Source organism: Pantherophis guttatus, chromosome 1, assembly GCF_059756535.1.
Source record: "Pantherophis guttatus breed Tessera chromosome 1, ASM5975653v1, whole genome shotgun sequence".
In the NCBI taxonomy this organism is placed as follows: domain Eukaryota; kingdom Metazoa; phylum Chordata; class Lepidosauria; order Squamata; family Colubridae; genus Pantherophis; species Pantherophis guttatus.
In genome coordinates, this window is record NC_142063.1 from 332,215,641 (window position 1) to 332,345,738 (window position 130,098).

General features: G+C 39.2%; 2 protein-coding genes and 1 long non-coding RNA gene across 14 annotated transcripts; 2 read left to right on the forward strand and 1 right to left on the reverse strand.

The window, feature by feature from the left end:
- Nucleotides 1–8,036: 8,036 nt before the first annotated feature.
- GTF2I (general transcription factor IIi) lies at nt 8,037–82,505 on the forward strand. Of its 12 annotated transcripts, XM_087889393.1 has the most exons (36): nt 8,037–8,754; nt 15,699–15,741; nt 20,962–21,071; nt 23,370–23,508; nt 24,491–24,625; nt 27,334–27,517; nt 28,192–28,220; nt 29,229–29,274; nt 29,794–29,837; nt 30,121–30,186; nt 35,452–35,511; nt 36,182–36,238; nt 40,251–40,313; nt 42,252–42,353; nt 49,002–49,067; nt 52,399–52,582; nt 56,815–56,873; nt 58,768–58,839; nt 58,941–59,124; nt 61,994–62,052; nt 64,283–64,354; nt 65,711–65,894; nt 66,574–66,632; nt 67,982–68,083; nt 68,953–69,051; nt 69,426–69,491; nt 70,472–70,655; nt 73,539–73,597; nt 74,718–74,828; nt 75,757–75,837; nt 77,763–77,946; nt 79,742–79,770; nt 80,311–80,379; nt 80,723–80,767; nt 81,191–81,266; nt 81,757–82,505. In XM_087889393.1, exons 2-35 carry the CDS (start codon nt 15,729–15,731, stop codon nt 81,247–81,249), a joined length of 3,075 nt encoding a protein of 1,024 aa, XP_087745519.1. In that variant the 5' UTR covers nt 8,037–8,754; nt 15,699–15,728; the 3' UTR covers nt 81,250–81,266; nt 81,757–82,505. The 12 variants fall into 12 exon arrangements, with proteins under 12 accessions (XP_087745519.1, XP_034276714.1, XP_034276713.1 ...); XM_034420823.3 differs by having other exon boundaries at nt 81,191–82,505; XM_034420822.3 differs by having other exon boundaries at nt 35,455–35,511; nt 81,191–82,505.
- LOC117667466 (uncharacterized) lies at nt 23,104–29,848 on the reverse strand. Its single transcript, XR_004592049.2, has 2 exons — nt 29,765–29,848; nt 23,104–23,235 (listed from the first exon to the last, which is right to left on the reverse strand). It is a non-coding gene; the product is annotated as an uncharacterized LOC117667466 (long non-coding RNA).
- A 9,835-nt stretch (nt 82,506–92,340) lies between the features above and the next one.
- NCF1 (neutrophil cytosolic factor 1) lies at nt 92,341–114,988 on the forward strand. Its single transcript, XM_034420821.3, has 11 exons — nt 92,341–92,578; nt 95,300–95,380; nt 97,191–97,266; nt 101,447–101,612; nt 104,776–104,831; nt 105,942–106,064; nt 106,167–106,274; nt 108,347–108,464; nt 110,369–110,476; nt 111,666–111,808; nt 113,478–114,988. The coding sequence occupies exons 1-11, from the start codon at nt 92,501–92,503 to the stop codon at nt 113,582–113,584; spliced, it is 1,164 nt and encodes a 387-aa protein (XP_034276712.1). The 5' UTR covers nt 92,341–92,500; the 3' UTR covers nt 113,585–114,988.
- The last annotated feature ends 15,110 nt before the right edge of the window (nt 114,989–130,098 follow it).

Below are 130,098 nucleotides of genomic sequence, written 5' to 3' on the forward strand. Positions count from 1 at the left end.
AAAACGTAGGCTCCTTTTTGGATACTGAAGGATTTTTAAAAATAATAAATAGGTGCATCCAGCATATTGGAGGCATAATGCCTCTCTTTGTTTTTATATTCCTGAAAAACAATGCCAATTTGGGAAACTGGACTGGGGATCAGCTATGTAGGCAAGAGGGGCTGTCTCCCCCTTAGTTCAACCCAGTTTGTTAACTTCGGCAACTTTCAGATGTGTGGACTTCAACTCCTAGAATTCCCCAGCCAGCCTTACTTACAATCTGAAAGTTGCCAAGGTTTACAAACACTTATCTAGCCTATATAAGACCAACACCCTCTCTTCTCCTTCTCCTTGTTGTTTTTCTCTATCTCAACCTCTTGCCCCTGTTTCTCTGGGCCTTTCTCCCATTCCTAACCATGGTAATAGCAAATGATTCTGGAAGATCTGAATCTACTTATAGAAATTCTGGGTAGTTGACATTATAGCAACAGCATTTTGGCTCTCAGTTTGGTTAGACAACCAGAAGATTTTATTTTATTTACTTATTTATTTAACTTGCATGCCTCCCATCTTGCCTAGAGGCAACAGACAGACAGATAAACATACACTCTTGAATTTGTCTTCAGTTACGTTTTCTTGGCAGTAGTTCAGAACAGATTGCCATTGTCTTCTTCCAAGGTTTTTGGTTTTTTTTTTTTTAGTAAGCTTCCTTCAAGGATTAAATATATTCAATCCTTACCGGTAGTTTTTTTTCAAAATCAGGTCGGTGCTGCTGTCCCCTGCTTTAGCTGTCCAACACTCTCCTTTATCAATATTATTGGAAGGAATACTAGGAAGAAAACCAGGTGTCAGTCAGAAACTACATGTGTGTTAAGAAAATAGGCAGAGGCTTAACAATGTATCACATCATTGGGTCTCTATTGCTATTATGGATTAGCAGGCCTCTGCAGTGATTAGGGAACACTGTGCCGTTTGTTAAAGCTGTGTTTTTTTAAACTCACTATCAACCCAGCCCTGTTCAGTTACAACTAAACATATTGTGTGAACCCAGAAAAGGGAGTTGAGCAAGTTATATGAAGGCAGTCCATTTATCTTATTTGTAATTCTATTTTATTTCTTTAAAGCAAAGTGGTGTGGTCCATAAAAGGAACATTTACAGGTAGTCCTCAGTTAATGAGTGTAATTGGGACTGGAATGTCCTTCACTAAATGATAAAGTTACGAAACCCAACATGTCACTGCATCATTTTACGACCACAATCACAGCAGTTCTGTTGCTAACGATAAGTGAGGACTTCATCGCAACTTGTTACGGGCTTCTAACAAGCAAAGTCAGTGGAATCTGGCAGGAAGTTCCAAGTCCCAGGTGGCTTGCAAGGAGGCAGGTACGTAGCTGCTATCAGGAGAGAGAGGATACATGAGAGACTGGCAAGGCATGGTGTGAATGTAGCAGGCCTGAGGGAGGCTGTGAAAGTGCGCATTGGAGGGCAAGGTGTGGCAGGGCTGGGGGGTGGCTGCTGCTGGTGAGGGGGAGCTGGCAGGGATGCAGGCAACCCCAGGGCTGTAGTGCAGCAAGAAGCCCCAGAGCCATGGAGTTTTCCCATATGTGTGGCTGGGATGGCAAGCCCAGCAGAGGGAAAGACAATGAAAGGCAGCTATGAGGGCCTCTGAGAGGAAGATTGGTTTGAATTTTTATCATAGTAACAAGAGTTGGAAGGGACCTTGTAGGTCATCTAGTCTAACCCCCTGCCCAAGCAGGAGACCCTACACCATTTTTGACAGATGGCAGTCCAGTCTCTTCTTGAAAGCCTCCAGTGATGAAGCTCCCACAACTTCGGAAGGCAACTTCTGTTCCATTGGTTGATTGCTCTCACTGTCACAAAATTTCTCCTTATTTCCAAGTTGAATCTCTCCTTGTTCAGTTTCCATCCACTATTCCTTGTCTGGCCTTTGGGTGCCTTGGAAAATAGCTTGACCCCCTCCTCTCTGTGGCAGCCCCTCAAATATTGGAATACTGCTAACATGTCTCCCCTGGTCCTTCTCTTCACTAGACTAGCCATGCCCAGTTCCTGCAACCATTCATCGTATGTTTTAATCTCCAGTCCCCTAATCATCCTGGTTGCTCTTCTCTGCACTTTTTCTAGAGTCTCAACATCTTTTTTATAGTGTGGTGACCCAAACTGGATGCAGTATTCTAGGTGTGGTCTTACTAAGGCTTTATAGAGTGGTATTAGTACCTCACTTGATCTTGATTGTATCCCTCTGTTAATCAATTTAGGATTGCATTGGCTTTTTTGGCTGCCGCTGTACACTGCTGGCTCATATTTAACTGGTTGTCCACTAAGACTCCCAAGATCCCTTTCAGTTACTGCTATTAAGCCTGGTTTCACCCAGGGGGTCTCTGCAATTGTCAAAAGTTCAATGACTGGTTACAAGTCCATTTTTTCACCACCATCGTAACTTCAAATGGTTGATGAATGAGTGAACATTGAAGACTTATCAGTAATAAAAATGTCACACAGAACAGCAGACAATCATTATTCTCTGCAAGGCTTTCTCAGTCTAAGCCTAGGGTGTCCAATTTTGGCAACTTTTAAGACCTATGGACTTCAACTACCAAAATTTCCCAGCCAGGCATGACTGCTGTTGAATTCTGGAAGTTGAAGTTCACAAGTGTTAAAGTTGCCAAGGTTGGGCACCCTGGGCTAAGCAAAGCAGGGGGCTGCATTCCTGACAGAAGTTCCCAAATTGTCTTTATAACTGTGACAGTTCAGTTGGTGTTCCTCCAGTCCCAACACCCAGGAATTCTGGACTGTAATGAAGACCATTTTGAAATCACTAATGGTTTCGTTTAACTGTCAACCTTATGAAGAATTCTGAGAACTAAATCTTGGTTCACAATTTTATTACTGTACATATATATATAATTCTGTCACAGAACATCAAGAATTTTGAAAGGTGTTTTGGCTAAATGAGCTTTGAACCAATCGGCTCTTTTTTCAACAAGAGCCAAACAACATGTTATGATTAGCTACATTGTAAATCAGTGTTTCCCAACTTTTGCCATTTTAAGATGTGTGGATTTGAACTCCAGCATCTTAAAATGTCGAAAGGAAACACTGATTTACAATGAAGGTACATGAAAAAATGCATCAGGCAAGACTCTAAATCCGGGATATGCAATATAGCACTATCCAAAACCACAGGAGGACAACAGATTACCAGGCCTTGCTGTCAACAGTAAAAGTTTGCTAAGCTCACACTGACATGTCAATAGATTCCAACCTTTGCAGCAAGCCAAGTTATTCCATTACAAAAAAAGATGTCCATAGAGTTTAATTTATTGACTGCAGTTAATAAACAGGGTGCAAATAGGTGAACATATCTGAAGTGCTGGGGTTTTCTCCAGGACAAGTCATGATGCAGATCAAAACAAAAATCCATTTTTTTCCTGTATTGGATCAGTTTTCACTCTCTGGACACAGGGGACTATAGGAAAGAAGCAGATATAGCAGCTTTGCCAAAAGGGAACTGAGCTGCATCCAGGGATGTATGGGGTGTGTGAATGTCAAAAAGTAAACATTGTGGCTGAGACTGTATGGTCTAAACTGGTAAATCAGTAGATGATGTTAATGGTGTGTACAGCTTTTTTTAAATTAATTCTGAGATCTGGATTGCCCCATAGCATCAAATTAGTAAGAGAAAAAAGGATCAAAATGTCATTTCTCAAAAAAACAATATACCACAATCTTAAGGGTTCATAACAATGACTATAATCATGAAGGATGCTCAAAGTAGATATAGCTCTTATTATAGGTCCAAAAACAATTTCTATTCAAAACCCTTTTCTTGCTTGCCATTCTTATTTCTGAAACTAATTTGGCAGTTGTGGCTAGGAGAGCCTTTGCACAACTACATTTAGTGTGCCAATTGCACCCTTTTCTGGATTGTGAGGCCATGTACTCAATCACTCACGCCCTGGTCATCTCCCACTTGGATTATTGCAACACAGTCTATATGGGGCTATCCTTGAAAAGTATTTGGAAGCTACAATTGGTTCAGAACACAGCGCCACATACAATTCTGGAGGTACCACATGTGTAACACCACTGTTATACAAGCTGTACTGGCGGAGACAGCAAAAGAGAAGAGAAAGAACGAGAATATAACAAAATACAAAGACCTGCAAGTAGAAATAGAGCAATTATGGCAAAAGAAAGCAAAGGTAATACCAATAGTAATAGACGCCTTGGGCTCAATCTCAAAACAACTGAAGCACCACTTGAACATCAGCATTTACAAAATCATCATCACTCAAAGCAGGGGTGGGTTCTAAAATTTTTTACTACCAGTTCTGTGGGCATGGCTTATTTTGTGGGCGTGGCTTAATGGTCATGTGACAATTATTTAGGATTTAGCAGAGGTACTGGTCTACCAGGCTTTTAACTGCTTGCAGAGCTATACCAATCTACCCATTTATTTTTTGCAGGCCCTGATCTACTCATGTATTTTTGCAGGCCCTGATCTACTCATGTATTTTTGCAGGCCCTGATCTACTCATGTATTTTTGCAGGTACCGGTCTACTCATTTGTTTTCTTTTAACACTGATCAGCTGTAGAGCAGCCCTTTGAAGCCCCCCAGCAAGAGTTTAAACAGTTTTTTCCCCTCTAGCCATCAGCTGGGACTCAGGAGGCAGCAATAGATTGGGGGTGGGGCCAAATAAAAGGTAGGAATAATGCGGGGGGTGGGGGGGCATGGGGGGCAGAACCGGTTTGGTGACATCATATCGTCACCGCTACCGGCTCGGGAGAACCGGGCCGAACCGGGAGGAACCCACCACTGACTCAAAGGCAGCTTTACTTTGAACAGTTTACATCCTACACCATCAAACAACATCTGCCTATCCTAGTTCCTTGGGAAGGACTGGATAGGTGGATAAAAATGCTAAATCCAGTCTAAGCATCTGGCTGATTGTGTGACCAACCCTAATAATAATGTAATAATAGTATGGTGACTTCTGGGCAACTCATAGCAATCAAAGAAATGAACGCTGGCTTGGTGACTTTGTGCCAGTGACCCTCTTTCAACCCAATCCACCTCCCAGCCTTGTAGTGGGAAAATAGGAGGAGGAAATAGTTCATACATATTTTGCCACCTTGAGTTATTTATAAAAATAAATGACAATAAAACAAATAAAAGATGATAAGTGTGATAGACCAGATAGAATGAAGTGAGGAGTCTCGGTAACAGTTCTGATTTCCCAGTCTGAATATACTGTACCTTTAATTTTTACAAGGTTGCTAAGCTTAGGTCAACCCCCCATGAATTTAAAAGACAAATTCAGTCAGCAGATTGGTACTGAAGATTTGGCTAAGTCAGAATACAATTGATTTTATTGTTAACAAAAATATTATTTTTAATTTGTCCAGGGCCAAATTATTTAATGTGGTTTTATACTGTCTTTTAAATTTTGTAATCTATGTGTTTTATTTTTTGGCTGTTCACCGCCCTGAGTCCTTCGGGAGTAGGGCGGTATATAAATCTAATAAAATGAAATGAAATAAAATAAAATTACTAATAGTAAATATTAAGTGTAAGGCCGTGATGGCGAACCTATGACACCTGTGCCAGAGGTGGCACGCAGAGCCCTCTGCTGACACACGCACCGTTGCCCCAGGTCAGATCTCCGTGGCGTTTCTTTTGTGAACTTCTGTTTCCATGCAAACGACTAAAAAGAAGCTCACGAAAGAAAAAGAAAGATCTTACTTCTTGCTGTGCTGCTGGTGTTGGGATGCCCCATCTCCCGCCAGCCTGCTGGTCTTTGGGTCTCTGCTGCACATGGCCGCATGCCCGCATGTGCATGCACCTTTCAGTTTGTGCAAGCACGCACGTGGAGTTTGGGCACTCGGTGTCTAAAAGGTTCGCCATCACTGGTGTAAGGGATACAAGCACCTGTGGGAATACACTAGGAAGAAGATACAAGCTTTATTATACATTATTATAATAAATTATTATAGGAACACGCATAGTAATTGTACATTATTGAAATCAATACTACCACACTTCTTGTTGTTAGTTGCGAAGTCGTGTCTGACCCATCGCGACTCCATGGACAATGTTCCTCCAGGCCTTCCTGTCCTCTACCATCCTCTGAAATCCATTTAAGCTCACGCCTACTGCTTCAGTGACTCCATCCAGCCACCTCATTCTCTGTCGTCCCTTTCTTCTTTTGCCCTCAATCTTTCCCAGCATTAGGCTCTTCTCCAGGGAGTCCTTCCTTCTCATTAGGTGGCCAAAGTATTTGAGTTTCATCTTTAGGATCTGGCCTTCTAAAGAGCAATCAGGGTTGATCTCCTCTAGGACTGACCGGTTTGATCGCTTTGCAGTCCAAGGGACTCACAGGAGTCTTCTCCAGCACCATAGTTCAAAGGCCTCAATTCTTTGGCGCTCAGCCTTTCTTATGGTCCAGCTTTCATAGCCATACATTGCAACTGGGAAAACCATAGCCTTGACTATACGCACTTTTGTTGGTAGGGTGATGTCTCTGCTTTTTAGTATGCTGTTGTAGGAAGAAATATCCTTCTGGGTTCAGCTCCAAGTGGGGAAAAAGACACTGGAAACATGGAGACTGCTTGGAAATATGGTTTAATGGTGGACAGGATCACATGGTTTGAATTCCTGAACAGAAAAGGGGCAAGATACAGCGAGTCCCCGGGTTTTATGTTCTCTCTGGCTTTGAACTTCCTGGGGCCCAGAAAGAGTATCCTGATTGGTTGTCAGACTCCCAGGGGGTGGGGTCTTAGCTAGCCTTGCTGGCTGATATAATCTTCCCAGGTGCCATGTGGTGAGTTTCTGTTGCTAAATGGGTCCCATTGTGTTGCAGATGATGGTCCATTGACAAAGATTGAGTTTCTGCCTCTGGCCCATTAACAAAGGGTGGGGGGCAGGAAGGTGGGAGCTGTTTTGTCTTTAAAACATGCTTCTCCATTTCTCATCCAGGGAAACATAATATTCTGCCTTTTTAATATTTCCAAAAATATTTCATTCTTCTAGGAAAGGGGTAGGTGCTAACTTCCTACACTGTCTGGCTTTGCCATACCTTTCCTCCCCAGGAGCAAGTGTCTTTTAATTTCTTGACTGCAGTCCCCATTTGTGGTAATCTTGGAGCCCAGGAAAATAAAATCTGACACTACCTCCATTTCTTCCCCATCTATTTGCCAGGAATTGAGAGGGCCAGATGCCATGATCTTAGTTTTCTTAATGTTGAGACTTAACTACCACACTAGAATATATTATTAGGGTGGAGTTACACTTGAAACAATTACTTCATTATGTTAACACTATTTTTAATATGAAGCAGAGTAACAGCATGCAACCCGCTGTCTTGTTTTAAAATCAACCTGCAATTCCATTTTGTTTTAAATAGAAGATGGAATATTATGTATTTATCTAAGTTATATTTGGAAATAAATGATTTAAAAAGCAGAGAACTGCAGTACAATTGCAGTTGTAACATTTTCAAGGGGCGACTTCTCCCAAGTGTAAGGCAAACGATCATTCCAAAAAACTAAATATAGTAGGTCTAAATTCCGTCCAGTCCCAATGACCTTGAGAGAAAAATACTGTACTTGGGCAGGTTTTTTTTTTCCTCAAAATGCTTGGATCTATTTTCATTTTCCCGTAAATCGACGATAGCCAGAGATGGGGGCAAAACACTACTGTGGCGGCCCTTGCCGTTTTTATTAAGAGCAACTCTATAATCAGCGACGGGGAAAAGGTGATCCTGCCCGTCCTCAGAATCCATGGAGGACGTGGAAGGAAGGACCTCCTTTCTGAGGCCTTCCTCTCCCTTGCCAAATCTCCGGCCTCTGCAGCAGATTCCCTCATTGTTCAGCGAGAAGCGGGTGGGACACGTATGTATATGTCTCTCTCTATAGGCGCGCCAGTCTGCCAGGTCCTTCACCTCACAAACAAGGTGTGCAAAGAGTGTGTGGTGTGTGTTCATTCGTTGGCCATCCCGCAAAGGTTTTTTAAAACGCCTCAGGAGCCCCATCCCCGCTCCTTTCCTTGCACCCGCGCCTTTCTGACGGGAGAGCGCTCTTCCCGTGGGAAGAAGCTGCAAAGGCTTTAGCAGGTCCACTCGGCTGCCTGGGCTACAGACGTCTTTTCCCCAGCCAAGGTTGTCTCTTCCCCCGCCACCTCCTCCTTCCCCCCCCCGCCCCCCCGCAGCCACTTCAAGCTATGCACAGCCATGTTTTTCCCACCCTCCCACTCCTCATTGACTCTCTGGTCCTGAAGAAAAGAGGCCAGCGTAGCCTTTCCAAGCACGGCCCGCGCGCGCTGGGCTTTCTGGGAGTGGTAGTCCTCCCTTTCCCTCCCCGCCGCTCGGAGGGGCTCCGGCAGAACTACGTTGCCCGAAGTAACCCCGCGGAGAAGACGCATGCGCAGAGGCGGGTTGGAGGAGCAGGAGAGGGGAAAAAAAAAAAAGACCACCCTCGCCCTATTCAGCCTCCTCCTCCCCCCTCCCCCCACCTTCTGCTCGGTTCTGGGTTCAGGGTGAGCCGTTGAGCTGAGGCCCGCGCGCCGCCCGAGACTTGAGGATCGAAGAGGCGAAGAAGCAAGCCAAGCGCGGGAGAGCCGAGTCGGCCAACCCCCGGGAGCTTCAGCCGAGCGGCCTGCATTGTTTTTTTCGCGAGGGTGGAAGCGCGGAGGGACGGGGACGGGCTACTCCCCCCTTCCTCCTCCTCCCCCCCTCCCGCGACTCCGGAGCGACGAGTGAGTGGGGGAGGGGAAGAGTTCGGGAGGGGGGGGCGAGGAAGGGGGGCCTCGGGGAACGAGCGGCTTCTTTCTCCTCCTCGCGCTCCCCCTCCTCACCCCCACATGGAGGGGCGAGCGGGGGGGGGAGTGAAGGGGAACTTCCTCAGACATTTTTCCGTAGGCGCGTGAAGGGGGGAGGCGAAAGGGCCCCTCCCTCGCGCGGTTGACGGGGAGGGGGGGGCGCGTGCGAGGAACTTAATTGGCTCTTTTACCTCACAACGGGCTCCGTGGAGGTGGGGGGGACACACACACAATTCATTTTAATTCATTTCTGTCTAATGATCGCTATCATCATCCTGATCTTTCCCCTTCTTGGGAGTTTTCTTTTTTCCTTCCCACACTTCTGCCTATTTCGGTGGGGAAAGGCTTGCTCCGCTTTATTTTATTTTATTTTTTTAAAAAAAATCTTCTCTCCTTCCTCCCAACCCCCCCACAAAAGCCCCTTCCTGGGAAACGAATGTCCTTGTTTGCTTTTCGTGCCGATTTTTCTTACCTTAAAAAAAGAGGCGATCTGAGGATTTTTCATGGTTCCCCACCACGGTGACTGTAGGTGTTTAGTTGGCCCTCTCAACCCTTTTCCCTTTTTCATTTGATCGCTTTTGAGAGAGTGGGGAAAGGTATATTCCTTATTAGAAAGGCAACCCATTTCTCCTTTTTTTTCACTAAAAAGGTGGTAAGCGCATTTTTAAAAAAAAAAAAATTATAGATTTAATGTTTCCCTCATACTTCTTACTAGCTATATTTTCCATTGAGCAGATTCATTTTCAAAGTCTGGGATAGTATTATTATGGTAAGCATATAATGTTTTTTTATACTGTTACGGACTTTATAAAAACAGTATGATGATTTTAAAAAAAAATTATATGCCTTTTAATCCTGTTTGCTACTCTACGAATTTTTCTGCCCAAAGAGAGGGATCCATACTGTTAAGTAAATTAATTAAACAAAATTAACTTTCCTCCCACTGATGCTGCTTGTTGTTCAGGAAGGGGAATGTTTTGAAAACATTTAAACATAAAAGTTTCAACTCCTGTCTTTTCTGGAAAAATAGCATAACACATGCAAGGATTTCAAACAGCAGTAAGCTTTTCTTTCTGAAAAGTTGGGGGTAGAGATAAAGATAAATTATTTGTATTAGTGCTAATAATTAATATAAATTATTCAGAAACTGCCCCCTTGGAAAGGAGTTAAGGTAAACTGTCAGAAAAATTGACGAGGAGCTCCCCCAATGGCCTAGTGATTGTAATTGATAATATTGCATTTGCATCAAAATGTAGCTGCCTTACTGGAAGCAAGCAAGCACAATTAGGACTATTATAACTATTGAAGTTCCCTCTGGAAAATCAAGGGATCCCCTGAAAAACGTGCTGGAAAAATTATTCTATTTTTCTTTCACAAACCTAAGTTCCTGTTAATAAGGGGTAAACTTACTTATTTTTTTTAAGTTTATATTCCACCTCTATTATGTCTATAAATAACTCAAGACAGCAAATATACACAGTACTCTTTCCTTCTATTTTTCCCACAACAATCCTGTGAAAGTGAATTGGGCTGAGAGAGAGTGGCTGGCCCAAAGTCAGCTTTCATGGCTAAGATGGGACTAGAGCTCAACAGTCTGGTTTCTAGCCTGATGCCTTAATCAGTAGACTGAACTCTTTCTATATGGAAAAAGAGATGTATCTTGAGCAGTTGGGTAAAAAAATCTTGAGGTGAAATGGAGGCAAGAGCATTTACTTTTTCTCATTCTTTTTATCTCCATGTCCACTTTCCTTATTGTAGCAGAATTTTTGTGACCAATTTGGTTGAGGGGCCATCTCTTAGTATTATGCTATTTTTACTATCATCAGCAACATTGAAGCCTTGGGCTTTTTGCCGAAGGGGCAGGGAGACATTTTTAATGAGTTTTCTTCAAACTCTTCTTCCCTTGTCCAGAGGAGGCTTCTTCAGCCAACTTTCCGAAGGGAAGTTAAAACACCTATTTTGAGAAAGGGCAATGAAGCATTTTCATTTCAGATAAAACAGGGAGGTATTTGTAACCATTTACCATGAATGGTTGTTTAGTGGTTGGTCGTTTATTATTTTCTTTTTAAAACTGACTGAAAAAATATTTGAATATGAACATCTTCCACATATATTTTTTCCCAAGACAAGAGGAAAAGAACAAATCTGCAACCTTTATTTCCCTGTGTATTTGTGTTTCTTCTTCACATGGTTATTTTACAGTGGCCAAATGAAAGCCTCTTTCCCATCTTGTTTCCTTTCTCAATAGTAGAGGCGACCCATTCAATTTTTGTAATCATCTTGGTTTTTAAATGTAAGAGTTTTAGTGTATTTTAAACAACAATTACCAATTTTGGGTATGAATGAATCATAAATGTGGGCCCTTATAACCTTCTTTGGTCGTGTAGTTCAGAAAGCAGAAAACTAAATAAATAATTAAATAGGAATAATTTATATCCCCCCTCAGTTGTCCATATTCTCTTTTTTCTACTGTCTTCCCTTTACATTGTTTTTCTTAATATGGAAAGCTTTTTCCCATATATGTAGGATGGAAAGAGATGAGTAATATGATTCTCCTTTTCTCTGTTCCTAGAAGTCAATTCTTTAAAAATTTGTCAGTTTATTGGCAGAAAGTGGTAATGTAAATAAATACAGGCATAGTTTCATAGACACTACCTTAGTATATAGATAACAGCCTATAAATAATCATTCAGAAATAAGTTTCATTTTCCACATATATTATTCCCAATTCTCTAAATAGCTTTGTAGTTGCCCTTAACCTATTTCCAATTTGGGAGATTCATGTACATCTTTGTTTCTGTTTCCTTTTTATGGTCTTTGAGTCGAACCTTTCGTGTTTTTTTCCCTTGGCTGTGCATTTGATTAGGAATTATATAATATCAGAATGGGCCTTTCCACCTAGCTTTCCTCCAGTCCTCAAATGTTTTAATGAATCATGGTACAGGTAGTCCTCGACTTAAAACAGTTCACTTAGTGACCATTCAAAGTTACAACGGCACTGAAAAAAGTGACTTACGAACATTTTTCATACTTACGACCATTGCAGCATCCCCATGGTCACATGATTTACATTTGGATACTTGACAACTGATTTACGTTTATGACGGTTGCAGTGTCCCGGGGTCATGTGATCAATTTTTGCAACCTTCTGACAAGCAAAGTCTGGGGAAACCAGATTTACTTAAATCGTGTTACTAATTTAACAACTACAGTTTTTCACTTAACAAATGTGGCAAGAAAAAGTATAAAATGGGGCAAAATTCACTTAACAAATTTCTCTCTTAGCAACATAACTTCTAGGCTCAATTGTGGTCTTAAATTAGGATTACCTGTATATCTTTTCCCTTTATTGCTTTAATTAGGAAAGGCCTCTGAATGAAACCTTTGCTACCCCACCACAATTTATGCCAGTTTATATAAATATTGTTGCCTAAATTTTCATTCCTGCTTCTATGATAACTTCTGTTTTCTGCTGGCACCATTTTGCTTTTCTCTTCAGAAGTCCAATTACTGCTGCTTGTTTGTGTATGATCTTGATCTTTTTATGCTGAAATTTTAGAGCTAATCACACTTCCCTCATTTCCCTTTCATTTTTCTCCAAACCTCAGCTCTGCAGATAAAGGAGTATTACTGCTGGTGGTGTTTGACTTTGTGCTTCTCCAAATTAATGCTGTTAATGGGAAATGACTTACTTTAAACACAGCTGATCTTCCTTTTTTACCTTGCCAGAAGTACAAGGGATGAGCAGTACTAATTTGTTTTTGTTCTGATCCTTGGTTCTTCTCTTTCTTTCTCTCCCTTTCCTCTATCTGGTTGAAGATAAACCTTTGAATTTTGTCATGATCCCCTCCCACCCACCTAACATCAATGAAAGCAGTATGCTGTGAATAAACATTTATTTTTGTTATGTTAGGGAACACATATAGGTTAGTTAGAGCAGGGTTTTTTTAAAAGAAAAAACTCTTCTGAAGAATGCACTTGACTAATTGGGTTTTATCCTTTATTTTTTCTGTTTTTTCTGTAGCCCTTGATACTTTTAATACATGTTATTTAAATGCTTCAGTGCTCTAAATCCAAATAGAGAAGGGGCATTCCAAATTGTTTTTTGTTCAACTGGAATGGAGCATAGATTTTGCTATTAGAAGATCAGATAAGTTTTGAGGTTTTCTATTTACCTTCAGGATTCTGAAATAAGTTTCTGGACATCTGGCCCTTTATCTTTTTCCTTTAAACCTGAGAACTTTATTCATTCCACAAACTGTTTAAATATTGATGTGCCCCAAATCCTTGGGCTGAAAGCCAGTTTAGTATACTGCTTAAGGTATCAGGCTAAGACTGAGTTTTAGTCCTGCCTTAGGCACAAAGCTAGTTGGGTGACCTTGTGCCACTCATTCTTGCAGTCGTTGGAAGGAGGCAATGACAAACCACTTCTGAAAAACCTCGCCAAGAAAACTGAGTGAGTAGTTCAGGCAGTCTTCAGCAGTCAAAGACTGATTCAAAGGCACGCACAAACAGACATGCATACACACAAAAATTCTTGAACGAGATATGCAAAATATGTTTTTCTTCACCAAAATATGTTGCATACTTTTCAACTGAATGCTATTTTACCTGGGGCAAAAGATAAGACATTTTTCATAGTCTATCCAAGACCATGTTTTCTCTTTATTTTATGCATTTAATTCAACTTCAGTGCTGGCCAAATCCAAGACAATTTTGGGTGGCTCACAATATAAAAATAATACAAATAGAACAAAATAAATAGAAAGACACTAATAAAAATAAGTTGGCAATCTGGACTAATATCCAAATGTATGTAGCATGTGACAAACACAACTAACAAAGAAGTTCTATCCTCTCTACTCTGAGGTATTGGTAGAACAGCCAGATCTTTAAGACCTTCTAGAATACCGTCAGGGTGAGAGCTGCCCAGATTTCCAACTAATTCAAATATTAGCCATATTTTAGTATGTTTTGTTATGTAGGGTTTTTATTTGTTGCATTTGCATCATGCATTTTGATAAAGGTACATGAAAATTTGTCAGATGAAAGAACTTTAATAGATATTTTAATATGTCACACTAAAATTTTCCAGACACTATTAAAATTTTAATTGCCTGTTCTTTTTTAAAAAAATCACTTTACAGTTTGCAACACTTTATTTTGAAATGTATTTTTAACATTGGCTAATTGAGATTAAATGGATTACTCTTCATAGAGGTCCTTCCCTATACAAATGTGGTAGAGCAAGTTACATTTCTAGCCTTAATAATGTTAATTTTCAGGCCAGTCTTGGCAAAAATATGGCTGAAGTTTCAAGGTCCTAAAGGTATAAGTTGCTAAGTCCTTACATGAGATTCTAATTGGATTCTTCAATTCCCTTCTAGAGCTTTTCTTAGAGGGGAACATTTTACCTTACTCAGTTGAGTGGCTGGGAAAGATTAATTTTACCTTTTGTTTACTTAACTGTAGAGGCTAGACTACTATTATTGGACCTAACACATAGTATAGTGAATTAGCAAGACTTACTGTTAGATTACATTTATATCATATCTTTCCTCTGAGAGCTCAAGGCAGTATACATTCTGGGCGTCCCCCCCTCCCCCCCCCAAAAAATAGCCAGTCTATTCTTAAGTCAACTAGGAACTTGAACATGGGACTGTGTAATCCTCATTGAAACCATAAACTACCACATATTGATGTATTGATGTCATCTGAACTATTTAGTAAGTCTTTTTCCTTCAAATATATGTTGCCTATTTTTGAAACATCCTTTGTCGATACTGAAGCCTTCAAATATAGTACGTACAATTATTTAAAATCAAACAACAAAAGCGGGAAGTAGAATTATGTATGCATATATTTCACTGTATTTATAACTGTCCCAATTGGAAAGACTTTTCACTTTGTAATGTTAGAGATGCTTAGCATTAAAAGAGCAATCATAAGCATATTTACTTAGAAACAAATCTCATTATATTTAGAGGCTGCAGTCCTAGCCATAAGTTTTGTTAGTAAAGATAATTAAATTAAGTGGGATATCTGAGTAATGATGCATGAGATTAAGAAGTAAATGCAATAAATAGGAAGGCATATTTGTTTTCAAACATGTTTATTACATTAACAGGATGACAGGATCCTTATTCTATGCAGCAATATATACTATTAGGCTATTTGTATGGTCTAGCACTCATAACACTTCACATTAAGAATTACATTGCCTAGCCCAGTGGTCCCCAAACTTTCAGTTCACCATTATTCAGATTGTTTATGGACTCCAAATATTTTCAGGTAGTCCTTGTTTTACGACTGTTTAATAGTTTGAAGTTAAGATAACCTTGGAAAAAGTGACTTACAATCCATCCTTGAATTTATGACGATCCCTACGAACATATGAGCACAATTGGGGTACTTGGAAACAGGCTTACATTTAGCATCTTGCAGAATCTTGTGGTCATGTGATGGGGATTTGTGATTTTCCTAGCTGGTATATGACAAAGTCATTTTTGGGGAAGCCAGATTCATTTAACAACTCTGATAGAAATGGTAATAAAATTGGGTCTAGTCTTGTAATGATTTGCTTAATGACTGCATTTCTTAATAACTGAAATTCCGGTTCCAATTGTGGTTGCAAGTGGAGGGTTACCTGTATTATATGAAACTAATTTCATAAATGCTACCTTAATCAAAAAATACTATGAATAATATTATCGACCCCTTGGATAGTTCCATCAAACCTTGGGAATTGATGTTGATCACTTTGGGGGACCCAGAACTAACCCCTCCCCCCAATCTAGAAAAGTCATAGAACAATACTTTTCAAACTTGCCTTGTGTACAAAATACCACTTTTCAGATACAATTTTTTTTTTGTTATTTCAGGTTCCATTTTATTTGTGCAGAATTCTTATAATGCAGAGAATAGGTATGAACATAAAAACTGAACTTTTATTAGCTTTTGAAAATAAGGAGTGTTTGAAATGTATTTGAATGGTAATAGCTTGGGTTGGTAGTTGGGCTGTTGGTCTAAGCTCCGAGCTTGGCAATTCGGTTGCAAACGTTTTGTTACCATTTGAGGAGACATCATCAGTGGGCTTTGAATTGTGCTCATCTGTCCTAACACTGGCCTTTAAATATCTTTTTATGTGATGCAAATTAGTGTAGGTGTTGCTAAACAAACAATAGTCACACTAATGTGCATCAATAAAAAGGTATTTAAAGGTGTTCTGACAGATGAGCACAATTCAAAGTGCACTGACTATGTCGCCTCGAATGGTGATGAAACGTTTGCAACCAAATTGCCAAGCTCACAGGTCAGACCAACAACATATAATGAGTGTTTCTAAAAATGGTATATGGATGGGGATATCAATATATATTGATGTGCATTTGTGGATGAAAGATGGCAAATCTGCTTTTTATTGGTACTGCCTTAAAAACCTTCATGATTATGAATCTTAGAATCTTATAGAAAGAAATAGATAATACTGTCAATGTTACTGCTTTGAGCATGATAACGGAGTATGTAGCGCTTCGGATTTAATCTGGAAGAATGATTTAGAGTGTAACATACTATAGAACTAGATAAATGGCAAAAACTTTGGGATAGAAATTACAAATGGACAATGGCTACTACATATAAGAAAAATCTTTATAAAATCTTTTACAGGTGGCATTTGCCACTGGCAAGGTTAGCAAAAATGTTTAACAACATGTCCCACAAATATTGGAAATGTAATCAGACTCCAGGTACCTATTATCATATGTGGTGGACATGTATGCAAGCAAGAAAATATTGGACGAAAATACACACGACTGGAAAAGATGATTAAGCAGCATATAGATTTAAAGCCAGAAATATTTTTGTTAGATATAATACCAGAAAGTTATGATAAAGGGACTATATACTTAATGCTACATGTATCGACAGCAGCGAGAATAGTATTTGCACAATATTGGAAAAATGAGAACACCTCACCAGATGAAAATATAATTTGGAAAATACTGAACTGTGCAGAGATGGATAGATTGACATTGAAAATAAAAGATAAAGGAGATGCATTCAACGTGGAATAGGTTTTATCAATGGTTAGGGATAAGAAGTAAAAATTAGATGAAAAAAGATCATTGTTATGTGTAAGTAAAATATGAACATTTATAACAATATGATCATAAATAAGCTAATATAAATATGGTTATAATTATTACTTGTATTATCATTATCACTATCAGTATGTCTGTTACTTTTTTTCCATTATTTTGTAAAATGGAATGCCCGGACAATACACTGTCTTCAAAATATTTATATATAAATACGGTAAAAAAATTGACTTAAAAAAAAAGGAATGTAACAGGGTGGGAATGCAGTATCTATCTGCGACTTATTAAACCAACTCTTATTTTTTTCCAGGAAAATAACATGGGTACATTAATAAATCACAGACAGGTATTACATTTGTCCTGCTTCATGTTCTGAAGTATTTTGAACTGAATCCAAAGTATTGTGCAGACTCTAATTTTGTTTACAGGTAGTCCTCGACTTATGACCGTAATTGAGCCTAAATTACAGTTGTAAGTCATGCCAGTAATTAAACAGGCTGTCGTGACCGATATGATTTTATGATTTTTTTTGTGCCAGCTGTTAAGTGAATCAGCATGTTTGTTATGCAAATCTATGGTCATTAAACAAAACTATTGTCCAAAATGGGCAGTTTTTGCTGGAAACCCGAAGTAAATGCCAGCTTCTAGTAAAAAAAAAAAAAAAGTAATAAATTGTGATTATTTGACCATGGGATTCCACAAATGGCCATAAATGCAGGATGGTTTCTGAGTGGCCAAAATAGGATTAGTTGAATCCAGGGGCTGGCTTCAGAATATAGAATCCAGGTCGTTAGTTGGAATTTTGAACAGTTGCTAAGTGATCACTCATAAGTCAAGGACTATCAGTACTTATTAGAATGATATCCTAACTTTTCTCCAAGTTCAGGGTGATTTATATGCAAACCTCCGTTTTACTCCCAGAGCAGCAATCTGATCAGAGAGGTCCAAAATTATCCAATGATTTTTTATGATTGATGGCGGATTTGAGCGTAGATCTCCCAAATCTTAATCTTAGTCCAGCACCTTAATACTACACTACATGGGCTCTTATCTAAAACAAAAGAAAAGAGGACAAAAAGGGAGGAAAGAATGGGAAATTGGTTTAGTAGTGCTAGATATATATTTTGTAAAATCGGGGAATAATATCCACTATAGGAGCCTTCTGCAAAAAAGGTGGATTGTGTTGATGCCATCACAAGGGTGTATTCTTGACTTAACAACCAAGGTTTGTCTTTACTGGAGTAGGGCAATACAGTAATCAAAATCTTCAAAAAAACCACAGTGCAATCACATTGTGAATGGGTTGTTTGTGTTTTATATCTACACTTCAATGTAACTATATAGCAAGGATGCTAAATCATAGTGTGAACATTATGCCCTTGGTTTTGATGGCCTGTTAAAAGAAAAATAGTGAAGATACTTTGTGTTTGACTTGTTTATTTATTTGTTTACACACATTTATACTCTACTAAGATGTCTTCAAAGAGAAAGAATCTTGAGTCAACTGAAGGAAATAGCAGGAAGCAAAGGAAAGCCATCAGTTTCAGTTTTAAGACGACGATCATCAAAGCTTATGATGCCAGGAAAAAGGTGAATACTATAGTACGAGAAGAAGGCCTGGCCCATTCCACCATCCCACTATTGAAAGATAAGAAAAGGATGTCCAGGAATGAAAGAAGTTATAATAAAAGAGTGAAAAGGCCTGATTCACAAAACAGAAAAACTTGCTATATTTTGGATCAAAGATCAGATACAAAAGAGGATGCTGATTGACCATCTTATTATTCAGGCTAAGACACAAAGAAATGAGGTGAGTGCACCAAAACGTTCATTGCCAGCCATGGTTTCAGTGAAGATTTTAATTACCACAACATACACAAGAGGTGAAGCTGCAAGCACTGATGAAGAAGCTGCCAAATATTTTTTGGATGATCTTGATGATAACATAGGGAATTATTTTCCTGAACAGATATTCTACATGGGTGGAAGAAAATGGCAAAGCGGACCTATATGCACAAAGAGGCCAATGCAACGTCCAGATGTAAAGCAGTTAAGGATAGAGTAGCCTTTCTGTTAGGCAGAAATGTCACCGGATTCAAGCTGAAGCATTTCTGATCAAGAAATCATATAACTCCCATTGTTCAAAAGTAAGCATATGCTGCCTATCGATCTAGTTGGAAAGTGAGTGATCCATGTCCGTTTCAAGGATTAGTTTATAAATTACTTTATAGATCAAGTAAAATACTGCTTACAAAAGAAAATTCCCTTTAAAATTCTGTTCCTTGACAATGCTCCTGAGCATCTCCCACATCTTGATGACCTCCAGCCAGTTTATCTACCAAAAAACACAATCCCTCTCCACAATCCCTATGGATCAAGGAGCCATCCTGATATTCCAGGCATAACTATATATGTGTAATATTTGCCAAAGCCATAGTTACAATGGAAGATTATAGGGTAACATTACATGAATTTTGGAAAGGCTATGCTATCCTCCATTGTATGAGAAATGTCAAAGTAGCATGGCAGGATGTTAATGTGAAACGCGTGCGACATATTTGGATATAATGTTTTAAAACATTTTGCTGTTCTTGTAAATAATTTTGAAGGATTTGACCCAAATGAAAATAAAATGTCAACTCATAAAATTCTTTGATTTAGAGCCTGATACTGCATATGTGAAAAAAATAGTAGCCAACATTGAGGGAGAGCTTTCAAATGAAGGTTTAGTTGAATTGAAGGAAGAATTGGAAGCACAAAGTTTTGTGGAAGAAAGGAAGAAGAGGAATCCAAGATTGAATGGATTCCAAGATCCAAGACATCAACAAAATTTTATCAGAATTGGAAAGTATGGGTCTAAATTTAGAATGTTTTGGAAAGGTACATTGGGAAATGTATGAAATCTCAAAAGTGTAACCATGACATATAAAAAGAAAAAAAGGGCTAACTAAGCTTAATGGATTCTTTAAGAAAGTTACTCCTTCCTCAACTTTGCTTTCCTTCCCATCACTTTCCCCATCCACAGGACTAGAAGACCCAGCCAATCCTCAGCCATCAGCCATCATATCAGTGTATCTAATTTTTCCAAGGACAAAGAAAAATAGATAATTTATAGATAATTTAATGTTTGCTGGTACTGTAATTGTAAATTATTATGCCTAATTTTTTACTTAGATAATAAACCAACTTTTCAAACACAGTTTCCATTTAACCTTTTTTGTTTCTTTTTATTTAGGCTGCTTGTTAAAAATGATGCATTAAACCAAAGCTTAAAAGATATAACTTTTAAATTGTCATAATCACGTGCAAAGACTGAAAAATAATTATTAATACAGTGTATTTTTATGGCAAAAATGGTTAGAATGAAAGGAGTTGAATGTATATGTTACAACTGCTTCATGAAGGCTAAAAAAATTGAGCATGGAACGCTGAAGTAAAGTTGTGAGCTGAGTTGCATTCATGCCTAGGCTATCATGATATTCACTTAGCTACCATTTCACTTAGTGTTTGGAATGAACCTTGGTTGCTAAATAAGGAATGGGTGTAACATGAATTTCTAACAAATCTAATATCTTAGTGGAGTTTTTTTTGACCACAAAATCACTTTGGCTGTTCAGTGGTTGCTTTCAGCCAGGCTATCTGTGGTCTTAGAAGAAGAAGATGGGAGAACAACAAAGACGATAAAGGGGGGGAGGGCTTTAATTTTGCATCACCTTTTCTTTGTGCCATAATTGGTAGGCGTGGAATTGCCTGTTTTATAGTGGGTGGTAATCCTTTGTTCCAAATGTCTAATGAGAAAAATGGGGAAAGATTTGGAAAACAAGTGGCTCAACTGATAATTGTCCCTGCTCCAGTAAATTTATTGGGTGACTTTTAAGATTTTCATTAATAAACCGTAGCTCGTCTCCCAAATCATCTTCTGTAATGTGGTTCTCACTTTGTGTGTGTATGTGTGTGTGTGTGATTGTCTTATAGGAGGGTAAATAATTTCCTTCCATTCAGGTATAATTTTGACTCACAATACAGTTTTTTCTTCTCTTTGTAGCAAAAATGGCTCAAGCAGCAATGGCGGCAGCAGCAGCATCCAGCCATGATGAGGACTCGTCTGAAAGCAGAATGGTGGTTACCTTTCTCATGTCAGCCCTTGAGTCAATGGTAAGATACAGTATGAATCTGCTGCAGAGGTAGGTTTCAGCAGGTTCTGACCAGCTCTGGAGAACTGGTAGCGGAAATTTTGAGTAGTTCGGAGAACTGGTAGCAGAAATTTTGATTAGTTCAGAGAACCGGTATATACCACCTCTGACTGGCCCCGGCCCCATCTATTCTCTGCCTCCCAATTGATCGGGAGGAAATGGGGATTTTGCAGTATCCTTCCCCTGCCACACCCACCAAGCCATGCCACGCCCACCAAGCCACACCCACAGAACCGGTAGTAAAAAATTTGAAACCCACCACTGATCTGTACTGTGACTTTTCCCACAGAGCTTATATCTCCAGGGACTTTTTTATATATGTTTGTCTGTTTCTCTTTAATCATCAATTCATTTGCAAAACAGACTAGAAATATTTGACAGACTAGACCATTGTTTCCTAGCATTGCATCGGAGTATTGTACAGGTAGTCCTCAATTTACAACAGTTCATTTAGTGACCGTTTGAAATTATAATGGCACTGAAAAAAGTGACTTATGACCATTTCCCACAATTATGACCATTGCAGCAACCCCATAGTCACGTAATATCCATTCAGATGCTTGACAACTGGTTCATATTTATGGCATTTGCAGTGTCCCGGGGCCATGGGATCCCCTTTCGCAACCTTCTGACAAGCAAAGTCAATAGGAAAGCCAGATTCACTTAAATCATGTTACTAATTTAACAACTGCAGTGATTCACTTAACAAATGTAACAAGAAACGGGGCAAAATTCACTTATCAAATTTCTCACTTAACAACACAAATTTTGGGCTCAGTTGTGGTTGTAAATCAAGGAGTATCTGTAGAGGGAAAAATAGGAAGCAGAGTTACTCATCTGACTCAGTACAGAAACCAACAGTATTTGATTTCTCCTGTATAGAACCTTTTTCATTCCAGGTGGATGTGGTTTGTAAGTCAATAATTCTCAGCTACAAGAAACAAAAGAAAAATGTTTCCCTTCTCATCCTCCTTGACATCTTGAATGATAGTTGCTTCATACATGCTTTAACTAGTCTCTTTTATAATCCCTCAAATTTGGCAATGAAAATATAAAATTTGGGACATTTACTTAGTGCCTCTACTTTGAGTCATGTTGTTTCCCCAGTGTAGGCATGTGAATATGAACAATCAGTTCTTATCAGGACCCTCATGTGACTAGTGGTAGTCAAACACTGCCAGTTTAATGTTCGAAAAGGACTTTGGTTTTTCAGAACGTTTCCCCTTGTGTCACATGTGTCTTTGCTAGAGAAACAGCAGGTAATTAGGCTCCTTCATTTGGTTTGTCTGCACCACTAATTAAACAAAAGCCCTTAGAAATTGTACTTGGATTTCTAATAGCATTTCCAATTTGTAAAAATTGGAAGTGGCTAAATTTAATTTTCAAATTTCAGTTTAAGAACTGCCATTGTTAATGCCTATAACATTATTTCAGTAAAATGGGTTATTTTTCACTGCTATATGTTGCCTGTCAGGGTTCCAAGTAACACCCCCAACGAAATTAAACTCCAAGGCTTGAAATTTCTTCAAAACTAACTTTCATTAGAGATGTCATATTGGCACATCTGGGAAAACCAAATCTGAAAGCTTCTGGGTTTTCCTCACCCACAAGAGAGTTCAAGACCTTTCCCACTTGTCCACACAGTTCCAATCAGTTCTTTCCCGAACAGAAGACATCCTCCAATTTCTTCTTTGCACAGCTGCCGGACACCATGGCCTTGAACTTCTCTTAGAGAAGTTTGTTATGGCTATCTCTACTTGACTCATGCAATCCCCCCTCCCAACTTTCCACAGTATGATTGTGGCAGGCCTGGATCCCCAAGGCATACAGATAATATGGCTTCCAGGTATGATACTGCCCACAGTCACATTTTTGTGAGATGAGTGGGCATATAAATATGGTAAATAAATAAATATTAATTATGCAATTCTATCTTTTACTATATTGTTGATGTTAAGAAACCGGTAAAAGTGAATAAAGAGGAATACTGTATCTGATCTAGCACCTACAGCAGTACTGTAGATAAGTTGTCACATTCTTTTATTGCTGGAACACTTTCATGTTGTTTGTATAGGTCTCAGATTGTGCAGGTTTTTTCTGTGAAAAGGTTCTCTTTGCAGAACAGGCTGTAGTTGTGGTTTTAAAAAATAAAGCAGTGCCAGAGAGGGAAAAAATATTAAAAGAGAGTATATATAAGTTTTCATATTAAATCTTAGGCCTTGCTGTTACAGTTCTAAATGGCGACCTTTTATTTCCATAGTGCAAAGAGCTTGCCAAGTCTAAGGCAGAGGTTGCCTGCATTGCTGTGTATGAAACAGATGTGTTTGTGGTGGGCACTGAGAGAGGAAGAGCCTTCGTCAATACAAGAAAAGATTTTCAGAAGGATTTTGTGAAGTATTGTAAGTCTGAATCAGAAGTTCACAGACTTTTTAACTTACTTGTGCAGTTGATTAGAATCTGCACATAAACATTTTTGCTCATGTAACATTCCTTTTATGTCTAGTAATACTGTAAATAAATAAGGTGAGCTATTTTGAGAACATTCATGCAACATTCATGTGACCATTTTCTGTAGCAGAAGGGAACAGACTATGCATTTAGTAGCATTATACTTCCCCCCCCCCAACAGAAAGTAGGGCAATATAATATGTCTTACTATAATTGCAAATTGTGGTGCTGAGTATTGAGAGGACCAGTGAGGAATGAACAATTGACATGCTTAGATTATGGGTTGTTAAGGACATTGGAAAAATGTCCAATTAGTGGGTTTTCAGAAACAGAATATTGGTATCTCATATTTTCTCTAAAAAGTGAACCCCCCCAAAAAAATCTTCTGAAAATTATATATAAAAAATTAGTCATACATTACATATGTAATGATAATTTACAGAAGTTCATCAAAGTAGTATCAAACCCATAATGCAAGTAGTGTTTCTAAATAATGCCTTTTTCCCAAACAACTGTATTCCTAGATATCTAATTCAACAATGCTGGTTGTGTAAGAAAATTTATTTTATATGATTTATTTCTATAGAGCCATGGTGACACAGTGGTTAAAATGCAATATTGCAGGCTACCTCTGCATTCCCACTGCCAGGAGTTCAATCCTGACCAGCTCAAGGTTGACTCAGCCTTCCATCCTTCCGAGGTTGATAAAATGAGGACCCAGATTGTTTGGGAGCAAGATGCTGACTCTGTACCACCTAGGGAGGGCGCTAAAGCACAATGGAACAGTATATAAGTCTAAGTGCTATTGCTATTATTGTGGCAAGGTCGTGTGAACACAAGAAAGGGGATGTCTGAGAAAGGTCTTAATATATGGATAGACTCGTGATTTAAATTAGTTTATGAACAGTTTCAGATTTCATAATTTCTTCCTAGGTATTAATGAAGAGGCAAAAGCTGTAGAATTGCAGAAGACAAAATCATCCTCTCTTGATAACAGAATGACTGTGGATGTTGTGGAAATGGAAGCTCTCAGGAAGTCTGTGGAGGATTATTTCTGTATTTGCTACGGTAAATATTTAATTTTAAATGCAAATTGCTTTTCAGAGCAGAATTGTGATGTTTCTCATTCTAGATTTAAATGCAGTTGATTTTGATTTGAGGAAGGCAGTTAAACCATCAAGATGGAACGCATGATTTGAATTCTAATTCAGTGATGAATGCGAGTTGCTGTCTGTTTCATGGGATTGGTATTAATTAACTAGGTATATATAGTCGGTTTTATTCCTTTTAAGAACTATACAGTAAAGGCATTTTATAAATTCCTATATAAATAAAATATACATTGTACATAAAGTTAACCTCATTATAACTAATATCATAATGAATTAGTTCTTGAGCATGCTTTTTATTCTTTCCAAACCAGCAGAATGTTGGAAAGAACTTAGGTTAAAAAAATCTCGGTCTCTACATTGATTTCAGCAGGTTAACTCTATGAAAACAGAACAGGACCAAATTTGATGTGATGAAAAAAACTGAATTTGACTGCTCCATTCAAAACTCAAAGATGCAATTTGAGGAAAAAGCAGAAATGTCCCCCCCAAAACCTTACACACTAATCTTGGTTAGAGTCATACATTGTCAGACAATCACATTGTCTGATTTGGAAAGAATTTATTTGCAAATTATGGTGGAAAATAAGCATTTGGTCACCTACAAACAAGCAAGATTTCTGGCTCTCACAGATCTGTAACTACTTCTTTAAGAGGCTCCTCTGTCCTCCACTCATTACCTGTATTAATGGCACCTTTTTGAACTTGTTATCAGTATAAAAGACACCTGTCCATAACCTCAAACAGTCACACTCCAAACTCCACTATGGTGAAGACCAAAAAGCTGTTGAAGGACACTAGAAACAAAATTGTAGACCTGCACCAGGCTGGGAAGACTGAATCTGCAATAGGCAAGCAGCTTGGTGTGAAGAAATCAACTGTGGGAGCAATAATTGGAAAATGGAAGACATACAAGACCACTGATAATCTCCCTCGATCTGGGGCTCCACGCAAGATCCCACCCCGTGGGGTCAAAATGAACACAAGAACGGTGAGCAAAAATCCCAGAACCACACGGGGGGACCTAGTGAATGACCTGCAGAGAGCTGGGACCAACGTAACAAAGGCTACCATCAGTAACACACTACGCCGCCAGGGACTCAGATCCTGCAGTGCCAGACGTGTCCCCCTGCTTAAGCCTGTACATGTCCGGGCCCATCTGAAGTTTGCTAGAGAGCATTTGGATGATCCAGAAGAGGATTGGGAGAATGTCATTTGGTCAGATGAAACCAAAGTAGAACTGTTTGGTAGAAACACAACTCGTCGTGTTTGGAGGGGAGAGAATGCTGAGTTGCATCCAAAGAACACCATACCTACTGTGAAGCATGGGGGTGGCAACATCATGCTTTGGGGCTGTTTCTCTGCAAAGGGACCAGGACGACTGATCCGTGTACAGGAAAGAATGAATGGGGCCATGTATCGTGAGATTTTGAGTGCAAACCTCCTTCCATCAGCAAGGGCATTGAAGATGAAACATGGCTGGGTCTTTCAGCATGACAATGATCCCAAACACACCACCCGGGCAACGAAGGAGTGGCTTTGTAAAAAGCATTTCAAGGTCCTGGAGTGACCTAGCCAGTCTCCAGATCTCAACCCCATAGAAAACCTTTGGAGGGAGTTGAAAGTCCGTGTTGCCCAGCGACAGCCCCAAAACATCACTGCTCTAGAGGAGATCTACATGGAGGAATGGGACAACATACCAGCAACAGTGTGTGCCAACCTTGTGAAGACTTACAGAAAATGTTTGACCTCTGTCATTGCCAACAAAGGATATATAACAAAGTATTGAGGTGAACTTTTGATATTGACCAAATACTTATTTTCCACCATAATTTGCAAATAAATTCTTTCCAAATCAGACAATATGATTGTCTGGATTTGTTTTCTCATTTTGTCTCTCATAGTTGAGGTTTACCTATGATGACAATTACAGGCCTCTCATCTTTTTAAGTGGGAGAACTTGCACAATTGGTGGCTGACTAAATACTTTTTTGCCCCACTGTAGGTAATATATGCACATTTGCTGAGTTCCTGCAGAGAAAGTGTGCTGATATGCATATGTCTACACACAGATTCAACTTGTACTCCCTCCCAAAACCCCCTGCTTTTAGGATTGACTTAAAATCTTTATCTGCCTCATTCACGAAATTTATAACTAAACCCCACAAAATCAAATATAGATGATAAATGCTTCCACAAAGGATAACTAGGGGTCAAAGCTCACTAAAATAATTAAGCCTTGGAATGCTTATGGGCATACAGAATGCTTATAATCACATAGAGGCTAAATGCACCTTTGAAGAGAGACTTTCATAATGTGGGAGATGCTACAGAGAAGGCATGTCATAATAATAAATAAAGGTGATGCTACAGGGTAAGGCTTTCCTTTGAAGTATACCAGCTGCTCATTTAAAAAGAAAAAGAAAGCCAGCAGTCTGTGTGGATAATTAGTTATGTTCACAGTGCCAGATCAGAGAGCTCCATTGGAGACCTGAGGGCTAGTGAGTAGTTAAACTATTTATTTCATCTACATAGAAAGAATTATTGGCTGATTTTTGTTTCAGAACAAGTTCACGCATCAAAGAAAAGGACACATTTGCTATTGTTTTGTTGTTTTACGAACAGAAATGTTACCTCATTGGTACAAATTGATTTTCTCCTATCTAGGTAAAGCTTTAGGAAAATCAACAGTAGTTCCTGTGCCATATGATAAGATTCAGAGGGATCCATCTGCTTTGATAGTACATGGGCTTCCAGAAGGACTTGCTTTTAAGCATCCCTCCAGCTATGATGTCACAACACTGAAGTGGATTTTGGAGAACAAATCTGGGATCTCATTTGTCATCAAAAGGTACAAACTGAATTTCGTTTTCTATTTCCTGAGATACTTTGAGCTTGCAGCAAAATGTTCTTAAATCACTTTGCATAATAAAGTGTAAATATGGATTATTAAAGCCATTTAACTTTCTAGCAGGATAGCTGTTCCCATGTAGAAACAGACTCCCATGCAAACCTATGCAGATTCCTGGAGAGCAACCCTTCCCAGGAAGAACATATCCTTCCTAGTTCAAAAGACCAAATTTGGGAATAGATTGGATGCTTTTATGAGGAGGACAGATCATTATCACTACATATTTTTTCTCTTCAGATAATTCAGTAGCGGTTAGAAACTTCTAAGAAATCAATTGTTCTGGCATTGGAAAAGAGGAACATTTTAGTAAAGAACAGTGATTTCACAGAATCACCAAGACTTCTCTATAAAGCTTTAAATTAATTTGTAATAGTTTGGAAATTTCCTTTCTAAAACTGAGAAATGATATTCAGCTGTGAATCAGATATGTTTGTTTATGATACTATTTCCACCATTCCTTCATCTTCCTTCTATGGTCCAAAATGGACCTTGTAACATTGGTTGTAGGAAATATGGAGAAAATACTGAAGATGTGATCTGAACCCTCTTAAGGCTGTTATCATGTTTATAAATAGAACTTGTAGAATAATAGAATTTGTTCTTTCTTTATGTAGGCCTTTCCTTGAGCCAAAGAAACATTTAGGTGAGTCTTAATTTGATCTAAATTAAAAAAATCATTTTCTATACAGTACCAATTATATTTCTGTAGTTTTTTTTAACATAAGTTGATACCTGAAAAGAAGTGTACAATACTGAAAGTTCTAGTTTTTGTGAGACCAGAATAATTTTCTTGGTTTCGCCACCCCCCCTCCCCCCAGACATCTCATGCATAAATTTATTTTTGGTAGTCTCTTATAGTAAAGCAAATCCTATTGTTGAGAAGCTATGTATGGTAATGGTCTCAGATATTACAGACCTTAAAATGTATGACTGGAAAGCCTGGATAGAGTGGGAGGAAGACTTTGTGCATAAGCATTACAGCACCTCTTTTTAGATAATCAAAGAAACTGTCATTTGCAAAGTTAGCCTGGCTGTTTCACAACTTATTCCCTATACATCTGTATATACATTTGTATATATGCACTGGAGACAAATTCCTTGGGTGTCCCATCACACTTGGCCAATAAGGAATATTCCTATTCCTATATGTATGTGAGTGCTGTATTGCTTCTGAAGTAGCTGCTGGACCCTGCGAATGACATAATTTTTTAAAAGGTGTTTTTTGTACATCTCCTACATGTTGCAACACATCTCTTTATAAGATTTTGCAGTTGCTTATTCATATTGAAAAAATATATGCTATCAGAATTTTCAGTAATGATAATTTGGAAGGAATAGAGCCTTGAATAACATTACCATGACACAGAGTCTTTACCATTAGAATTTGGGGGGAGGTACAAAATTCTCCTGACAAAATTCTGAATGAATTTACAGAGAGATAAAAGTGGATAGTCCAGATATTTTTTAACACAATCAAGAGCTATCGATGCTAAATGGAACTGTAAAAGTTCTATACAATTACATAGTGACAGGAAAAATATGAGTTTTCTTCATCAACTGTATTATTTTACATTTATATTACATTTATATTCTATATTCACTTTAGTGTGTGTGTGTGTGTTATTAGATTCTTTTTTCTTTTTTTTTTCAGGCCGTCTTTCAGATTCATCACACATGATGACATCTCCAGGTGTAAGGTATAAATCATTTTATGGCTTTTTAATTTTTTTTTCCTACAGTTTTTCTACAAACAGTACAATAGTATTTTTTCCAGTGTCAAAACATGAGGTGACAATATTCAGTATTTATCTTCTATCTTTTATCTGTAATTCACAAGTCTGTGAATTACAGCTAAATTCACAGATGACAGATTTGTAAGATTATCATAACAACCCTAACACTAAAAATTTAATTTTATGGTTTAAAATCAGGGTTTGAGTTTAGTGCCAGAACACCTACAACTGGCTTGTGCAAATCATCTAATGAGGAATTTGGATTGAGTTTCATATCAGATGCAATTGTCTAAAAGTTTGCTATAACTATTTTAAGGCCCTTTCAAAGCCTTCTAAGCATAGGAAATCTGGAAGGAATATTTATTTTAGCATCCTGGACAGCCAGTTAGCCTAGTGAGTGCTAATTTAGTTGAATGAAACAACAAAATAAATTCATATGATATATTATACTCACCGAGAATTGTCTATTCTCTGTTTGTCTAGTTGCTCTTCCATTCAGGTGAAGACTGAACCCAATGAAGATTCTGGTACGCATTTCTGTTTCTTTTGAAAATAACAATTCCTTGCAAAAAAATAAAAAAACTTTTTTTAAAAAAGAGTCAGCACTGACTTCAATGGCACATAATCAGTTATCTTATATTGACATTGTTGAGTGTCCATGTGTTGCATAAACTTGGGCTTTAACATGTTAATTGCAGTTAACTCAGAATGTGTTGATTTTTTTTAAAGCATATGAAACAGCAAAGGATGAGCATTCATTTAGATTCCTAATTACCCATGTAAATGGAATATTAATTGTTTTTATTTCAGGACTCGAGATGGTAACAGTTAAAGAAGAATCAGAAGACCCTGATTATTATCAATTTAATATTCCAGGTAACAGTGAATATGAACCTTCTTTTATACAGTCTGAAATCTTGAATGGTAAATTGTGCAGGCAAAAAAACGGAATGAAGGACAACATAGTTGGAAAACAACATAGGGTTTCAGTTCCAGTATAATCATTATAGTATTTGAAGCAGAACTTATTTTGGTTTAGGTGACCCTTGTCTGGTTCCTGCTCATTTGTGTGCTGCATTTGCTCCCTATGCACCGTTGTTTATGGCCTCCTCCCCCATTTCTTAAAAATTGAGTGGTGTTTGTGGGTGTTTTAAATAAATTAAAGTATAATAACTATCCTATCAATAGTCAAACTTGCTGCCAAATACTAAGTATTACAAATGTGTCATGTTGGAGGGAAGAATGGAAGGATAGTCTGCATGCGGCAGTGCCATATGAAAGTTTTATATATTTATTTATTTGTTCAACTTGTATGCCGCCTTTCTCCGAAGACTCCGATATATCTCAACACTTTATCAATTCTTATTAATGATAGCTATCAAAAACTATGTGGGCTTGTGTACTTTTATTTATTTAAAAGACACAAAGCCACCCTTGTTATGGACCATAATTTTGGTCTGCTTTCAAACATCAAAAGTCATAAAAACACATAAAACCTGCCAGTTCCTCCCAAAACAACACCCCACACATATCAATAATAACTTTATCAGGCTCTACTGCAGTGTTTGACATAAGAGCCAGCTTTTCAAGGCTTTCTAGAAAGCTAGATGGATAGTAGCTTATCAAAGTTCAGGAGGAAGAATGTTCCAAAGCGTAGGAGTTGCTACCAAGAAGACACTTCCGAGGCCAAGCTAGACAGCAGAAGGCCCTCCACCTTATCTGTCCTGGTGAAATAATCACTTTGCTTAAAAATTACGGGGAAACTGTTTTTGCCCTCTTGGAATATCCATTTGGAAGTGGCATCCTGATTGCAAGCTGTACATACATGGGATTAGCATGGTTTAGTTGACATACTTTGGCATACAATTAAGGACTAATGAATTGTGTAAATTTGTAATGGAGCTTTTGCAGTAGCTGTATACAAATTATTCTGAAAATCATTTCAAAGGACAGCATCATTCGACTTGCCCTATCGGGGACATGGGTAGCATATATATTCAATAAATAAGTAATTGTTGAATGATCCCAGCCTAATGTAGTTTCCTGGGGCTAGGGTTTAAAATAAAGGCACAGAATTGAGTAACCTTTAGAAAGGTAAGCAGGTCTAAATCTGATTGGTACTTGGGTGGGAGACCTCCTTAGAGCCCTCTTTTATGTCACACTAAACTTTACAATGGAAGATAAGGGTTATATATTATTTAAAAATGTAGTTTCATTTCTTCCTTCCATAATTTACATTTATCTTACAGGAGGCAATTTTAATGAAAAGCTAGTCATGTTCAGTATCCTTTGTTGCAGTATTTCTTCTTTCTCCTTCCATTCCCCTGATCCAGATAAGAGTTTTGTAGTGCCCTTTTGGGCTGGTTTGTAGTGCCCTTAAAAAAAAAAAAGACCCATTCTGAGCAAGATGCTCTGTGAGGAGACAAACATTGAGGATGGCGAATGCTAACTGGACAACTGTCCAATTGTGACCCGTCGCCTAGTGCTGGCATTGCAAAACATCACAGCAAGGTTGGTTTGCACCAAATGCTGAAAATAGTGTGTATGAGCTGACAACAGAAACGGTATAGGATGGAAGTGTTAAAGCATGGATATTCTTTACAGAACCATATCAGGCTTTGTTTATGCAGCCAAGAAATAACAACATTAAAACCTACTTTGCTTACATATATCTACTTTCATGTCTTGAGAATAATACCACATTGCTCTGTTCTCCAATCTCTATAGTCCTTGAAGCCTTCAGTTATAACAGGCGGTAGTGAAATCATAATCTTTTATCAAGGGCAAGTGATACATGTATAGGGCTGTGGTTCCTTTCTGTAGACTTTCTGTAGACTTTATTATATTTTATTTCATAAAATAAAACTATATTAGTGATGGTGATCACTATACAAAAATAGTAGTGATGATGATACTATACATTGTCAAAGAGAAAAAAACCCCTAAAGTTAACAAAACAAAAAAGTGAAAAAAATATGACAAAGAAAAAAATATAAAATAATTACAATTTCAATATATATCTAATGCAAATTTATCAAATGCAAATCTTATTGAAGTACATATATATTTCTGTACATTTATACCCTTTTTTAAACTTACTGTATTCTGAAGGTCCCATGTTTCATTATACTTATTTCTACAAGTGAAATGTATGACTCCATTTAGTCAATGGATTGAACACCTGATTGAATTTATGAAGCTACAGACATAGACATAAGCAACCTATTGACTTTAAAAAGTAGCTGTTTGGATTTTAGAAGAGATGCAGATCGGGCATTTGAAAGCAATTTCTTAATATGTAACTGACCTTTTTCACTCTGTGCCTACAGAGTTGAAGATTTCTGAAGTACCCTTAGACAGTTTCCATTGAACCATAAATTTTAAGCAAAATCTTACGGTGCGAATCTCATGAGACTTCAACGCATTGTCACATTAAATTCCCAAAATTTCATGATTTTTTTTTTTTTTTACAAAATAACATTGCAGAATAACTTCCATCTATTTATTTGCAAAAGGGCATAAAGAAGCCCTTCGCAGGCAAGGCATACCTAATTGAAAATTCATTACTGTTCTAAAATGCCTTGAATTTGGATTTAAGAGGTCACCTTGGATAAATGGACACTATATACAAGCATATGAATCACTGATAAATGATCCCAACAGTATAGCCAGAAGACTGTACCTAATCTTGCTTACTGACACTGGAGAGTGTTCCTGTCTTTATATTTCATCACAGTTTTCTCTGTTGATGGGATTTGTCGTGAGATTGATAGTTGGTTAAAAGTCCATTCTTATATACAGAAGAAAAAAGACAGCTGAGTAACAATTGCCCCCAAGAAAATAATTGTATAAGTCTTGCATTAAGATGCTGGCTGAAGAAGTTCTTATCTGTCTTTCTTGCTGCATTGGAAACAATCTGGAATTCAAATAGTAATGAAAGGGCATTCAAAATGGAAATTCCATTGGCTAGATTTGCAAAATATATTCATGTTTCTATGCTTTCCATGTCAAATGAAGTTTTTAAAGGATGGACCGAAAAGGATATTAAAACATTGTGTGTCTATTTAGATAACAGGTCAACAGAGGAAACTTACCAACAATTTAGTGTTATCTGAAGTGATAAACTGTGGTTTATACAGTTTGTTAAAATTGAATTGGAAGCCATGGAATTATGTAGTTATGCCCATTGCTTGACTCCCAGAAATTATGTGCAAAGATTAATGTGTTGAATAAATAGGCAACTTTAAATTACTGCTTGTTTTAATGGTGCTGAAATGGTATGGAGTGCAATATAATTTGCTTTCATTCTAGGATCCTGCGGTAAATGACTCTTGGAATTCTTCACACTGCTGTAATTCTTAATTGTATTTCCATGTTACATCAAAAATGCTGAATACAAATACTTCCCATAGATGCCCACCATAATCTTCTCACCTACCATATTTTTCACACTATAAGACACACTTTTCTCTCCCCAAAAAGTGGGTGTAAATATCTCTGTGTCTTACAGAGCGAATATTGCGGCGGGAGGGAAGGGGTTAGTGCAATGGTAGTGTTTACTGTCATTGCCTGTCACTGCTGCCGCTGTTTGCCGCTGCCGCGGAATGCTAGAGTTTTCGCTGCCGAGCAGCTGATTGGCGGTTGGATCGGCCTCCTGGAATACTGCCGATCAGCTGTTCTAGGTGGTGGGGATTGCCGCCACCTATCAGCGATAGGCAGTGATCCCCGCCACCTAGAACAGCTGATTGGCGGTATTCCAGGAGACCGATCCAACCGCCAATCAGCTGCGCTCGGCAGCGAAGGCTCCAGTGTTCCCTGGCGGCAGCTCAGTTCGGAGCGGAGCCCTGACAAGCCACATGCTGGGGCTCTAATAACGTGCGGAAGCTGACCAGGCTGTTTGCTGTTTGCTGCAAGGACGCTAGCCAGATGAATACCAGATGGATTCTGGGAGGCAGAGGCAGATTTTTTTTTCTTGTTTCCCCCCTCTAAAGCTAATGTGCGTCTTACGGTCCAGTGCGTCTTATAGTGAGAAAAATACGGTATTTAGAAAATGTATATGGCCACTCATCTGAGACAAATAATTCTAGGTAGTAACAATATAAGCAATATAAATCTCAATGAAAAATATAATTAATAGCAAATATATTAGCTATAAGAGCTGAAAAATCTCACAAAAAATTGACAATCCCAAATATGCTTCAGCTTCTGCCAGCAACTCAGCCCCAATGTCTTAAGACAGGGGTGTCAAACTGGTGGGCCACGGGCCGGATGTGTTACACACAGGTCATGCCCACCGCAGCTCCACGAAGGGAAAAAATGAGATACCTCACGTGAGAGCAATGTGATGCGCCGAGTTTGACACTCGTCTAAGAGAATCATAGCCCAGATTTTCATAGCCCTCTGGAAGGCCAACAGAATCGGAACCATCTGGATCTCAGAAGGAAGGTTGTTCTTTAGAGTGGGCATCATGATAAGGAAGGCATATCTCCTGGATCCAACAGGATTGCATTGTTTCATTGAGGTGACCCGAACATGCCTATCCAATAACATCTGGTGGGGTGAGTAGAAGTTACTGGAGACAAGCGGTTCCGAAAATAACCTCTGTGTTTTATGGAGCTTTAACAATCGATAATCAGCATCTTGAATGACACCTGGAAGCCTATTGGAAGCCACTGCAGCTTGTTCAGCAGTAGGGTTACATGGGTGAATCTTGGTGGACTGCTGCCTTCTGGACCAAATGAAGCTGTCATCTGTATTCCAGAGAGCCCCATTTAGGGAGTGCTGCAGAAATCCATATAGAAAGTGGCTCATCTATCTATGGATTGTTCAAAGGAAAATCTGGATTACACAAAACTCATGACTTCTCATGTTAAACCGCGCAATTCATTGCAACTTGAAAGTACATCACAAACACATGGGCGGGTATGTGTTTTATACAAATGACATTTAGAGGGAGGAGGCTGTAGATGCATTTGGAACTTGTTCACGCTAACCATTAATAGCGGTTTCAATATTGTTCAAAACCTCTCCCCTGTTATAACTATTCTTTTCCCCGTAATTGCTTGATTCAGCTCAGCATGCTCTCATAATGGAAATGGAAAAATCTTAGTGATTTTTTTATGGCTATCTTTATTTACAAAGCAGGTCCTTCAGAAACTTCGGCGATTGATGAGAAAATCGCCATGGCAAAGTCTTACACAGGTATAGCAATTCACTTGTTCATTATCATGGTATTATTTCTCACAACATTAATGCCACAAAATCATATCCTGCTTGCCAGGAACACTGTTCGTCTAAATTTGATTTCATATCCATGGCCTGAATTATATTGACTAGTGATTTCTCCCCCTCATTACTTTCGTATTTTGGATTCATTCAGAAACTTAGTTTCTGCTTACAGCTGCTGTATTCCTCCTTTTTCCATTTCTGGGAAATAAAGAGACCTTTTTAAATGCCTTTTTTGCACACTTTTCTGTTTTCCATATTTTCTAATCCTTCATATTGGCAAATTAGGAGGTCTAGCAATTCAGTAATACAAAGGAAATCTATTGAATATAATGGGAAAATGTGTATATTTTCCCAGCTACATGCTTTCATCCATTCCCCATTTCTTTTTCAAATCTATACTATCTGGATTATGTGAAGAGAACTCTTCCAAATTATCAGTGACCTAAATACTGTACTTTTAGATTTTTGTTTTGGATTGACTTTTTCCGTAGATTTCTGTTTGCAGTGATCCTGCTGGAGGCTGGATGCCAATGTGCCATAAAACTTATACTTAGCCTATTATTTAAGAAACTAATTCTGAAATTTCACGTTTTGATTAGCATCCTCCACTTTTTTATGATGGTATGTTTATATTTGTCTAAAGGGAGCAACCAGGGTTCCGATTGCAGTGAAGGAACAGATGTGGAATTACCAGTAGAAGGTTAGAAATATGTAAATTTTAAAAAATAAACTCTGGTAAGGTATTTCAAAAATTAAAAGAGCACAGTGCAAACATATCCATTGTGTCTGTGTCTTGCATTCTTTTTTCATATTCCACATGGTTGTGTATTTATTGTCCTCCCCTTGAATTGTGATCCTGCATGTTTATTGTGGAAAACTATTGAGAAATATTTTCAATATAATCTCCCTTTCCCCCTTCTTCCATCTTCCAGTAAACTATAAAAGCTATTTGGAAAGATTTGATAGTTGGTTTCCTCCATCCAATTTGTTTTCTCTATCAGCTTCGGTGGATTTTATTTATCTTTTTCCTACTGAGTGGGCAATAGTGCTGCTACATAATAGAAGATCTGGAAAATATGAAGGCAGATATGTGATTTTTTAAAAGGTGGCAATGAAAAGTTAGATATGTGTTTGTAATTAATTTACAATTATTAAATTTTATAATTAGGCCTGTCTTATTTCAATTATTTCAATATTTGGAACTAGCAGTGCAAGATTCGGTGCAATGGGATGTGAAAAAAGTATAAACAGTTATTTAGTTGTATGATGCTTGCTAATACGAATTTTATTGAACAGATTTTCTCTTTCAAATTTAAAGACCTCATTTCTGAAAAGGGATTGTTGCTGTTGCTACTACTGAGAATGTGACTGGTGCTTGCCAAAGCATATATTAACTTTCCAGTTGGTTTCAGTGCCATAATATTAAGGATTCTTGTTTAATAAAAGCTGAATTGGTGGGCTACAAATTGTAGTTCATAGGAACATTTCTATTATGGAAATATTTTTTGAATCAACATACTGCTGAACAGTTTTATGAAGCATTAAGCATGTCATTAGATTTAACTCCCTGTTCAAATTTTAAGATCATATTGTCAAATTACTGTGGTTCCTGAGCCTCTTTTGTGCATTGTAAAATAGAATCTGAAAGTAATACTGTTTTGGACTGATCCCAAGATAACGTTACTGAATAAGCCAGTATTTATATCTATTAATATATTTATTTTGAATGTTGAAGGAACCTCCTCTGTTCCTTTAGGGTTGTGTTACTTATTTTGATGGAGTGAATCTGAAAAACTGTTTTTTTTTTTTTTTATTAGAATCTGAAGAGGAAAATTCAGCAGGTGTAAAAGGCAATCAACATTTGTATTAAAAATAGTACCCTGTTTTCCCCAAAATAAGACATCCCCTGATAATAAGACCAATTGGGCTTTTGAGTGCATGGCAATAAGGCCAAGTGCTTATTCAGGGTTCAAAAAAATATAAGACAGGGTCTTATTTTGGGGAAAACATGGTAGACTTAAGTTAACAGTTGAAGTAGCTTAATAGAAACTTTTCAGAAAGCCTTTGGGGATATGTATAGGGTATTAAAGGATCCTTAATTCTGTACAGTGTAAAATGGCATATTATTGTTTGGACATAGAATCTTTTCCATGTCTTCTTTTGTTGGTAACCTTTTATGCTGTGTAGATCACTTACCTGTCAGTGTAAAATTTTGAATCTGTTTGGAACATGCTTCATTTAAAAAAAATGATCACTTGCTGTCCCTTTTTTCTCTGATTCAGATTAAAGAGGAATTCAGAAGTTTGTTTTTGTTCTTCATTAAACAGAGATGGGTCTACTATCCATACTGATTAATCTTTACTATGGTTTACTTGAAAGAGATGAATTTCAACTTTTGTTCTATAATGTTGGCTTGGGTCAACATGCCTAATAGCAATAGCACTTAGAAGTTTATACCGCTTCATAATGCTTTTCAGCCCTCTCTAAGTGGTTTACAGAGTCAGCATATTGCCCCCAACAATCTGGCTCCTCATTTTATCGACCTTAGAAGGATGGAAGCCTGAGTCAACCTTGAGCCAGTGAGAATTGAACTGCCCGCAGTGGGCAGAGTTAGCCTGCAATTCTGCATTCTAACCACTGTGCCACCATGGCTCTAAATTGTTAAGTTTAAAGTTGGAAAAACTTGTTCTAGATTGTGTGGCTATATGAAGAGAACACCACATTATGTTTTGTATATGTTATTCCCAAAGTCGATATCCTGCACAACATGTTTCCTGAAATGCCTTGCTGGTAGGCAAGAATGGGAAGTCTTAACTTCAGAAGAAGACATGATAAGGAAAGTACAACCTTAAAACATTAAGCAAGGTTCAGCAATTCCTAAATTGGAATAGAAAGCTGAATTCAAATCCTTCATGCAATTGTCATTTATATATGCTGTTTTCTGATGCTTCTTGAAACAAGTGACTTACTAGAGCATTATGCATATATAATGTTAGTAAGGTTTGTTTTGCTACGACAATGAAGAAAAGTCATGCTCTAATACAGCATTGAGAATTCCACAAACCCTTTACTAACTAGTCTTCCTACTCACATGGGCCAATACTAGATTTTAAATTGATAAGCTGAGTGAGTTACCTAATTCAAAACATATTTTCATGCTTACATGCCTGAAATTTAGCAGACTATACCTGCTTTGCTCTCCCAGATTTTCATTAACGCAATGGTTACATTTCTATATGTATATTTCTAACTGACTCTGGAGACAATATAAGAGTATAAGTTATATTGTTAGAAATCTCCTTCAGAGAATAATCTATATGTAACCTCTTTCTAAAGTGCAGTTTTTGGACTACAATTTTGGGTTTTTTTTTTCCATTTCTGCCAAAGGACAGTGAGCATGGTTAAACATGTGTTTGAATAAATGTTTCTTAGTATATTGAATAAATATACTAAGTATATTTCAGATACTTTAAAATTAATGACTAAAAATGATGGAAACAGTTCTTCCATAATATCTATGGAAGATATTAGTAATTTAGTACCTTACTTTTGGTTGAAACGGACATTAATTTTATTTCCTAACTTTTTTTCATGTTATTTACATTTCCTAATAAAGATGGACTCTTTAATGTTATATGCAGGTGGTCCTCAACTTAAGACCACAGTTGGGACTGGAACATACATTGCTAAGCAAGATGGTCATTAATTGAGTCACATGCCCAATTTTATGATTTGTTTACTATGATGATTAAGTAAATTTCACGGTTATTAAGCGAATCTGGCTTTCCTTGTTGTAAACTACCTGGGAGGATAGCAAAGGATGATCACATGACAATTAAAAAAAGTATTATTTTTGAAAAACTGGTCCAGTGCATGGATAGAGCCAATTGTAGTTTGGAAATATCAGCTCTTTGAATCAAACTAGGTTAAGAAATGCTGGAATTTCTTCCTGTGTTATTGATACAGGCTTGTTTCTCCACCAGGTCTGCCTTGAAGAGCTGAGTGGAAAAAATCAATTGAATAATGGAAGTAGTGGAGTCCATTATCCTTGTTATAACCCCCTTCTCTGAGTCTTTTGACTGTTAGAAAGAGCTGTTGATTTGGATTTGATATGCTTTCTGACTTTGGCACTGGGAATAGGAAAGAAAATAAGAACAAGAATGTCTTATGTTGACATATGATGCTGTATCAATACTTTATGATACTTCCATTATATAAAATGTTACGGCTGATAATTGTGACTTCAATGTGGGGAAAAAGGTGAACCACTCAGTAGGTTTGGACAGCTATAGAATACAAATGAACTGGAGAAAATACTATTTGCAGTTACAGTTCTAACCTTTAGACAACAGTTGTAGTGTTAACATACATTTTTAGAAATATTACTATAATCATTCTCATTTGTTTGCATCATTGTAATTGTCTTGTGTGAGAATTTGTGAAATTCCTATATTCATCATTTTGAAAATGTTTGACAGCAAAGATTCAAATGAATCTAGAAAAAAACTATTAATCTTGCTACTTAAACATCTACACGTTTCTATTTTCATTTCATAGATTTTAAAACTTGTGATAAACTATTTTGGCTTATATGTTATGGGTCTGTTTTATCCATAGTGTACAAGATATATGTTGACTTGCCCCTGTCAAGTAAAATCAGTCTTACTGTGTCTGCGCCGTTCAGTTTTGGTTTTTTGTTCTGCTTTTTTCAGATTCTTCTCAGCATGCCACTTCTGAAACAAGTGAGGATCCTGAAGTGGAAGTGACCATTGAAGGTTGGCCATTTTCTCAACTAATTTTATTTTGCTCACTTGTTTCAGAAGAATCTCAGTCATGTGGCATTGTGTACATCACTTCTAGCCTTTCTCCCAAACCCTTCCCATTCCATAAGATAAATTGTGTTGGGCAAGCTAGACTTTTGTAAATGCTGAATTTGAATCATCATGTTTTCTAGAGCGGTTGATGTCAAAAGTGTAAAAGAACGGAGGGGGGCGGAAATACTCTATCTGATATTACTGCTTACCAGAAGGAAGCTGTTTCAGCAGGTTCTGTTTCAACTGAGGATGTTTCATTGGGCAATGATTAAAGCTATGGAAGTTCTCCGGAGTATTTGAGAAAGATTCACTCATTTGGTGGTCTAGTAAAACCAAAACACCTGTTTGTCTTTAATGTCCCTACATCATTTTGGTCTTGCTGAAGTTTTGTAAGATTTGAAGCAAATAAAACAAAGTGTTCACTTGAGAAATTCAAATGGTAGATTTGGGAAGTAGAAAATACCTTGTTAAGTTGACTGCCTAATGTTAAGATCTGATAATATACCTCAGAGCAAAATCTTCTCAAATCTGTTTCTTCCTATACTTATCTCCTCTCCACCCACTCATTGCCTGTGACAAATTGCTATTTTAAAAACTACACGAATCTCATAAAAGAAAGAAAAGTGAGATGAAAGAAATTGAAGAACTGAAAGGGCGTTCAGATTTTGCAGTTCCACAGTAATAACTACTGTGCTAAGAACTGTGAATTTAGTAAACAAGGTTGGTTGAATTCTGATAAGACTTTGTTTAGATGATGTATGACTTGATCATGCCTAGTTATTTGGATATCCCTGGATGAGAAATAGGAAAATAAGATACATTTCTGCATGTGAAGAAAATAATATTGATAGCTTTTCCTGCATGAAAAACAAAAGCACCATGTTCTGTGATGTAGTATCATATTTTGTAAATAAAGTTAATAAGAGTAAGTCTCTCAGTGTTAAATTGTGTTATTTTATTTACTTTGTCATAAATTTGAAGGGTGTGACATTGTAGAAATATAATCTCAGAACATAGTTAACAAAGCATTTTTTCTTCATCTGTGTCTGTTTTATTTCTAGTAATGGCAAGTCAGTCTCTTAATTTTTCAAAAAGTATTCAAGAATACTAGTCACTATTTGCTAACAACCGACTCACACTGGAACATCTGTTCATTTTATTTTGAGCAGCTGTTGAATTGTTCCTGGTGGGCTAATTTAGGTTATGTGGGGGGAGAAAGGGTGGAAACAAAACTACAAGGGGTGTTCCTATTTATGCATGTGTATGTTTGCATCAAACATCTTCTTTTCTCTTGCCTCATAACTTTTTAGTTGATAATTGCATCCTTGAATATATAGTTTAACATACTTCTTAACATAAATATGCTTTCCTTTTTAAATGTTTTGTTGGACATTATTGATTTCTTTCTGTTTAAAATGCGAGCTTACTCACATTTATTAGATCGCTAGTGACATTTTACACATTGATTCCTCTTAATTTCAGTGTTTATTCATTTATTGCTGGAATTGCAACCCAATTGTCTCTTATCCCACAATCTACCAATATATTTATTTTTATTCTGAGAGAGATTTATATCCTCTAACTTTAGGATATTTTTATTTTCAAGTAATTTAATCTAATGTGGAAGCTTTATATTTGGTTGAAACTCCAAACTGAATGGGGTAGGATAGGGCCTTGTTGAAAGTAAGATGGGAAAAGCGAGGGTGCACATTCTAATCCTACTGACCTAATTTGAGTTTTAAGTGGGAAAGTTAGGGTTAGAGTAGAATTGATAAAAAAGAATTGATAAGTGAATCCTTATTTTGGAATAGTTCAACAGCAGATTATTTGTCATGATTTTTAAAGACAGTGAGATAATGTCAAGTAACAGCTGTGATGCATATGTTTGTCTCTCTGAAGATGATGATGACTATTTACCACCACATAAGAAGACAAAGAGCATAGAACCAGTCAATGATGCTTCCAATGTGGGGAGAAGAAAAGCCAGAGAGTTCAATTTTGGTAAGTTTTAAATGATATTATTATAAATCTTTCATTTTGAAGCAATTCTGGTTTAGACCTATCCATTGGGAAAGTTTCAACAAGGCTAATTAAGAATGTCCTTCACAAGACCTATTTTGCTAGATCATTGTGGCAAGATAGTATGCCTGGGAGGGGTGAGCAAATAAAGGTAGGAGTATATGCCAAGGGTATATATGTTGAGAACTAGAATATAGACATATTAAGTTCTGGGAAGGAAGATAGTATTGAGAAGAGACTAGGCCTTATTCTTGTCTCACTGAGGCATAAGAGGAAAGGGAGGAGAAGCACAATAAGATTTGCAAGATTGTATTATAGCTACCATATATACTCGTGTATAAACCGAGTTTTTCAGCACATTTTTTATGCTGAAAAAGCCCCCCTCGGCTTATACTTGAGTGAGGATCCCACTTACCTGTCCTCTGGTGTAGTGCGGGTGTTCTCCAGTCTCTCCCGCTCATCTGCGGGCACCTGCAGCCTCTGTGGGTGGTCCGATAACTGCTGATATCACCACTCTTCTTTTCTCCTGCACGCCGGCAGCCTCTGTTGTCCATGCCGTACTGGGCAAGAACCTCCTTGCTTCTGTGTCCTGGTACCTGGGGTGCACCGCATCCTTGTCAGATGAATGTTGGATGCGGCCGCTCTTCTTCTCCCGCTCTTCTCCAGGGCTATGACCAATGACGTAGCCTTTACAGTCTTACCTGTGCTTGGTCATGCCCCCTTGCTCTGCCCAAGCATTGCTGAATACAAGTACGGTATATCTCTGGTCTTGGATATACAGTACTTTATTTACAGTACTTAGTCTGCTATATTTTATTTTTTTATTTTCTTATTAACCCTTATCTGGACCCAGTGTTGACTATGCTTGCATAGAGCAGCCTGTGTTAGGGCTCATAATATACACGCTACGTTGTGTATGCACTGTGTTACTGCATGTGTTGCGTTAGCACTTCCCATACATATGCAGGAACGCAGCGCATGCAGTAACAGTGCGTACACAACGCAGCGTGTATATTATGAGTCCTAACACAGGCTGCTCTATGCAAACAGTCATGTCATCACATTCTGGAGTATCATCAGCCTGCGTTAAACTATATTCAAACTATACAAGCTGCATTGTGTACATGCGGTAAGGCAGTGTATGTAGTAATGCAGCGCATGCAGTAACACAGCGTCTATAGTATGAGCCCTAACACAGGCTGCTCTATGCAAACATAGTCATGTCATCACATTCTGGAATATTATCATACCAAACTCTCCAAACCCTGAATTACTGTCAGCTCCCTTGGTGATCCAGCATATTTTGGGTCTCGTGGTGTCTTTTGAGTGCGATTCTTTTGGGGGGTATCTGTTTTCCGTGGTGAAGTCTATCTGTCTTGCTGCATTCTATTGCCAATTGTTTTTACTTGTTTATATGTATAGTTGCCTGGACACCACCGTTTTTACTGTAAATTGACCTCTTTTAAGAACTATAACTAGGGCTTATTTTTGGAATAGGGCTTACGGTATATTTTGAGAATTCAATCGCTATGGTACGGCATTCTTTTTCAAAGTCTTTTTTTTTTTTATGATGTTAGAAATGGATCCCAATACTTCTAATCCTGGACCAAAACAAAAACGCAGGTCATACGAAGCTGATTTCAAACTTAAGGTTGTGTCAAGAGCAGAAGAAAGCAATAACAGTATTGCAAGTAGGGAATTTTGTGTTGATGAAAAACAAGTGAGGGAGTGGCGGAAAATGAAAGCTGACTTGGAAAAGATTCCAAAGGCAAAAAAAGCACAACGTGGTTTAACGACTTCATATGGGGCTCTAGAGACTGAATTGCATAAATGGGTTATGGAGTGTCGTCAAAATGGTTACTGCGTAACACGCATGGGAATTCGCTTACGTGCCCTTCAAATGGCTAAAGATGACAAATTAAAAACACCAGGCATTGAAAATTTTGTTGCGTCAGCAGGATGGTGTACCCGCTTTATGAATAGGTTTGGCCTATGTTTGCGGCAAAGAACAAAGATTTTACAGAAGTTGCCAAAAGACCTTGATGAAAAAGTGATGTCATTCCATTCATTCATCATAAAACAAAGAAGGACCCATAACTATGACCTGGGAGATATTGGGAATATGGATGAAATACCTATGACCTTTGATCTTCCAAGCAACAGAACTGTGGCAAGTTTGAGAGACAAAACTATTTTACTCAGAACCACAGGAAATGAAAAAAACCATTTCACAGTCGTTCTGTCATGTTTGGCTAATGGAACTAAGCTGCGGCCTGTCATTATTTTTAAAAGAAAGACCTTGCCTAAAAAGGTCAAATTCCCACCACGGATTATAGTGCACGCACATATTAAAGGCTGGATGGAAGAAGACGGAACAAAAAAATGGCTGGAAGAAATTTGGAACAGACGACCAGGAGCAGCCTTAAAGAAAAAACCATCATTGCTACTTTGGGATATGTTCAGAGCCCACACATCTGATGGCATAAAAAAATTGGCAAAGTCTTTTCAAGTTACTTTGGCCGTTATTCCAGGTGGGCTTACATCTGTATTGCAGCCCCTAGATGTGTGTTTAAATAAACCTTTCAAAGACCGTGTGCAAATGATGTGGCATGAATGGATGTCATCTGGTCAAGCCCAACTGACAAAAGTTGGAAATCTGATGAAGCCCGACATAGAATTGGTAGCAAAGTGGGTTCGTGATGCATGGGAAGAGATTCCAGAGGACATGGTGCAACGCGCCTTCAAGAAATGTGGCATTAGTAATGCTATGGATGGCAGGGAAGACAGCGCTTTGTATGAGAACGACAGCAGTGATGGTGATGACTGCAAACTCAGTGATGATGACAATGTCTATGCTGATAACCTCACACCAGCTAAAGCTGAAGCTCTGTTTGGACATACAGATGAGGAGGAGGAATCCAGATTTGAAGGATTTTAACTCTGGTGTTTTAGCTTGGTTGCTGGTTGAGCTAAGGTTTTTGTACTTTTAAAGTTATTGTTGATACCATATTGTTTTTGTTGACCCTCTTTTCCATTTACAGAGCTAGTTTACTGTTTTTCTTTGAAATAAATATTCAAAAACATTTAGCCTACTGATGCCTCAATTAATGTAATTTTATTGGTATCTATTTTTATTTTTGAAATTTACCAGTAGCTGCTGCATTTCCCACCCTAGGCTTATACTCGAGTCAATAAGTTTTCCCAGGTTTTTTTGTGGTAAAATTAGGTGCTTCAGCTTATATTCGGGTCGGCTTATACTCGAGTATATACGGTTTCTTAATATAGTTCTGCTTTTCCTGGGGAGTGTGGTGCCTGATCTGGTCTATCTCAAAGGGATGACTATAATACAGGTAGACCTTGACTTAGGACCACAACAGCTAAGATATCGGCGCTCACTCCAGATCCCCAGAGTTTGCGTTGTTCCACCAAGTTACAAGCCACGCCCTCCCTTGCCTCAGTTGTTAAGTGAATCACTGTAGTTGATAAGTTAGTAACCCGGTTGTTAAGTGAATCTGGCTTCCCCATTGACTTTGCCTGTCAGAAGGTTGCAAAAGGTGATACATGATCTTGGGACACAGCAACAGTCATAAATATGAACCAGTTGCCAAGCTTCTGAATTTAGATCACATGAGCATGGGGATGCTGGAAAGGTTGTAACTGAAAAACGGTCATAAGTTACTTTTTTCAGTGCAGTTGTAACTTTGAACTGTCACTAAAGGAACTGTTGTAAGTCAAAGAGTATAAGCAGAGTCACACAAGGCATAAATGTCATCTCAATTCCTCAGCTAAAGCAAGCAGGAACCTGTATTGTGCAGTTGTGATATAGGAAGATGCTAGAGGTGAAATATGATTTAGTGATAATGGCAAAGGGATTGTTTCAAATTGCACAAGAGAAGGCAATGGTAAACCAAGCTGTGTGATAAAGCCAGAGTTACAGGATTGAGAGGAAAAAGAGACAGCAGAGCTTGGAATGGGTCAGGAGAGAGCAAAGTCAGACCTTCGCTAGAAAGTCACAGAATATATCTATAATTATTGCATATATGCTTTAGAAATTTTATATAGAAAGAGTGGTACCAAATATTCAGTATGGATTTGGAAAAGACAGAGGAACGTGAGACATTCCTGATTCAGACTGGATTATTCAGAAAGCCAAAAAATAGCAAAAAGAAGTCAGTATGTGCATTGTTTATAGAACGTTCTTTACTTGTCAATCATACAAAGCTGTGGAACATGCTTAGAAAAATGAGAATTCTGGGGGTGGTAAGGTGAACTGAAGAAGGCTCCATGAAATCAGAGCCAATGCAAGAGATGACTCCCACGGAGAGGGAGCTGGTATGATTGTCAGGGAGAGGGCATCCGGGGGGGGGGCAGTGCAGGGAGGATGTGCGATGGAGGGTTGGGTCAAGGTATGTGTGAGAGATGCCATGTATATCAGGGAGGATGTGTGGAGGTATAAGTGAGGGTGCTGCGCAGGTGGGAGGGTGTGTGTGAGAGACACTGTGTGGGCTGAGAATTTGTGAGGATGGTGAGTGCACTGGTCAGGGAAGGTGTGTAGGAGTGCAGAAGTTATAGGCATAAGCCCAGGGGTGGGGGAGTCTTACACCAGCAATGTATGACCTTCTCTGCTGGCTTCCCCATTGACTTTCTAGGAAAACTGGGAGGGAAGGTTGCAAATGGTGATCACTTGATTGTGGGGCACTAAACAACTAGTCATAAATGTGAGTTCCAAGGATTGGTTGGAACTGTTCAATGCCGTTGCAACTTAGAATAGTTTCTGACTGAATACCAATAGCACTTAGACTTATATACCGCTTCACAGAGCTTTACAGCCCTCTCTAAGCAGTTTACAGAGTCAGCATATTGCCCCCAACAATCTGGATCCTCATTTTACTTATCTACCTCGGAAGGATAGAAGGCTGAGTCAATCTTGAGCCTGGTGAGATTCGAACTGCCAAATTGCAGGCAGCCGGCAGTCAGCAGAAGCTACTAACCACTGTGCCACTGTGAATGGTCCTTTGTTGAGGACTATCTGTACATGTCTGCAAGATGATGCGAAATCTTGAGACAACAAAACTGAAGAGACTTTTGAAGAATGAAATCCAAAAAGAGTAGCTACAATATCAGACAGATGATGAGAATGAATTAGAAAAAGATACTTCATTGGATCTACAAAAGAAACTGGCTGTGACTTTAAAATTTAAAAAGGAAATGTACAAATGAGAAACCAAAAAAGGGATCTGGATAATTCTTTCCTATTGGATTTACAAAAAAAAAGCTTGTTAAAGCCTTGAACTCTTGGTGAGACAAAGAAGAAATGAAGAGAAATCAAATTCTACAAGAATGACTGAAATACCTTGAAGTTCTCTGACACATAAAATCCAAGATTGTCATACTGGCCATGGGGAAAAAGTATATATTTTGTAGAACTAAATAATATTGCCTAGACACATATTTTAAAGATTCAAAATGTTCATATGAGAGTAGATGTTACGATAGATGTAATCAAGCTCTTCATCAGGCTTCTTTGAACTTAAATATCATTGAAAATATGATAGAAGGAGGACAAGAAGGTAGTGATTTGACGTCATGTACACATCAATAAGCTAGACTTTTATAGAATGCATTAATGTGGTTGATAGTGTGGAGTTAAGCTAAGTGGTCTTGGACTCGTTTAATGTTTGTTATATAATTGGGGATAGCCTTAATTCTGACATGGAGATGGATTGATTCTAAACCAAGTCCGAATTTTATTTGGGCCTAACATTTAAAATACAAGTTTTGTATATAAATTCTTCCATAATTTAGAAGGTCTCCTTAACTTTAATGGAAATAAGCTAATGACTCACTTGCTAAAGAGAGATAATTTTTGTTTTTAAAAAACGTGATTGATTGTCTGGGAGATGGATGGATGGGTGGGTGGGTGGATGGATGGATGGACGGATGGACGGATGGACGGACGGACGGATATAGATTTATTTGTTTGTTGCAGGATTTACTTTCTATATTCACACATTAGCAACTAGATAGAATTAATACTTAGAATGAAATAAGTTAAAAGGTTTGGTATATCTTCTAGAGCAGAGGTGTCAAACTCAAGGCTGGCCTACGGGCTGCCCTGGAAACAGCAATGGACCGGCCCACAGTGCCTCTTTGAGTGAATACAGAGCTCGGGAGGGCCATGGAAGGCCCTTCCAGAGCTCTGTTTTTGTTGGCAGAGGGCTAGCAAAACGAACTAAAAACAAAACAAAAGGAGAAATGTTTCCCCTTTTACATTTCAGCATCCAAAAAGGGACAGGAAAAGAGAAAGGGAAAGGAAAGACAAAGAAAAAGAAGGAAAGATAGGAAGAGAGCAAGGAAGGAAACATAAGGAAAGGGGGAAGGAAGAAGAAAGGACAATGAAGAGGGAAGGAAAAAGAAAAGGAAGGAAGGAGATTATAATGAGAGGGAGGGAGGGTCTGAGGGAAGTGCTGCCTTAGCACTTGATCTCCACAGGTGCACCCAACATGAGTGATGTCGACCTGGCCACGCTTCCTCTGGCCACGCTCCCAAGGTCAAACATAACCCTGATGCGGCCTCAATGAAATTTGATACCCCTGCTCTAGATGCTAACAGGTGCTTTTTTCCTTTCAGAGAAATGGAATGCCCGAATTACAGACTTGAGAAAGCAAGTTGAAGAATTATTTGAAAGAAAATACGGTATATGTCTTCCTCCCCCATTCTCCAGTTGTCCAGTTATATTTGAATGCTTCTAATAACTTCTTAAAAGTTTGACTTCTCTATGCCTTTGAGTCTTTTGGTGTATTGTTCTGCCATTGTCCGAGAGCTGTCGGTGCCAAAGAGTGCTTATAACTGATTGGTTCTGCAGACTTAGAGAGATTGCAATAGGTTTTAGTATTTTCTGCTTTACTGAAGGGCCTGCTGTTGGAAGTTCTGCAAGGTAATAGTTTTTAAACTTGGCTTCCTAAGAATGCAAATCCTCTGCATGGAATTTAAATACACTGCCAAGAAAAGCTGTAGCCTGGGACCTGCACAAAATAAAAAGAGTATTAATATTGCATATTTTGTGCGAATTAATTTTTCTCCTGTGTGGTTTGAAAAGGCATCTATATATGAGTTAATCTCCTATACTGCTTGGAAGGCAGGAATCTCATGACAAGCAAAGCTAGTGTTAATGATGGTACTCTTAATCTCCTCCTTCAATTCTGTTTCCCACTTTACCCAGTTTAGGCCTCTCAAAAAGTTTTCATATTCTACTGCAGCTCAATTCTGTTCATAATTTTATTTTTCTTACTTTTTTTTTTTTTTTTTTGCACACTTTTAAAAAAATTTCTATATTCTTTAGTTGTGGAGGTATAGGTAAAGAATCTACCAAGTATCAAATTAAGGCTGGAAAAAAGGCAAAAGGGCTTTTGTCTAAGATATTTTACTGCTGGAGCCAGAGTGCTTTTTTCTTGGAAACTGGAAAATAATTATCCAGATAATAATTATCCAAGGTTGCTGGATCCAAGGAAGGCTTCTTCTGAATGGGGTTTGCAATGCCTACTTAAATACAGTGAGACAACCCCTGGTATCAAAAGAGATTCTGCCAGCTTTCTGAAACTGGTTACAAATACATGCTAACTGCCCAAAAGAGCCAGGAAGAGCATGGATTCCAAGCGCCTTTCCACTTCATCCAAATCTAACAGCCGGAATGAATCCAAGATAATAAAACAAGTTCCTCCACACACCCCACCTAGGAAAAGACATAAATTTTGGCAAATTTAAGTATATACAGGACTCATTATCACATTGTATATTTAGGCATGAGCTTTTGTGCTCAGTCATGTTCACTTTTAGTTTACTGGTGCTCCAGGTGTAATTTCTGCCACATCATCTCCTGAAGACCCTTAATATAAACCAAGATCTTCTATCAGAAAGAGGTAATTTAGGAGCAGTCTTGTCAAGCTGTCATTCCTAAATGTTTTGGAGAATTACACTCTGACTATCAACACAGTGAGCTCTAGCTGTTAGCTCCAAACAGAATGCCAGCTCCAGCCTTTCAGTACTGCCAACACCATAAAACAAACACTTTGTTGTTGTTGTTAGTCGTGAAGTCATGTCCAACCTTTCATGGCCCCATGGACAATGTTCCTCCAGGAAACAAACACTACCTCAACATTCCTCCAGGAAACAAACACTACCTTAAAGTAAAAACAAAGCAGGGAAAAAATAACAAAACAATAAATTAACAAAATAGAAAATTCCTGGTGAGTTTCCTCTCGGAGCCAAGTGTCAGGGTTCCAAGTAACACCCCCAACGAAAGAAAACTCCAAGGCTTGAGTTTCCTCAAAGTTACATTTTATTAGAGATGTCATATTGGCACATCTGGGAAAACCCGCTGGAGATGCCTCCCAGTTCCAGCCTTCCAGGTGCAGGGCAAGTTGGCCTTGACTTCTTGAGAAAGGAATGTTATTATGACTATATATCACCCATGCTCCATACAATCCCCCCTCCCAGTTTCCCACAGTAGTAAACATGGCAGGTCTGAAGGCCTAATACAAAAGATGGATTCCAGGCCTGACACCAAGTGTATCTGACATTTTGAAGATGTTGATGTGCAGTTTTTGTAATCTCTTATGTCTGTAGCTGCCTAACATTTAAAAAGCGGAGTTTAGAGGCAAAGGAAGGGAATATGAAAAATGTATGAAAATAGGATGTTTTTATATTGACTGCATAGACGTCTTTTCCTTTGGGTAGACCTTATTTACTCCTAACCTATCTCCCCAATCCACATATTGCATTGTTCAGCAGCATTTCCTGGCTCACAGATACTATTTCAGACTGTAGTACAATAGACCAGATGTGCCATATTCCTCAAATCCTAGAAGACCTTGCAGTATTTAAGACCAGCAAACATTTTGCTATTCTGTTATTATTTTACTTTGGGGTAGCTGAGATCACAGTATGAGGCTGATTTGTTTTTTGATAAAGAGAACAATTGCCAGACTAAAAAACATTAAAAGCCAGTTTTCCAGCAGTGGTAAAGCCACTGCACAATTCAAAGATTCTTGAAATTTTAGAGGATCCCAAAATCACAAATTACCTGTCCTGTCAATTTTGAATCTACAATTCTCCCTTGATAATTTTTGGATCAGTCCAATCTGTATGCATTGGCAGAATCCATTAGATATTGAGGATTCTGAAGTGAACTGTAGTACAGTGTCTTCTTTGCCTATGCAGAAGATTGGGAGACAAAGCTCTTTTATTTTGAGTCACCTTAAGAATAAGAACTGAAACTCCTTCTTTCTTCTCTCTTTTTACTTCCTGCCAAATGCAGGTGTTGCTCTGTTCAATGGGTTATTTGCTCCCACCTCCTCTCCCCCTGAGAAATGATGAGAATACAGAAAGAGGGAGACGTAAGATGGTCCTATTATATTTTTACATCCTGACTCTAGATGAAAACATCCTTTTGTAGGTGTGATCATCCAACTGCAGGCCTACATATTTGTGAATAGCAAGTAAACTCAACTTCTGGGTTAACATGGACATGGCATAGATTTATAGTTGAGGTTTGGTATCTGTGTGAACTAGTGTGATATTTCTGAATCAGAAAAATAAATGAATCAGAAAATAAAATATGAATTGATCTGGATCTGTACCATTTATAGCTTGATGGAATAGCTGCACTAGCAATCCAGATTTATGATCATTACTATATCTGTAGAGGACTTGCGCTGAGAGATTACAATGTTAAACCGATCAGAAAAAATAAAATTAGTTAATTCTGAATCATAGTTTGACTATATTGTATGTGTTAGAGTTCAAAACCAGGGTGCTAATATATCGTTAATGAAAATTACTATTGGTCATTGATGCTGTTTGGCATCGGTTTCAGGTTTGGAACCTTGGGGGGGGTCCCTCCTTTTATTTAAAGTAGGCTCCATTGAAAATTGTCATTATGATGGTTACATTCAGCATCCTTTGGGAACAAATAGTTTGGCATTCTTTATTTAAACTGTAATATAATTTTTCCTTGTTTACATTAAAGCTGAAGCTACTAATGCAAAAGGGCGTGTATCTATTCCGTATCCACTCTTCCAATCTCATGTTGAAGATCTGTATGTGGAAGGATTACCAGAAGGAATTCCTTTTCGTAGACCCTCCACTTATGGGATCCCACGTCTTGAACGGATTTTACTGGCAAAGGAACGGATCCGATTTGTGATTAAGAAGTAAGTAAGTTGGATTTAATTTTGTGAAGCAGCCTTTTCTCTTTCCCCAAAAGAATTGCTGAGTTGTGGTGATCTCCATCTCTCTTCACCTTCTGCAAGAACTAGAATTGAGTCAATCGCATACTGAAATTTACTTATAAATAGGGAGGATGCAAAATGGGAAAAAAATATATGTTTCAATCTTGGAACAAATCACTACTTTCTACAAATTCTGGGAAACCATTTTAGTTACCATTTGGCCAACATCATACCCAGAATGTTTTCACTGTTCCGAATTTTGGATAAAACATAATTGGATAGGGCAATAGAGGAAGCTGCCTATATATTCCTCTCTCTCTTCCCTTTTTTTTTTCAGCAAGTGTCAACATGTCATATCTCTCAAGCCTGCTCCCCCTTCATCCTAGAGTCTTCTCTTTCCTCCATCCCTTTTGCTGTCCCCATGTATGCATCAGTGCAACATATACTGCTGGCCTGATCCTCAATCTTCCCAGTACTTGGTACACTGGTGACTCATGGCAACATCGCCCAACCCTCTCCACAGCACCATCTCATATTCCAGAATGCAGTCACTATTCATGCCAACCCAAAGGTGCTTTTTCAAGAGGCAATTGGACTTTCTGTTTTTTCTTTGAAGACGTTTCGCTTCTCATCCTAGAAGCTGCTTCTTAGCTGAAGAAGCTTCTTGAATGAGAAGCAAAACGTCTTCAAAGAAAAACCAGAAAGTCCAATTGCCTCTTGAAAAAGCACCTGTGGGACAACAATGACCTGGATGACTGAGAATTTCCATAGATATTCATGGCAACATTCCCCTGTATCTGCATAGGAGGGAAGGGAAGATAGATGTTGAGAAAATTGAGGAGAGCAGTCTGTAGAATATTCCACACTGGACACGACATGATTGAAGGGAGGGAGAGAAGGCATAGAAGGCACTGGGAAGATCAGGGCCTAGGTAGGCTGATGGGATACGCCATGCTGGGGGCTGCTGAGGGGAGAGAGGGAGTGACATGCTTCAGCCATTTCTTCCCTTTTCTCAACCACCAATCCTAATGTCCATAAATTCCCCCTCCCTTCTCCCTCCCATGCCCTCTTCAGATTAGAAACAAATTTGTACACAAACCAAAGCATCTGAAACATATGTTTTACTTGAGGCACAAGTCAGAGGCAGCCACCCCCCCCCCCAATTAGATAGCCAGAGGGTGTGCAATTTGGACATTGAAAGCAGGATTTGAATGATGGAGGAGGTCCCGCGAACAAGATGAGCATAAGCACAAGCACATTTAACATGATCCTTGACACAACCACTTTGAATAGTAAACATTCAGAGAAAGGAGGAGCTAAATGGAGCTGTGTGCATGTGGTTTTGGCTCAACTATAACTATATCTGCTGATTATGCTGGAGTATTTTAAGTTTCAAAATTCCATGGCTATGTGTTTGATTTGTTGATGGTTCTTAACTTCTATTTAATGTCACTGTTGATAATATTGAATTATGCTGAGTTTATTAAAGGATTCCTAAAACCATTTGCATCTTTGTTTGCCAGTGAGGAAGCACTTTGACCATTTTGCCACAGTGGAGCCAGGGCACCCGATAGTGAGTATCTGCTCCCACTCATCCTAGAGGCAGGGCATAGTTTTCTCTTAATCCTTCCTCCTATGGGAGGGGAATAGTTCCCTTCCCCAGTTCTAGCCTTGCCTTGCTTTGAGGAATAAATCTATACAAGGGTTCTGACAGCTATCCACATATTAACATAAATCAGTGTTTCTAAACCTCAGCAACTTTAAAATAAATGGATTTATGCCGGCTGGGGAATTTGGGGAGTTGAAATCCACACGTTTTAAAAATTGTTGAGGTTGAGATACACTGTTATAGATAATCATTTCTTTTCTTTTCTTTTTTTTTCGCCTTTCCCCTTTACTTTCTCCTTTAGTTTCCTTTGTTAAAAAGCCTAAGTGGCTCTCATGACTAACAACTCACAAATGGAAATTCCTATCCATGGACAGTAGAGAATTTCTCTGATAATTGCAGCCAAAGAAGGGATTGCCCTTCAACTGACTGCCACATTCCCTTCAGCAAAACATGACCAGTATTGCAGTTACCAAGCCATGTGTTGTTTACAACTGCCAGTGGATTTGTCATTGGTTCTCTTTGGAGTTCGTTGGCCCAGACACTACACGGAGTGGAAGATGGGGTCCTGGATACTCAACACCCCAAGCCCCCTCTTCCTCTCCATTATTGGACCATTTTCCTATAGAGAAGAGGAAGAAGAATTGTCCTGAGGTAAGAAGGAGAACTTAAAGCCAGTCCCTGAGTCCACCAGGATTTTTTGAAAGCAAATTTTCTACAAGTATTCAGGAAAGTCTACAGGACTCTTGCCTGTAGAAAACAGAGCCCTCTGTTCCTGTAGATCTTCTGGTGAACTCACTGATAGCAGAGGGGTTCCTGATGGCTTGCATCCCCATCATGTGTTTTCCATTTCCTGAGATATTTAACAAACTCTTCAAACTGGAGTGGAAGGTCTCTGGGGGAATAAGGGGCACTCCTGCCTTGCTATTAAGCTTTCAAGTCCATTCCTTTACTAGATACCTTTCTGGTGGCACTAGTCTTGGGGCCACAAAGAATAAAGATAGTGGAAATACCTCCAAGCTTGTAGTAGTCAAGCTAGAGATAATCCAGTGCAATTCTAATAAGGCAGCAAGAACTCCCTCACTACTACTGTCTCTGCCTGGGCTTCTGTTCTCTGGCTCTAGCAATTAACTCTATTTGTCTTAAGCATAGAAAACTCAAGACTCCCGTGTCTTCTTAATCCACAGTTGTCCCCTGGAGGCAGGACAAGTCAGTTTATCCACTTGAAAGCAACTCTGATTGAAAGACCGACATTTCGAGAAAATACCTGCCAAATGCTCAGGTGTAAATAACTATAGACATCTTTTTAATGCTCTATATGTCAAGGTCCCCTATTTGGAACTGGGCTGTACAAGCGGCAGGTCGGCATGCACATTCACGCATGCACGGAACTGGACTGCACAAGCGGTGGCCCAGGGCGTGTACACGCGCACATGTAGCTCAACTTGTGCAAGTGCTGGCCCACTGTTCGTACAAGTTGAGCTGCATGCGCACACACTGGCCTGCCACTCCCGTGGTCCAGTTCCCCTCTTCCACCACCCCCCAGCCAGACCGCCAAGCTGCAAAGATTGGGGACCACTTAGTCTTATATCCTGCTTCATAGTGCTTTTACAGCCTCTCTAAGCGGTTTACAGAGTCAGCCTATTGTCCCCAACAATCAGGCAGATAACTTTTTCGAAATGTCAGTCTTTCAATCAGAGTTGCTTTCAAATGGATAAACTGACTGTCCTGTCTCCAGGTGACAACTGTGCATTAAGAAGGCATGGGAGTTTGAGTTTTCTATGCTTAGGACAAGTAGAGTTAATTGCTAGAGCCAGAGAACAGAAGCCCAGGCAGAGACAGAAGCCCTTTTGTGTTACTCCCCTGTATATTCATGAGAGAACGAAAGTGAAAAAGACAAACCATGTCTCAGTGTGATTGTGGAAATTGTTTTGACATTGGGAGCCCCTTGAAAGTGCCTTGGGGACCCTCTACACTATGAAAACCACTGTTCTATTGGATGCCCTGCCTTTGTAGGCAAACAGTCCTTGGATTTACTGTGAAAGTCTGTAGTTTGTAGCAGAGACAAGGCCTCCAGCTCCCACCTAATGATTACGGCAGAAAAGCTTCAGCCCCCCTCCCCCCCCATCTATATCTGCCTCTTTATTCCTAATTTTCTCAAGTATTTTATCTTTGCGTCTTTTTCTGGCTTATTCTGAAACTGGGAAATAGCTTATCCTTTCCCACTGGAAAGTAGGATTAGAAGAAATCTAAGCCCTGCCTCCAAGATGTGTGGGAGAAGATGCCCACTACCAGATACCCTCTCTCTGCTTAGAAAATTAACCTTTATGGTAAGTTCAGTGTACCATCTTCTCAAGCCAAACTTGGTTTATCACATTCCTGCATAGTGTATTTTCCTGTTGAATGATGGTGTTCTTATTTTAGGTTTATAAATCTCTGCTATAATTTGGACTTCTCACATTGTAAAACATATTCTTGTTTAATTTCTCTGTTCGTGGGAATGAGTAGAGGTATATAACAAGTAAAACAATATTTGCTATGGGCTAAAGTTGGTAATCAGAATGGAATGTTGATTGCTGAAATACAAACTTTGTTTGAATGTTTGCAGGCATGAGCTGCTAAATTCAACACGAGAGGATTTACCATTAGACAAATCAGTTACAGGAGGTAAGTGTGTGTGCACCCCAGTTGTGGCTACAATTGATGTAGATTTGTGCACAATTTTTGATGGAAATTGATGGTCAACCATTGACAATATATCCATGGTTGTAAAAACCTGAGCTTGGAATTCATCTAGAGAAGTCCACTGACACTTATCTTAGTGTTTGTGGGGAGAGCTAAGCAAAGATGCTTTCTTACATTCTCAGGCTTTTAAATTTGCTTTATGTCAATAATCATCAATTTTAGATTTGTAATTTTTTTAAAGTTTTTTTTTATGTGTACCTTTTTAAGATTCTTCATAAACTGTTTTGAAAGATTCATTAAAATATAGTAAACAAATTAAAGCATTTCAGTAAATAAGTCACTGTAATAAAAATGTAGATGCAAAACATTTGTTACATAAATTATCTATTAACAATTACATTATTTAATGATGCTTAGCTGAGGAGAAACGGTTATACAATCTGATTTATCTCTAGTGGATTGACCCTGCCCGCCAAAAATCAACCCAAATTAATTTCATTGCTTTGAAAAATCTATAACCTGTTTTTAGAGAACTTTTCATAAATAAACATAAATGAATTATTGCACACAGTATCTTTTTATTCCTAGCATTTGCAATTAGTGAAATTGAAATTGTACCAACTAAAAAATGGAATACTTGGATCAGTGGTTTGAATAAGTTTAAGACTATGTTTCTATAAGTCATAGGCATCTCTTCCTAGCCACAGGGCTGCAAAAATGACAACTTGTCATGATACTATAACACGTGCTCCACCTTTTGTACATATGCCAAGTTTGCAGTGTATATATGCATTCTCTTTTTTCCTCAGATGTACATACATACCAGAGGTGGGTTTTAGCAGGTTCTGACCAGTTCTGGAGAACCGGTAGCGGAAATTTTGAGTAGTTCGGAGAACCAGTAGTAAAAATTCTGACTGGCCCCGCCCCCCATCTATTCTCTGCCTCCCAAGTCCCAGCTGATCCAGAGGAAATGGATTTTGAAGTAACCTTCCCCTGGAGTGGGGTGGGAATGGAGATTTTACAGTATCCTTCCCCTGGAGTGGGGTGGGAATGGAGATTTTACAGTATCCTTTTCCTGCCACGCCCACCAAGCCACACCCACAGAACCAGTAGTAAAAAAAATTGAACCCCACCACTGATACATACATACCGATATTAACATCTCTCCATGTACATTGTGGATACCTATGCTACTGATACGTTGTAAATATTAAAAGAGCTGAAATGTAAATAGGCTTGTTTCCTGCTGAATTAGATATTTATATTGGAGCCTTGGTAGTTAAGGCACCCTGTTATTAATTTTATTAAGACCAGCTGCCTGCAATTACTGCAGGGTTCGAATCTCGCCAAGGCTCAAGGTTGACTCAACCTTCCATCCTTTCTAAGGTAGGTGAAATGAGGACCCAGTTTGTGGGGACAATAAGCTGACTTTGTATAAATATACAAAAGGATGAAGGCTATTGCTGAGCACATTGTAAGCCGCCCTGAGTCTTCGGAGAAGGGCGGCATATAAATCAAATTAAAAAAAAAAAAAATTAGTAATAGCTACTCTGAGATTAGAGGCTCATTTTCTGGTTATCCTTTGCCCTGGTTACCCTTGTCACATGATTAGATCTGTCTGGTGCTTAGAAAGCTGCAATATCTGCCCTTGTTCGTTGTTATGTCCCTTATTATAGTTGCATTATCCTTGATAGCTATTGCTTATAAATGCACTTATCAAAAGCATCTTCCTCTGGCCTTTTCGTCTACCAAAATTATTCATCCTTCAAGATGGAAAGGCTGGCAAAGTGAAATGGGATTTTCTTAGAAAATAAGGAATTGCCTTTGGAATTGTTAACTATTTTAGTAAAATCCTTATTTTCACCATTGATTATAGTGAAAGAAGAATGGTACGCCAGAATTACAAAACTAAGGAAAATGGCAGATCAGTTATTCTGCAGAAAATTTGGTAAGTACAAAAAATGCTATTTTATAAATCAGGACATTTGTAGTTTATGTCTTATTCTTGCACAGAATCTGAGTGCTTTGTGTTGCTATGTTTTTTAATAGCTGAGGCCTTGGGAAGCACTGAACCAAAGGCCGTACCTTACCAGAAATTTGAAGCGCATCCCACTGATCTTTATGTGGAAGGTTTGCCAGAGAATATTCCATTTCGGAGTCCCTCTTGGTATGGAATCCCTCGGCTGGAGAAAATTCTTCAAGTGGGGAATAGGATAAAGTTTGTAATAAAAAAGTAAGACCAATTACTTGTGCATTTCAATATGTTCTTATTACATTTGCAAGATAAAAAACAATCCAATTTTAAGCAATATAATATATATTAAGAGAATAAAATAATTGTATGGAATTTATTTCTGGTAGGCTTGTATGTGTTAAAATTACAATGAATGATGCCATTCTCAAGGCTTTTCTTTTTTTCTGTGTCATGCTGTTTAAATAATAGTTTCCAAAATATATACACACATATGAACTTTCATCCAGTCTCCAATCTACCCTTTGTGGGAAAGGTTGTAGAGAAAGTGGTGGCACTTCAGCTCCTGCGGTCATTGGAGGAAACAGATTATCTAGACCCTTTTCAGTCTGGCTTCAGGCCTGGCTACAGCACGGAAACTGCTTTGGTCACGCTGATGGATGATCTCTGGTGAGCCCGAGATGGGGGTCATTCCTCCATCTTGGTGCTACTTGACCTCTCAGCGGCTTTTGATATCATTGACCATGGTATTCTTCTGGGACGACTAAGGGAGCCGGGAGTGGGAGGCACCGTGTTACTGTGGTTCTCCTCTTATCTCTCTGGTCGATCACAGTCGGTGTTGGTAGGAGGACAGAGGTCGACCCCTAGGCCTCTCGTTTGCGGGGTGCCTCAGGGCTCGGTCCTCTCCCCTCCTATTTAACATCTACATGAAGCCACTGGGTGAGATCATCCGACGATATGGGGTGAGGTATCAGCAATATGCTGATGATACCCAGCTGTATATCTCTACCCTGCATCAATTCAGTGATGCGGTGGATGTGATGTGCCGGTGCCTGGAGGCTGTGAGGGTCTGGATGGGAGTTAACAGGCTCAGACTTAACCTAGACAAGACTGAGTGGCTGTGGGTATTGCCTCCTAAAGACTATGTTGATTGTCCATCCTTGGTTCTGGGGGTGGTGGAGAAATTGTCCCTCTCAGAACGGGCTCACAATTTGGGTGTCCTCCTAGACTCACAGCTAAGATTAGAGCAACATCTGACAGCTGTGGCTAGGGGGACCTTTGCACAGGTTCGTCTGGTACACCAATTGCGACCCTACTGGATCAGGAGGCTCATGGTCATTCATGCCCTTGTCACCTCATGGTTAGATTATTGCAATGTGCTCTACATGGGGCTACCCTTGAAAAGTGTTCGGAGACTACAGTTGGTCCAGAACGCAGCCGCGCGAGCTGTCATGGGTGCACCTAGGTACACCCACATTACACCAATTCTCTGCGAGCTGCACTGGCTCCCTATTGGTCTCCGGTCACAAATCAAGGTGTTGGTTATTACCTTTAAAGCCCTACATGGCTCAGGGCCAGGCTATCTTCGAGACCGCCTTCTACCACATAACTCCCAACAACCGGTAAGATCCCACAGAATTGGTCTCCTCTGGGTCCCGTCAGCTAAACAATGCCGGCTGGCGGGCCCACGGGGGAGGTCCTTCTCCGTAGCTGCCCCAGCTCTCTGGAACCAGTTACCTCTTGAGGTCTGGACCATCCCCACCCTATTGGCCTTCCGAAAAGCGGTGAAGACCTGGCTTTTCCGGCAGGCCTGGGGCCGTTGATCTCGCTCTTGCGATCCGGCGAGATCCAGCCATGAATGGTGTGAATGAGTTTTAATGTTTTTAATGTTTTTAATTTTTAAATGTTTTTATAATGATTTTAAATGCATTGTGAGCTGCCCTGAGTCTTCGGAGAGGGGCGGCATACAAATTGAATGAATGAATGAATACATACATACATACATACATACATACATACATACATACATACATGTAAGAACTAGGATATGTTGAATCTGGTCATTTGTGCTTCAAGCAAGAATTCTGGGCTGATTGATTTGACGATCCAATTTTTGTTTTGTTTTGTTTTCTTGCCTGTCCACAATATTCTTGGAAGTCTTCTCTGGCACCAAAGTTCAAAAGTCAATACTTTTCTGATCCTGCCTCTTTAAAGCCCAACTTTGTATAGAGTATTTCAATGAATAATGTTTCTTGACCTGTTTTGATCATTTCTAGTTACAGATGCATCACAGCATTTGAGTATCTCTTTCAAGGCTTTCTGGCTGCTGTACCATTACCAAGTGCTTTGGAAAGTACATCCAGTTTGCTTTCTTCTGTTCCTTCATATTTGGCAGCATCTTTTCACATTCATCTTTAATAGCTTTAAATTCATTCCACTATTCTTCTGGCTCTCTATCAATTATGTTTAGTACTTCAAAGCGATTCCTAATGTTCTCTTTGAAAACGGTGGATATAAGATCAAGATCATATTAGAGAAACTGGTTGGCTTTTTCTTTCTTAGTTTAATTTGTGCAAGTTCCAAGTTGAGTGCTTTATGAACTGTTGCATATTTCAGGTTTTTCTTCAGATTCTTTTAATTTAAAATAAAGCAAGTCACCATATTGAAAGCATCAGAACTTACCTTTATTCCAACCAAGCTTACAGGCCTTGTGTACATCCCAGAAATGTTTTTAGAAAATAAAATTTTATATAGGTTTTGCCTAACAAGATAAAAATGACATATTTCAGAGCTAAAAGAGAACCCCCTATCTTCTTGACTTTCTGGTAAAGTGCATCCCTTGTGTGAAAGTTGGGGACTCCAGTTGAAAACCAGTTTATGAATTGTAACATTGTAAGATTATAAAACAATTTTTTTGTGTAGTCTTAATGACGAGTAAAACAAATAGGGTTTATGTTTTAAATGCATTTAAAATTAATGAGTAGACTCTGTTCTATTTTGCATTTTGAGCTGCTATAACCTAATGGAGTTGTTTCAAAATAATTTTCATAATATATAATTCAGAAAAGAGGCTGTAAATATTTGAAGGATAAGTACCGTAGAATCATTGTCTATATTTTTTAAATTCTAGGCCAGAACTACTCACAATCACTTCCACAGAAGTTACTCAACCAAGAACAAACATGCCAGGTAAGATAAGTGTTTCTTAAAATGATAGGAACACTTTTCCCCCTTCAGATAGAGGTGCCTTTCTTTGTTTTTCTTCCCATTTTATATCTAAAGATAGACTATGGAACTTCATTTCTTTTCTTTCTGAGATAGCTTGATATTCTCCTTTGTTCTTACTTACCTACTGTGATTTTAAAGACAAAGGTTTGATAATGCTTACCATATAAAATTTGCAATTTTTCAAATGTTATAATTCCCAATATCTCTTATCATTGCTCATGCCAGCTGGGGGCTACTTTGACTTAAAATTAAGTGAGATCTAGCGAGCCATTGGTTCCACTCCTCTACCATAGCTTCTTCACCTCTGGCTCCTATTATTCTTATAATTGGAAGCATGTTACTAACTGGTTTCTGACTCTGTCTGGCACATTTATCATGGTGGTAAAATAAAACCAATAATAAACTGAGTTAGTAACCTCTTACGGGCTGAAGTGACAGTTGCTCTCATTTTACTCTTCAATTTAAAAAGACATGGTCTAATGCAAATTCTAAGACAGGCTATTCATTATTTTTGATAGAATTTGAGAACTAGCTTTAGTAATTACAGTCTAGATTTTTAAAAGGAACAATTGATTCAATTAGCAATAGGAACTATTAAAATGTTTTGCCTAAGTAAGTCTAATCCAGTTTAAAATCTTGTGATCTTTCATCATTCAATATTTTTTTTTAATCATATAAACAAAGTTAGATTATTGACTAGTTTAGAGTACTATTTTGAAGTTGAGCTAGTAAATGGTATAATTGCATTGTCTCTGTTGTTGCAGCTAAAGATGAGATATAATCTGCATATTTTAGCTTTGCTGAAAATATTGGACCCATCCTGATAAAGTTAAATCAATCCAGATATGTTGCTGCATATGTAGGATTAATTACAGTAGTGGCCAAAATTGTGGAAACCTTTTGGGAAAAGTGTATTTTTGAGGTTTGATGGCTAATAACACCACTTTTTGGGAGTAGTACCATAAAAATATATATCAATGGAAAGATAATTTAATCAAGAATGTAATGCAACAAAGTTTGTTCAATTATCTGTATTCTATGAAAAGTTATAGCCAAATAACCAGAAAAAGGAAGCACAACTTGCTTAGGTTGATACAGGTAGTTTCCTTCATCTGATTGTAGCCAGTGAGCATGAGAGCCAATCAGGTGTCATCTTGTTTTGGCAATGAGCCAATCAGATCACAGTAGGATTCAGTTATTGATGTCATGTAGTGAAGCTGAGAGGAGGACATTTGTCAGTGTGTTATGTGATCACAAGCTGGTTGGGGTTTTTTGTGTTCTTTCATTTAGTGAGCTTGTTAAATGTAATAAAATTAAAGTAATGGTGCAAAGAGTTGACTGGTCGCCCAGAAAGTGATATAAAATAGTAGTATTAAGTGAACAAGGCTACAATTATAAAGAAATTACAAGAAAAATTGGTGGAAACTTAACCAAAGTTTTAAGTTCTAAGTTTTTGAAGAGGTATAAGGAGACTCGGTCACTACAAAACCACATTGGTAAAGGCAGGAAAAGGTGCACAACAGCAAGTGATGATAGAAAAATTAAGAGACTGTGCCTCCGTGACAAAAGAAAATCATCTGAGTGTATACAAGATGAAATAGCGCAATGCAGTGTGAAGTTGAGTGCAAGGACTGTTCAGCACAGACTGCAGGAATTTAGCCTAAAATTGTTTTGTAGAAAAAAGCCACTTTTATCACTCAAACAAGGGTTGAAAAGCATTACATTCTTGATTAAATTATCTTTCCACTGATATATAATTTTATGGTACTACTCCAAAAAAAAGTGGTGTTATTAGCCATCAAACCTCAAAAATACACTTTCCCCAAAAGGTTTCCACAATTTTGGCCACTACTGTAGATGGCATGCCAAGGAATGATTGGGTCTAATCATAACTTAGACCTTAGCCTGAATTTTCAAGCACACGTATTATTGCTTTTTGTTCTCTGCAACAACACCATCATCTAAAAATTGACTATAAATCACAATACTCCAAATCTGATGTGAATGATTGCCTGGCCCAAGATAATTATAGATGGGAAAATAATATTTATGAGACAATAAGATCTAATAATCAGTAAATGACAGATTTTTTTGTAACTAAGCTTTGATGTAGAATGTATATCTATTAAATATAATTGTATCTTATTATTAAAGTGCAATCTATATTTTTTGTATTTTATTTTAATTCCAGTCAAAGAAGATTGGAATGTCAGAATCACGAAATTGAGGAAACAAGTAGAAGAAATATTTAATATGAAATTTGGTAGGTGAAACATCGTTGGCTCGGTAGTACTGATGTTTCATGTAAACATACAGAATAAACTATAAACTGTATTCATAATTCTTGCGTTCTGATTAATTGCTTGTTTTTGGAAAGGGCGTGAGTGAAACTGCATATGCCAAAGTTTCTAGAACTCCTATAAAATAATGTTAATGGATTATTTAATAAGAAATGTAATATATAAAGAGTACTGCATATTGCTGTATCTGTAGAAGAATTGCGATGCCTTGCCTTGATCTTTTTTTGGATATAGAACACCATTAATCCCAGTAGATTTTTGAATAGCTTGATCTGATTTTCACATGAAAAAAGTGGGAAAAGACAGCAAGTAATTGTATTTATTCAAGGAGATACAAATAGAGTGGTATAAGTGCTTCAAATCCACTTGGAGAACTGTGTCTTTATACCATTCTTACTCTCTCTGAGTCAGTGGCAAGGAAATTAGTCATGCTAGCAGAGAAAGAGATTCATAATTGAGTTGTCTTGCCATGCTAAAATGAAATTTATATTGGATTAATGTCTGTAAGATATTCTGAAAAGACACTCTTGGGATTGGAATTGTCATTCCTGCTTTAAAAGGATGTGTAAGGCCCAGGCTCTCCCCCCTTCAAGAAAGTATAGTCTCTTGAAAACTTTGTGGTTCAAAAGGAACCTTTTAGTGAAAAGGGGTGAAAGCAAGTCAGAATTCAAAGCAGGCTCTAAGGTCCCTCAGGGCATACAACTAGGGTAAAGGAAATTAGGAACCCTTCCCAACAGTCCGATGTGGATTCCACCAATCTGTAGATGTGAAGATGTTATTGTACTGGCCTCTCTGAGAAACCGATAAGAAAAGTGTCTCAAAGCCATCTTTCGGAGTTGTAATCCATATGGCCTTCCCTCCCCTTGCATTCTCCAAGAGGTGAGAATTTTCCAGGCATCGGAGGCACCAGCCAACAGTTATAAATCAGGTGAAAGGTTATAGAAAAAGGCAAGGCAAGAAATAGGATACCTAAGATGCATAGAAAGAAAAAAGAACTAAATGTATCAAATCCAACCCCACCCCACCCCGCTTCTTCCACCGAAGAATGGCAGATAAACTGATCTGACAGAATGACTGACCAGAACATATTTTTTTATTGAGAGCCCTTTCATTTGACTAAAGGAAAGTTTAGTGTTTTCAAGTTTTTGTATACTTGGAATGGTATCACCAATACAATAACGAACAAAAACTTAATTAACTGTTAGGTAGCCTTTGAAAGATTGAGTAAATATCTCTGCCTTTGGTGGGTGAGTTTTATCTTTGAACGCCATTTCTATGACAGGAGTTTGATCCAAATCAAGTTCTTGCCTCCTTTGTAGCACAAGCTCTGGGTCTCAGTGAAGCAGTGAAAGTACCTTATCCTGTCTTTGAGTCAAATCCTGATCATCTATACGTAGAAGGTTTGCCTGAAGGGATCCCCTTTCGAAGCCCAACCTGGTTTGGAATCCCACGCCTGGAAAGAATTGTGCGGGGCAGTGGAAAAATTAAATTTATTGTAAAGAAGTACGTGGATAGTTACTTTTTATTTTTTAATGAGTTTGTTATTTGGTATTTCTTGGATTTCATTTTTATTGTGCTGTCTCTGGTAGGTTTCTTAATTTAACAAGACATCCATCTAATTGTGATCTTATGCCATGTTATCAATAGAGATAGTATGATTTTTAAGTGGTTTGCTGAATCTTTGAGGCTAAGACACTTGGGGACATTAAAACTTGCATTTTGAATGAGGCACAGATAGTCTTTAGAAAGCTTTCCCATTAGCACAACAGATGCCAAAAGCACTTTCGATTATCAATTATTCATTTCAAATGTGTGAATAGGATTGAAGGACATAATACAATCATAATGGGATCAAGATTAACAATGATTATGTTCTAATTTCACCAATTAGAATTAGATGAATTCTCTATTTAATCTGGCTCAGTTATCCACCTCTGGCTCTGCTGGGGCATTGTGTACATTTCTGTTATTTAAAATGGGTACAGTTTGAGGTGATATTTATGAAGTGTTGACTAATTGCTTCTTAATCCTAACAAAAGAGATCATTTCCTTCTAGTCCATTTTCCTTGCAAAATGTCCCCAAACATTATTCCCTACAGTTGTAACCCCATAGACAGATAACCTATGTAACTTGAGTGACTGTGAGAATGCTTTAGTAAAAATAAACTTGTCTGATTTGTAGACCAGAGCTTGTTACCTCATACTTGCCTCCAGAATTGGCTTCTAAAGTGAACACTTCAGGTAAGTGACTAAAAAGCTGAAATACTACAAAAGGAAAAAAAAATCTGGTGTTGAAAGAGGATTTAAAGAGCATTTAAAAAATAAATGCAAAGAAAGAGGCTTTCATTCTCTTAATTGATTGCATCATACATTGGACTTTTGAAAGCAGTACTGCTGAAATTTGTGATGGCTGATGAATCATATGTATTCTCTTTCCTACATAGTTTCCTATTTAAATTTAAATTTAGATTTTGGATTAGCATTGATTTGATGATGTTACCTAATTTCGCAATGAAACATTTGCAGGAAAACAACCAAGCTTGGAGAGCATCAAGAACCCCGCTGTTTTGTATGAGTAGTGCTACTTTCTGTGGGTTTAGGATGCTGGTTAATTAAGATGCATTCATTGAGGGATACTCCATGGAAGAAATGTTTTCCAAAGTATGCCCCTCTTGTTCTAGTACAGGGCATGTACAAGGCATGTGGGCCAAATCCGGCCCGTGATGTGGTTGGATCCAGCCCGCTGGGCCATCCTGGAAAATGTAAGGTGCCAGCCCGCATCGCTTCGGCCCGGTCTACCCAATGTGAAGAGAAAATGTCGGGCCAGCATGGCTTCGGCCCTGTCTACCCAATGTCAAGAGGAAACGTTGGGCCAGGTCTACCCAATGTCAAGAAGAAATATCGGGCCAGTGTGGCTTCAGCCTGGTCTATCCAGTGCGAAGAGGAAACATGCCAGCAGTTTGGGGAGTGGCGTCAAGCTGGCCATGCCCACCCAGTCAGCCATGCCCGCCTGTCCCCCTGAGGTCAACCATAGCCCTGATATGGCCCTCAGTGAAATTGAGTTTGATACCCCTGTTCTAGTAGAAAGATCATTGGAATAAGATGAGCATGTTTTTTTCTATGATCAAGAAAACAACCCGAATACAAAAGCATATCAGGTGTTAGATGCTTGTATAACAGATGGGAGCTTTAGCTTAGTTAGGAAAGAACGTTTTGCTTCATCAACATTTAGTGGCAAAATATAATTGGTTGTAGAAATAAAGAACAAGTTACTTCTTTTTTTCCCCGGTAGACTTAAAGAATCTTATTTTATTTAAGGCCCCCTTGAATAATGCTTTTCTTACATAACAATATCTCCCTATGTGCCCCTTGTCTAGGTCACCATAAAATGCAGCTTAATGGTAACTCATTGTTAGAAAGGACAAAAGCCATTTAGTTTTATACTGTGCAAAAAGAGGAATGTTTCTCCACCTATTAAATCTGCTGGCAGAAATGTAACACATTCATATTTTATTAATGATGTTAAACAGTTTTCATATATAGCTGCATAAATCATGCAAAAACTAATGGTTTTTAATTTAAACAAATAGTAAACATCCCTGATGGATCTCAGAGTCCCAGCAGCTCAAACTCTACACGAAGTCCTGTAAGCAACTCTAAAGTTCCAGAGATTGAAGTTACTGTAGATGAAGGTATGGAATTCGCCCAATTATTTCCCCTTAAGGATAACTGTTTGGGATTATGTAGGAAATACTGTAAATCCACTTGGAAATTTTTATCAGAACACGGCTCAAAATAGCCTGGGTATTTTGTCAAAACTTTGAAAAAAAATCATTCTTCGAACGAATGTTCTTTGATGATCTTGGAGAATTTGAAATGATCCATTTCAAGTCTGAAACTTCACGTTTTAACTATCAAACAATCTGAATATCACTGCTTAAAACAAATAATTTTGTTTCAACCTGGACTCAGAATTCATAGAATGCATGTTCTTTACTATAAATTTTGAAAACCAAAAGTTTGCTAGAAGATTGATATGTTTTGCCTTCTCTTGGAGAGCAGTTTCCAAATCTTGCTGAATCTTACCCTATCAAGAGAGGTTTCTATATAGTTCTTAATTTCCCCATATGTATATTGGAATAGTAGCTTACTGAAATATTTTAAAACTGGGAATCGTATTTCTGGATCCTTGGGCAGTGACCTTTGGAGAAAGCCTTAAGAAAAGTTAAGGAACCAAAACAGGTATTTTCTTTTCCCATCTTGCACGAACAAAGCAGTTGATGAGGCATTGCAGCCTTAAAAGGAATTATTTAGATAGCTGTCTGTTTTTGCTTTTTAAATATATGCCATATTCAATTGCAACTACTGTGAGAATAGTTTAGGGTAGATTGCCTCTTGTGGTGTGTCTTTACATTCTCAGATGAAGATGTGCTATGCAGACTAGGTTTTTAGAAAAACACTGGAAATTTTGACTGCATATTCAGGATATGCACCATGAAATTGAAACTTAAAGCTAGTTCTAAAATGGAATGTATTCATTGTGTTTCAATATACTGTATAGGTCCTGCTAATAGGGTATCAACCTCAGATGCTAGAACTAATCCTCAAACCAATGGATCCAATACAGGCTTTAAGCCAAGAGGAAGAGAATTTTCTTTTGGTAAGTTCATAAGGAAATTTTCTTTTATGTTAAATTAAGCTTCTTAATTTTATTAGAATGGTTAATTAGAAGACGGGATATTTATATGTCTACTAGGTTGTGCATTAATACATTCTATATATCTTCAGCTATCCATTCTGGTTTGCACTCAGTAAATTAGATGTTGATTGTGTCTTGGTAGTAAAAAACCTTTGACATTTTAAGGTTTGTAGCCAAAATGTTAAAGCAATGAGGGAACAACACAGTGTAATTTTATTGCATATTATGTGTTGTGGAATCTATCAGAAACTTGTTCTGAAGAAATCCATCTGCGTGGTTAGGGAAACAAAAATATAATAGGATTGAATGAAACAATTTCCATTATATTTTGACAGAGGCCTGGAATGCCAAGATTACTGATTTGAAACAGAAAGTTGAAAATCTTTTTAATGAAAAATGTGGTAAGTGCTTTTTATCTTATTAAATATAATATGCCTAGCACTTTAGAAAATTTTATTAGGAAAATAACTAAATTCAGTAAGGCATCAACTATGTATGTAATTGAATTCCCATTTTCTGAAATGTTTGGCTGAATAAAATGGACTTAATGATGTAGAAAATAAAATTGAACAAGCTCCAAATGTTTCCTGTGAAAGGAGTTCTCTATTGCTAAGAATGTGCTGTCTCTTATTCCATCTAGTCTAACCACATAATGGTTAAATACATTCATAATTCTGCAGCCTGATTCTCAAAGAATTATATCTGCTATGTCACTTCACATTGCAGATAAGAACTCTCATTAGATAATACTCATTTCTTTCCACTTATATTTACTACTTTAAACATTACTTTTTCAAAATTTTATTTGCTTAAATAAATAGAAGAAAAAAACCAAAATGATCAGAAAAAGAAAAGAAAAGGGACAAAAGACCAAATATACTTAAATGGCTCAGTCTTGAAACGGAGCCCATACACTGCAGCATGCATGCAGAAACACTACAACAGTTTGTGTTACAGCACTTTAAAGCTTCCTAACTTTAGTGTGATATAAGGGTCCACTGACTATAATCCATACAGAAGATTAATTCCTTAATAACAGGCTAACATTACCAATCTTCTGAAATTAAAAAAAAGACATTATGATTCCAAGAATGCCTATTGCCACAAATTCTTATTTCAAAATTATAGCTGCAGTTTTAAAAACTAAATATATTTTGCCTATGTGCAATGTGCCTACCTTGAGATTGGAATAGAAATACTTTGTAGTAGATGAATCATATCTTTAATTCAAGCATTATTATCCTGCTCTTCGCTGAAACAATTCTGAAATTGCTTCATGAAACATTCCTGGATTCACCCATTTTGGCTCAAAATTACCAAACAGACGTGAAAAGCCTATTAAATGAAAAACAAATAACTCACATGTATTATTTTATTCTAGGGGAAGCTCTTGGACTGACAGAACCTGTTAAAGTTCCTTTTGCGCTTTTTGAATCTTACCCTGAAGATTTTTACGTTGAAGGCCTGCCTGAGGGAGTGCCATTCCGTCGCCCATCCACTTTTGGCATTCCAAGATTGGAAAAAATCCTCCGAAACAAAGCTAAGATAAAATTTATCATTAAAAAGTAAGCCAGATGTAATGCATACCACATGAGTGGCCTTTTCTACAAAAGTTAAATAAAGATGGGATTCAGATTAGTCAATTTCAGGATTCCTTAAACAGTTGTATGAAGGGTTGAAGTTTAGGCCTTCCTAAGAGAGCAGAACTGTCCAAATAATCAAGTAACATTGAATTATATTCCTTAAAAGAAGAAAGGATTCAATTTTACAAGTATGTGAACATTTCCTTATTTTTTATTAGAAATAATTGGCAGACTTACCTTTTGAAACATTGGAAAAGAACTTTATCACTGTCCAGACTACACAGATGTGAGGAAACTGAATTATAGAATATGCCAAAATTCCTCTTAATGTGTGGCTATCTATTTGTGACAATGGTAGTTTAAATAAATTCTATTTTCATTTATAACTTCCCAAACAAGCTACAGGTACTACTATATGAACTTCCCAAGTAAACTAGTAAAATAAGAGACTTTAATTGTTTTGATTTTTCTATAAATGAATGCAGAATTATTCAAATTAATTAAATGCAGGAAGCTAAATATAATATCATTAAAAGAGCCATGGTGGTTAGATAGAATGCAGTACTGCAGGCTACTTCTGCTGCCTGCTGCCTGCCAGCAGTTTGATTCACCAGCTCAAGATTGATTCAGCCTTCTATCCTTCGGTAAAATGAGGAGCCAGATTGTTGGGGTCAATATGCTGACTCTGTATACCACTTAGAAAGGGCTGTAAAGTGGTATATAAATCTTAAATTCTATATTGCTATATTAATGATTTTTCTCCAGTTAATACATGCTGTATATAACTAGCAATATAGTAAATTGACTGAGCGGCATGCTTGCCTGCTACTCGGAAGGTTGAGAGTTCAATTTTAGGCAGCAGCAAACATTTCTCTCCTAGGACACAAATTATTATTATTATTATTATTTATTGAATTTCTATACCGCCCTACTCCTGAAGGACTCAGGGCGGTGTACAGCCATGAAATAAAACACATAAATATACAAAATTTAAAATCGAATAAAATAAATTAAATAAATTTGGCTGAATTTATACCCATAATTTAAAATACCCATAATTTTAAAATACAATTAAAAATTTAAAATTTTTAAATTTTAAATTTTTAAATTTCTTCTTTAAAGAAGAAATAATCTGCTATGAACTTTTGTGTTGCATCCAATCAGTAAATGCTCAGCTCCAACGAGTTGCTCCGGCTCTACTCTGAATTAAGGGATTGCAGGGTTGTAAAAAGGGAGGACAGTAAATTGTTTGCAGGCTGCAAATTGAGAGTCACGTTACTGATATTGTAATTTGTTGGATAGTGACAAGAACCATCATTCTTGCAACCAATTAAATATTCTGAAATTTCCCTGAGATTTTGTTTCCAAGCCTGGGATTAGCATGTTTGAGGAGCCCCTGCCAATTGTTTTTCCTGGATATTATTTATGTGGCTTTGTCTAGGCAATCATGGTCCTTTTAAATTATGTATTCTTTCAAATTTCTGTAAGCTACCCAGAGTCTTTTGAGAGTTAGGGAGCCTCAGAATCCAATAAAATAAATAATAAAATTCCCTTCTTCCTCCTCCTCCTTCACCCACTGGGATTTTGGGGTAGGTACCAAATTCTCTTAATAAATATCTGAAAGAATTCACAGAAGGATTTTGAAAATTAAGCTATGAGTCACCTTACATTCATAGGACGGCCATCCTCACTCCAGTCTCATGTTTTTCCTTGATTGTCTTGACCAAGTCTTACCAAAATAGTATTCAGTTCATTAGAATTTAGGCCATATTTAGTGAAACCACATCGCGTTTCTGAACCCAGCTAGACTGAACATGTGTTCACTGTTTTTCTGTGTAACATTTATCCAGCCCTTCTGTAGTTGCCCTGAAGAATGAGGATGAAACAAAACCAGGCATTGAATGGGTAATCCACACTTTCATTCTGGGGTGAAAGCAATAAATGAGCAGCAGGAAAATGGCTTTTAACTGGGAGGGTTTGGAGCTATATGAGTTGAAAGATCCTCAAAGTTTATTGAATTGGAGAAATAAATGCAACATGGTGTCCATATAGTATTCTAATGGAAGTTGTTAAATCCATTCAGAAAGCAAAAGGAAGTTTGTGCTTCTTTAATGCAAAGGAAAGTAGGCAAGAAAAATTCCCATTTCTCCCTTCTTTATGGAATCATGCCATTTTCATTTGTTTCTGAATTCAGAAATGGTGTGGCTCCAAGGAAAACTCTTAGTTTCATTAAAATTAAATAAAACATTGGCTTTGTGCGTTCTTCCACATCCTGGTGTTTCCAAATGTGTTGGATTCCAGTCCACAATACAGTTGTCTGTAGGGCTTCAGTTGGGGGAGTTCCAACACTGATGATGGGCTTCAAATTGGAGAAAACTAGATGTCATGGAAATTTTTGTCTAATCTGTTTTTATTCCTTCAGCATGTCATTTTTTACCCCTCCCCTTTTAGGGGGGGGAGGGAATCCCTTTCTAGATACTTCTTGCTATAATATCATTAGGAATTCAATTTCTGTTGAAATTGAACAGCACAAAAGGCGCCTCTATGCATAGCATTTGGGTAAAATTACAATGAAAGTCTCTGTTTAGGATGCCCATAGAGCAGCTAAAGTATTTCCTGAGTTTTGTTTTAATCTTTGGCTCAAGGATTACCTGGCATTTCTGAGCTTCTGCGAATGGGACAGGGTTTGAAAAGGAAACAGAAATGATTGTGTTGAGGCAATAATTATCCTTGCTATCCTGCGATCAAATTTAGTATTGTACTCTTGTGACACTTACATTGAGCTGCTTGTAATTTCTTTCCCCCTTCTTGTTGATTTTACTTCTTTATTTTCTTATGCCAAATCTTAACTGTGTTTCTCGGCAGGCCAGAAATGTTTGAGGCAGCAATTAAAGAAAATGCTACTGCTATTCCCAGTCCTCAAAGTGAGTTTCACTTCTGCTTTGGCAGTAATTCTCTTGCATCAAAAGTTCACAGCTATGTTGTTTTTTCTCAGGAATTGGATGCTCAGATAAATCTACAGATTTTGGAAGAGTTCCTAGAATTTGTTAGAGACTTTGGGCCAATCTATTTCCAATCCCAGGTAGCGCTTGAGTTACAGTGGTAATTGGGACCAGAATTTCCATTGCTAAGCGACTGGTCAGAGCATGATGTTAGGTGACTGCATCACTTAGCAAGAACAGTCCAGCAGTCCCTATTGTCATCATTAACCAAGGCAAGGAATCACCCCAATCTATGCCTCTCCCAGTTTGGTCTCTCCCAGCCATGACTCTCAGTAAAGTAAAGACTGCCTCAGAGTCTCCCACCCACCAGGACCATAGAGATGGCACAGTACAGAGGGGAGTGCCTCTGCATTTGTAAAGGCAAATGGGCTGCCAAGCACTTGAATTTTGATTATGTGACTTTGGGATATAACTACCATTTGTTCAGCGCTGCTGTAACTTTGAATGGTCACTGAATGAATGGTGGTTAAGTGAGGACTACGTCTATATCATGTGAGAAGCCCCCATATGTGATACGGAGCTCCCACAATAAAAAGAATACATCCGTTAAGTAATATCTCTGTTTCCTGTGTATCATGGTGTTCTCTCCATGCAAAATTTCAGTAGACGAGCATGAAAACTGGGAGTGGGCACTGCACGTCTGAGCTGACCAGATTCTTGATCCAAAATGGATCTGCAGCTACAAGGAAATAGCTTCAACATCAGCTGTGGTTTACTGACATTTTGCTTCATTAATTATTTATCCAGATCTCTAGCTGCCATTCTTTATGCTGGTCTATATTTCCTTTCTAGGGCTTTTAAAATTCAAAAGCAGCAGATCTTCTGCAGCACTTTCACCCTACTGTTGTAGTAGGAAACAGTTTTGATCCGATTCTAGTTACAGCTGTCATCTTTCATCTAATGCAATCTAATTCTTGCATAGTCATTTTATTCTTGGTTTATTCTTTAACCTTTTTTGTTGTGCAGTTTCATTATTAAAGATGAAAATGGGGTTCATTTGAGAAGTTTTGAGCTAACGTTTTGCCTCTGCATCTTTTCTAAGGAAGAACCAGTTTATGTAATACTGTGATAAATGCTGTAAGTGTGCCTGACCCAGTGGTGAACACAGCTGCTGGAGTAGAAGACCTTAACATCATTCAGGTGACAATACCAGGTACTCTGCCCACTTCCTGTAACTGAGAGGTTTTAAAATCTGTTGAGTAACACTTTTAAATTCGGTTTATATTTTTGTTCTAACTCAAAAGCACCATCACTTTTTAAAAAGAGGTAAGGGTAATTAATAGTATTTAGAACATTATTTTCCTTTGGACATAAAATAGACTCATATATGCTTTGGGCTAACCATGAATAAAGGTTCTACCCAGTAGGCACCCAAACTAATCAGCTGCTAGCAACAGTTTATCTCAGGTCTCCTTTTTTACATTGGTACTTTAAAAAAATTAGACTTACAACACATGGCCGAAATTACAGCCATTGCAGTGCCCCCAACTCTCCAGCTGCCTATCTCTCCCCCCCCGCCCCCCCCCCACACACAATCTATGCCCTTCTGGTTGCCCTTCAGCCTGACTTGCGGGAGGGCAAACAGTCCCAGAAACACAGTTGCCATTCCCTGGCAAATGCCAGCAAGCATTCATTCACCCAATTACCTTATCGCCCCAATCCCTCAGCGGCAAGTAACTAGTAAGCATTTGTTCATTCAGCTGTCTTCTCTTCCTGTTCCCCACATTAACCTTTTACCTTTTGCAGCCAAAGCAGAAGTGGTTCACTACCCATGGTATTTCCTTTTTGGACCCACCTTCTTCCACAAACATTTCCTATATGTGACTAAAGCTGCGTTTAATAATGTAGCATAGTTGAGCAGTGAAGAGGATACGTTCTGTGCTTCTGGTCTTCCTTCTCTTCATTTCTTCAAGACCCAAAGAGCAAATCAGCTGGGCCAGGATTAAAGCACCATCCACTACCAGGAGATAGAACAACCCCAAATAGTTCCTCTTAAACTGATCATTAGGTTGCCTTAAATCTTTAAAAGTCATTTTTAAAAAACCATAAAAATACAGTAATTGTGTCTTTACATTTTGCAGATGACGATGAGAGAACCTCCAAAGTAGAGAAGGCCCGGCAGCTGAGAGAGCAAGTGAATGATCTCTTCAGTCGAAAATTTGGTAATTTTTGCATTTCCTCTTCAGAAAGTCAAAATAATTGCCTTCTCAGCCTTTGAAGCCATCATTCTGCTGAAACAGCAAAACAATCTTCACCATTTTTGAAGTTCAAACAAAGGGGAGATGTATAAACAAATAACTTAATTCTTATGTTTTGTTTTAAGCAGCTGTGGGTCCATGTCCATATGAATGGAAAAGCACATGCTCTGTGGTAAAGAATAGTTTCCTTTAGCAAACCTCTCCTAGTTAATAGTAGCAATCGGTTTTAGATGGATTTATGTGGGATCAGATGGATTTCTTATCAAAATCACTGCATAAAATGGCAGATGGGTCTGTGCTTGAAACTACTGATAAGATGTCCCAAAGGTGCTTTTTCAAAAGCCAACTGGACTTTCTGGTATTTTCTTTGAAGGTGTTTCACTTCTCATCCAAGAAACCAGAAAGTCCCATTGCCTCTTGAAAAAGCACCTTTGGGACAACCATGACCTGGATGACTGAGAATCTCCACAGGCATTTACTGATAAAATGGAAGGTGGCAATGAAACCACAGATGAAACATTGACTGGGGTGAGAGGCATTCAAGATTGCTTGATGCATCTATCAGGAACTGTATGCAGTGGTAACATGGTTTTCTTCTAAGCTGCTACTTGAGAAGTTCTAACATTCAGTTTTTAACTTAATGTTATAACAAGTAAGAGCAACACACACAAATACACGGTTTAAAAGGAGAATTTACTTAGAACAGGGTCACACTCTCTTCCCTTCCCTTCACAAAACTGGTGCTCACAGCCAGCTGCCTTCTAGTTCAAGGCCCAAAGATTTAAACTGCACTTGCTCATGTCTCCCCCCCCCCCCCGCCCCAAATGAATCCTACCTCCAGAGCCAGAGCTACCCACCAGGAAGCACCTGCTGCTACTATGGCAGCTCAGGGTTCTTGTTCTCTTTTGCAATGATTTCCCCATCCCAATTTGTTCTATTATTGACTTTGTTACTTTTAACGCTTTGGAAAACAAAAGTAAAGCTGAAGCACTAGTATTAAAATCATGTAGCAAAGTTTTCTTAGCTCTTAAAAGAAATCCTATCCCAAACCGTATAGAATAACAATCAGAGAAAACAGCCACAAATCTCCAGCAGAAATTATCACAGTGCAAATAGAAAATGAAGATTAAAGGCTTTAGGGAATAAAAAGGAATAGACCTGGGGTCAAGAAAGGCACCAGGTAAAAAGCACTTTGGGGAGGATATGCCAAAGATGGAGAGCCGTTTCCTTAGCAGCCATTGGCCATAACAAACAGGGCAGGACTTCCATCTGACAGTCATATCTGGGACAGGAGAAGAAAATCCTTCAGGGTGTACAGTGTATAATTAAGATACAATGTTGTTTGACACAACGTGTGCATTTTGAGATTTTGATTTTTCATAATGAGGAGCTTTGAGAACTACATTTTTAAAAACAACTGTTCCTCTAAACAAAAATAATAATTGCTGAGGAGCAAATAATAGGCAGAAGTTATTGCTTTCATTTCCTGATCATGAAATTCAAAAACATCAAACATCTCTTTGACTATTGCGATAAAATTGATGTGTGCACGATGGATCTTATCAGGATTTAATTTTTAAAAAAATTATGAATAGGTCATGTGAGGTTTTTTTTAAGCCACACTATTACTACCTTGAATGAACAAATCAACATGTAATTAAAGGAATATTTGGTTTCTCGTTGTGTAAAAAAATAGTCATTTGAAGTTTTTTCTCACAATACTGTTCTGTCTCATAACTACTAGGCAGTTATATTCCGAATATGTTGCTTGTTCCTCGTGCACTTTTATCATCTTGTTCCCAAGGAATATGTACACATTTCAAGAAATGCCTCTGAACCCAGAACTGTTTACTTGCCATCTTTGATAAGCTCCCTTTTCTCTTCTGTAGGGGAAGCTATTGGTATGGGATACCCTGTGAAAGTCCCATACCGAAAAATCACTGTCAACCCTGGCTGTGTGGTGGTGGATGGAATGCCCCCTGGTGTATCTTTTAAAGCTCCCAGCTATCTTGAAATCAGTTCCATGAGGAAGATTCTGGATTCCGCGGAGTTTATTAAATTTACTGTCATTAGGTATGTGACTTTCAGCAGTACAGTATTTAGTGTAACCTACATTGTACAACGTACAATTGTATGTTGAAAGAAGCTGTTGTAGATCAGGATGTTGGCACTCTCAGGGCTGGGAAAAGCCAGCAGTCTTCCCAGTGGCAGGTAGCGTGTTAAGAGAGCCCATCTTGTCTTCTTGTAGCCTCTGTTGCACTCAGCAGCCCAGCCCAGCCTTCTGCAGAACTCTTAAAAAGAGGATGTGGTGACTGCGCTGGCAATTGGCCTAGGGAATGGACCACAGTCAAAACAGTTCTAAGAAATTTTGAAAGATCAGGAGGGAAGGTTCTCTAAATTGAGGCTTGGCCTGGAGATGAACAATTCCGTTTCTGCCCGTTACCTGTAGAACTCTCTTCACATTCTTAGGCCCTACAGGTAGTCCTCGCCTTACAACCATTCATTGAGTGACCATTTGAGGTTATAACTGCACTGAAAAAAGTGACCTTCAACCGTTCCTTGCACTTATGACTTTTGCAGCATCCCCACAGACACTTGATCAAAATTCAGAGGCTTGGCATATATTTAGAACAATTGCAGTGTCCCAGGGGCACATCCTCGCCATTTTCGACCTTCCCAGAAGGCTTCTGACAAGCAAGTCAGTTGGGGGAGGGTGGGGGAGATACCAGAGTCTCTTGATGACCATATAATTCATTTAACAACTACAGTGTTTAGCTTAGCGGCTGTGGCAAAAAGATGATAAAATTGGGCACAACTAAAAAAAAAACTCCCTTAGTAGTAGAAATTCCAGTTCCAATTGTGGTCATAAGTGGAGGATTGTCTATAATTTCTAACCACTTTTAAGTAGTGCAGAATTGGAAGATCAACTCTTTGATATAATGGTTAGAATGCTTTATAGCTATCAGGCTTTGTATAATCCATCTTGAAAAAGGGTTTGGCGGACAGCTTCTCTCATCCCTGCTTAAGACAAAGGAGAACTGACGTGAGGAGATATTTTCAGTTTCAGAGATAAGTGTTTTGTCCTTGAGGTTTGCCCTGGGTAGAGACAGAAATAGAATTTTTGGAATACTTGCGATCCAGGATGGAGATAGCCAAGTTCTAGAATTCAAGTACAGGGTTATTTTTTTTAAAAAAAAGAATAAATACAGGTATGGTATTAGATATTGAAAGGAATATGCCAAAAGTGAAAGAATTAAACAGAATTCAATAAAACAGGAAATATGACGGTGATTATTAGTTAGAACTGGGCATAAAGATATAAAACTAGGGCTGTGTATTTTTTATGTTGAATATTTCTTATTGGACTTGCTGAATGGTTTAGGAATTATAGTATTGGTAGAGCACAGTTGAAGTTTCTAGATTCCATTAATTCAACTATTTGTTGCATTTATATCCCGCCTTTCCTCCAGGAGCTCAAGGCCGTCTACATTATCCCCCTTCAATTTTATACTTGCAACAACCCTGTAAGGTATGTTAGGTTAAAAGTCACCCAGGGTATTTTATGCCGGAGTAGTGATACAAACCTGGTCTCCACATTCCTAATCCAACACACTAACCACTATTCCAAACTGTGATTTGGTGGCTGGGGATGAAAGAGTTACAGTCAGACATATTTGGAGGGCATCAGTTGAGGAAGCCTGAATTAAAGTAACATAGAAAAAAGAAAATCACACGGTTTTTGAAGATTAAGAGGGCTTATATTGGTTCTAAAATCAGACACTTAAAATATTTCTTGGAAGTCATCAGTGGAAATTTGGATTAAATAATTTATTTCTGAGCATTGAAATGTTACATTGTTTTCCAACAGACCATTCCCTGGACTTGTAATGAACAACCGTAAGTATTTCATTAACAAAATAAATCTTTATAACCATTTTATAAATTGCATTAACTCATCTTACTGTTGTATACTGCTCTGGGCAGTGTACAAACAACTATGCATTTCTGTCATTTCTGTGGTCAGTTTAGAGGTCTTTTCTGCTGTTTTACCCATTTTAAAAATAATCCATCGTTGCCTAGATACAATACAGTATGTTACCTAGCAATTCAGCAATATGCTGAAGGATAAATTTCTCAACTCTTTACCAGTAGCAGCTTTTCATATTGGTTTGGCAGCATCAGCATCTACAGTTCAACCCTACATATTATTTTATTTTAGCAAAATCTCTAACCCTTCTAAATTGTAGGGGGTTCAAATGTATCAAAAAATGTTATTGCAGAAAAGGGAAGTGATTTTAATAAGCTCAAATTTTATACGGACAGCAACATTGTTCTGGAGTTTTTCCTATCTGAACTGCCAAAACATTTTAACAGTTTGCACCCCGAAACTGAATAATACCTTATCTCTGATCCTGATTCTGATCCTGTTCGTTCTAGAAATTACTGAAAAAGCAGAAGCAGAAGTCCCAGCAGCCACTGTGCCAGCTCCTGAACAGGTGGTACAAGGTAAATGTTACAGTTATATTCATGGCTCCGTAATTACCAGCATGAGTTCTAAGGAAGCTTGTGCTTTCATGTGATGATGATGATGATTGCATTGTTATGTTAATACAATGCATTCTAATGTTTATTTATGTTGGGAGGAGATAGCCCAACCCTCCACTGCAGTATTGTGGTAGAAATAGAATGATGTAGTTTTAGATGCTCTTCTCTTATAAAAGAGGCTTTAGAGACTTTGTATAGAGTGGAAACAGTCATTCAAAGGCTACAGTCATTGACAAGGCAGGTTGATAAAAAGTTGGCTACCAATATAGAATTAATACCAATATCTGTACGTATTTTCTTCTAGAACCAATTGAAGCAGACCAAATAGTACAAGTATCTGTGGAGGAAGGTAAGGATCTATGATCTGATGAGAAGAAAGCACTTGCTATTTCGATATGTATGTCATGTCCACGGAGCTAAAAATAAAGTTAAATCAGTTTTACACCCTTTGTAAACAATCTTGCTAGCTTTTCTAATTATGAATCAGTGACCATAAAGTCATATGTGCGTTGGGTGGTATCCCATCCTTAAATTGCAATGTGTCTTAGGTTCAGTGGATTTTATGAATCATATCCCATTTGCTGCTTTTCTTTCTTTTTTTAAGCTACTCTTTCGGAGTTTATCAAGATAATGGTATTCACATCAGGGAAACTTAGCAGCCCTTCTGATTTGTTAATCTTTGGACAAATAGAATATAAGATCTCCGTGTCTCTTGTTCTTCGGTGTCCTTAGTATTGGTCTAAAAGCAGCCAAATACTCTTTGTCTTCACAGATTCAGTACAGACTGAAGAACACACTCAGATAAAGCAGGAGCCAGATCCAACGTGGTAGACCTGACTTGCATTAGGGTAAAGGACAGTTACAACATGAAGCGGAGTGGTGGGTGGTATTCAGATACTTTTCTAGGTAGGAGATGGACCCCCGACTGCTGCTGTGAATGCAGAATCTATGATCTGACTTCCATTTATATTGATCCTGTAACTATGTAGATCACTTAACTTGGTGGAGTCCCTCTTACAGTCTTTTAAGTTGTGCTCCTTTAGTCCTTGGGCCACTTGCTTTGACTTCTAGTCCTCCTGAACCTTTAGAGCAATCTTCCACACCCTCCGTTTGTTTTGGGTGACATCCTCTCTGCCCATTGGCTTTGCTGGCTGGGGCTGATGGGTGTTGGAGTCCATGTCTGGAGGGCGTGAGATACCTAACAGGAACCAAGTTAAACTGAATGAAATATGTACAGTATGCAAAAATAGCCATTATTTTCATAGGGCTTCTAGTAGCAGTTTATTTAACTTCCATCTCTGCCATTTTGTTTTTTCCTCCTCGATCTCCAATCAAAAGCAAAAGCATCAAGGCTTGAGAAGAGTTTGTTGGGATGGTTCTGGCCTGTGTAATATAATTGTATAAGAGAAGTACCTTCTGTCTGTCCTGTCCTAACGTCTACGGAGATTCTCAATCACCCAGGTCACAGTGGCCCCATTGGTGCTTTTCAAAAGGCAACTGGATTTGTTTTGTTTTTTTCTTTGAAAACATTTTGCTTCTCATCTGAAGAAGCTTCTTGGATGAGAAATAAAACGTTTTCAACGAAAAAGCAAAGTCAGAGTTGCCTTTTGAAAAGCACCACTGGGGTGTCCTATCCTAACCTATCCCATTCCTCCCTTCCTTCCTTCCTTCCTTCCTAGATAGAAATCTCTACTTGGGTCAAAGGTCCTTGGGAATTGTTACAAAACAGAGATACTTTAAGTCCCAGGCCTAATTGAGAAGAAAGGCGGAGCACATAGCTCACGGTTGTTACTTTTTTTGCTTTTGCTAATAAAAATCAGCAGGGATTAGCAAATAAGTAAATTTGCCTCCTAGGTGAATAGCCCCTAGATGCATTTTGATCTTTTTTTTTCCCCCTTGAAGAAGGATGTCCACCATAGTTCAGGTTAATTTAAACTAGGTGGGGTGGGAGTTGAAATTTCTCCGATTTTAATTTCTCTTTCTCCTTTAATGGCTAATTGGATAATAGTATCTGTATATTTGAAATAATTTTTTTCCTATGATATATCTCTCAACTCATATGTTTTTAATAAATAAATAAAAACTGGTTTCCTGAGCGGCGGTTTCATTTGAACGTATAAAAAGAGTATGATGGTGGGATCCAGATCATAATATGGTGGGCTTCTTAGGGAGGAGAGTAAGGCCAGTCAGTGGTTGTAACCTGTCCTCTCCAGCGTCCCACAGATTTCACCCCAAGGGAGGAGTTCCTGCGGCTTTTGTACAATAGGATCAGGTCTCATTGGGTGTTGCACCTGTTGATTTCAACAGCCACAGAATCCAATACAATAACCTTTTCAAGCCCCTCTTCAGCCAGCACCTATTATTCTTTAGCCAACACAGGAGGCAAGAGACGGGGCAAAGTTCCCTACCCTGAAAATTCTGCAATATTGCAGTGGTCAAGCCACGAGATGCCCAAGGCATGACTGTCTGAAGGCTTCCAATTTAGGAAAGGGCACAATTGATTCATTAGAGGAAACTATAAAAGCCACAGCTGCTACCTGCTCATCCAGCAGGACCTGTGAACACAGAGAAAAAAACCCAAATTGCACACATCCTTGTACTATTATTACATACAAGGTCAAAGATGGAATATACCCATATCTGGGCAACACCCACAGACATTGGATTCTCAGTAGACTGAGTCGGAGAGGGTTCCTCCTGTTATGTTTCTTCCGTCTTCTGACCAATGAAGTTATAGGCAGGAAAGGGCAGGAAATTATTAATTCTCTGACTCCTGGCTGAGTCAGATTTCCTGCAAATCCAGGGGTAATTGAAATCTCCCATTACTAGTATCCACGCACCTCTTTGCAAACGAGAAAGACCTCTTCTGCATCTTCCACTCTTCCAGGTGATGTATTAAACAGTCCCACAGCAAATACTGTTTTTGTTTCTATCCTTCTACTCTTAACCCAAACACACTCATCTGGATCAGCATGTTGTGATGAATGAACTTTGGTACAGTTGTATCGCTTCGTTAAATTTAGAGGACCTCTGACTCCAGACCACCCTTTTTACATTTTAAGAACTTAAGGAAAAGTCCCCATTAATTGGAGAAAAAGAACCATGTACGTTCAGAAAAAGCATACAATATAACAACAACAGAAAACGCACCTGAAGCCTTAACACCCACCCTACCACAACTTGGGGGAGAACAGATCTTCAAAGACTTTTGAAACTTCTTCATGGAAGCCATTGGGATTAGGGTCATGGGACCCTAATCCTGATGCTGTACAGCTGGGGTCTTCAACCTTGGCCACTTTAAGACTTGTGGACTTCAACTCCCAAGGTTGGCCACCCCTGCTATAACACAATGCTGTTTTCAGTTTATTCCTTGCAATTGGAACATTTATTATATATGTAATCCTCTACTTACAATCACAATTGGGACCAGAATTGCCAAGCAAGGCAATTCAGTGAGTAGTCCTGATTTTATAACCGCTTTGTCGTAGTTAAAACGAACCCCTGCAGTTGTTAAGCAAATTCTGCAGTCATTAAGCAAATCTGGCTTCCCCCAGGAATCAGCGTGGAAGGTTGGAAATGATCATCACAGGAACTTCAGATGCTGCAATCATTGTAAATACATGCCAGTTGCCAAGGGCCCCAATGTTGATCATATGATTACAGGGATGCTTCAGTGGGCGTAAGTGCAAGGAAAGGTCATAAGTCATTTTGTTCAGTGCTGTAACTGGTCACTAAACAATGTAAGTCAAGGACGTAGCTAAAATTGTAAAGCAATTTGGCTACATGGCTTATTGTCCAGGCGAGCAAGCATTTTCTTCCCTCAAGCCTTTCATTTTGACTTCTTCCTCTTTAACTGAGCCAAAATAGATATTTTATCTCATTCTGGTTTCACACCTGGCCTCCTGAGAGGCTGTATGTTAATTAGACCTAGAATTTCCTCTCACGTGTATTTGGCAAGTCACATTGTTTCTTTAAAAAACAATGTTTGCACCTTTGTCCTTTGTGGTCAGATAGAGCTGGCTTTTTTCCACTTTTTGCGTGTCTAATAAAAAAGAATGAAGCACAAGAAGGTAAAACTTCTAAAGTTTTGTTAGCAGCCCCTTTCCAGAATGATACCAAGAAGGGGAAGTGGTCTTGCTAATAATTTTTTCCTTTCCTCGGTTTCACTCTTAAAGCCAGGTGTTGGTGGGAGTCACAATGAAAGATATCAAAAAGACATGAAGGCTATTCAGAGTGAGAGAAAGAGAAAGCTACCTTTGATCTAATATTCTTGCTGTCTCATCCTATGAGAATCTCGTATAGTACAATTGGTCTCATATAGACCAATTTCCTTGTTGAATGTAGATTGTAAGTTTGGCACTACAGTAGTGGCTGACAAGACTGAAGAAATGTGTTCTAGATGTTACAAACACTGGCCAAACAGGCACACCAAGTTAAAATCTAAAAGAAAATTGGTATTAAATGTATACTAGTCCATCAGTATTTAAGCTAAAAAAAAAAATCATATCGCAGTCTCTGCGTGTCAGGAAGCAGAAGGAATGTTTTGTCACTTGGACATGAGAATATCATGTTTTCTAATGAAAGATAATGCTTTTGCATGCAATCTGGCTTTCTTGTTTATAAAAACAAAATTATTAGATGTTAAATCTGAATTAACACCTCGGTCCAGATTGTTTCAGCTGCAAGAAATCAAAGCAGAACGTCCCTCTGTGTTGCCTATACGTGAGGAATAGCAACAGCAGCTTAATTTGGCAACATGCAGACCAATGAGGACACTGCAGCCATCACTTCTTGAGTCCTTGTTTCTAACCAAGGTCAGTCTCGTCTCCTGAAGGAAGGTCACTTTACTCAACCATTTCCACAGCACTTGTTTCAAAGCAAGCAATCCGGCCTTGTCCTACGCATAACCCTATGCAACAATAGTGTCTCGGTTATGGTGCAATAATTCATTTCATCCTGTTACAATAACCACACCTAGGTCACCAAAAGCAGAACTTCTGCAGGCACGTAGGCCTGTGATGTGAACTCCTGTCCACCGGCTTGTCTGTTTGGGGATGTGTAAAACCTAAATACGAGAAAAGTAGGCAAACAGAAGTGTAACACAGTAACAGAGTTGAAAGAGACCTTGGAGGTCTTCTAGTCCAACCCCCTGCTCAAGCAGGAAGCCCTACATCTTTTCAGACCAATGGTTATCCAATCCCTTCTTAAAAACTTCCTGTGTTGGAGCACTCAGCTTCTGGAGGCAAGTCCTTTCATTGATTAATTGTTCTAACTGTCAGGAAATTTCTCTTTAATCATAAATTGGATTTCTAATACTCTTCCATCTGTTACTTCTTGTTCTGCCATCAGGTGCTTTGGAGAATCGGTCAAGCCCCTCAAATACTGGAATACTGCTTATCATGTCCACCCTAGACCTTCTCTTCATTAGACGAGACATTTCTGATTCCTGCAACCCATTCTTTATATGTTTTAACCTCCAGTCTCCTGATCGTTTTTGTTGCTCTTCTTTGCACTTTTTCCTCTACATCTTATTTGAATCATGGTGACCAAAACTGGACGCAGTATTCCAAGTGTGGTCTTGCCAGTGCAGTATGAAGTGATGCTAATAATTCATGTGATCTTAATATACAGGGCGTACGCTGTGAAATTGATCTTAAAACTCACATAGAGTTTGATGCTGTAGTAGAAGCTAGAATGAGGTCAGCCCTTTACCCAGTGCTTCCTAAACCTGGGTAAATTACCCAAAAATGGGCAGAAGAACATTTTCTTGGGTATTGACTCACAAACCCATTACCCAATCAATCACAACAGAGACATTTAAAATGACTTAAAACGTTATACCTAGAATTTACTCATACTGTATAGGGTTTCTGATAAATGGTTTCAGTAATGGAGGGAAAAAAGTATTTTATTTCGTATGGCGTAGCAAAATGCAGCATATACAATCCACAGAAACAACATATAAAAATGTGTATCAAAATATAAAACACCAGAGCAGTGAATTATTTTAAAAACACACTATATGTGTGATGAATTAGATTATGTACTATAACAGGTTATTCTCATAGATTAAAAAAACCCAGTGGTTCTCAACCGATGGCGAACCTATGGCACGCGTGCCCGAAGTGGCATGTGGAGCCATCTCATCTGGCACGCGGGGCGTCACCCGTTCCTCTTCCGGGTTCCTGGCGTGCATGCGCACGCGACAATCAGCTGGCCTTTTTGCACATGGCAGTGCCGGAAAATAGAAGATCAGGTCTTCTGTTTTTCTGCGTGAGCATCCAGCTGATTGTCGCATGCGCATACATGCCAGAAACCCGGAAGAGTAGCTGGCTGAAACTGGAAGTTCAGTAGCTGAAACCGGAAGTTCATTTCTGGGCATGCCCAGGTGCACTCCTCTTCCAGGTTGCGGCCCAGGCACATAGGCGCAAAGCCCAAGAGCAGACACGCGCTTCGGTTCGCCATCACTGGCCTATGGTCTGAAGGCTGCTCAGGGGGCCGTGATGTCATCACAGGAGGTCTGGGAAGCTTGAAGAAGTTATAATTTAAATCTTGAGTTAAGCCTTGGGGGTTCGCAGCCATGGTCCGTGGCCATAAAAGCAGGGGTGAAATGTAAAATGTGTTATTACCAGTTCTGTGGGCATGGCTTGGTGGGGGGGGGTAATGTGACTGGGTGGGCATGGCCAACTTCTTTTTTTTTAACTTTTCAAAGCATTTTTTCTAATGCTTTGAAAAGCCTCTGGCGATCAGGCAACTCAGCTGGGATCGTCAGAGAGGTTTTTTTAAAAATGCCTCTCTGCCAATCAGGCAACTCAGCTGAGATCCTCAGAGACTTTTCAAAGCATTCTTTTTACCACCTCTTCGGCCAAGAGGTTGCAGAAAAAAATGCTTTGAAAAGCCTCTGAGGATCCCTGCTGAGCCGCGCGATCATCAGAGGCTTTTTTTTTTTTACTTTTAAAAGCATTTTTTCGTCGGTTGTAGAAAAAATGCTTTTAAAAGTAAAAAAAAAGCCTCTGATGATCGTGCGACTCAGCTGAGCATGGGGGGGGCAGGGATTTTTGCTACCGGTTCTCTGAACCACCCGCTGCCATTGCTACTGGATCGGGTGATCTGGTCCGAACCGGGAGCATTTCACCCCTGCATAAAAGGTATTTAAAATGGGTCTGTTTGGAAGAAAAGGTTAAGAGCCACTGGTCTAGCCTTTTAAAGACTTGTAAGCAAAATTGCTCTATCAAAGCTATATGGGGAACAGGCAGCCAGTGTGATCTTTTTTTCAAGGCTGGTTTTTGCATGGAAGAGTAGAGAAGGAACACTACTATGTAGTGTTGTATCTATCACTTCCCTTCACTAACAATCCTGGTGGCTCAATGATAGATGATGTCATCCAAACCACCTGGAAACTCAGCTGTTGCTTTCCTGCTTTAGGACTCTGGACAACCATGATCCTTTTTTGTTATAGTGGACTTTTCAACAAGCCAAAATCCTGGTTTCAGATCCTGAAACTGCTTTTCAACAAGCCAAGATCCTGGTTTTGTACAATGTGGCAGAGCCTCTTTCAGGGTTGCTTCCCTAGTTCTGCAAATAGGAAAAATCATGGAGGAGCAAAATAAATTTTATATGGCAACTTACATTAAAATTTAGCCTCTTTCCCTTTATCCAGCAGTGGGAAACCTGCAACTTTTCAAATCCTACTGAATTTATAAGTCCTAGCATTTTTCTGCCTTGGCCATTTTGAATGAGGGTTGCTCAGCATTATAGTTTAGCCCAATCTGGGCAGACTTGGGTTCTCAGCTTAATTTCACCCGAAATAAATTTAATCAGGGAGACATGGATTCATGTAATTGCTCCTATTTGTAGCACACCTTCCTGTTGATTTTCCCCCCTCCTGTGGCAGGTTCATACAAAAGCTGTGTTTGCATAACATTATGGACCACTAGTTACATTTTAATACATCAGAACATGGGTAATGTGTTAGTACAGGTACCGGTAGTCCTCTTTTAGTGACCACTCGCAGTTACAACAATGTTGAAAAAACAACTTAGCGACCAATCCTCCCATTTATGACATCCATAGATCTGCAAAGCCAAAGAAAGTTGAAGTAAGATCAAAAGCGTGATTGCAGTTTCACTTAGTGACTGCTTTGCTTAACAACTGAGTTGCTGGTCCCAATTGTGATCATTAAATGAGAACCCCCTGTATAAGCAGCCTGTAATTCCCCATTTGTATAAGTGGGTAAAGAAACCAGAGTAGAGAAATTGGGGCTAATTTCCAAACCTGGAATTACTTTTACTGATCCTTCTCTTAGGATTCTTAGAAATGCTGATCTCAAACTCTTAGTTGGACACAATAAACCATCATCCCAAAGCTTAGGTAATTTTTAAAAAGCCTTCTCAGTCATTATCAAAGCCAGTGTGAAGTGTCCACCAAAATACAAGTGGTGAATCTTTTAGCAGTTGGGATGTCGTTTTCTTTTTTTAGAGCAACAGAGGATAATCCAATGATGTAACAATGCTCCTGAGTCATCAGGCTGGGGTTTCCTTAGAAGGGTAGTTTTTTTAATTTTCCTTTTAATTTCTTGGCTGTGGAAAGCCTAGGCAAATATTGCTCATAGTTGGCAGTGCAATTGCTAGAGGTTGTATTTTACTTACCGTATTATAGTCAACGTCAGAGAAAATGTAACAGCAAAACAAGCTGTCAACAGAAGGGGATGTTAGGAAGAAGCTTAAACCAAGTTCACCTTAACTTCCTTTAAAAGATGCCCACTTTTTAGAAGAGGAAAGAAAAACACTTGCCAGCCTTCCAAAAATCTTTTTGTTATACCTTATAAAAATAAAATAGAGATCAGGAGTTCTTCTGATGTCTGTTTCCGGATGTGTCCTACCTTCAAAGGTTGACATTTATCCAGCCATCCATTCACTTGGTATCACTGTCCATTCGCCGTGCAACTCTGGGTAGTTAACATCCAATTGAAAACAAGAACAAAATAATCAAAAATTCAAATGCACCCTATCTAAAGCAAAAGGCTTCAAAAAAAAAAAGAGGGGAGGGGTTTAGGACAGGGAAGTCCAACCTTGGCAACTTTAAGACTTGCGTGACTGGCTGGGGGATTCTGGGAGTTTATTTATTTATTTATTTATTGGTTCGATTTATATGCTGCCCTTTTCCGGAGACTCAGGGCGGCTTACAATGCGTTAAGCAATAGCCTTCATACTTTTGTATATACCTGCTTAGTAGGGCTTTCGCCCCCCCCCGCGCGGTGTTCTTTTTTATAAAGTCAGCTTATTGCCCCCACAAACCGGGTCCTCATTTTACCTACCTTCGAAAGGATGGAAGGCTGAGTCAACCTTGAGCCTGGTGAGATTTGAACTTGCAGTAATTGCAGGCAGCTGGTGTTACTTAACAGTGCTTTAGTCTGCTGCGCCACCAAGGCTCAAGTTGAAGTCCACAAGTCTTAAAAGTTGCCAAGGTTGGTTGGTTACCCCTGGTTTACGACCATATATTAATTGCTGCCTAGAATCTCTTATGTGAAATGAGCAGCTATTAATCCATCAATCAGACCCAAGAGCAAGGACATAAATTTCCTGCAGCTCACAGGCTGAGAGATGCCTACTGCAAGTATGTTTAACTCCAGGCAGCATTCCCTAAACCTGTGATGGCGAACCTATGGCACATGTGCTGCAGGTGGCACACGGAGCCATATTGGTAGGCACGCAAGCTCAACTCTGGCGTGTATGCGCGTGCCGGCCAGCTGATTTTTGGGCCTTTTGGGCCTACCTGAAGTCAGGAAAAAAGCTGTTTCTGGGCTCCAGAGGGCTTCCGGGGGAGGGGGGAAGGCTGTTTTCGCCCTCCCCAGCCTCCTAGAAAGGCTCTGGAATCTGGGGAGAGTGAAAACGGGCCTTTCAGTGCGACTGGAAGTTGGCAAACGGGCCATTTCCGGCCTCCGAAGGGCCTTCAGAAAGCCTTGGGGGGGGTCGGAAGGCCGTTTTCACCCTCCCCAGACTCCTAGAAAGGCTCTGGAGCCTGGGGAGAGCGAGAAATGGGCCTACCTTGCCATTGCATGCCAAAAGTGGCGGGAGTGCGGGAGGGTCGCGCACGCATGCACAGGGGGTGGGGGGGCATAGAATTATGAGTTTGGGCACGTGCGCGAACGATCTCCCCGCACTCCCTCCACTTTTGGCACGTGATGGCAAAAAGGTTAGCCATCACTGCCCTAAACCATATTCCCCTCCCAGTGGTGCAAGTTGAAAACAACCTGATGGGAAATAACCAAACAATCACAACATTGTGAGAAGACACTATCTGCAGGATGTGGTCAAAAAGCCCATGATGGTTACCATATTTGGTACGTGCTGCATTTGCTGCTGCTTCTGGCAAAGCCCATGTGAAGGCTTAAGCTAGGATTGGGAAGTCCAGGAATCACACATGACCATGACACATTGTTCTGTTTTTATCCCTTTTCAAAATATTATGATTGCTATTAATATTATTATCACTTCCTTTATGTACTAACCCATGGGCCTCAGCAGGGAGATAACAAAATCAGCAAGAGGTCAGATGTGTCACTGGGATTGAAGCCCCGCCCTTTTTGCAGGTGCATGGAATGTTGACAAACATACAAAAGAGGCGGAGCTTAGGCCATGACATCACACTTAGCATCTTCCAGATTTTGAACATTGGGGTACAGTCAGGTGTTTTGTTCTGTTTGTTTATGTGACATATTTCTGTGCTGCTGCAATCAAAACAACTCTTAACAGGTTGTGTAGGAAAAGACAATACGATTTAAATATGCCCAGTACAATAAAAACACACGAAGACTCTAAAAAAAGTGCAGAGAAGAGCAACCAAGATGATTAGGGGCCTGGAGACAAAAACATGAAGAATGGTTGCAGGAACCATGGCTACTCTAGTGAAGAGAAGGACCAGGGGAGACATGATAGCAGTCTTCCAACATTTGAGGGGCTGCCACAGAGGGGAGGGGATCAAGCTATTTTCTAAAGCACCTGATGGCCAGATAAGGAACAATGGATGGAAACTGATCAAGGAGAGATTCAACCTGGAAATAAGGAGAAATTTTCTGACAGTGAGAACAATCAACCAATGGAACAGAAGTTGCCTTCGGAAGTTGTGAGAGCTTCATCCCTGGAAGCTTTCAAGAAGAGATTGGACTGCCATTTGCCAGAAATGGTGTAGGGTCTCCTGCTTAGGTGGGGGGTTGGACTAGATGACCTACAAGATCCCTTCCAACTCTGATAATCGGTCCAAAGACATTTTTAAAAAAGTGACACCAGAGCACAGAAAGTTTCTTTGAACTGGCCTGGTCTTTCAAAACATCTGCAAAATCAGCAAAGCAGAAGTTAATTAATTTTTTTTTTTAATTTTTTGATTTATATGCCGCCCTTCTCCGGAGACTCAGAGCGGCTTACAATGTGCTAAGCAGTAGCCTTCATTCTTTTGTATATTTATACAAAGTCAGCTTATTGCCCCCACAACTGGGTCCTCAATTTACCTACCTTAGAAAGGATGGAAGGCTGAGTCAACCTTGAGCCTTGGTAAGATTCGAACCTGCAGTAATTGCAGGCAGCTGGTCTTAATAACAGGGTGCTTTAGACCACTGTACAGAAGTTGGCCTGATTTTTATTGGGCAGATGTTCCATGTTGGGGTAGAAAACTGGCACCTCCTTGCCTCACTGCCTGAGCCTCCACAAAGTATGAGGTTTGCAACTATTTCTCCTGGCAGATCTTACTGGTCAGGCTGATGCTGACTGCAATAAATGGTCCTGCAGGAGTCTGATACTGAGCCATAAAGGGCTTTGTAGTCCAAACCCATTTGCAGGACTGAGAAGAGGTCTAGATCCCCAACAGGTGCAACTGAACAGAAATTAATGCCCAACGAAAGAACAAATGAAAACACACAGGAGGAAGGAAATTGAAAGCAAAATCCTGGGTCGGCAATGTGGGAAAATCGGACTTCCCCCTTTTGTGGTGTATAAAAGCTGAAGTCAGAACGGCACGAGGTTCAAGAGACAAGTACCAGGAGGACCATTCCTACCACAAATTCAAAGGACAGTTCCCAGCAGCAGAGATGGGTGAATCAATCATCTACATTCGGCATATCGAGTTGCTGGGATTTGAGAAGAGATTTTTCCCCAGCCAACACTATGTAAGTACTTGGAGATCAAAAAACCTGATTTAAGAAGCTGAATTTGACTTCTGGGGGGGCTGGGAGTAGAAGAAACCAATAGATTTCTTTAATAGCTCAGAAAAAGTTATTTAAAAGTTATCTAAAATGTCTTGGAGAACAGACTCCATTTGGAGGTTAAGTGTTGCATTCCACTATTAAAAGATCTCTGGTTTAATCCAAAATTTGGGCAGTTATAGAAAGGAGAAAGATAGCAGTCTAAACATCAGAACAGACAATATTGAGCTTGTTTTATGCTTATATTTATTGCTATTTCATCTTCCCCCTTTAAGGCAGATCTTTGAGACAATGATAATTCAATGGAGCAGAATAGAACATACAGCATAGTGAAGGGAGGGGTTTTTTCAAAGAATCTTAGAAGAACAGGCTTAATCACATTTAATTTTGCCAGATAAAGACCCAACAGTGGCACTCAAGAGTCTAAACCTGGTTAATTTCTAAGCTTAATTAGATGCCTTGATGGCTTAACCTACATTAACTTATCTTGCTTGGTTAGTTTACATTTCAGTGTAGTGCACAAAATGAGAACATTGAATAAATTCAGTGTGCCAGTTAAAGGAGTGCTGTGCACAGCTGGAAAAGGGCATTTTTGGCTATGAAGTCCGACTTCCAGATTGGGTTGAGAATCCTAATGAAAGTATCCCAATCAGATTGAGCCAGATGGCCTCCACCTAAATACAACCTGTAAACAGAAACCTACAGTTTCGCAGTTCCATTGTCAAAGTGCTTTTATCCCTTGGAAATTTTCTCCTAAACATTCAACATCTGCCTTCTTGCCAGTGAAGGCCATTGAAAGATGATTGATTGGGGGGGGGCGCAGAATATGCTACCACATTTCAAGTATCTGAAAGAGTTCCTTGCAACCTGAGAAGATGAAAAATGAGTCTCGATTCCCGTGTTATGATACCTCTGCAGGGATTTGAAAAAAATGCTACCATGTCATACTCAGATTGAGAGCAATGAGGATCTTTGGAGAATTCTTGTTGCTCTCTTTCTACCAATCAAGAGTTTCTTGGATTCTTCTTTCAATGTGGGGTCTACAACTAGACATGGGAAATTGAGGTTGAGGATTAATGCTGAATATATTCCTTTATTTCCAGCCCACTTCTCAAACTTACCAAGATATTCTTACTACTTAATAATATTATTACTGTCGTCTGCCCTCCTAGCCTTCCGAAAAACACAGAGACTTAACTTTCCCCACTTAGGACAGCGCTTAGGACAGAATGAAATGGATGAGAGGATGCAATGAGGGACTGTATAGTGGAAGTTTAACTTTGGTGCCAGGTTTTTAATATTTATGGTTTTGATGGATTTAGTGGGGCGCTATGTTTTTATTATTGGTATTATTTTAATTGTTGATTGGGAGCTGCCCAGAGTTTGACTTAAGATGGGCAACTAAATGTTTTAGCTAGCTCATCCAAAGAAGTTTATAATTATCACCTGCAAATGGGATAATAATTCCTCTAATTATTAATTTAAAAAAATGGAGAGAACAAGGTCTAGGACTGAACTTTGTGGTCCTGTTCAATATGTAACTTTCAATATTCAAACCCCACTGTGGTTTGATGAAGAACTATTGACATGCTTCTTTGAGTGTTAATGTTTTATCTATCATCTATCAACCTACTACCTATCTAGCTAGCTAGCTAGCTAGCTAGCTAGCTAGCTAGCTATCATCTATCATCTCTCTCTCTCTCTCATCTCTCTCTCTCATCTATCTATCTATCTATCTGTCTATCTATCTATCTATCTATCATCTCTCTATCTATCTCTATCATCTCTATCATTTATCAATCTATCAATCTATCTATGTCTTTCTCTGTCTCTTGTCTCTTGTCTCTCTCTATCTCTCTATCATCTATCTATTATCTTTCTCTCTCTCTTTATTTATCTATCTATATCTATCTGTCTATCTATCTCTTTATCATCTATCTATCTATCTATCTATCTATCTATCTATCTATTATCATATAGCACATTCACACTGTATTTCAGTAAAAAGAAACAAAAGGGGTAAAATACAAAACAGAATATAAAATCCGAAAACTTAACAAGAAGATTACAAACCTATATCTAAGTTGCAAATATAAGATTTTACTTCATTTGTTGCAGCCAGGAAATCAGCGAAATCTGCATTATAAGCTCTGTTTTGACACACTGTCACTGTGTGTTGGATAGTTTATTTTTTAGCCCCACAGTCACAATTTAGTAATGGTGTTTTGCCCCTCTTTTAGAGGGTAACTGCGCATCTACCATGACCAGTCTGAATTTGGTTCAATGTTATCCATATCATAGAGGGCTGGTCAAATCCAAGTGGTTTTTCCAAGATGTAGGAAAAAGCTTTGATACGGTGGGGGGGAGCAATTTTCTGTCCAATGTTGTTTTGAGTGTGACTGTAGAGCCAGTATGTACCAATACTTTGTAGTGCCCCCTCCTCACATAACTAGCTTTCTAATCAGAATGCCATGACAAAGGTTTTGTTGAAATCAAGATAGAAGTCAATCACGATGTGTTATCTTAAAGAGCTTCCCTGGCTGGTCAGTAAGACAAGATACATATCCAGAATATAAAACAATTTTTTCATATTCTGGAACATGAATGAATCATCAGTAGATCAAAGAAAAAGAAAACCAAGTAGTTGAAAATCATTGTTGATTTTAAATGCTGTGCTTTTCTCAGGTTTATATGTTTCTGGTGAAATGGCAAGATCTGTCAGAAAAAGTTGTGTATCGGAAGTTCACGGAGATCTATGAGTTCCATGTAAGTATGGATTGGATCCATGCCGCCTGCAAGTTTTATTTTTAGATTAGGTTTGGGGGAAGGCTGAGGGGGAAAAAAAATAATGCCTTGAATTAAGTTTCCACCAGTCTTAAACTTTGAATCTAACCGCAGATTCCCCATACATAAGTTATGAATAGATATGAAGATTGTTATCTATCCCAGGTTCTTTGGAAATATTTGATAGGTGGAAAAAAATACCAAATCCAGTCTAAACATCTGGCTGGCTGTGTGACCAACCATAATGCCTAGAATAGGGATATCAAACTCAAGACCCGGGGGCCAGAGCTGGCTCCCGGGGTGCTTAAATCTGGCCCATGGGGCCACCCTGGAAACAGCGAAGGACTGGCCGCAGTGCCTCTGCCAGTAAAAAAAAGAGCTTGGGAGGGCTGTGTGCAGCCCTCCAAAGCTCCATTTTCACTAGCAGAGGGGTGCAGGAGGCCGTCGCAACTGAAAACTGAGCTTGGGAGCCCGTTTTCGCTGGAAGAGAGCTCAGGGCACCAAAGGAGGCCCAATACGAGTGTTGTAGAGCTGGCCACGCCCACACTGCCCACGCCTACACTGCCCCCACCCCCAGGTCAAACACCATCCTGATGCAGCCCTCAATGAAATTGAGTTTGACACCTCTGACCTAGAGCCATGTGGCAAGGAATTTTAGGATTTCGGAAGGAATCTTAGGACCTGCTCTATTCTGATTGATTGATTGATTGATTGATTGATGAGAAGTGAGCATAAACTCAGGCAGAATCCTCAAAGCCACTTCAATGTAGTTCCAACATATTTGGCTCCCCAAAGTAGAAATTAATAGCTTAATAGCTTTTTATTTTTTTTAGCTTAACCTACACATTTGCTGAGCATATTCCCAGCAGAGAATAACTTCCTGCAGTTAACACGGAGGGGACTTTTTCTCCTTTGGATAGTTCCCATACCAAGATTGGTCTTGTGTTTTATTTTTTTTTATTTTTTAAAAAGTACAGCTGATTGGAATTTTTATGCCTTCAGATTTGGACAGAATTATGAAATCATGAAGCTTTCCCATGTTGTGAAAGTGGAGGAAACCCACAAAGAAGAAATTGGTTACGACTGTCTTTTTTTATGTAGCCTGGGTGTTTTTTTCTTTTTTTAGTATGTACGTGCATTTTTGAAAGAATTAGGAAGGTACTTTCTTAGAAAGACAGATTTTTGGATTCTGTCTGCTTCAACTCCCTTTTTTCCCCTATGACTGTTCCTGGTTCCTTTTCCTAGGAAAAGAAAATCGATCCAGGGCTGTGAGGCAGAGTTGGCACAAAATGCTGTCAGAAGAACGATTTGGGGCTCCAACTAAAGCCAGGGTTGTGCAGGAATAAATTCAAATGAAATCCAGACAGCTGTGAGGAAAGGAGAAATATTTATTCCCAAAAGCAAAGAGGTTTGCTTTGGGGGCAGCTGCAGAGAAATGGGATACAGGAAGATTGTATTTATAGGGGAGCTTGTCCTAGGTGTGGAAGTGCATACGTGCTGCTTCTAGGTAGGGTGACACTTGAGGGGCGTGTGCAGTGGTGAAATGTTACCGGTTCGCACCGGTTTGGGCAAACCGGTAGTAAAAGAAAAGCTACCGGTTCCTCCAAACTGGTATTTCCAACAATCAGCTGTGCCGCATGAGCTGGCTGAGGAATTCTGGGAATTGAAGTCCACAAGTTGTAAAGTCGCCAAGGTTGGAGATCACTGTATTAGATAATAGAGCTTAATGGTGAAATGACCTCGACTTTCAGTTAGATTCTGAAACTGATCTTTTGTTCTTTTCTCTTGCTAGAAAGTTTTGAAGGAAATGTTTCCGATTGAATCTGGGGAAATTAACACAGAGAGTAGAATAATCCCTCACTTGCCAGGTAAGTAACCTAACTGTAGCTGCAGTTCGTTGTGACTAAACTGCATAAAGTTGAAGTTGACATGGGTTAGTTCCACCTGCTAATTTCAAATATGTTTTCCTTGTCCCATCCATGATTGTTTTGGGCATCCAAAGGAAGTGTCCTTGGGTGGACCAGTTCAACTGGTTTCCTGATTGCCTAGGACAAAGGCGACATGGCCATCCTGGAGTTGCCCTCTAGCTGCAACCAGATTTACTTCTGGTGGAGGTTACTGGGAATTGTAGCTTAAAAGCACTTAAGGGCTATAGGTTCTCTGCTTCTGGATTAAATTAAATCAGCTAGGTTTATAACACAGAATTACCTGCTGGTCCACATAGTTCATTTTTCTACTGCATAGCTCTTCCTAATTCTAATTCTATAATTAGCATATCAAATCCAATATGTAATTACAATATAGCAATAGCAATAATACTTAGACTTATATACCACTCCATACTTAGACTTATATACCACTCAAGCACTCTCTGAGCAGTTTACAAGTATCAGCATATTGCCCCCAACAATCTGGATCATTTTACTGACCTTGGAAGGATGGAAGGCTGAGTCAACTTTGAGGCAGTGAGGATCGAACTGCTGGCAGTGAGCAGAGTTAGTCTGGAATACTGCATTCTGTGTCACCAGAGCGCCTAGTGATATAAAACTCCACAACTCCTGTAATCTGATACAAAACTCAGACTGTGGCTTCTTTTCCCAAGAAGCCAGATTTTATAGGTCAGACATAACAAAGAAGGAGATTTGTGGCACGTTAAACTTAAATTCCTTCTTGGCCTAAGATTTGTTCTAATCTTGCACCAATCTAGCACTGAAGTTGTTGTGTAGTTGGGTAATGAAATGTTTAAGAGAAAATATCTAAAGAAGTTAAATTAGGGCAACTTTAACTTTTAACCTTTTTGGATACTTTTGGCCTGGATGATTGAGTCTTCATTGACATATCTACAAGAAAACAGCCATGTTCAGCGAGCACAGTTCAACCCTGAGCTATATACTATATATTCCCTTCTATTAGTGTTTGCCCCAATATAGAAAAGGAGCCATATGCAAACCAAATACAGGCAAAGTTCTTTCATACATGGCCAGATGCCATCAAGATATTTGAGCAGCACTTGTGTTGTTGCTGCAACAGTCCAGCTAGCTAGCAAAATATTTTGGTTTGATTCCTGCTTCACAATGGAAATTATGACACTGGTTTTCTAAGGCGTAACCAGAGAAAAATCCATAAAACTAAAGAAAGCACACCAGGTATTGTCTATAGGGATTCTCAGTCATCCAGGTCATGGTTGTCCCAAAGGTGCTTTTTCAAGAGGCAACTGGACTTTCTGGTTTCTCTTGGAAGACGTTTCACTTCTCATCCAAGAAGCTTCTTGGATGAGAAGCAAAATGTCTTCCAAGAAAAAACGGAAAGTCCAATTGTCTCTTGAAAAAACACCTTTGGGGCACACTAGATATCGTACTCATGCTGGAGCATTAGATTGCCAATACTGATTTATGTCACTGGTTGGGGGGTTTCCTAAGTTTTCTAGCTCCCAGTTGTCAAGGCACTGAATTAAAAAAAAACAAACGAAGGGCTAGCAGCATTTCATGAAATGACAGCAGTTAAACTGATGAAAAAAGTTGAGTGGTTTCATCTTGATTTCTGAAAATTCCCCCGTTTGCTTATATATATAAAACCCAACATTTTAATGAACGAACTATCTTTGTCATTACTGGATTATTGACCTGTTGTGACTGAAATTCTATCTTAAAAGCCAGCTCTCCTTCCAACCACCAGATATCTGGAACTTTGTCAAAGTGGAACTGAGACCATGATAGGTTCAAAATAAATCTTTCCCAGAGATTTTCTGGCTTCCTTAAACTGAAAGGTTTCGATATTTTCACGATGTGCCCAGATTTTACACAAATTTTGGGAAAGGAATGATAGGATCATTAACGTCTGCGTGCAAGTTCTGGGTTTTTACACACTAACCTAACATGATATGTAGAGGACTCCTGGAAAAGTTGTATTATGGGCCAGAGGCAGGTGGCTGACAAGCAACCATACATGGTCAATGCTGAGGACAGGTGGTTTCAGAATTTGGGACCCATGCTTGCAAGCAAGCAGCCTTGAAACTGCCTTGTATTGAACCCATTCTGTCATAGAAGGTCAGCAGTTATGAGAGCTCCTTCATATTTCTCCTGCTTTCTTTGTCTCTAGCCTCTCCTGGCAGGAACAGACTGTTCAGAAGTTCTGCCTTAGAGCATTGATTGAGACCTGTTTTCAATTATCGTTCTAAGCCCATGATGGTGAACCTATGGCACGCGTGCACGAAGTGGGACGCAGAGCCATCTCGCCTGGCATGCGCGGTGTTGCCCGTTCCTCTTTCGGGTTTCTGGCACGCAGGCACACGTGATGATCATCTGGCCTTTTTGAATGCGGCAGTGCTGGAAACTAGAACAGCAGTTCTTCCGTTTTCCTATGTGAGCATCCAGCTGATTGTCATGTCTGCATGCATGCCAGAAACCCGGAAGAGTAGCTGGCTGAAACTGGAAGTTCAGTAGCTGAAACCGGAAGTTCATTTTTGGGCACGCCCAGGTGCACTTCTCTTCTGGTTTGCAGCCCAGGCACATGGGCGCAAAGCCCAAGAGCACACACACACTCCCTTTTCGGCACTCAGCATGTGTGCATGCATGCCAGAAACCCGGAAGAGTAGCTGGCTGAAAACAGAAGTTCAGTAGCTGAAAACAGAAGTTCATTTTCGGATGTGCGCATGCGCTCTGGGCAGCTCCTCTTCCGGGTTGCACACGCACACAGATTGGAAGCACACGTGAGCTGGAGCACTCCCTTTTTGGCAGTCAGTCCTGAAAAGGTTCACCATCACTGTTCTAAGCCATTACTTAATGGTGGTTTATTGATTAACCACGTTTGGTTGGGTTCACGCAACTTTCTACAACATAAACATTCATAAAAGCCAGAACTGGAATTCATATACCAAGCTATAAGTCTAAGCCAAACAAGCTGCATTTATTGTTTAGAGAACTCAGACTTAGGAATGTTGTCAGGCTGCCATCATATACTTGAACTTTGCATCTGCTAGCTTGTCAGTCTGCCATGAATTATGGGAGCAGGGAACCGGACAGGAAGAAGAAAGTGAAACTGATGAATGCTTGTGGGGGAAATGAAACTGATGAAATTGATGGGAAGAAGCCTACTTCTTAGAGACAAGTTCTCAATGTCGTTGCCCTGGGAGAAGAATGCATGACCAGTTTCAAAAACACTTCTTTCAAAATTGATTGGACGATGAGGGGGACCATCCAGGGGAAGGGGGAAGAGTTTAGGAGGAGGAAAAAAATTAAACTTACAGATTTGGTCCGCGAGCTTCAGTTCTGGCTTTGCTATGCTGTAATCCACTTGGCTTTTAGTAAAAGTATATCTTTCGCTACAAATGGAGTTGTGGGACTTTCTTAACTAAAGGACCAAGTCGGGACAGGTCTGACAAATGTCCTCAAAGCTCTTCTATTTCACCCAACTCACAATCTGCATTGTAGAATGTAATTATGGCATTTCTGAAAGGTGACCCATTCCTTGTAGGGTTTAGCTGACCTTCTTTCCTTTAATTTCCTTTCCTTCCTTTTCTCTTGCGGGAAGCTCAAAACACACAAAGAGGGAGAGATATCCAAGAGTTGAGAATGTGGAGCAAAATCTCGGTCTGGGATTATGGGGAAGTACACCAGTTTAGACAGTGATGGGATTCAAAGTTTTTTACTACTGGTTCTGTCGGTGTGGCTTGGTGGGTGTGGCAGGAGAAGGATACTGCAAAATCTCCATTCCCACCCCAGTCCAGGGGGAAGGATACTGTAAAATCTCCATTTCCACCCCACTCCAGGGGGAAGGATACGTAAAATCTCCATTTCCATCTTACTCCAGGGGGAAGGATACTGTAAAATCTCCATTTCCACCCCACTCCAGGGAGAAGGTTACTGCAAAATCCCCATTTCCTCCCAATCAGCTGGGACTCAGGAGGCAGCGAATAGATCAGGGCGGGGCCAGTCAGAGGTGGTATTTGCCAGTTCTCTGAACTACTCAAAATTTCCGCTACCGGTTCTCCAGAAATGGATAAAGAGCTTCACCTGAGATAAGATGTATTTTCTTCCTTTCTCTCTCTAGCTCCACGGTGGTTTGACAGCCAACGCGCCACTGAAAACCGGCAAAATACTCTGTCCGAATACTTCTCTGCCTTGATCAATCTTCCACGCAAGATCTCCCGTTGTGTGCACATCTTAAGCTTCTTCAAAGTCAGACCAGATGATTTGAACCCTTCTACTGCAAACCAGTGAGTATTGGCCAGGCTCTGGAAGATGCAGATTGGGACCATCCATGTTTTGGATGCAACCAATGCTAATAGAATCAACCAGAATTGCTTGATAAATATGGTAAGCCACTCAGAGTGGCTTACAATCATGGCTTCGTCCCAGATGTGTGTACTGTATCCAGAGGTGGGATTCAAGTAATTTAACAACCGGTTCTCTGCCCTAATGATTTCTTCCAACAACCAGTTTGCCAAACTGCTCAGAAAGTTAACAACCGGTTCTCCCAAAGTGGTGCGAACCGGCTGAATCCCACCACTGACTGTATCTATGCAAAATGAAATGACTGAATTCATGCAAACACTAAACCCAAACCAAACAAAACCACACGATGCGTGACCGCAGGTATAGATTTAAATGGAAACTAGAAGAACTGCAATAGGGAATGTTTTTTTTTTCTTATCTTGAGCCTGACCTTGACGTTATTGGCCCTGTTTGTTACCAAGTGGTTTTTCCGGACAGATTTTGATAGGAAAATTGCCGGAGGAGATAAAGAGGATAACAAGGAAGGAAATTCCCTAAAAGTGATTCATTACCAGAAACACAGTCAGAGCTGGAGGCTGGCTGTACTCAAACAAAGCCTTACCTAAATAAAGGGTTCTTATTTTATAGAACATCTACCTAACCCTTAAGGGTGGTTAAGTGCCACATGAAATGGTCCAGGGCTTTGCAATTTCAGAGTTTGAGGACATTTATTTTGGGAAATCCTGCAGCGAAGCCGGAATTGCAAGAACGAAACAAAACACACACAAAAAATCCACCCACTTTTTTTTTTTGTGGTCTTTTTTTGGTGATGCAAGAGTGTAGCTCTGCAGAGCTTGTGGGCAAATTATTTCTGCAAATGTATTGTCTCATTCCTTCTCCAGGTCCTGAATCTGCTTTTATTAGTTTGAGAGGCTGCACCAGGCCACTCATGGAGGGTTAAAGGCCACAATCCAAAACAGTGAAACCAGGAAGTGTTTGGGACAGTGGGACTTAAGTGGGAAAATCAGGTGTCCTTAAGTCTCTGTATTTCACTCTGTTGGAAGAAATGTCCATCTGGGTTCAGTTCCAAGTGGGGAGAAAGACACTGGAAACACAGAGACTGATTGAAAAGATGGTTTAATGGTGGACAGGACCATGTGGTTTGAGGTCCTGGGCAAAAAAAGGGCAGAGATGCTGAGAGTGCCTGGGTTATATGCCCTCTGTTGGGCTTTTAATTTGAGCTTGTGTTCTCATTGGTTGTCAGGCTCCCATGGGGTCATGTAGGGGTAACTTTGTAGGTTGTCTTTTGAGTCCCAGACTTGGTTGACTCTTGCTGGGTGATGATGTAATGGAAGGGCTTTGGGGAATTCTTTGTTGTAGATCTTTGTTATGTAGAATAGACTGGCCCAGGCCTTAATGGCCCATTGACAAAGGGAGGGGGGTGAGTTTCTGCCTCCCTTTTAGGGGAAATATTCTGCCCTTTTAATATCTCCTAAAACATCTCATTTTCCTAGGAGAGGGGTGGGTGCTAACTTCCTACAGCTCCTTCACATCTCCAGATTCCTCTCCAAATACAATCAAAAGACTGAAACTTTTGGCCCACCTGGAATTTGCACTTTATCAATTGGAAGCTCAGTTGATAAAGAACAACATGCACAAGGATCCCGCTGTTTCCACCTTTTCTTAGCCAGCAATTAGTGGAAATGCAAAGTCTCAGGGAGCTTGGCTATTTCCCCTTGTCTTTCCTTCTGGTGAAATGTGACTGGCGAGTGAGGGGGAAACAGTAGCGTTGTGGAACTACCCACCGGCAATTTTAAAAAGTTTTGCATTTTGTTTAGAACTTACCACTTCCTCTTCCTTTCTTCAGCTAATGCTGCAGCCACTGACCATGGTTTAAAGACTTTGAGAGAGAATATTATTGCAGATTTATGAGAGATCGTACCACCCTGCTTGCAATGTGGTTTTTTTTTTTAATGCAAATCGAATGATGACTTAGCAGCCAGGGAACTTTCCCTTGTATACATTCTCAGTTGTTTTCTTGATCATATACTTATCATGTCAAGGTCATCTCTTAGCCACCATATGGGGAGACTCCCCTAGGATGATCAGTTATTTTTTCATTAATATGAAAAGTTGCTCTGAAGTCCACTCTCGATGCTGGCTGGGGAATTCTTATTTGTTGAAGTCCAAAGTTGGCGAGATTGAGAAATGTTGCCCTATAGGGATGGGGATTTTCAATGTCAGCTGACCAGCCCCATCCTTTCCACTGAATGTTAGAAAATAGTGCAGTTAGAATGGAATGGAATGGAATGGAATGGAATGGAATGGAATGGGATAGAATAGAATAGAATAGAATAGAATAGAATAGAATAGAATAGAATAGAATAGAATAGAATAGAATTCTTCATTGGCCAAGTGTGATTGGACACACAAGGAATTTGTCTTTGGTGCATATGCTCTCAGTGTACATAAATAAAATATATTCGTCAAGAATCATAAGATACAACACTTAGTGATAGTCATAGGATACTAATAAGCAATCAAATCATACTAGGAAACAATAAAAACAATATATGTTATAAAGATACAAGCAACATGGATATAGCCATAAGTGGGAAGAGATAGGTACTAGTAAGGATGAGAAGAAGAATAGTAATACAGTCTTAGTAGCTAATTTGACAGTGTTGTGGGAATTAGTTTTTAAGCAGAGTGATGGCATACGGGAGAAAACTGTCCTTGTGTCTAGTTGTTCTGGTGTGCAGAGCCCTATAGCATCTTTTTGAGGGTAGAAGTTGAAACAATTTATGTCTAGGATGTGAGGGGTCTGTAGATATTTTCACAGCCCTCTTTTCGAAAGGTCCTCAATGGAAGGCAGGTTGGTAGCAATTGTTTTTTCTGCAGTTAACATCCTTGGATGTATTTAAATGAATGTATTACAAAACCCCATCAAATTCTCAGGAATCTTCAAAATTCTACGGGACTCTGTTTGACACTCCCTGGACTAAAGCATAGAATTTCATCAATCTCACTATATCTTAACCAGGCTCAGAGGCCAGTCTAGGAATAAGGAATAATTCAATGGTTTGCTAAAGGCTATTTCATTTACATTGGTGGCTAATCGGTAATGCTTGAAAGAGTAACAAGTCTTGCCTTTACCCCCTGCAGCCCCAAGAAACCAGAAACATTCCTGATGCCAAGAGATTCAAAGAAGATTGCAACAGGTAAGTCAATGGGAATCAAAAGGAACCGTTTGTGCCATCTCTTGCATTTGTTCACCTGTGTTGAGAATGAAAAGGTGCTAGGATGTTTTGCACTAAATCCAGGCTCCCTAAGGCATCAGCTGCAGTAGTGGGTTTCAGTTTTGTTCGCTACTGGTTTGCTCATGGGCGCACGCGCGCAGCACTTCTGCGCATGCGCAGACACATCCGGGTGGGTGGGCGGAGCCTCCCACCGCTGCAGCTACCAGTTTGCCCAATCCGGGGGGAATTAGTAGCAACCCACCAGTGTCCACTGTGAGGTAAAGCAGAATACCAGATTAGATAGGTCTTTGATCTATTCCAATGGAAGATTCCCATCTCTACACTGCCCTTTCTGCACGATTTTATTATCATTTTCAGGAAGTTTTAATTCATAGTTTATCATGAGGACTAGACACCTGCATTTAAAGAAGAATAGCATTGGGAAAAACTTAAAAATGAAAATTCTCAATGATCAAGTCTAGCTTTTAGGTTATGTGAAGTCTCTTATTTTACTAGCTCGGGAAATTATTTCTTTGTTCTGGAAAGAATCTCTTCATACTATATGTATGCTGCTCCTTTAAGATGCTTAGATTCCCTTTTTTAAATTGAAGTGGCACAAAATAACATATATGGCGGTAAATAAACTAAATAAATAAACTGAGATTTCCCCTCGCAAAAAGATAGTCCCTGGTCTCAGGTTTACAACTTGAAAAGATAACACTGCCAAGGAAAAAAGGGATGGGGAGGAAAGAGAGGAATCTATTCAGATGGACACAAATCAGAGATGATCCCATTCCCTTCCAATATCTCTGGGCCAGTGGTGAGTTCCTCCCGGTTTGGCCCGGTTCGGACGAGCCAGTAGCGGTGACGATGTGATGTCACCAAACTGATTCTCTTTGTCCAGGAGCTGGGCCCTCCCACCCACCCCTTTGTTATTCCTACTGCTCTGGGTGATCGTGCGCGAAGCACGTGCATGAAAAGAACTGGTAGTAAAGCCAGTTGGAACCCACCACTGCTCTGGGCTAACCCTGTTCTGTTAAATGTTGGGTCCTGTCTGGGCTTCTCATTCCAAAGATTTCTCCTTTTCTGTAGACATCACCGGCCCAATCATCCTACAGACCTACCGTGTGATTGCTGACTATGAGAAGAACTCTAGCACTGAGATGGCCATGAAGGTGGGGGACATAGTAGACGTGGTGGAGAAGAGTGAGAGTGGTAAGAAAATAGCTGGCTACATTTTTTCCCCATCGTGTGTTGGTTCGGGCCTTTTGCTCAGTGAAAAAAAACCCAACCCTTCTTTTTGGTTATTCATTTCAGGATGGTGGTTTTGTCAGCAAAAGAATAAACGAGGTTGGGTACCAGCTGCTTATCTAGAACCAATGGATAGTCCAGATGAAGCTGAAGAACAGGAGCCCAACTATGCAGGTAAATGAACTTTACTGTTGGATTAGAAGTGGTCCTCAGTCTAAGGACCATGCAGAGCAAGGCCCGAGTTTAGTTCTAGAACCGTGATGGCGAACCTATGGCACGCGTGCCACAGGTGACACGCAGTGCCCTCTCACACGAGCCATCACCCCAGTTCAGCTCCACCGCACACATGCGCATGCGCCTCCCTCCAGCCAGCTGGTCGTCAGGTCTCTGCCACGCATGCGCAGGGCGCATGCGGGGGGCCACATGTAGGGGGGTGCACACACATGTGCAGGGGCCGGGGCACATGCGGGGAGTGGTGTGCGCATTGCATTTTGGGGATTTGGCGCACACACATTCGCACACACTTTGGGCGCTCGGTCCGGAAAAGGTTAGCCATCACTGCTCTAGAACAGAGGTGGGCAAATATGGCCCCTTTATGACCTGTGGACTTCAACTCCCAGAATTCCTGAGCCAGCTTGGCTGTCTCAGGAATTCTGGGAGTTGAAGTCCACAGGTTGTAAAAGAGCCACATTTGCCCACCCCTGCTCTAGAAGGTAGAGGTAGTCCTCAGTTTATGACCACAATTAAGACTGTAGCTTCTGTTGCTAAGTGATCAATTATTGAGCGAGACCTAATTTGATGACCTCTTTTACCACGGACATTATGTGATTTCCTATGATTAAGGGAATCACACAGTTGTTAAAATGAATCCGGCTTTCCCCATTGACTTTGCGAAAGTCACAAAGGGCAGTCATGTGATTTTGACATGCCGTAACTGTGATAAATATATGCTGGTTGCCCAGCACCCAAATTTTGATCATGTGACTGTAGGCACGGTCATAAATGTGAGGACTGATCGTACGTCACTTTTTCAGCACTATTGTAACTTTGAACAGTTTTTCAACAAATGCTTGAATAAGTTGAAAGTTGCCCGAATTGCGTTAAAAAAGAAAAGGAAATAATTTAGGCATTCATATTATAAAATATGCTAAGGATGTCTCCCTATTGCTTCATTCCTGTCAGATTTTAATGTAGTATATTAAAATAATTAGCAATAAAGGCCAGACTGGTTTTAAAACACAAAGTCAGAGATGACTCAGTTTAACAACCATAGAACAAGAAATGATAAACCTTTGTTAGTTTAATTTGAGTCAAATATAATTGGTTTAGACAAAGGAACTGAAGGAGAGAATCTTCATCCCAAAGGTGTTATTGTGAGGGGAAATTAAGGGAGATATGTTATTGTGAGATTTCTAAAAGGGTACTTTTATGTATATTATACCTTATGTAATATAATATAAGGGAAAGAAATCAATAATATAGAATACTACAATATATCTGAAAAAATTACTGTGATATTTATTAATGATCAGTACATACTAAACAATAGTACAGTATGTGTGTTTCAGTGATCAATAAGCAATGAAAATATCACATTATTAATCAATATTGAGTAAAAATTAAAATAAATACGATCAAATTAATATAGATATATAGTCTGGTTCTACTTTAGCTGCATGATTTATAAATTAGCAGTAAATTACTGTACACATTGCAGCTTCCTTAACGTAAAATTATACATTTTTGTAAAAAAAAAAAAAAGTTGCCATTAATCACTTCCTTCCGGCATGTTTTCTTTTGGGGCTCACTAAAAAAAATCTAGTGTGTTTTGAAAACACATATTAACAATCCAAATTGTTTAATTTATTTTCTCATTAAAATGCCTCATTAACTGATAAAATATTCACCATTATAAAAAGACATTTAAAAGAGGTTTGCTGGTTGAAGCTAATTTAAATGAAATATAAAAATATGAAAATTTGTCTGAAGTGGTTATTGTCCCTCAGAATTTGTTTCATCTCTAACTTTGAGTTCGTCCCTCTTTTGGCCTTTCATGCTTTGGATGCATAAGCAGGTTTACACACTCCATAGTCCAATCTGTAAAATGGGTAACTGATTTAAAACATGAATGAAAGCAGTTAAATGTTTTTGGGGCACCTGATATCAGTTTCAATTCAGAATCACTTCTTGTGAGACGGGTGGCCGTATAAATTTGATCAATCAATCAAATATTCTCTGTTTGCAAGGTGAGCTCCATGTTGTCCGAAAAGGTTACACAGCTGCTCAGGAAGACGAGATTTCCCTGAAGGAAGGAGAAACCATAGAAGTTATCCATAAACTGCTTGATGGTTGGTGGGTAGTCAGGTAAGGCTTCAGCTATGACTCTTGCAAATGCACTGGGACAAATTTCAAAATTCTGACTGGGGAATCTACTTGCCGGAGTCCTAACTTGCTTGGAGGACACCAGTGGTGGAATTCAATTTTTTTTAAACTACCGGTTCTGTGGGCGTGGCTTGGTGGGCGTGGCTTGGGGGGCATGGAAGGGGAAGGATAACTGCAAAATCCCCTTTCCCACCCCATTCCAAGGAAGGATACTGCGAAATCCTCATTCCCACCCCACCCCACTAACCTCCTTTCCAGCTCCGTTCTCCTATGCATGGCAACAAAAGAAGACCCAGCTGATCAGCTGAGACTTGATCAGCTGAGAGTCGGGAGGCAGCGAATAGATTGGGGGCGGGGCCAGCCAGAAGTGGTATTTGCTGGTTCTCCGAACTACTCAAAATTTCTGCTACCGATTCGCTAGAACTGGTCAGAACCGGCTGAATACCACCTCTGGAGGACACCTCATTGAAGGCTCCTGCAGCTGAAAGTGGGAATGACACTCATCAATGAGTGTTGTGCAAAGGTGGCCCCAACTTATTGTTTGTTGAGGAGATGTTTTCACAACTGAGAACTTTCTTGGTTTCTTGGATGAGAAGCAAGATATTTTCAAGCAAACAAAGAAAGATAAAAAAAACACCAAGAAAGTCCAATACCCTTTTGGGAAAAGCACCTTTGGGACAACCATGACCTGGTTGATTAAAAGTCTCCATAGACCTAAACCCAATCCAATTGTTTTAAGAGCTGAGAATCCCTTGTCTGCAATGATGAATCTGTCAAAATCAATTTTCTCCAGTTTGGTTTCTCTCCAGTTCCTCTTCACGTTTTTCAAGTTCTTCCTTTCTCCCATACATGAAGTCATCTGTGAATGTAGTTGGAGTGCTTCAGGGTGAAACTCGTGAGTGTAGTCTTTCGTCTTTAGTCATAACTCAGAGGCACAGACATGACCTGTGGGCAGAAGTTCTAGGTTAATTCCGAGGTAGACTGGGAAAAACCCTTGATAGAAATTTTGCAGGGCAATTGCTGATCCATGGTTGATTTCCATGTCTTTGACAACACATGGAGGCAGAACTCTAATTGTCCAATGTCCATGCATTATTGTACTTTTAGTGTGCTGCTTAAAAGGAAATTCTCAGTCAACACAGAATAAATACCCGGATAGAGCCCCAAAGAGGCCCTCAAAAATCTGAAGTGACAGGTGTCTATGGAAATTCTCAGTCATCCAGGTCATGGTTGTCCCAAAGGGGCTTTTTCAAGAGGTAACTGGACTTTCTGGGTTTTCTTTGAAGATGTTTCGTTTCTCATCCAAGAAGCTTCTTCAGAAGTGACAGGTGTTAAAAAGAGGAAGTCTTAGCTGACAGCCATCTGATGAGCATCTATGTATTGCAACACGGCATTACATTCAGAGCTAAATTAATCAGTGTGTGGGAGAAAGCCCTGGAGCATGACATATTCTGTTCAGCATTATGTACCAATAGAGGAGAATATATATAGCTCAGGGTTGAACTGTGGAATCTTTGGTGCTCTCTGAGTTTGGTTGTTGGCTTCCAGATGTTTTATTACCCAACTAGGTAACATCATCAGTGTTTATGTAGACTTCATCTTTCTTAGAAGGATCTTGCTATGCAGCGTGACCATACTGTAGTCCAAGCTATCTCTGTTTGTTTATTTTTATGTTTCAATAAAATAACAACGGCAGCTACTGACTGGATCTCCAAACTCGACATTAAACTTTGAAATGTTATTTCTGTTTTCCTTTTAGGTTTTCTTACTGTTTTTTTTATTGTTTTTATTGTTTTTAACCTGTAAAAATGAAGTGTTTTAATACTGTGTGTGACCAACCATACGCTAAATAAATAAATAAATAAAATGGTCTTCTTAAATCTTAGGAAGGAAGAGATCACAGGCTACTATCCTTCGATGTATCTGCAAAAAGCAGGAGAGGAAAACATGACCGAGAACAACCAGCTGAGGAATAAAGCAGCACCACCTCGAAGGTACAGTTGGGGGTCTCTGGAAGTTTGTTTGTTTGTTTTGAAGTGTTGAATTAAGACTGGTGAAACCAAACTTCGAGTCCATCCTCAGCCACGGAAACTCACTGGGAGATTTTGGGCTGACCTAATGTCAGCCCAGCCTACTTCACAGGTTCTTGTGGGGACAAAATGAAGAGAGTTCTCTTTAGAATCAATTTGGAGCCCCTAGATCAGGGGTCTGCAACCTTAAATACTCAAAGAGCCATTTGGACCCATTTCCCACAGAAAAGAAAACACTGGGAGCCACAAAACTTGGGTGGGTGTGGCCAATTCGATGTCACTCACTTCCACCAGTCACATGACACCCCCCTAGCCACACTTACCCAGCCGGTCATTAGGGCAGAGAACCAGTTGTTAAAAAACACCGGGAACCACAACATTCTTTTGACATCTCTCTCTCTCCCCTCCCTTCCTCTCTCTCCCCCCTCTCCCCCTCTCTCTGTATCTCTCTATGTCTCTCTCTCTCCCCCACTCTCTCTGTATCTCGCTGTCTCTGCCCTGGCTGCTTCTCCATCCCCCGCCTTCGCCCTTACCTTCTCAGGCCAGGCAAGGAGTGACTGGGAGGGAAGGGCGAGGGGCGGGACCAGCCAGTGATGGGATCACCTGACATGGAGCCACAGCAGAGGGCCAAAAGAGCTGCATGCGGCTCCAGAGCCACAGGTTGCTGACCCCTGCCCTAGATGTAAATGTAAATCAAGAATTAGTTTACTTTGGCCTTTGGCCATAAGTAGACATTGTCAGCGACTCGCCGAGACTAATATATGAATCAGGAGCTCAGATAAATGCTGGTTACTTCAGCAGGAAGTAAGCAAAATTTACATTTTCTCGGGACAAAGAAAATATGAGGGTTTAAGCCTGGGAAATTAGCCAATTGCATAAAATTCCATAATCGGAAAACTGGGAAGAAGAGGTCAACGAATCTGACATTTCGCTCAATGCAAGATCCAGATCAAATCATCCCTAGCCAATGGAACCATGGGGATTTTATAGGAAAATATGCGGAAATTACTCTGCTTGGAAACAATGAGAATTTTAATCCATACAACCAGGAAAATGCCAGATTGGAGAAACCTGTTTTAGCAGATTCTGGTATTGTTATTCACGTGTTTATAGTTTCATTGATGATTTTCCTTTCCTTCGGATGACCGGGCAGGTCTAGCATCAGCAACATCAAGAGCATCCACACACAAAGTCGCAAGCAGATCAGCCAGGAGACGTATAGGCGGAACAGTGTGAAATACATGCAAAGCAGAAAGAAGCTGAAGACCAAATTCTTGGGCAAAACCAATATTATCGGTAAGTGTGGGGAGCTTCAGAAAAATGTCCTTCCAAAATCTCTAATTTGGTTAAATATGAACAGGTGACAAGGCACAAAATGGCCTTCTCTGACCACCTAAGCTAGTATTTGTCAACCTTGGCAACTTGAAGATGGGTAGACTTCAACTCCCAGAATTCCCCAGCTGGTGATTTGTCAGCTGGGGGATTCTAGTAATTGAAGTCCACCATCTTCAAGTTGCCAAAGTTTTTTTTTTTTTTTTTAATTTGATTTATATGCCACCCTTCTCCGAAGACTCAGGGTGGCTTACAATGTGCTCAGCAATAGCCTTCATCCTTTTGTATATTTATACAAAGTCAGCTTATTGCCCCCACAACTGGGTCCTCAATTTACCTACCTTAGAAAGGATGGAAGGCTGAGTCAACCTTGAGCCTTGGCGAGATTCGAACCCTGCAGTAATTGCAGGCAGCTGGTCTTAATAACCAGCTTAATAACAGGGTGCCTTAAACCACTATACTACCAAGGCTCTTCGTTAAGAAACACTGCTCTAAGCCTTTGTGAACTTGGTTTCTTTGAGTTTTAATTATTTCCTCTTTTTAATATGACTGTCCAACTCAAACAACATGATACTGGCCATTGGGCAAAAATCACCCGGCTGGGGAATTCTGGGATGTGAAGTCCACTCATCTTCAAGTTGCCAAGGTTGGCAAACATTAACCCAAATATTTAATTCTGGTTAAAGGTTGAGAAACACTAACCCTATGGCACCAATGGTATCAATGGCTGGAAAGGAAAATCAGCAAAAATGTAGAGGACAGAAATTAGGGTAAAGACTTGCATAAGGAGATGAACTCATAAATAATGTAATCTTGTAGTGTAAGGTTATAACATTGGAATCAGATATTTAATAATTACTCTTTATTAAACTATATAAGCTCAATGACATATATTCTGTTGATGACGAAAACGTATATGTAAAATGTTAGGTGGGTTTGTAGGTGGTGGGTTTTTTGTTTGTCTTTGTATTGTATTGTATTGTCTTTATATCTGTGTTTATATTTTAATAATATTTTTTTTTTTTAAAGAGAAACACTAACCCAAACATTTAACTCTGGCTAAGCAGGTCCTTTCCTCTCCTTTTAGCAATAGCAATAGCATTTAGATCTATATACTGCTTTACAGTGCTTTACAGCCCTCTCTAAGCAGTTTACAGAGTCAGCTTATTGCCTCCAACAATCTGGGTCCTCATTTTACCCACCTCGGAAGGATGGAAGGCTGAGTCAACCTTGAGCCTGGTGGGATTTGAACTGCCAAATTGCAGGCAGGTGACAGTCAGCAGAAATAGCCTAAAGTACTGCACTCTAACCACTTTGCCACCTCGGCTCTATTGATTTATTTATATCATTTATTGATACAAATGTCTTCATATGGAATATTTGCATGGAATATTCAACCTGACATGATAGGCAACACAATTATTAGCCTACTCTAGTATTGTGGCAAATTAAGTCTATGAATATTAATTCTCTAATGACCTCAGGGTTACACCATTACAGATGCCAGATCTGAAAGAAAGTAAGTCTTGCTTTTCTCCACCACAAATCAGGAAGTCAGTTTGGAATGATGTAAAAAGTTTTGCTGTATCATCTCAAGGCTGTTTTCCCCTCCCCTCCATTTTATTTTATACAGCGGAAACAAACGAGAACGATGAACCCAAACCGGTAATCCCTCCGAGACCCAGTAAAGATTTGATTCTGATCCGTTGTTCTGAGAGCACAAAGAAAAAAATCCAGTGAGGAAGAAACGGAGGAATTTATCGCTCCGTCTTTGCTACCATCACTCAAAAGAACTCAAGCTATTCAGAAAGAATCGTCTGAGGATCTCTGTTTTTGGAAGAGTTCTTGCAAACCATGTCTAGTGATCTCTTTGCAGCTCTTGTGTTCAGAGAGTATCATCCTTTTTTCTGCTTGCTTGATCAACCTTACAGAGAAATGTTTAGAACATAGAATAATAGCACACGGCTATTACAACTTTACAGTAATTATATAATTATAATTGCACATAGAATTTAGCACTGATGACTTCTTACAATTTTTTCCATAGTCTCTCTTATTGTATAATCAGTTGAATCAAGGTGGTGAAGCTATGCTGAATTGACTTAGTGTTAAATCAGTTAAGTTTCCTTTCCCCTGGGTTTGTACATTTTGCCAACCCAGCCTGCGTAAACAGAATATTTATAACTCAGTGTTCTTGGTTTCTCTGAGCTTGGGTTGTTTTCCTGCAGATGTTTCCTTACCAGATTTGGTAATATCATCAGTGTAGGGGGCAGAATGGAGTTTGTTGGTGGTTTATATAATAGTGGCCAGCCCTGCCAGTTGTGATTGGAGTGTGATTCCTTTCTTGGGCAATCAACGACTTTCACTCTCACCTATCACCAAAAATACCATGAACACAATGAGTCTCTTTAGCTAGTTTATGACTCAAATGTATTGTCTCAATCCAGAAAACTGGTTAATTCAGTAACCAGGTTAAGTATGTAGTAAGAATTGCATCCATGCACTATTCTTGGCCATTTTAAGTCCTGATAATAGTATTTTTCCTACATTCAAAGTCTGCTGAGTTTTCACTTCCATCTAGTATTTTGTTTGAGGAAGGTTATTTGTCTGCGGTTTAGCTCCCTTGGTTAGTTTGTGTTCAATATGTTAATGAAGTTAAATGGTCGGTTTAGGTTTTATGATTAGTTTATTATATATGACTAGTTTCATTGGGATTATAATTTGTAAATACATGACAGTATATTTTATTCTTTTTGCATGTGTCTAATTACTGTTTAGATCTGATGGTTTTAGTATTGTAATTACAGCACTGAAATTGGTTTTCTTTCTGCAAATCCAGAAAAAGGGTTTCCATAGCCACAGAGTGAGTGAGCACATATGTCCATAGATGTTTTGAATCTTGATCAGTGGGGTAGCTGGCACTATAGGGCAGACACATGCATTGAGCTTATGATTATTAATTATGATGCACAAGTCTATCAACTTAGGGTATTTATTTTTCATGTGCCAACGGTTGTTACCCATACATAAGATAGGTTGCTTTCTAAAATATGTTTTGGGTAGATGGGATCTTGCTTTGCATCCATTATATTGCACTTGTAACATCTGTGGCTATATGATTAATAAACAACCTGGAATAAACAAGAGGGCCTTTTGTCTTCTTTTCAGCAAGTCATTTCCAATCAGCAGCGGTTGTGACACAAAGGAAACCCTTCAGTTGTACTTTAGACCTGCAGATTGCTCAAAAAAGCCTCTTGCATAAGATTCTGGGCAGAAAAGAATTTGCAAAACATTTTTTAAAAAGGCTCCTTTTGAGTAACGTTGGCCAACAAACTGAATTTTCAACCGCAAGGTTGCATAGGACCTCTCAGCCTCACGCCTTCTCCGGTTTACCATTTCAGCTTCCAACCAGTCCGATGTCTGGCTGTCCAGAAATTAATAAAAACTTGGGTTTTCCTAAAAGGTCCTGGGACTGACTGTGAAATTGCAGCTTACTTTATCAGTGTTTGTGTGCATTTTTCTAAAAAAAATTATGCCATACGATTTGTTCATATTTTTGTAATAAAATTTTCAAGCATATTTTCCTTATTGCTGTTTTGATCTCACTGGACAGAGAGATGGGTGGCATATACAATAAACACACATATACACACACATACATAAAATCTGTCAACTGTCTGGAGTCCATGAAGATTGGAAACATTGATTGATTTTTTTTAAAATGCCTTTCTGCAGGACACACCATTGCTTTCTTTTCCTCTTTCTCTTTTTCCAATTGACAAGCAATATGGCTCTTTCTTTCTTTCTTTCTTTCTTTCTTTTTCCTTCCTTCCTTCCTTCCTTCCTTCCTTCCTTCCTTCCTCTTATTTTTTTTTTACAAATACTTCAAGGAAGATGTGTGTATCCAACACTTCTTCCTCCTGTTTTTCCCACAACAACAGCCCTGTGAGATGGGTTGGGCTGAGAGAGCGTGATTGGCTCAAAGTCAACCAGCCAGTTTTCATGGCTAAGACAGGACTTGAACTCACATCCTTTCTAGCCTAGGGCCTTAGGCCACTAGACCAAACCAATTCTGTGGTTGGTTTGATGCTTGAACATGGTTCCTGCTCTTGTGCTATATTTCTGCCAATTGTCGCCTTCCGCCTAGTTGGTGGAGACGTCGTCAGCCATTCAGTCGTTTCTGATCCTCGGTCACTCTATGGATCAGTACTTTCCATGCTTCTCTCCCTCACACTGCCTCCTTCAGATCCGCCATGGTCATCCCAGTGTCATCTTTTATAGCGTCCAGCCAGCGGGTACTAGGGTGGTCCCTCTTCCTTTTTCCGCTGACCGCTTCAATCGAAAAGTTGATTGACTTTTCGAGTGAGTCAGCTCTCATGATATGAGACAGTTCTCTGTTGTTGGTGTTGTTATTCTATATTATTCTTCTCTGTTATTTCACAGTGGATTCATGTTTAATCAATGTTCTTCACTTAAATTCACAAGTAGAAAGAGGGGGAGGTACCATATTGACATCAATATAGGCAATGGTGGTATTCATCCGGTCCTATCCGGTTCAGGAGAACCGGTAGCGGCGGCTGCGGGAGGCTCTGCCCACCCGCCTGGACGTCATCACGTCCCATTTTTGACAATCTGTGCATGCGTGGAAGGCTTTGCGCATGCACAGAGGTGGTGCGTGCACTCACATTTGCGAACAGGTAGCAAAGGTAAGTGAATACCACCCCTGAATACAGGTAGTCCTCAAGTTACAACTATTCAATTAGTGACTGTTCAATAACAGTCAACAGCACTGAAAAAAGTGACTTACAACCGCTCTTCAGACTTATGGCCATTGCAGAATCTCCATGGTCTCATGTTCAAAATTTGGGCACTTGGCAACCAGCTTGTATTTCTTTTAGGGTCATCCCAAGATCGTATGACCTCTGTTTGTGATATTTCCGGTTGACTTCCAACAAGCAAAGTGTTCTGACCCAGTTCCCCAAACACGACAAACCCTCTGAAGTGAACTCAAAGATTCCTTTAATTAGGAGTGCCGACAGCCCAGCAAAAAAGTTTCTCTCTCATTGCAGGCTAACAAGTCCAGCCGGCCAGAAGATGAATACTTGTCTGCCACATCTATTCATCTCCGCCCCCTGCCTTTTATCCCCAGAGCTGGGTGTGGCCTTGCTAGCAGAGGTGGCTCTTCCTTCCCAAGGATCGGCCCATGGATTTCCACTGCTCTCCTCTCCTCTGCCTTCTGCGCATCCATGTGTCAGGCACTGGACCCAGCTGTTCCTCTTCTTCCTCATCAGCCACTTCCAGATCTGGGCTCTGTTGACTCTCCATCTGGGGGCTGACGGATGGCTCAGGCTCAGGCTCCGCCTCTCTCGCTCTATCTGCCACCTCCATTCCCTCTTCTCCCTCGGAGCTCCCAGGTTGCCTTGACTCCCACGCCTTCTCCACCTCTGATTCGGTTGCTGGAGGGGCCGGGAGCCAACAGGCCACAACACAAAGTCAATAGGGGAGGTTGGCTTTGCTTAACAACTGTGTGGTTTCACTGTGTGAAACAGCTGCAGTGTTTCACTTAACAACCACGGCAAAAGTTATAAAATCAGGCGCAGCTCACTTAACGACTGACTTGTTTAGCAATAGAAATTCTGGACTCAGTTGTGGTTGTGGGTTGAGGACTGCCTGTAGTGTGTTCCTTCCCTCCTGTTTGCTTTGCTATTACAATGTTAATGGCCTCCATGTAGGATGGTAAAGACTCTTGTGCTAAAGACTTTAGAAACCAATTGGACAGGACAAAAACTGGAGGAAATTCCTGCTTAAAAGACCCCACCTGCTCTGAAGAACTACAAAAGGGAAGTTCGCTGTTGTGTGATTTGGATACACAACAGTGGAGCCAGAAATAAATGACAATGGCAAAACTATTGTCAGGGTTCCAAGTAACACTCCCAACGAAATCCAACTCCGAGGCTTGAAGTTATTCAAAGCTAATTTTTATTCGGGATGTCATATTGGCACATCTGGGAAAACCGGAATCTGAAAGCTTCCAGGTTTTCCTCATCCACAAGAACGTTCAAGACCTTGCCCACATCTCCCACATGTCCACACAGCTCCAATCAGTTCTTGCCTGAATAGAAGACATCCTCCAATTTCTTCTTTGCACAGCTGCTGGACACCATGGCCTTGAACTTCTCTTAGAGAAGCTTGTTATGGCTATCTCTACTTCACTCATGCAATCCTCCCTAGCAACTTCCCACAGTATGATTATGGCAGGACTGGATCCTCAAGGCACACAGGTAATATGGCTTCCAGGCAGGGGTGAAATGTAAAATTTGTTACTACCAGTTCTGTGGGCGTGGCTTGGTGGTGGTGGTGGGTAATGTGACTGGGTGGGTGTGGCCAACTTTTTTTTTTTTTTAGCTTTTCAAAGCATTTTTTCTACAACCTCTTCGGTCGAATAGGTTGTAAAAAAATGCTTTGAAAAACTTCTGACGATCAGGCAACTCAGCTGGGATCGTCAGAGGCTTTTCGAAGCATTTTTTTTTACCACCTCTTCAGCCAAAGAGGTTGCAGAAAAAAATGCTTCGAAAAGCCTCTGACGATGCCAGCTGAGCCGCGCAATCATCAGAGGCTTTTTTTTTAAAACTTTTAAAAGCATTTTTTTTCGGCAGAAGAGGTTGTAGAAAAAATGCTTTTAAAAGTAAAAAAAAAAAGGCTCTGATGATCGTGCTGGGCATGGTGGGGGAGGCGCAGGGATTTTTGCTAGTGGTTCTCCGAACCGCCCACTGCCATCACTACCGGATCAGGCGATCCGGTCTGAACCGGGAGCATTTCACCCCTGCTTCCAGGCATGACAACTATAGGACCACATTAAAACAAAGATGTTTCTGCAGTGCTGCAAACTAGGCATAAAGATAGTCCTTGACTAACAACAATTGGGATTGGAAAATTCATCATGCAATGGTACAGTTGTTAAGCAAGATGCCAGGTGATCACGATTTGTGACCTTCCCTGCTGACTTCTGTGTTGACTTTGCTCATCTGGCTGGGAAGCTCACAAATGGGAATCACATGACAATTGTCGTTAATGCGAGCCAGTTGTTAAGTGCTTAGGCTGTGATCATGTGATCACAGCGACGCTACAACAATTGTAAGATCCAGTTGTAAGTTACTTTTTCCAGCACTGTCATAATTTTAAACAGTCACTAAATAAATGGTTGTAAGTAGACTACCTGAATTTCCACAGCTTACTAACTAGCTCTATCAGACCAACAATTTTTATTAAAAGGTATCAGCTTTCATGAGCTCCCAGTCATTTCATCAGAATCGCTAGTATGTTCATTAAAGCCAATGCGTATTAATAAAGAGCACAGAGAAGAGCAAGAAAAATTATTAGGGGACTGGAGGCTAAAACATATGAAGAACGGTTGCAGGAACTGGGTAAGTCTAGTCTAATGAAAAGAAGGTGTGAGAAATTTTATATCCAAATGTATTTTATTCTTTATACTGTTTCCATCTTTCCTTAAAACATTAACAGAATCCACAATGGTCTGAGAATCAGCGTCTCCACTGGATAATTGACAGTCAAGCTGGAACTAAATTAATCAAGTAAAAACAGCAAACGGGGAAATCCTTTACCCAAACTTCCTCAAACTCCCAAATAAATTACCAAAACCTAATCCACATATCAAAGGATAAGGTCTGCAAACAGAGTTAATTAAATTAGGTCTCACAGCAGAATTGCACGTTTACAAGAACACCCCCACACCCCCACACCTCAAACGTCACTCTAGAATCAGCATGTAGATACTTCCACACCCCGGACAAGCTCTCCGTATAAAAATCTGCTGCTGTACCCCATTTCTCTGCAGCTGCCCCTAAAAGCAAAATCTTAGTTTTTAGGAATACATGTTTTTTCTTTCCTCACAGCTGTCTGGCCCTAATTTTTATTATATTGTTGCACAGCCCTGGCTCAATTTGCAACCCCAAATTATTCTTTTGACAAAGGACTGGGTGTGTGTGAGATGATAGCCATATTCCAATATCTAAGGGGGTTGCCACAAAGAAGAGAGGGCCAACTTATTCTCCAAAGAAGTTTAAGGCGGGAGAGGTACCAATGGATGGAAACTCATCAAGGAAAGAACTGAGGAGAAATTTCCTGACAGTTAGAATATGTTGCAATATTTTCAGGATCAGACTCAATAAGATCAACAAGAGTTAAAGATTTAACTATATATTCTTTATTTACATTAGGCATTCTATATTCACTGAATATTCACAGATAGAAGCAAGGGAAATGGTGTAGGTAGCTCCTTATATATACAATGGGTGGAGCTATATGTGGGAGTGGTGAATTATGAATACATTAAGAAGTGAAGAATAAGTTAACCCCTGATACCCTGTCTGTACACTATTTACACATTGGAGAATAAGGCATTTACATCTGACAAATCCCCCTCTAAATGCCGATTCGTTATACAACACCAGTTACATTCAGATTCAGGACAATACAAAACATACAACTTAGAGGTTAAGTATTTATGTTGTTTAGAAGGTAAAGGCTTCGTTAATATATCAGCTAATTGTTCTGAAGTGTCGCAATGCACTGCTTTAATAAATCCATCCTGAGATAATTGTCTCACATGTTTAAATTTTATATCTATATGTCTGGACCTTTGTCCAATGGCATCAGATCTAGATATTTCAATGGCTGCTTTATTGTCTTCATGCATAACAAAAGGCAGAGCAGGTTTTTTCCAGACACCTGAAATTAAATCATTAAACCATACAAGATTATTTGCGGCCTTGGATAAACAAACATATTCCGCTTCTGTTGTTGAAGTAGCCACTAGTTCTTGTTTACCAGTGTACCAGTAAACTGGACAGTCATTTAAGAGAAATACATAACCAGATGTGCTTTTTCTGCATGAGGTGTCTCCAGCCCAATCTGCATCTGCATAACACGTAAGCTTTGGTTCTTTAATATCATTAGGTTCTAACATTAAACAAAAGTCTAGTGTACCTTTTAAATATCTTAAAATTCTTTTAACAGCTTCCCAGTGGTACATTGTTGGTTTGCTGACATGCCTAGATAATAAATTGAGTGGTAAAGCGATGTCCGGTCTAGTCCAATTAGATATGTAAAGGAGTGAACCTATGATTGATCTATAGAATGTATTGTCCTTGAACTCGGGAGAAGATTCATCAGAATTCCTTAGAAAGTCAGTTTGCATAGGGGTATCACAAGGTTTGGCATTGTTTAAGTTGCATTTATTTAAAAGATCTATGATCTTATCTCTCTGGGTAAGTTTGAATCCCCTTTTTGTCTTATTAATTTGGACACCAAGGTATTTGTTTACCTTGCCTAAAGATTTCAATGAGAAATGTTCATTTAGTTTAGTTACAAAAGTTTCTCTTCTTTCTTTATGTTTTCCTATGTATAAAATGTCATCCACATAAATCAATACAAATTCAATGTAATCATCACCCCTCTTGACAAAGAAACAATTATCAGCAGTGGTAGCGTTGAAGTCCATGGTCTTAAGTACTTTTACTAAACAATCATACCACCGTTTACCAGATTGTTTTAGCCCGTATAAACTCTTGTTTAACAACCAAGTCTCATTTTTGTTTGTGTATGGACTATGAGGTGCTCTCACGTATATTTCTTTATCTAATTTTGCGTGTAGGTACGCAGTCTGTATGTCATATTGGAATACATCTAGATTGAGTGCTGAAGCTACCACTAGAGCTGTTTTGACACTCTCTGTTCTTACAGTGGGGGAATACGTGTCAGTATAGTCCTCTGGATATTTCTGTGCATAACCCTGTGCAACCAATCTAGCTTTGTATAGAGTATTTCCTCCCTCTAAATTCTTAATTTTATATATCCATCTGGTACCAATAATTGTCTTATCTTTAGGTGCAGATGCAGGTGTAAATACATTTAGTCCTTGTAAACTTTCCATCTCTTTCTTCATTGCTAATTCCCATTTTTCTTTTTCTTCGTGAGGAAGTTTTAACACTTCCTCGTATGTATTGGGTGTTGTTGGTTCACCATTCATGTGCATTACATAATCCTTGTATTTATTTGGCATTTGATTTCTGGTGTTTCTAATGATTTTCTCGGGTTTACTATCGTTATCATGCAAATATCTTGCTTCCTTTTTTGTTAGTGTGTCTGTCTTTATTTTGAGTTGGCTATTTGTCCAAGTTTTAGTTTTGTTTCTATATTTGTTGATATTTTGTTTTTCTATAGTCCCTTTCTCATGAGATTTTGTATCTTCATGTTTATTTGGGAATATCTCATTAAGATGTAATTTAGACCAGTTAGCTTGTTCATGGAACACAGCTGTTCTGGAGACTATAAATTTGTTGTTACTATCAATGAATCTGTATCCTTTAGTGCCAGTCTCATATCCCATAAATCTGAGTCTCCTGGACACATTTTCTCCCTTTCTTCTTAATTGTTTAGGTATGTGTACGTCTGCTGTGACTCCAAATATATGCATGTGTGCTAATTTTGGTTTTCTATTATACATCACTTCATATGGTGTCTTATTTATAATGCTGGACCATGTTCTATTTTGTGTGTAATTTGAATAATGTAAGGCTTCTGACCAGAATTGTTTGCTTAAGCCAGCATCTTCCAATGTGCACCTAATCATGGTTTGTAATGTGGAATTTTTTCTCTCTGCAATCCCGTTTTGGAACGGAGAAAATGGACTAGATGTGTAATGTAACATTCCTTTGTCTTTTAACCATTGTGAGAATTCTTTAGACATGAATTCGCATCCTCTGTCTGTCATAATTTGTTTTATTTTGATGTTGTGTTGTGTTTCTATGCGTTTGTAAAATTCTTTAAATTTTTGAAATGTTTCATCTTTGTGTTTTAATGTGTAAACAAATCCATAGCGGCTATAATCGTCCACTATTGTCAGGAAGTAACGTTTCCTATAAGTGATTGATGGGGTTAATGGACCAACTAAGTCCATGTGTACTAAATCAAAAATTTTGTTAGTTGATCTGGTAGATTTTTTTGGCCTGGGACTAGTTTTTAGTTTTGTAGATTTACATACTGAGCATTCCAGATAATTTTCACAATTTTTTATTTTGACACCTTCTGCGTGTTCAGTCATTTTTTGCACTACAGGAAAACTGGCATGTCCTAACTTCCTATGCAATATGTGAGCACACTCATCATGAATTGGTTTGCCTATCTTTGGCTTCTTATCGTTGTGTGCATCTGTGTGATCATGAGATATTTTACATTCATCATCGTCACTGTTGCTAACATTCTCATCATCTATCTCAATACAATCTTCCATATTTGAATCAATGTTATGTAACCATTTTTCTTTTGTTATTAGGTAAGGTAGTCCTCCTTTAGTCACCACAGTGCCTACATTTATTTTATTCTTTTCCAAAGTTGCCTTTCCTTTTGAAAAGACAATGTTAATGTCAGAATCTCTGCTTAGTTTTATGGCACTTAATATGTTATGAGGTATTTCAGGTATTAGTAATACCCCCTCTATTTTTCCTAAACCAGGTAAGGTTACATTTCCTCTACCTAATACTTGAACCTTTTCTTGGTTAGCTACCTTAATTACAAATTTATCTTCTGCAAATGAAGACAATATACTTTTGTTATTAGTGGTGTGATTAGTTGCTCCAGAATCAATAAGCCAATTATTGTTCTCACTTTGTTGTGTGTTAGTGTTGTCTTGTTTATTTAATCCATTCAGTGAACCAGACTTTCTATCCTTTGAATTGTCTCTGCCCCCTCTATTCTCTCTGTGATTTGGTGGGCTCCTATATCTATGCCTTTCTATGGAAGGCTGTCTATAATCGTATTTGTTTCTGTATTCTGATCTATATCTTTCTTTTAAGAATTTTGGGCAATCTCTTCTATTGTGTTCCCTGGATCCACAATTATGACATTTAAATGTTCCACTATATTTTTCTTGGAAAGCTACTTTCCTATATGGTTTATGTTCTGTGTGATTGTTAGAACGATTCCTTCTAGAATTATCTTCTGTTATCAATTTGTTAGATAGACTTTCTATGGATAAATACCCTAGATTGATTGTGTCTAAATGTGACATAAAATTGTCCCATGATGGATCAAGTGAGTTGATAATGACACTTTTCATTGTTTGGTCTGAAATCACCTCCCCCCTCAAATGCAGTTCAGCTCTTATTTTGTTCAAAGATATTAAATGTTCACTTATGGAAACCCCTGGTTTTATCCTAGATGAAAAGAAGTCTTTAGATATCCTTGTGGTGGTGGCTACACTGTCACTGTGAAACAAATTAAACATGCATTGAATAATTTCTGAAACAGTCAAATTTGGCTTAATGCTGTGATACATTGCAGGAGACACACTAGATATTATTAAGAAAAAAGCTCTATGGTGTAAACAATCTATTTTTAGTGTCCAAGGTCTTTTTGGGGGACTAGTGATAAAAAACAGTAAGTTTTCCTTCATAAAGACAACCTGGAGCTGTTGATACCATTCTTGTAAATTAATGCCATCAACCCTTAGTTTTGGGAAGTCAGTGGGTAAATTTCCGACATTATTGGGTCCATTACTTACAACCTGAGGTAGTCCGTGGTCTCGTAAATGCAGAAAATTGCAAAACGGCGTGGGGATGCTCGCTACGAGTCTGCATGATCTTCTCTCCTGTTCATGTCTTCCCGGATCGTCAGCGTAGTTTCGCGCATGCGCGTTGCTCATTTCTTCTTCGGCGTCGTCGTGGAAGGTTCTCTTCATTGCGGCTTGCTCGCTCTGCTCTTCTTCAGATGAGTCGGTCTCTGGTTCGACTTTGGGGGTTCTGGCGACGGTGGCTGTTCTTCCTCTTCTATTGAGAGCGTTGGTGCTTGCTTCGGTCTGCGGCGTAGGGCGGTATCGGCAGGGCTCTCTGGGTTCCGGCGTCAGCGTTCTAGTAGTCAGGATGGGAGCGGGCAGGTCTTGAGGCATTGGCTTGCTCGTTCGCTTTTTTGGTGTCTTTTTAGTAATTTTCAGTTTTGGCCCAAATGCAGCAAAGAGCGTTTTCATCGCTGATTTTATTTGGTGTTTTGTTGGATCTTCCTCGCTTTCTGGTTCTGATTCTTCTGAGGTGTTTGAATCTTCCTTTTTGTTTTCGTTGTCTGATAATATTTTTCGCGCCAGAAATTTTGAATTGAGCTTGCTGATTGGCTCTGCTTCGTTCATCTTGGAGGCCGGTTGAAACCAAGATGGCCGCCATTCAAATTTTTGCGCGGGATCATCGTTTTTCTTCTTTGTAATGATTTTCTCCGCAGTCATATTACTCACTATTTTTGGATCTTTGGGTTTTTCATTGGTGATGTTTTTCTCTCTCGCTGCTCCGCTGTTCTTCAGCATATCTTGGAGGTTCGCGATGAGGCTTTCATCATTCTTCTGACTTTTTAATAGTTTTAATATCTCTGACCTGAGTTCGTTATTTCCTATTTCGGTTTCCTCCTGGTCATCAATTATTTCTTCGTCTTCAGTGGTGTATTCTTCGGATTCTCTCGAAATTGCATTGGTGGATTCGTTGATTATTTCTTGTTCCGTTTCCATTTCTTTGCTGTAGGCCCTGGTGTTGGGCCTATCTTTCTTAGACATCTTAAAGCTTTTTTATTGAGTCAATTAACCATCCTCTGCTACCAGTTTGTTGCAATATTTTCAGGATCAGACTCAATAAGATCAACAAGAGTTAAAGATTTAACTATATATTCTTTATTTACATTAGGCATTCTATATTCACTGAATATTCACAGATAGAAGCAAGGGAAATGGTGTAGGTAGCTCCTTATATATACAATGGGTGGAGCTATATGTGGGAGTGGTGAATTATGAATACATTAAGAAGTGAAGAATAAGTTAACCCCTGATACCCTGTCTGTACACTATTTACACATTGGAGAATAAGGCATTTACATCTGACAGAATAATTAATCAGTTGAACAGCTTGCTTCCAAAAGTCCTGGGTGCTCCAATACTGGAGGTTTTTTTTAAATTTTTAATTTATTTATAACATAACACAATATAACAAACACAAAACACAAGACACATTGTATAAGTTCCCTTTTTACAACTGTTTCGTAACAGTCATCTTCTAATATTTACATCTTCCCCCATTTCCCCTTATACTGTTCTTTTCCTTCTTGTCCCCTTTTCTCTTATTTATATTATAATTCCTAACAATCATGGTATCAATTTTGTACATTTTATACCTTGTCCTATAAACATTTTACATTTATAACTTCTCCCCTGTTCTTATTGTTCACTATTTCTAATCTTCAGCCAGTTGTACTATTTATTCCATACTACATAGTATTCCGTATCTTTCTTTTCTTTAAATTCTTTTGTTAATTTGTCCATTTCGGCACACTCTAAGATTTTTTTTATCAATTCTTCCTCTGTTGGTGTATTTTTATTTTTCCAATTTTGTGCAAAGGATATTCGTGCGGCTGTTATAATATGTAAAATCAAGTATTTTATTTCTTTAGTATATTTTCTAGTGAATATTCCTAATAAAAATGTCTCTGGTTTCCTATCAATCGGTTGATCTGTTATTTTTTCTAGCCATTTCTTGATTTTAGCCCAAAACTTTTTTGCGGCCAGGCAAGTCCACCAAAGATGATAATATGTTCCAGAGATCTTGTTGCATTTCCAACATATTGGCGAGCTGTTCGGGAACATCTTAGCAAGCCTTGCCGGTGGGAGGTGCCCAATACTGGAGGTTTTTAAGAAGAGACTGGACAACAGGAAAGAAGAGTCGGAGTATTACAACATATGGGGAAAATTTTATCAATGGATAGAAAGTGAGTATAGACAATAAACATGGTAAAGATAAGAACGTTGGGATGAATAAGTTGTAGTATATTAAAATTAAATGAAAAAGGAAAGACAAATGTATGTATTAAGAAATGATGATAAATTATGAAGATGATGGCACAAAAATGTTATACCCAGATGATACATGGATTGATTAATAACGTACAGGAATGTAAGAAGAGATATAATTATAAAGCAAAAAAGAAATTTGAAATGAAGATGTATGTGAATAGAAATCGGGGCTGCTCAAATACCATCTCAGATTGAACTGAAAAAGGAAACAACAAGGGAGTGGAAAAGGGGAGAAGAGTAGAGAGGGGGAAGAAGGGGAGTTGGGGGATGTGAGAAGAAAAGAAGAATGGAAAAAGGAGGGGAAGAAAGAAGGGGAAAAGAAGAGTAGGAGAGATGGTAAGAAAGGGAGGAAGAAGAGAGGAGAGGGGAAAGAGGAGAGGAAGTAGAAAAGGGAAGGAGAGGAGGAATGAGGAAAGTAGAAAGAGATAGAAGAGAAGAGAGAAGGGAAGAAGAAAAGGAAAGGTTGTATTAAAATAAAGGAAGGAGATAGTAGAAGAGCAGACCCGAACAACTAATTAGCAAATGGAAGTTAAAGAATAAAATGAATGAATAATGATTAATGATGGACAAAAGATTGTACATTTAAATATGTTGATTAAAAAAATAAAAAAAAACTTTGATTAAAAAAAAGAAGAAGAAGAGGAGACTGGACAACCACTTGTTTGAAATGGTATATGGTTTCCTGCTTAAGCAGGGGGTTGAACTAGAAGACCTCTGAGTTCCAGTGGTGGGTTTCCAATATTCTTACTACCGGTTCGCCGTGCACATGCTCGCTTCGCACATGCGCCTGGCCTTCCATGCATGCACTTTGCTTGCTTGCACGCCTTCCACGCATGCGCCCAGCCTTGAAAATGTGCCTAAATAGGATGGCATAGAACCGAGGCAGAATTTCCACTACCACCCGCAATTCCATTACCGGTTTGCCTGAACTGGTACGAACCGGCTGAATACCACCTCTGCTGAGTTCCCTTCCAACTCTGTGGTTCTGTTAAAAGTTGTCCGCTGGAATAGGGCTACTGGACTCCTGATCTTTGGCTGCAATAGATTAACATGGGGTCTTCTCTATAAGAAAAAGTTATCTTTCTCATTGCATCTCTATATCTTTGTCCTCTCTGAAGACCGTTCTTTGTGAAGGGGATTGTGCAAAAGTTTACGATAATATCTTTGTTAATCCTTAAATTGCTACAAGGCTCTTGGTTGATTTTTCTGCAAAAGGCAAAGCCAACTGCTAGTTTTCTGGAAATTGGACCAACAAGCAATCTTTGCGGTAGACTGCAAACCCCTTTTTGGTTTCATGCATGCATTCTGCTTTCAGACTTTTTCCCTTAAGTGAACTCCCCTTCCTGTTACAACACGGAAAAAAACCTCTCTTTTTTTGCTTATATGATCCCACCATTTCAAGTTCTTCTTTCACTCACTTTTCTGCTGATTCAACCATTTATTGGTGAGGCTTTCTAATCTCCATTGCGGTCAAATTATTTTGGTGCTCTTGACTGGAAAAATAATGGTGGTTTAGGTTCCAGTTTTGTTTGCACCCAGCACACTCCTGGCCAGTTCCTATCCAGACCAGAGCAAATGTACACCCAACTCAGTTCAATTGGACAAAATATTATGTAGTTTGATGTTGATTAATTAAACTTCAGCAAACTTCAGAAACTGGAAGAAAACAGAGCAAAAGTAGGGAGAGAGAATCATGGATAATCATGAACAAGGAGATAAAAGGAGAACTTCATATTTATTTATTTATTTATTGGTTCGATTTATATGCTGCCCTTCTCCGGAGACTCAGGGCGGCTTACAATGCATTAAGCAATAGCCTTCATATTTTTGTATATACCTGCTTAGTAGGGCTTTCGGCCCCCCCTAAGCGGTGTTCTTTTTTATACAAAGTCAGCTTATTGCCCCCACAATCCGGGTCCTCATTTTACCTACCTCGAAAGGATGGAAGGCTGAGTCAACCTTGAACCTGGTGAGATTTGAACTCGCAGTAATTGCAGGCAGCTGGTAGCTAAGTGCTACTTAACAGCACTTTATTCTGCTGCACCACCAAGGCTCCTCCACAGACCATTCCACAGCTGCTGGAAACAGATGGCAGATAATTAGCTAAAGATAAGAGTCAAGATAATAGAACCAAGAAGGAAAATACAGCTAGTCTTCGACTTACAACAGTTCATTTAGTGACCATTGTTGTAACAGCACTGAAAAAAGGGACTTTTTTCACACTTACGAGCATTTTAGCATCCCCATGGTCATGTGATCAAAATTCAGACACTTAGCAACTGACTCATATTTATGGCGGCTACAATGTCCCGGGGTCAGTTGATCACCTTTTGCAACCTTCTGACAAGTCAATGGGGAAGCCAGATTCACTTAACAACCGTGTCACTAGCTTAACGCCTGCAGTGATTCGCTTAACAACTGGGGCAAGAAAGACAGTAAAATGGATCAAAACTCACTTAACAAAATGTCTCACGTAGCAACATACATTTCGGGTTCAATTGTGTTCGTAAGTCGAGGACTACCTGTATGCAAGGATCCTGTAGTTAAACTTCCTGATATTTATTTGATTTCTACAACCGCCCAATTCAACCAATACCCAACTCTCATTTCCATATAATAAAATGGATAGAAACATATTGTTGAACCCAAACATTTTTGAAAAGCTCTTTCAATTAACATTGCTTGCTTGCAATAGGTTGGAAGATGTGGTCCTGCAGGTATTTTGCTGTCCCACCATAAGTCTTTGGAGTTTATTTATTTATTTATTTATTTATTTATTTATTTATTTATTGCGATTTATATGCCGCCTTTCTCCCTAGGGACTCAAGGCGGCTTACAAAATGACAACTTCAATACAAATCACAATACAATACAAAATTAAAATCAGTAACCCAATTAAAAAACAGTTTAAAATTATACCAGTGTACCCCTAAACGGATCAGTTTAATTGGCGGAAGAGCCACGTCATCAGTTCGCGACGGAAGGAAAGAAGGTCGGGGGCTGTGGAGTGACTTCCGACTTCCTGACAGTTTCCCCATTGTTTTTGCTTGTTGGATGCTTTAGAAATCCTGATTGTGTGACTGTGGGGATGCTGCAGCGGCCACAACGTTGCACATAAAACTGTTCCTGAATATCATAAAAATTTCAATTCCACAGGAGTAATGGGTGCCACACTGGCATTCTTCAAGTTAGCGAGTTTTAGGCACCTTGATTACAAAATAGTTGTGGCATAGTGTACTGTTTGGGTTAACTTGAGGGTACCAAAGATAGATAAACACCATGAGAATTTTAGTACTGCAATATATAGATAAGGGCAGGGGTGAAATTCAAAATTTTTCCCTACCGGTTCTGTGGG

What these genes read in the sequence shown, in the direction of transcription:
- GTF2I (XM_034420823.3), top strand. An exon ending in ATAAAATTTATCATTAAAAA is followed by an intron (nt 70,656 to 73,538) that starts GTAAGCCAGATG and finishes GTTTCTCGGCAG; the next exon opens with GCCAGAAATGTTTGAGGCAG. An exon ending in TGGACTTGTAATGAACAACC is followed by an intron (nt 79,771 to 80,310) that starts GTAAGTATTTCA and finishes TGTTCGTTCTAG; the next exon opens with AAATTACTGAAAAAGCAGAA.
- NCF1 (XM_034420821.3), top strand. Translation starts at nt 92,501, where the DNA reads ATGGGTGAATCAATCATCTACATTCGGCATATCGAGTTGCTGGGATTT. An exon ending in AATAATCCCTCACTTGCCAG is followed by an intron (nt 97,267 to 101,446) that starts GTAAGTAACCTA and finishes TTCTCTCTCTAG; the next exon opens with CTCCACGGTGGTTTGACAGC. An exon ending in AAAGCAGCACCACCTCGAAG is followed by an intron (nt 110,477 to 111,665) that starts GTACAGTTGGGG and finishes ATGACCGGGCAG; the next exon opens with GTCTAGCATCAGCAACATCA.